We start from the raw sequence: 128,831 nt of genomic DNA, 5'->3' as shown, positions 1-128,831 counted from the left end.
AGCACGATGCTGTTAAAAAGAGAATAAGATACATAAAGTCCCAGCAAGCTTTTTGTCCCAGTCTGGTTTCTGTTGCTGTGGCAAACACCATGACCAAAAGCAACGTCAGACACTCAATGCAGGAACAGAAGTAGAGACCATGGAGGAACACTGCTCACTGGCTTGCTCCTTCCCAGGCTCATGTTGTGCTACCTTTGTTATACAGTCCAGGGCTACCTCCCAGGGATGGCACTCCCACAGCAGACTGGGCCTTCCCACATCAGTTAGCAAATAAGAAAATGTCTCGTATGACCACAGGCTAATCCGATGGAGATAATTCCTCAATTGAGCTTCTCTCTTTCCAGGTATCTTGGTTTGCTTCCTGCAGCTGTAATAAACACCACGGCCAAGTGCAACTTGGGAAGTTAAGGGTTTATTTGGCTTACACTTCCATGTCACGACCCGTCACTGAGGGAAGTCAGGACAGGAGCTCATGCAAGGACCTGGAGGCAGGAGTTGTTACAGACCCATGGCATTGTCCATAGTGGTCTGGACCCTTCCACATCAACCATTAGTCAGGAAAATGCCCCACAGACTTGCCCCAGGCCCAATCTGATGAAGACAATTTCTCTGAAAGTCCCTCTTCCTACATATGTCTAAATTTGTGTTGAAAAGACAAAAAAGAAGAAGAAAAAACCAGTCTGCACACTCGTCTACTTGGTAAGCATGTGGCCTACAGTGAGTAAAATGGGAAGAGTCAGCCAGACACGGCAGTCTTGTCCTAACACTGCATCTGCCCATTAATTGCAAGCATTTGGGGGTGGGGGTTGTAGACTAGGCTGGCCTCGAACTCACAAAGATCCAAACTGTCTCTGCCTCCCGAGTGCTGGGATTAAAGGCGTGCGCCACCACCGCTCGGCATAATTGCATACATTTAATATACACCCATACAGTACTTACGGCCTGCTTGGGCTCCCTCTAAGTGTTTTCTGCCCTGCAAAGTGAACACTTTCGTTATCATCCTCATTTTGTAGAAGGAGTTAGAAATGTTAAGTAGCTTGCCCAGGTAACACAGCTCAAGTAGAAGGATTCGGATTTGAACTTGAATAACCTTGCTCCAGAATCCATGCTTTCAACTACTATTAGAAACCATTTCACTGGAGATTGCTCTTCTGTGGATATTCTAAGAGAGTCCTTTGGTAGTCAGAATAATGACCCCAAATGTATGTACATTTAATCTCCAGAACCTGTGACTGTGTGGTGTTCACAGAAGGACATAAGACTGCTACCCAGCTGACCTTAAAATAGGCTAGTACCCGGCTCAGCCGGGAGCATCTAATGCAATCACAAATGACACCAAATCAGAGGGGCCAGAGAGGTGACAGCCTTAGAAGTGTGCACTTTGGCATTGCTAGCTTTGGACACGGGATGATGGGGCCCTGAACCAAAAAGTGCAGGTGGCTTTAGAAGTTGACAAAGCAAATGAGCAGACTGGCCCAGGGCCTCCAGAAAGAACTCAGCTCTGCTGAGGCCTGTGTGTGTGGTGGAGGGTGTGCAAGTCATATGTGTGTGCCTGTGTGTGGTAGAAGGTGCGCAGGCTGCGGATGGGCCTGTGTGTGTGCCGCTGCACAGACCTGGGGGGGGGGGGCGGTGTGCAGAGGTCGGCATTAGGTGTCTTCATTTTTGGGCTCTCCACCTTATATTTTGATAGAAAGTCTCTCATTGAACCTGGAGCTGACCCAGTGCCTAGACTTGCTACCCAGAAAGCCCCAGGGATCTGCCTGTCTCTGACCTTCTCAGAGCTTACAGATATTACAGACATTACACGCATTACAGGCATGCAGCACACAGCTTTATACAGGGGTACTGGAGATCTGAACTCAGGTCCTCATGCTTGCACATCATGTACTTTACCCACTGAGCTGTCTCCCCAGTCTTTGCTGACAACTAGATTTGAGCCCAGTAAGGCCCATCTAGCACTTTGAACTCTAGGACTCAAGATAATAAGTGTGGATTGTTTTAGCCACTGAGTCTGGGATAATAGGCTGCAGCAACAATGAGAAACCAGCAAAATCCCTTAGGTGGTTCTAACTGGGGCATGGGCATAATTATGCCATTCCCTGTCAGCCGTGGGGTAAGGAGTGGCCAGCCCTGGCAGTCCCTGGTGTGCAGTCCTGTACTGGAACAAATCCCCCAGAGACAGCAACAATCTATGACAAATGGAAAGACTCAAACAAACCATATCTTTAAAGAATCCAAGCTCTCGCCCAAGCAGTGGTGGCATCTTTAATCCCAGCATTCAGGAAGCAGAGGCAGGAGGATCTCTGTGAGTTCAAGGCCAACCTGGTCTACAGAGTGAGTTCCAGGACAGCCAGGGCTACATAGAGAAACCCTGTCTCGAAGAAACAAACAAACAGATAAAATGTTATGAATTTAAGCTCTGGGACTAGGGGTGGTCAGTTGGTAAAGCGTTTTCCATATGAGCGTAAGGACCTGAGTTTGATCCTCAGTATCGCAGTGAAAGACACAACAAAACAAAAACTGGGCTTAGTGATCTGATCTTGTCATCTAAGCTCTTGGGAGGCAGAGACAGGAAAATCTCCGGGGCTCGCAGACCAGTCAGGCTAGCCTAATTGTGAGATACAGGTCCCAGTGAGACGCCATCTCAAAAAAGCAAGGTGTGTGGTCCTCGAAGAAAGACTTCTGGAGTTGATCCAACTTGACTTGTAGCATCCACTTGCATGTGCAGACAAGTGCACACATACTTGCATACATGACCTTGTATAGGCACCAAAGGGAGGAGGGAGGGAGGAGGGAAGAAGGAAGGAAGGGAAAGAGGGAGGGAGGGAAAGAAAGAAAGAATGAAAGAAAGAAAGAAGGAAGGAAGGAAGGAAGGAAGGAAGGAAGGAAGGAAAGAAAGAAAGAAAACAAATTTACAATTGAGCTATCGCTATCACTATGGTAACCATGCTTCTTGGTTTTTTTTTTTTTTGAGACAGGGTTTCTCTGTGGCTTTGGAGCCTGTCCTGGAACTGGCTCTTGTAGACCAGGCTGGTCTTGAACTCACAGAGATCTGCCTGCCTCTGCCTCCCGAGTGCTGGGATTAAAGGCGTGCGCCACCACCGCCCGGCTGGTAACCATGCTTCTAATCTAAGAAAGAATCTTAGGGGGGCTGGAGAGATGGCTCAGAGGTTAAGGGCATTGCCTGCTCTTCCAAAGGTCCTGAGTTCAATTCCCAGCAACCACATGGTGGCTCACAACCATCCATAATGGGGTCTGTTGTATACATAATAAATAAATAAATATAAAAAAAAAGAATCTTAGGAAAAATATTGTAGAAGATATTATGAATAATAAAAACAAGTACATGGCTGAGTATGGTGGCCCACACCTTTAATCCCAACAGTTGGGAGACAGAAGCAGAAGGATCTCTGTGAGTTCGAGGCTAGCCTGGTCTATGTAGTGAATTCCAGTATATCCAGGACTACATAGAGTGACCCTATCTCAGAAAAAACAAAGAAACAAACAAAAAAACCAAAATTGGGCTGGGTGGTGGTGGTGCAGGGCTTTAATCCCAGCACTCGGGAGGCAGAGGCAGGCAGATCTCTGTGAGTTTGAGGCCAGCCTGGTCTACAAGAATTAGTTCCAGGACAGGCTCCAAAGCTACAGAGAAACCTTGTCTCAAACAAACAAACAAACAAACATACAAAAAACAAACCAAAACAAGTACACACGTATCTCTCATAAATTGGAGAAGGTTCTAGATATTGCAAGCACGTCTTTTGCCCACATGACTGTCTGGGATGTCTGGAAACCTCAGCTATGAAGTAGTTCTGGGCATTGCAACACGTGTTGCAACTGATCTCTAAGTGCCTAGTGGTATAAACTGTCGCAATCAAAATGCTCTCACATCCTGAAAGACCAATATCCCCGCGCACACCTTTGCTCCAGGCTAAAGAGTGTCATCAACGAATTTTTAATAAAGAAGTGGAGGGCCTGGAAAAGTGGCTCGGTGGTGGAGCGCTTGCCTAGTGTGCGCCAGGCCGTAGGTTCCATTCCCAGGACTGTAGTATAATGTTGACGGTAATAATAAGGCGATAATGTGAGCAGTAGAGGGTGAAGAGATACATGGCCCAGGCAGAGCCATGGGCTCTTCACGCTCACCTTCCTGCCCACCTCTGGCCGCTACTTGAGCCTATCTCTTCACTCTCAGCTGCTGCTATAACAAAACACCTTAGCCTGAATACATTTTGAAAGGTTGATTTTATGTGTACATACTTGTGCCTGAGCTTACGTATGTGCGCCATTTGCATGCCGCTGTCTGCAGGGCCAGAAGAAGGTGCCGGATCTGCTGGAACTGGAGTTACCGGTGATGGGGAGCTGACTGAAAGGAGTGGTGGGAACTGAACCCAGGTGCTTTGCTAGAGCAGCAAGGGCTCTGAACGACTGGCTCATCTCTTCAGCCCCCAGAAAACGTTCTCAATGACATGACTCTGTTGACCGCAGTTTTAGAGGCCTTAGAGCCCATGATCAAGCTGATGACTGATTTGCTGTCTGGCGAAGTCTGATCTTCTTTAAATGATGCCTTTTCTACCTCCTCCCAGGGTGGAAAGAGCAAGCAGCCTCCAGCAAGCTTCTCTTATAAGGAAACCGATCCCATTTGTGAGGGTTTTGCTAAATGACCTAAGCACCTCTCACCGGCCCCATCCCTTATCACTATAGATAGCAATGGGGCTTGGGTTGTGACCTATGAACTCTTAAGGAGACACATACACTCTAACCACAGCGCAGGGAGAGGAGTAGAGAAATTATTGGGAGTTTGCTGATAAGACTTGGTGATGGGGTAAGAGGGCAGGGAAACTGGGTCCTGCTTCTGCTAGGAGCTGCACAGAGCCCAGGTCACCCGAGCAGGATACACCTGGTCTTTAGAGCTGACTTTCTCTTTCTCAGTGCTATTGACTTTTTGGGTGGTTTGCTTGTTTTGCTTTGACTTTTAGAATGGGTCTAAGCACCTTAGCAAGGTGTTCTTGGTCCTTGGAGCTGGCTTTCTCTTTCTCAGCACTATTGACTTTTTGAGTGGTTTATTTTATTTTTGCTTTTAGAATGGATCCTGCTATATAGTGCAGCCTGAATCACTATGTAGCCCAGGCTGGCTCTGAACCTGCTGTGATTCTGCATTAGTATGGCCCATCCTGCTATTGACATTTTAGACCGGCTGGTTTATTTATGTGCTGTATGTGCCTGTATTACATCCGTGTGTACATGCGTCTACTCATGTGTGGAGTTCCAGGCCTTTGTAGGAATGTCTGGTTTGTCATGAGGGTTCTGGGAACCGAACATGGATCTTCTGGAAGATAAGTGCATACTTATACTTGCTGAGTCATCTCTCTAGTTCCCAAATTCTATTTTCTTTATATCATCCAGATTCACCCTCAGATGGTGTTCTTGTCCTCCCCCACACCCACTCTGCCCGCCCACATCTTTTTTGAGACCTGAACCCCTAACCACTCCCTCCAAAGTAGGTCTCTGGCAAGAATCCATACAGGAGATGCTGCCTCCAGGATGCTCAAGGCCCTGCAAGGCCCTCTTGACCAGCCTTGACAGTCTCTCCCTAGTTAGTAGAATCTTGCTTTTAGTCCTGATACAGTGATGGTCCCAGCTTTTCAGACCTGGGCCCGGAAGCCCTCTCAAAGGAAGAGAAGACAAGAGCAAGTGCCGATATAAGCTCTTATGGCAAAGAAGGAAGCAAGAAGGGGAGGGAGGAAGGCCCCTGGAAAGATGGGCATTGTGTCTCATGTCCTAACACATAAGGAAGGAGCAGGCAAATGCCCATCCAGCTCTGCCCTCGCCTGAGGCCCAGCCAGGTCAGGAATTTATGACCCTCAGCCCCTGAGGAATGGGAAGATGATATCCCAGCCATGGTATTGTGTGAACCAGAGACAGGATTTAGAGTGGGGGCGGGGTTTTATAGGTTCCAGCTTGGAGAGACTCTGGAGGCTTGGAGAGGAGGGAGCTCCACGGACTTTGGGTGCTATCTCAAGGGTCGAAACCCCATAGGTAGAAAATGTTCTCTCTGACTTTAAAGGTAAGGAAACTGTGGGTCCTAGAGAGAAAAAGCTTCCTGTCTGAAGTCACACAGCTCATGAGTGGACCTGAAACTCAGTTCAGCTGATCGGCTGCTCCAAAAACGGGCAACCCTGGGTAAGCATAGGATGTAGCTACAGGTTGGGATAGTTGCTATACCTTGGAAAGGGGTAGATGGATCTAGAAAACAGGTCTGGAAAGGAAGGGAAGCTAGAAGGAGGAGGGACAGCAGCCTTCTGCTCTGAGCCCTCAGGGCCATCCCTGTCCCGAGCCCCACCCCCAGGCCCCTTCCTGCGCATTGCCTGCCAGGCACTGAGGGGCCCTGCAGATAAACAAGTCTTTCATCACTGCAGGGGAGGCTGGCACAGCTTCTAAGTGATTCAGAAGTGGAGCTAGGAGACCACGTCTTCACGGTGGGGACAGAAGACGGACCAGACACTAGGAACCCAGAGCTGCCGCGCACGTGCCTGCCTGCAGCTTCCTTGACATTCAGCACACTGGCTGTGTGACCTCACTGTGACTAGCGTAGGTGCAGAGTATGTCGCACACTCTCTGTGTGTCCTCTCATTTCTCCCTCCTGGTCACACCGTCAGCTCACAGAAACAAGATATCAAGATGCCAAAGTGAGCCGGGTCAGACCCTGCACGTGCCACAGTCAAGGCCATAGGTGCTACTGGAATATCACGTCAGGTAGAAGGTCATTGTGTTTCCAGGCAACTGTCTGTCTTACCCCCCCTACACACCTTTCTCTCCTGTCCCTCCCTCCCATTAGTTCTGCTCTTTTCCCACAGAGGCTCCTTAGGTACCACGTGTCTTCTTTGTGCTAAGAACTGGTACTCAGTAAAGTATTTGTCAAGCGCCAGCTATATTATGCGCTGGACATGCAGTAAGATATTTAAAGTGTTTTATTTACTTACCTTACGTGTGTGTGCCCACCTGGGTGCATGTATGTGCATATGTGCACCATGTAAGTGCATGAGGTCAGGAGGGAGTGCTAGATCCTCTGGCACCAGGGTTATAGGATGTTATGAGCCACTGTGTGGTACCAGGAACAGAACCCAAGCCCTCTGGAAGAGCAGCAAGGGCTCTTAATCACTGAGCCATCTCTCTAGCCATCAGTAAGACATGTAGTGGGTACCAGCTGTGTGCCAGGCCCTGTGCTAGGCCCTGGAAGTTCAATGGAACATTCATTAGATGTTATCTCTGTGCCAGGCTCTACATGGTGAGCTCTATCAGACTTTGGGGGCTCAGCAGAGCAAGTATTTATTAGGTATATAATAGCTGTGTGCCAAGTTCTCGACATCTAGGTAGTCAACCTTGCTCCCATCCCCATGAGTTTTCTCCGCAGTCCCTTGCCATGCTGTGGCTACCCAGAACAGCTCAGTACAATGGCCTCCACTCAGCACCTTCTGCGCAGAGCACCACGGTTGCTGATCCCAGCCTGCCTCAGAGGGCCAAGTGACGGTGGGCCCCGAGGTTCTCTTCTCAGAGCCCCTGCCAGCTCCCTTCCTGAGGGGTGGGGTGAGGGCAGAGTCCTGACAAAGGCGTTCTTTGCAAACAGAACAGGCTGCCCTTGAGGTTGCCTAGTGGCCAGAGCACAAAAGGAAGCTCAGTTAAACAGGGACAGCTCCCGCCCTTCCCTCCTGGCCTTTTACACAGTGATTGTGCTATGGGAGATGTGAAAATTTTCCACGCCACAGTGCAAGGGCCAACAGAACCAAAGCAGGCAAGCAGGCTAAAGGGTCAGGGCCATAGGTAGTCATCTGTATTCGCTCCTTGTGTTCTGCCTGGCCCCTCTGTGTGCCTGCTGAGGAGGGTCACATTTTTTTAAAATTTATAACTTATGTGTGTTTCAAACTTTTCACAACGGGTGGAAAAGAAGTGCTACCCATGACCTAGTGTTCACAGCCCCCCTTGTATGTTAGAGATACCCCTGACATGAAGTGTCAAGCCTGATACTTCTGCCAAGCCACTGGCAAGTTTCCCAGAAAGAAGGGGAAAAAAAAGACAAAAGGGGAGGCAGGAAGTGGTTCCCTTGCACCACGGAAAAAATGGCAGCTCCCATCTAGTTACAGATCTTAACTATGGGCTAAGACCCCCTGGGAAATAGATGTGTCATTATAAACCAGCTGTGCAGACTTCAGGACCTCAGCGCCCTGGCTCGGATCTCACCTCTGCTTCCTCTAGCTGTGACAGAGAGCAATAAGCTCACCCCAAGGCTGTTTCCCCAACTACAAAAAGGGAACAACAGTCAGGTAGCCATCACAGTAAACAACCAAGCTGTGCCACCTCGTTTGGAAGAGGATGTTTGATATGTTCACAGCCTTCAAGTGCCAGCAGTGAGGAAGAAGGAAGAGTGTGAACGTAGCCGTCAGGGAGACCTGGCCGCTTAGGAGGGAATCTCACTTGTAGCCCAGCTTTACGAGGTCAGGCCTCTGATTAAACGCCCCCCCCCCCCCCCAACTGCACAGGTAAAGCCAAGGCCATGTCCCTGGTAAATGACTGAACAAGTGCCCGGTCTGGGTTTAACTCCTCGGCTTCTACCCACCATCAGATAGGAACCCCTGGCAGGAGAATCCCGGATGTGACACCAAGCCTTGATCTGGAGCCACTCATATCCTCCTTCCTGCTCCTTAGCAGCCTCGGCTGTGGAGGAACCTGTCACTTCAAAGGCCCAAGCTGGCCTTTTGACTGGCCTGGTCAAAGGAGTTGGTGGTAGACCAGCCTAGCTACAGGAGAGGCGCCACTGCAAGGGCAAGAAGGATGAGTTGGCCTAGGGCTGCCACAAGAAGGGGCTCACCAGCCTCTGTGGCTTCTGGCCTCTTGATGCTTACATAGGACTGTAGAAAGGGTTGCAGGTAGGACTCTGAGACTTTGGGCTGGCTCATCCCAGGCCATTAGGGAAAAAAAAACACAGCTCTGCTGGTGAAGGGAGAATTCCTAAGCATGGCAGAGCAAGGCATTATGCCCTAATGGGCCACAGAGGGTGACAGATGGGCATGCAGGGGAACTAGATGAGTCTTTTCCTGATGGAGGACTCTCATTGGTTAATAAAGAAACTGCCTTGGCTTTTTGATAGGGCAGGATTTATATAGGTGGAGTAGACAGAACAGGATGCTGGGAGTGAGGCAGACGCCTCGGGCAATCGCCATATTTCTCCTCTCTGGGTTAGATGCGATGGAGCCAGCCGCCAGGTCAGACATGCTGAATCTTTCCCAGTAAGACACCACTCGTGGTGTTACACAGATATGGGTTAGTCAAGATGTGAGTAAGAGGCTGAAACTAATGGGCCAGGCAGTGTTTAAATGAATACAGTTTGTGTGTTGTTATTTCGGGTTTTAAGCTAGCCAAGCAGCCGGGAGCCAGGTGGGAATGCAGCCCGCCACTCTCCTCACTACATTTTCCATTCACCTATCCCATTCAGTCATGGCTCTGTCCTGAAATAGCAGAGTAGAAGTCATGGGACACGTTCATTCAAATGCCAACGTGGCATCTCACAGAGATGCCTACAGGTATTCAAAGTTAGCGTGCACTGGCCAGAGACCAAACTCTTCATCAGGAACGCAGGTGCCTCTGCCACTCTGGCCATGTCACTAGCCACCTGAAGAGCCCAAAGCATCCTTAAGTCATGTCCGTCCGTGGATCCAATCATCCACCAGCTTACTAATCCCTTTCATGTGTTTACCCACTCGAGAATCCATCTGTCCATTCATCCATCCACCCACCCGCCCATCTGTCCACCTATCCACACATCCATGCATCCATCAGTATGCCCCAACATCCAATCTACAAGTGACATATGAGCACTTGGTGTGCCAAGCACTGTGTCCAAGAACCAAAAATATCATGGCATATAGACATCCGTCAAATAATTTATCATATCTTTCTCAACTTCCTGAATCTATTCAACTCTAGCTCTATTCTCTTTTACTTCCAAAACAAACCTCGAATCTGCTCCTTTCACTTAAATCACCATCATCCCAGCCACCTTCACTCTGGTCCAGCCCGGAGCAAGGAGTTACGCTCTTCCTACCCACTGCTAATTTAGATTCCTTTTATCCTTTCCTTTCTGTGGAAGCCAAAGAGGTATTTGAACATAAATCAGATCACTTGCTTGCTTCTGTCTAATCCTTGAAAGTTATCTATGACCTCAGGGTCCTCAGCTACCCGTTCACTCTGACTGATACACTTTCTCCCTACCTCCTCATTATTTAGATGTCAACTGCCTTCTCCTGGCCTCTGTCAGGTCCCCAAGTTATTTCCTTTCATACCAAATGTGATTTGACTCTGTGGTTTAATGAAGCATGGCCCATGATCTGTAGAACTCTCCTGTACCTCCTTGTCTCACGGTACTGTAAACACCAGGAAGGCAGGGATGATTCGTCTGTCTCATCTTGCGCCCCCAAAGCAGACTCCATAAATTCCAGTCTTACAAACAAATATCCCAACAAGGGCAGCATTTGTCCAAGTCAGAGGTCCAGAACCACCTATCAGCCATTTCTCAGAGCTGACCAGCTCATAGCCACGGGGGCTGGGGCTTTGCCCTATGCTCTGTCCCTGGAGCTTATTCAATGGCCTTAGGGTATGTCTGTGTACCCACCCTCCCTGGCAGCTGCGCAGTTGGAAGAGATCCCAGAAGTGCAGGTGGGCATGCAGGTGGGCCATGACTTCATCTTTGCTCATTATCAGCAGTAATACATCCTTCCAGCCCAGCTTCCTGTGACCCCGGCAGCTCCTTCCCCCTCCTTAGCTCTCTGCAACCTGCTCTACCACACCTGGGGCCTGGGCCAGGCTGACCTCCAAATCCTCATCTGACAGATAAGGCACCCGAGGCTCCCATTCTTCAATGTCCCTGAACTTGGTGGCGTGGAAGAACTGAGGGCCCCTGGCCTTTGCTACTGATACCCCCCAAACTACCTTCTGCAGGCCAGGAACAAACGAACCTCTGACTCCCATGAAGTTCACAGATGGGATCCCTGTCAGAATGGTTGTCCAGTTCTTGGACCCGAAGGGCTTCCCAGTTTGGAGAGTGGGTGTCTTGGGGAGGAGGGATCTTACCTTCTTCTGGACGCAAACTCTGCCGCCCTGGGCTCTTAGGGACTTCAGAGGCAGAAAGCAGTGACTGGGAGAAGGGAGACCCCTAGGAGTTCCTGTCCTTTGCAGCAGAGAGTGGCAGAGGACAGCAGGGGTTCTGCCTCCTTGCCTGTTGCTGAGAAAGGTTCCACACAGGTCAAACTCCAAACTCCAGCCTCGGCAGCGGCAGCAGTTTTAAAGGAAGCCTGAGTGATCTCCTCAGAACCCTTGAACTCTGCAAGGGAAGGGGCCTGCCCTGCTCTCACTGGGCCTTGGCCAGTGCCCTCACCTGGCAGGGGGCCCATGGCCTGGAGAGGCAGGGGGGACTGGAGCCTGGGCACTGGATTGCCTTTCTCCCCCACTCTCCCGCTTCGCCTCCACTCCACTCCGGGAGGAGGCAGCCTTAGGACAGCTGGAGGAGGAGGGGGAGAAGAGGGTGCAGGAGACAAAAGGGACATGCCCAGAAGGACTTTTCCAGCCCCAACCACTGACAGTAGCAGTCAGTGCAGCCGTAACTTGCTTTTTCATCTCTTCAGACCGAAGCAGGGCAAGCACACGGCATCTAGACGGTGCTGAGCACTGAGCCATGGACAAAGCGCACATAGCAGGCAGTACTCCAGGGTAGTCAGGAGAAGAGCTGCAAAGCTTCCAGCTGCTAGGGGCTGCAAACACTTGAATTTAATTTCTAGCATTTGCAGATTGCTATGCTTCATCTTCACAGTCGGTGTAACTGGCTTAAAAACCACCTAGGAGAGACCTGTCCAAATGTCTGCCTGGATGTTTCCAGAAAGGTGTAACCCAGGAAACCTACCCTGAATGTGGGCAGCACCGTCCTATGGGATGAGTTAAAAAGAAAGCAGGAGAGGAGGGTTGTGCAAGCTTTGATCCGAGCTTTGAACCCCCAGCTTCCATGTAAAGAACTGGGCATCAAGGGCATGTCTGTAATCCCAGCACTAGGAGGAAGAGACAGGCAGATCCCAGGGCTTACGGGCCAGTCTGTCTATCAATCAATGAGCTTCAGGTTTAGTGACTGTGCCTCCAAAAATAAGGTAGTAGAAGGGTGTCATGGTGCACGCCTTTAACCCCAGCACTGGGGAGACAGAGGCAGGCAGATCTCTGTGGGTTTGAAGCCAGTCTGGTCTACACAGTGAGTTCTAGGATAGTCATGGCTATATAGTGAGATATTTTGAAAAATATCATCATCATGTAGCCAATGACAGAGGAAGGCACCTGACTTCAACCTCTGGCTTCTATCCATGTGTGAAGAGGAGTGCACCCACACACATTGCAACACACACACACACACACACACACACACACACACACAAGTGAGCCAAGCACATTCATTCATCCTTCTCTGCCTCTTGACTTGTGGGTACAACCTGACTTGTGCCTCCCGCTGCTGCCGCTTTGAAGCCAGATGACTTCATCACTGCAGTTCGATTTGCTTTTGTCAGCTACGTTTGTCATAGTGACCCAAAGTACAGCTGGAGACTCCATCCTGAGTGTCCCTCCTTTCTAGAGTAATACAAAGAGCTGGCCACAGCAGGCATACATCACAAGACAGTCGTGGCTGGAATGTAGTTGTGGCTACATTCTCTCTCTGTGTCTGCCCTGGCATAGAGTAGCCTGCAGGCAAGAGAAGCACAAGCTTGTGTCTGTCCACACCAGGTTCTGTTCTAAGTGCTTGGTGTGTGTGTGTGTGTGTGTGTGTGTGTGTGTGTGTATTTCCAACAGACTCCGAGGAAGGTCCTGTTAGTATGCCCATTTTCCTGGCCAGGAGCCAGGTAGGGAAAGGTGAATATTCATATAATACAAAGGGCAGAGCTAAGGTGTAAATGCAGACCAAGGAATTCTAGAGTCTTCAGAGGGCAGAGGCAGTGGCTTGGAGCTGTGTGCAGCTGGGCAGAGGGGACCTGGCATTATGCGTTGGTCCTGAGAGCAGAGCCTGCCAGAGAGAGAGAGATTTTCAAAAGGAGCCGCTGAGACTGGAAGTCAGGGACCTGTGATCTGTGGCTGGAGGACACAGCACCGGGGACAGAAGTGGGTTGTTGCGGATGACACACGGCAGCCCCAATCCAGTCCTAACTTCTTTGAGCACATTTGGTGGCGGGAGGGTGGGGTGGGGGAGGAGGGGTGCTGCAACAGGTTCCAGGAGCTTTCGGAGGAAGCCTGTATATCCAGCAAAGCAGGACACGGGGAACTGCCACCAACTGCAGAGCATGCACCACCATGGGAGGGAGCCACTCCCCAATGGTGTCACAATTTAGGAAGCTTTTTGTTCTACAAAGCTCATGATTATCATATGTGAGGGCCAGGGCTGACCCATTCAGCTTATGGTTGTCACCTCTGACAGCTGCTCTGACTGCCAGGTTTCACTGCCTTTACCCAGTGATTAAGAATAGGTTAGAATGATGTATCTATTTAAGGGAACTATTTGGGTTTGCGATCCACACCCCCTCCCTGTTTCTGGGGCTTTTCCTTTATTTATTTTTGGTTTGCTTTATGTTTTTCCGTTAACAGCTCTCGCTGAGGCTATTCACATACGTGTGTATGCTGTATGCTGTACTTTCATTCACCGGCCCCTTCCCCTTCCCTGCATGCCCCATATATTTCCTTCCACTTTAAAACTTAATTAAGATCACCTACAAAGTGATGGGCTGCACAATGGCGTTCTCACACCTGCACCATTGTGGCTCAGCCAAGTCATCCTCTGCCTCCCTCCAGCTGGCTCTTTTCCTCCTCCCAGATCGGTAACATGTGCCCTCTTTCTTTCTTCCCTCTGCTTCCGTTAAAGAGCTGTTCTCAAGATCCCTCCTCTCCAGTTTCTAGACCCCCCATATATATATATATATATATATATATATATATACACATATATATATATAAGTTTAAATCTATGTTCTGCATACGAGAAGAAACCTATGTGTGCGGTACCTGGCTTTCTTTGCCTTCATCACCCCCTCTCGCTCCTCCTTCCCACTTGAATGAATGTGTCCATACCCCAGATGGCTCCTTCTGCTTCCTTGTCATACACATAGGCACTTTTTTTTTTCCAATCTGAATTGCACTTATCAGAGAAAACATGGCTTTTTGTTTTTCTGAGTCTGGCTTATTATACTTAACATAATGTCCAGGTATGATACAAAACTATCCAGATGTCCCTCCCAGGTGGGCGTATCTCCTGTGACACAGCGGTCCCACCCCTAGATACCCCTCAAGAGCAGTGGTAACTCGCCTCCTGCAAACAGCCGTGCACAGCAAAGTTGTGGCAAAGCAGGAAAGTGACAGACGTCCTGGGACAGGAGAGCAGGAAGCAGCGCAGGCACCATGGGATACCGTTCGAAACAGCCGCATAGGGGGATCCCACCCGGCTGCCTGCATGTGGCCCATGGCAGAACACTTGCCTAGCAAGTGCCCGGCCCTGCACTTCATCCCCAGCATAGCAAAACAAACACAGCAAACCAAGAACAAGCCGCTGAAGACCCACAATGTCAGCAGTGAGTTTCACAAACAAAAGAGCACACACCCGATACCCCAGGGACAGGAAGCTCAAAGACCGGAAAGACCACAGTGGGAGAATGGAGTGGCTCAAAGCAGAACTCGGGGCACTCTCTCCACTGGAGAAGAGAGAAAGTGTGTGTGTGTCTGTGTGTGTCTTTGTGTGTCTGTGTCTGTGTGTGTCTGTGTGATCCACATGTGTCTTCCTCAGTCATTCTCCATCTTAGTTTTGATTTTTTTGTTGTTGTTGTTGTTCTTTTTGGTTTTTCAAGACAGGGTTTCTCTGCAGCTTTAGAGCCTGTCCTGGAGCTAGCTGTTGTAGACCAGGCTGGTCTCGAACTCACAGAGATCCGCCTGCCTCTGCCTCCCGAGTGCTGGGATTAAAGGCGTGCGCCACCACCGCCCGGCTCCATCTTAGTTTTGAGACAGGGTCTGTATTAGTCAGAGTTCTCTAGAGTCACAGAACTTATGGAATGAATCTCTATATATATCAATATCATCTATAGCTATAGAGATAGATAGAAAGATGATAGATAGATAGATAGATAGATAGATAGATAGATAGATAGATAGATAGATAGAGATATGGAATTTAATAGAATTTATTAGAATAACCTACAGACTGAAGTCCAACAATGACTGGTCGTGAATGGAAAGTCCAAGAATCTCTAAGCTGTCTGGTCCCACAAGGCTGTGTCTCAGCTGGAATGGCCGTGCTGACGAGGCAAGGACAAGCAGGCAAACCCCACAAGTCCTTCCTTCTTCCATCGTCCTTCTATAGGATTCCAGCAGAAGGTGTGCCCAGATTAAAGGTGTGCTTTACAGCCTCAAAGTCTGGATTAAAGGTGTCTTCCCGTGCCACACACACCCCTAACCCATCCCCGGCTCAAGGTCTGTATTAAGGGCCTGTGTCACCCAGATCAAAGATTCAGATCAAAGGCGTGTTATCCCCCTCGCCTCATGATCTGGATCACAGGTGTGCCCTCCATTTCTGGATTATAGTTCATTCCCGATAGAGTCAAATTGACAACCAAGAACAGCCATCACAGAGTGAGCCAGGAACTTCCTGCTGGCGGGTGAGCTCCAGTGACCCACCAATTCCCCACCCCCTGCCCCCAGCGCTGAGGTCTCAGGGGCATTCTACCATTAGAAACCACTGAGTAGGTGAGATTCATTCATCTTACTATATCTGAAATTATCCTTTACAAATGGGAGCAAGGCTGGAGAGACAACTCAATGCTAGAGCAGTTACTGCTTTTCCAAAGGACTAGAGTTCTGTTCCCAGCACCCACATCCGGTGGCTCCACAAGGATCTGATACCTCTGGTCTCTATGGTAACCTGCACATACCTATACACATACGCAGGCACAGAGGCATCACTATAAACAACAAAAGGTTTTTAGGTGGAAGCAACTGTGTGAATAAGCCCAATCAGTGTGATTTCTGGTACCAGGTTGGTGGCAGCTCAGGTCCTTTTCAAGCTATTTCCTCCCAAGTATTTGCTGTTATTTAAGAACGCTGGTCTCAGCCGGGCAGTGGTGGTGCACGCTTTTAATCCCAGCACTCGGGAGGCAGAGGCAGGCGGATCTCTGTGAGTTCGAGGCTAGCCTGTTCTGTGAGAGCTAGTTCCAAGACAGGCTCTAAAACTACAGCAAAACCCTGTCTCGAAAAACATATACATATATATATGTGTGTGTATATGTATGTATGTGTATATATATATATATATATATATATATATATATATATATACTTTCACTGGACTGGGAGATGGCTCAATGTGTACAGTTGCTTATGGCACAAATATGAGGGCCAGAGTTCAAATCCCCAGCACCCATGCCAAAGCTAGGCTTAGCTGCATGTGCCTATAACTCCAGGACTGAAAGGAGGCAGAGACAGAGGAATCCCAAGAGCTCACTGACCATCCATGCTAGCTGGAACGGTGAGTTTCCAGTTTAATGAGAGACACGCTGTCTTAAGGTGGAGAGCAAAAGAGGAAGATATCCACATCTAGAGGAAGACATTCACATCTTCCTCTGGACCTCCACATGTGCACACTCACACTCACGTGCAGGCAACACACACACACACAGAAAGAAAAAGAAAAAAATCCACTCTCAACCATCCCACTGCTTTCTCCAGACATTGCTGTCTCTTGCAGCTGGAAGAGCCAGCCAAGTTGATACAGACCAGCTTCCCTAGACATCAGGCAAGCCTGAGAGAAAGAGTCCCAGCTGGGAGTAAAACATGGGACATTTCCAGCTTAGTAACCGTGAGCTCTTCTAATGGATGTCATGAGACAGCTGCTTAAGAGACCCACTTTGCAGGTGCAGGCTTCCAAACACTCCCTTGCAAACAGATGTCCACAGTGTAGCAGGTGTCCAAAGGTGTGATGATGGTGAGGAAGATGCTCTAGTGAAGAGCTAGCCTGCAAGGGGCAAGCCTTTGCTCTAGCACTCTCCCTGATGGGCCAAGAACTCCAAGGCTTATCCCTCTCTCTTCAGAGAGGAAAAGTAACACTATTTTTGGTTTTTAACCCAGACTGGTGCTGGAAGCTGTTGGCTCATGACCTTCATTTGCTTGTTGTTGTTGCTATAACTCGCTTTCAGAAAGACTGACTGTGCTCACGGTTCTGGGGGTTCGGTTTCAAGGTCTCACAGACCTCGCGCCTTGATCTACAGCAGCTGCAGGTGAATGAGGTCAGAGCCTAAGAGCAAATGCCTGAAGTATCCAGTGCTTTCCCATCTGAAGAGCTGTATGATGCTAGTACCTAGATAGTCCATCACGTAGATGCCAGGAGATGCTGCCCATAACGTCCTTCCCAGCCCTACGGGGTCATTTCTTTCTCATCTAATTTCATCATTAGCTCAGGAGCATTCTACCGAGTTCTGTAGGCAGAGTTTTCCTGTTCCACAGCTGCTCTCAAATAAGCACTCGGTAGCTTAATATTAATTGCAAATGCTTGGCCAATAACTCAGGCTCTTAAAGGAGCCATGCCTCTGTTCCTTGCCAGCAAACAGAGCTCACCTGAGAAAATGCTGCTACCAAGAAGCAGTGTTTGTCTCTGTTCTTTCATGTGTTTAGAATCCTTTTCTAAACTTTCTCAGGTTTTATGTGGATGTATGTGGTCCCACATTGGTCACCATATGTAGGCAGGGTTTTCCTATCCTGCATTCACTCTCAAAGGCTCAATATTAATTACAAATGCTCAGCCAATAGCTCAGGCTTGTTACTAGCTGATTCTTACATTTAAACTAGCCCATATTTCTTATCTATGCTCTGTCATGTGACTCAAAGCCTGTTACCTCATTTTCTACATGCCCTTCTTCCTCAGCAGCTGGCTGGAGTCTCCCCGACTCCGCCCTTCTTCTTCCCATCATTCTCCTAGCTTGGTTGTCCCACCTATAATTCCTGCCTGGCTACCAGCCAATCAACTTTTTTTTAAAAAACCAATCCAAGTAACAAATCTTCACAGTGTACAAAAGGATTATCCCACGGCTGAGTTTTCCAGTGGCTGTGAGCATCCAGGTGTCTTCTATGAAGCCAAGTCTTAAGGAAATTTGCAGAATCCAATGTTGTTGTGATTGCGCTATGAGAGATGCTGAGGCAGGGGGATCAGATGTTCAAAGCCAGCTTGGGTTACATAATAACAGAAAAGGAAAAAAAGAAAGAAAATTTGCAAACATTAGGGACAGTGACACTTTCTTTGTTGAGACTTTGAGGGAACAGGACTGATTTGAACAAACACATGCAGGGAGGTTGCTCTTAGGATCAATAAATATTTAAAATAGTTTTGTAGCTGTCTAATAAACTCTGGAACCAGTTTACCTAACAAAAGCTCCTGTGTGTAAGGGTAGGTAACCTCAGGACCAGAACGTTTGACTGCAAAAGCTCTTTGAAGTCTTCCAAAGTGAAGGTTTCCCCAGGCCAAAAGCTCTGAGAACCACTGTACCTGTGTTAACTGGCCCAAGTCCACACCTGTCCTGCACATACTGGTAGGCATCCTGCCTAAACCCAGAGGCATGTGGTACGTGTGAAAATATGGCACAGCTCAGTCTGTGACATGCTTGTTGTGTGAGTACCAGAAAGAACCTGAGTTCAACCCCCAGCACCCACATAAAAGCCAGAGACAGTAGTGTGTGCCTAAAATCCCTGTACTGGAGGGCGGGACAGAGACTGAAGGATGCAGGGCCTTGCTGGCTAGACAGTCTAGCCAAACTGGCAAGCTCCGGGTCTATTAGGAGGCCCTGTCTCAAAGAGTAAGGTGGAAAGGGATGGAGGTTCTGACATGGACCGCGGGGCTTCATATGTGTGCACACACTTGCATACACACAAGCAACAGTGTCTTTCGACAAGGGCAGACACTGGAATGCCTGTAAGGGCCATAGGGGCTGCATTAATGAAGGTGCTGGTATCTCAATAGATCAAGAAGGCCCCTGCACAGGCTTTTTCTGCTGAGAGACCCTGTGGCTCAGCTGGCGTATGGCCAGAATAAGTTGCTTTACCCGCTCAAACTTGCAGCACATCTGTAAAAAGAGGAATCAACAATGCATGCGTGGCTGAGGCCTCGAGAGAATGCAAGCCAGTTGCTGAGCTTTGCTCTGTGAGAAACAAACATGCCTTTTTTTCTGCGTATTAAATTACTTTCACGATCATTTTTAGTACTGTTGGGATTGTTGGCTCATAACTAGTTTCCTCCCCTGAACCTCAGGTACAATCTTGACAATTCAAACACCTGGCTCCAGGCCTGTTACCACACCCCATAGGAAGCTGGGTTCGGGCTGAGACGGCAGATACGGGACCCTCGGCCACACCCTGGGAAGCATCACTTTGCCTGCATGGCGCCTGTTGACACTACAGTCCTACCGTGTGTGCCTTCTCTGCCCTTGGCCGGAAGAAGCAGGTTGTTGCAAATGTTCGTAGGTCATAAGTTACAACATAGCCCTCTAATGTTATTTTTGTGTTAGTTTTGAGACAGAGTCTCTCTAAGTTGTCCAGTTCAGCCTGGAACTTGCAATGTTGCCCAAGCTGGCCTTGAACATGTCATCCTCCTGACTTAGCCTCCTGATGGCCGGTGCACATCACCACACCAGCGCCAGTGCCCTCTGAACGCTACAGTCCTCACCATTACAACAGCCTACACCCCATAAAGAGCAGTAAGAAGTGGGTTCTCAACGGTTCTCCCCCTGCTGACAGCAGAAGGAAGGCCATCCTGGTTTCCATAGTTCTCCCCATGGTCTGCTAGGGGTTTAGTCCGATGAGGCTGCAGCTTCCCCAGACTCCAACAAACTACTGCTTTCTGAAAATGCCAAGCTGCAGGCGGGTCACTAGCACTTGGCTAACCCTGCCTGGACCTCAGTGGGGAGGGCTCACCTGCCCACTCCTCCACCCATGCAAAAAAAAATTGTTGGAGTTCTTTGGCATGTGACACCACTTTCTCGGTGGAATTTGTCTCAAGAGGTCTCCTGCTGCCTGCGGGAGGAGCTGCACATGGCCACGCTATGAGGTTGCTATCCTACGGGTACAATTTCTACTTTTGAGCAGTGAAAAGTTAATATATTTCTAAGAGAAGAATCTCTGGGTCTAGCTGTCTGCTCTTTCAAAAAAAAAGTTTTAGAAAAACCAACAATAACATTGTTTTGCCCACAGGCAATGGGGACATTGCATCATTGTCCTAAGTATCTTTATTAGTTGGCACGGGCAAGTGAGCTAATCGGTTCAAACTAGTTTGAGCCAAAGGTTGGCTCACACGGCTCTGAATCCAAAGCTTCGGGTGCTGCAGATTCCAGGCACTCAGATGGTGGCCTCCGGGTTGCTTCTCAGGCTAGGCTTCGTCTTTTCTTCTCTCAATAGCAAACGTTTTCTCCTCCACCAGGAGCTGGAAAAGCTCCGACTTCCTCAAAAGTTCAAGGCCAGTAGGAAGCCAAGATATCTTAACAGATTTGACAACATGCCAAACTTGCTTGACTAGACTTTCATTGGTTCCCATTGGGTCATATGCTCAACTATGCACCAATCACAGCGGAGAGACCAAATGTGCTTCGTCTGATCTCTGGCTCGTTATTCCTAGAAGGAAATCAGTTTGGAGTTTCTAGAAATGGGAAGGTGTGCTGTACAGACGAGTCAACAGACCCACTGCCTCTGCTTGCTGGCTTGGATAAGTATTAACTGGAAAGTGTGGTCGGGCGTAGCTTTAACCTGCTCCCTGTGTGGCTCCATCCTTCCGACCCCTGACATCAGATATCCTGAGTCGATCTGAGGTAGGGGCTGCTGTTTGATTTTTATCATATTACCATGACCCCTTTCCAATTATACAACCATGCCCGCGACCAAACTGCACCTGGCTTCACATCCCCACCCACCACCCCCGCTCCGAATATGCTTTCTAAGAATCGGCGCAGTCATTGGAGGGAAAGTGTGACTCAATGATAATATTTTCCCTCAAAATAAAAATGACACCCTATTGTCATCTCCATAAATGTACTTCACTGTCTGATGTCTGAGCATTCCAGTTTCTGGGTGCACTGTGGTTTATTTAACTGGTCTCCTCTGGCAGCAAGTACTGCTGGCATGCTTCTTTGGGCAGTGCCATCTTCTCCAGAAACAGAGCTGGGGACGTGGCAGTGACAAGGGCAGTAAGCCATAGCCTCACTGTGTGACGCTTTGCCCAGTGGAATGCACTGACCTTTGATGTGGTCTTGGAACATAGGCTGTCTGGCAGCCCAGGGACTCCCTTCCCACTGTGACAGGAGAGTGACAGATTGTTTCCTTGAAGCAAACCCCCCAGGATGGAGAGGAGTAAGGCATCTCTGGACCATTCTCAGCGAGCAACCAGAGACAGAGTGATTGCAGCGGTCCAGTTCTCTGTGGATGAATCTACCCCTCTTGAAGGTTCCGATGGGGACCTACAGCCTAAGCTTGTTGTAGTCCACCCTCAGGTTTTGCAAGCCAAGCCCTGCATTTAAGCAAAATCTCCTAGTGGGTCCGTGGACAGAAAAGGAGTGAGGTGATCTGCTTTCCTGAGAGTGTGTCAGCCAGGTCAGAGATGTGAGAAATTGTTTGCGCTCTCCAGGGTGGAAATCTATGAGTGTCAAGTCAAGTAGAATCACGTGGGAAAGCCCGCTGAGCCTTCTAAACAAGGTTGCTAAAGTCTTTGTTTCAGAAGACAGCATCTCGGTGTGCCCCCCTGTGGCTGCTTCCTCCATTTATAGACAAAGTGGGTCCTGGAGGGAAAAATTTTGCAACTGGTTCCTGAGTCCCAGGAAAGCACCACAGCACATGTCAGACAGCACAAGTCACCTCCATTTGCCCGTGCTCACACACATACCAATCAGTTAATATCCCCTTTTCAAGGTAAAGCAATAAAAATAGAAAACAAGACCAGAAAGATGTCTCAGTAAAGGCTTCTGTCACCAAGCATGATGATCAAAGTACAATCCTCCACCCCTATGTGGAAGGAGAAGACCAATTTCTTCAAGCTGTTCCAAGTCACACAGACATAATACATAGATAGATAAATAAGTTAATTAATTAACTAGTTAATTAAAGAAGGGTCAAGTGAAATAATAAGTGGTTCTGTGGAGGCTGACAACCACACATGCTGAAAACACAAGTCTGGAGGATTCACGTACTGACAAGACCATCACTACCAGGTAACAGCCAATGTCTGAATGCTGTCACTCTCCCCAGGCCTCACCCCCCCACCACAACCCCTGATTTTGATTGACGTCTTTACAGATGCGTCCGTGTATCTATCACACGCGCTCTGTACACATTGGGTGTTGCTTGCTTCCCTTGGCGTAATGATTTGGGCACTTGTTCCCGTTGCTTGGATCAACAGGGCTATGCTACAGTTTGTTCCTCAGCTATTCTACTAACAGACATTTGGATTGGCCCCTCTGAAGTCAGAGTGCCATGAGCAATAGTAGACACACCTATACATATACATCTTTTCTCTCGGTAATGACTAGGGAGGGGAGCTGAAGTGGGATGTCCTTCTGTATATGTGTTGCTTTTATTGGTTAATGAATAAAGCTGTTTTGGCCAATGGCTTAGCAGAGTAAAGCCAGGCAGGAAATCCGAACAGAGATATATAGAGAGAGTAGGCAGAGTCAAGCAGATGCCAGCCAGCTGCTGAGGAAACAAAACATGTAGAAAATGAGGTCACACCAAAGCCATGTGGCAATACATACACTAATAGAAATGGGTTAATTTAAGATGTAAGAGCTAGCTAGAAATATGCCCAAGCCATCAGCCAAATAGTGTTGTAATTAATATAGCTTGTGTGTGATTATTTGGGTCTGGGTGGCCAGGAAATGAAAGCACAGTCTCTGTCTACAGGAAGCAGTTGGAACCTGTGGTCGGTATGTGTTTATTCAGAAACAGCCAAGCTGTCTCCAAGTCGTTGTGCTACTGTTTGTCTGCCCAGTGGGACATGAGTTGCACACAGGGGCTCTTTGGGCAATTCTGAAGTCACACAGAAGTCCTAGCTCTGTTGCGTCCCACCTCACTACCAGCTGGCTTTGGAACCGGCATTTTAAACTTCCAAAGGCCCTGGTTTGTGCAGCTTTGGGGTGGCTTGGTATTCTAACTTAAATCCTGCCATGCACTTGCTGTGTGCCTCAGTTGCTGTCCTATTGCTGCCATAAGACACCATGACCAAGGCAATGTATAAAAGAGTTATTTGTGCTCACAGATCCAGAGGGTTATAGTCTGCCTCAGTTAGGGTTTCTATTGCTATGAAGAGACGCCACAACCACAGAAACTCTTATAAAGGAAAACATTTAATTAAAGTGGATGCTTACAGTTTCAGAGGCAGGGAGCATGGCAGCATGGCAGCATGCAGGCAGACATGGTGCTGGCTACATCTTGATCAGAAGGCAACAGGAAATGGTCTATGACACTGAGCAAAACTTAATCAAAAGAGGTTCCAAAGCCTGCCGCCATGATGACACACCTCTGTTGTGGGATATTTGTACACTGTAAGTGTATTTCTGTGACTGGTATAATAAAAAGCTGAACGGCCAATAGCTAGGCAGGAGGCATAGATGGGGTTTCTGGAGAGAGAAAGGAAGAGGAAGAAGAGGAATCTAGGTGCACAGGAGAAGCCAGGAGACACTGAGAGGAAACAGGAGGTGCAAGATGGAAGAGAGGTAACACCACATGAAAGAATGTAGATAGAAATGTAAATATACTGTATATTATGTTTAATATAAATGGATTAAGTTATAAGAGCGAGTTGGGAACAAGCCTAAGCTATAAGCCAAGCTTTCATAATTAATAAGTCTCTGCATCATTATTTGAGAGTTGGTTGTCAGGAATAGAAAAAGACTCACTTCCTTCAACAAAGCCACACCTCCCAATAGTGTCACTGCCTATGAGCTTATGGGGACCAATTATATTCTATCTATCACACGGTTCATGACCATCACGATGGGGAGCATGACAGCGGGCAGGAAGACATGGCTCTGGGTGTGAAATGGGCCCATGGAAGCTGAGAGTTCACATCTGACCCACAAGCATAAAGCAGAGAGAGCTAACTGGGGATAGTGTGGGCTTTGGAAACTTCCAAGCTTGCCCCAGTGATACATCTCTTCCAACTAGGCCATACCTCCTCATCCTTCCAAACAGCTCCACCAACTGAGGACCAAGAATTCAAATCTATGAGCCTGTGGGGCCATTCGTATCCAGACCACCACACCATGCCTGCCATGAACTCTGTCAGGGCCGTGCCTCTTCAAACCTTGCAAACTGTGGGCTTTAGGCAATGTGTTCTGTAATATTCTTTTACACTGTGTGAAGATGTGTCACTGTGGTTGGTTTGATAAGAGATGAATGGCCATTAGCTGGGCAGGAAGAGGTTAGGTGGGACTTCTGGGGACAGAGAGCTGTGGGAAGAAAAGAGATGAGGTCACCAGAGGACATGGAAAGGAAACATGAGGTACAAGATGAAAGAAAGGCAAAAAGCCACTAGGCAAAAGCATAGATTCATTGAATGGGTTAATTTAAATTATAAGAGCTAGTGAAACAAGCCTAAGTTATAGGCTGAGCTTTAATAATTAATAATAAGTCTCTGTTATCATGTTTTCTGAGCTGGGGCCCAAGTAAAATTCCATCTACATGTGGTGCCCACCATGGGGGCACGTACTTCCACATAAGACCTGAAAGGGCTTAAAAACAAAAGTTCCAAAAACACAAATACAGAGCCAGATGCGGTTTCTAGTTCTGCAGTCTCTCAGGCAGGCTGCATTGTGCAAAGACAGGTCTCCTGGCCACTGCCCGTGGGCTTGAGTCACCACTATGACCTGAGCTACACAGTGGGCTTAAGGTCTGACTCGTGGTCAGAGAATGCTGCAGGCACCCAGTAAAGCAAGGTCCAGACAGGAAATAAAATTGCAGACAGTCATAGAAAAAAATAGTTTAAAAGTAATAAAGTCTTCAAAGAAAGAGTAAAGTAATATAAAAAGTCACATAAGGATGGAAAATATAAATTATATCACAGGGAGTTTGGACCTTATATGGAGCCTTGTTAATTTTGAATTTTTTAAATGCCAATTAACAAGAAACAACAGCTGCTGAGAGACATTGGATTGTGGAAGGGACAGCTGAATTAAACCAGCCTATGTGCTTTATAGGTGTCTTAGCTTCAGAATGGAAGTTCAGAATGAAAAGTGTTGCGGGGAGAGGTTGTGCTCTTTTCCCACAGGAAGTGAAAAGCTGTGGATTCCTTCAAAATTAATAGAGATCAGATTTGACCAGGGGAGTCCTGAGGATCTAGGCTACAGAGATGAGAGGAACCCAAGAAAGACTACAACTACGGGACAAGTGACATGTAAGCTGATCCCTCTGCAATGGGAACAGCTGGAGGAGGAGATGAGACATGATAAATCTTGTTGGCTACAGAGGCCTCATGACTTATTATTACATACCATTTATATTTATATTACACTTTGGTTATGCAGTCCAAACAAACTTATAAAGTTGATAGGTGCCTTTTACCTGTTCAAACATAAAACAAAGAGTCATCTTTAATTGATTTGTGCACACTACACATTCTATACTTGTGTTAATGCAGACATGCATGTTACCTTTGAAAGTTTATGTCTTTACAGAGCAAGGGACAAGACACCAATGAAAACAAGTAACCCAGATGGTCCAGCCTCTCAGATGCCTCTGTTCCAGTTTCCTCAGAGTTCTGCATCCAGAACAGTTTCAAGACTGCTGGCGGAGATGGCCCAGCCTTAGACTATTCCACCCAGGACTACATATAAGCCTTGTGTTTCCCCATTGCACAGAGACTGAACAACAGATGTTACGGCTATCTCCCAGTACTTGACTATTATCCTATTTTTTTAGGCTCTCCCAAAGATGCTATTCCCCCCAGACAACAGGAAGCAATCTAGAGAACATGATGCCCACATTCTCAAGAGTTGGGGTGTGTAGTTTTTGGTCATTTGGTGGATTATGGATGTTTGTCATCATTTGGTGGGGTTGGTTACAAAATGTTACTGGTCATGATCAGGGAGAAAGCTAAAGGAGATTAGATTCAGAAATCTCTTTCTGAAGGGAAAAAAGGGGGATATAGTATAGAAATGATGGGCTAAAAGGGTGGATTGTTGATTATACTTTTGAAAAACCACTGGTCTCAAATATTTTACATTGGTATGAATTTTCATATTGATACAAATTTAAGGTTATTTTTGTTATACTGCATATATATATAATTATATATATATATATATATATATATATATATAGTTTCTATTCTTGTTTAAGGTAGTGTACCTATGCATCTCTTTTAAAAATGTAATGTAAAGTTTTAGTACTTGAAAGCTATTTAGGATAATAAAAAATATGGGCTAATAGTCATCTATAACAATCAAACTTATAGTCACATTAGGTATGTTTTTAAGTTCATACAAAGATATATTTTATATAGATAGGTGATCTTCAAACATGTCAAAGACCTACAGAATATGTCATTTAAAATGTTTTAATAACATAAAGCTTCACATTTGCTCCTGGCAGCACCACTTTACTACAAAAAGAGATGATGGGCATCAAAGTACCTCTACACAGAGTTTCCTTTCTTTGTGGCAAAAGAAACATGAGGTGCAAGATGGAAGAAAGGTAAAAAGCCATGAGGAAAACAGAATAATATAAATGGGTTAATGTAAGTTATAAGAGCTGGTGGGACAAGCCTAAGTTATAGGCTGAGATTTCATAATTAATAAGTCTCTATGCCATTTTCTTGTGAGCTGGCAGCCCAAATAAAAATCCATCTACGTGTGTGTTTATGTGTGTGTTCATGTGCCTATGTATACTGTGTGACATAGTCTCCTGCCAGCTCTGATATAGACAGCATCTCCCATATGGGCTACGATGATAACACTTAACCCAGATTACTTCTCAGGGACCTGAAGATCACTCTTGTCAAGTTCACTAACCCTTGATTTGGGCCTTCACAGGTGACTGGTGGGTGACATTTTAACTTCACAGGTCCCAAACTCTAGCCGTGGGATATGCTGATGCTGCTATTTCCTAAACAGGGGTCCTGTGAAGAGCTGTGGTGGATGATGCATGCACAGATCCCAGGGTATCTTCAGTCACCTTTGCCCACACCTCCAATTACCAGCTTCTCTATTCTATGCACACACAAGGGGGAGAAGAAAGAGAGCTGGGTCTCCTGCCTCCATGCTTGGCTACCTGGCCAACAAACACTTGCAAAACCCGTTTCAGTTCCTAGAATACTGCATAGCAAGCAAAATTAGCCGGGCTGAAGTGGCATTATTGGGGGTGAGGGGGACACACATTGTTCTTCTTGCTTTTTAACTAGCACTGGTGACATCTTCAGCAGTTCTCCAGGAGCAAGAACAGCCATGTTTCCACCTGAGAACAGGACTTCTTATTTCCATTTCATTTAGTCATTAAAGAATGTTTATGTGTGCGTCTACCATGTGCAGATATGCATGCTTGCACCCATGCAAGTGTCCTCCACAGGGTTTCCCACTGAACCTGGAGTTTGATCTTTTTAGTTAAGCTGGTGGCCACCGAATCCAGTGAGCCTCCTGTCTCCATGCCCTGTACCACTGGGGTTACAGCTGCATGTGGCAAAGCCTGGCTTTATTTACACAGTTGCTAGGGATTTGAACTCCGGTCCTCATGCTTGCACAGCAAGCTCTCGTCCTCACTGTGCCATCTCCCCCTCCCCAGACAAACCTTTTACAAGAAAAATAAAGCCTGTGAATAAGGTTGGGGTGTAGTTTGGTGACAGAGCCCAGCATGTGTAAAGCCCTGAGCTCCATCTTTAGCATCTAAGAAAATAACCACAAATCCTTTACACAAACTCAAGCAGTCAATTTTGTCCCACATGGGTTTAACACAAATCTACCGAAAGGCTTTTGGTGTTCAGAGCTTTAGAACGGCACACACGTGGCCTCATGTCACGTGTCTCCAGCAGAGGAAGCAGAGATGTGGAACAATGACACACCCCTCACAATGTCACATACGTGCTGTGCCTCTGTTTGCAATCTCAGGTACTGAGGGGTGGGGAGAAGAGGTCCCCCACCCTTCTCTTGGAAAGCTGATGTTCTGCACAAAACTACACAGGAATATTTACAGAAGCTCTGTCCTTAGCAGCATCAGAGGGGAAGGAACCGAAAAGCTAACACAGGTGACGAGGTGGCAGCAGTGTGCTGAAGACAGCTAGCAGGGCGCGAAAAAGAACTGGGTGCTAATGCTGCAACTTGCATGAACTTCTTGAAAGAAGCCAGACCTAGCAGCCTACGTATTGGAAGATTCCAGTTATAGAAACATCCAGACTAGGCAGGCAAAGTGACTCCCTCCTAACAGCACTCAGGAGGCAGAGGCAGGAGAATCAAGAAATACAAACCAGCCCAGCATACACAGTGACACAGTGCAGAGGCAGGGTGTTGGGGTGGCTGATGACTCAGGGGTCGGCTCCTGCCCTCCACCCATCCAACTGGGTTGCCTAGAGCAGGGAGGGACAGTTTGTGGAGGATATGGGGGGAGACCTGGTGAACACAGTGGTGATCCTGCTGTAGGCTTGTCAGTGATGCCAGCTGGATGCTGAGCACACTTAACACTGTTTTTACGGTGTTGGCAATCTAACTAACCTGGAAACCAGCACCGCTGAGCACAATCAGCAGCCTCTGAAAATTTTGCGACGTGAATTCTGCCAGTGCAATAGTTAAGTTCTTTCTAATAAATAAATGTTCTTGGAGTAGGGCGCCACGCTTTTGTTTTTGTGTTTTGGTTTTGTTTGTGTTCTTGAGACAAGGTTTTGTTGTGTGTGTGTGTCTGTGTGTGTGTATGTGTGTTTGTGTGTAGCCTGGCTGTCCTGGAACTTGTGCTATAGACCAGGCTGGCCTCAAACTCACAGAGATCCGCCTGCCTCTGCCTCCCAAGTGCTGGGATTAAAGGTGTGCACCACCACCACCCAGCTGGGCTGCTTCTTCTTCTTCTTCTTCGTCTTCTTCTTCTTCTTCTTCTCCTCCTTCTCCTTCTCCTTCTCCTTCTCCTCCTCTTCCTCCTCCTCTTCCTCTTCCTCCTCTTCTTCTTTTTTTAATACCTCAATCTTTTTTGTAAGCTTTTATTATTTATTAACTAATTTCTTTTGTTAACCCCCCACTCTGTGTGTGTGTGTGTGTGTGTGTGTGTGTGTGTGTGTGTATGCGGGTATGTGTGTGTGGGGGTGTCTTCCTGTTGGCCTTGAGGAATATGCTGATGTGCTTTCAGAGGCTGGTAAGTGTAAAATTTGCAGGTAGACTATGGGCAGGCTGGTGATCCTGATGTTGGGAGGCCCACGCACATTGTGGAGCACGGTCTTCCAGTTTAAATGTTCATCGGCCCAAGCATAGCCTCAAAGAAACATCCAGTGTAAAGATGACCATATAGCACACCATAGTTCCACCCAATTGACCCACAAAATTAGCCCTGGAAGAGTCTCTCACCGACTTTGAAACTCCTCCTCCTTGACAGAAGGCTTCCTCCTCCTCCCCCTGACTTCTGCCTTTCAGAACTCTGTTCTGACCTCTTCCCTCTGCCCCTCTTGGACCCGTGTTCTGAAGGGTCTAGCTGCCTCTTTCAAGAGCTGGCACCCAGGGGCACTCGAGCAGTTCCTGGCCCCGCCTCTTTCCCTACTTCCTTTCCTCACACAGCCCTCCCACCTAGCTTCCTCAAGTAACTCCACCCCAGAGCTCCGTACAGAAACTAGGGCTTCTTGTCCTTGTGTGGCGCTGCTCCACCACCCTGCTCTTTTCATCCCCTCTTCCCCTGCTTGCCTGCTGCCTTGGTCTAGATTTTTGTTGCTGTCACGGAATATCTGAAGCTGGGTAACTTATAAAAAAAAAAAATTAGAAGTTTATTTAGCTCACGGTTCTGGAGGCTGAGAATTCCAAGAACGCGGTGTTGACGTGTATTTGGCATCTGGCAAGGGTCTTCTTTCAGTGTCTTAACACGGTGCAGACAGAGCACGCTTTCTGGAGAGAGCTTGCATTTATGACAAAGCCACCCTCCATAGCCCATTAAGCCGTCCACGGATGGATTGATATATACTTTTTTTCACTTTCCAAGCCTCTTTCTCCAAGTACCATTAACATATGAGAACGAGGATCAAGTTTCTAACACGTGAATTGCAAGGATTGGGAGGTCAGAGGACAGAGGGCCAGGGCACCTCAGCAGCCGCCCACCTTTTCTACCCAGGGCGTTAAGAGCTGTCTCTGATGAGAGCAGGGTGCATCTCTGTACGCCCAGCACTCAAGAAGCTGTGGCCAGAGGAGGGTGTGTAGGAGGTAGCCTGGGGCTACACGGTAAGAGCCTCTCTCAAAAGTACAAAAAGGAAAACAAACAAACAAACAAACAAAGTCCCTAACCTTATCCCTTTAATTTCCTGTCTCCAGGATGGGGGTCCTTTCCGGAAGGTGCAGGTTACCTTGTGTGTAAGTGGGCACCTCTTAGATCTTGCCGGCTGTAGCTCCCCCAGTCTCTTAAACAAGGAGCTGTGTTGGGGCCAGGAAAGTTGCCAGGAAACCTGAAGCCAAATAGAGAAGAAAGGGCTAGAGGCCCTGAGGGCACGAACAAGCGGCCAAGCCGGCAGGAGTCCACTATAGGAGCAGATCACATGGAACCTCCGTGCTATGGTAAGATGGGGCACGTATCGAAGACCTGGCAGCTGGGAGTTCCGCTGGGAGTCATTCTCATCGCCTTTGGAGCCGATGGACGGCAGGGATGCACTGGCTTTGTCTGAAACAGCATGGAACTGAGGATGTGGACAGGCGGCGAGTGATGAGCCACCGCCGCTGTCCTCAGCGCTGTGGGCTTTCTCGGAGGCTGCCTGTTGCGTGCTAAGTTTAGCAACATTTAGGTTCTCATCGTTGTTGGGGAAGGGGGCTCACTCCTCTCTCCACTAACAGAGTCTACAGACTACATTTAAGCCAAACGTCCCAGAAAGGATAGAGACAAAATTCCTCTAGTTGAGGGGAACATTGCACTGAAGTCCCAGGAAGGGTTCCCCAAGGTAGTACCAGAGCCTGTGATGGAGTCAGGAGGCAGCCGGCTGTGCATTTGAGATTAGAGTGGTTCAGGCAAGTAGAGCAAATGTTCTGAGGCAGGAGGGAAGAGGTTGCCGCAGATACCAGGAGACAAGCTTGGGGGTCCTGGCCTCTGAGCTGGGCTGAGGGACTGGTTCTCCCCAGTTGCTGAAGACAGTCATTGGAGGGCTGTAATCATAGCAGGGATGGGACTGAGCTCGAGGAAGAAGGCCAGATGCCACCTTGACTGTGGTGGTGCCTCTGGGGGCAGGTGAGCAAGCCACTGTGTCTGAATCCGTGTTCTTAGCTCTTGTAAACATGAGGGGCCTGCTTTGTTGGGGTTTTGGTTCCCACAATCATTAGGTCCCAAAGAAAATCACACAGAGGTCTACATAAGTTATAAACTGATTAACCCATTAGCTCAGGCTTTGTATTAGCTCTTATAACTTACATTAACCCATTATTCTTATCTGTGTTAGCCACATGGCTTGGTACCTTTTTCAGCAGGGCAGGTCAGATCCTGCTTCTTCAGTGTCTGGACAGGACTGCGGGAAGAGCTTTCTTCTTCCCAGAATACTCCTGTTCTCATTGCCCCACCTCTACTTCCTGTCTTGTTTTCCCGCCTATACTTCCTACCTGGCTACTGGCCAGTCAGGGTTTATTTAAAATATAATTGACAGAACATAGAATTGCTCCGCACCAGCTCCCAGGACCTGGCATGTGGCAAGAGCTCTTCCCTGGTCCGCTCCCTCACTCTGGACACTCGGGGCTGCATTTAAGAGCTTTATTTATTTTTCAAAGATTTACTCTTATTTACGAGTATGTGTGAGTTCCTGCATGTGTATATGTGCACCATGTGCTTGCCTGCTGACCTGAAAGAGATCCCTTGTACGTTCCCAAGGATCATAGTTACAGATGGTTGTGAGCTGCCACGGGGGTGTGGGGAACTGAACCTGGGTCCTCTGCAAGAGCAGCCAATTCTCTTAACTGTTCCAGCCCCACTTAAGTGGTTTCTAAAACTTCAAAAGCAAGACTCAATTTAACAATATTTATTTGGGCCTAGAGAGATGGCTTAGTGGTTAAGAACACTGGCTGCTCTTCCAGAGGACCCAGGTTCAATTCTTAGCACTCACATGGCAGCTCACAATCACCTGTAGCCCTAATTCCCTGGGACCTGACTCCCTCTTCTGGCCTCCTTGGGTCTGCTTGCATGTAGCGCAGAGGCACATATTTAGGCAAGACACCCATACTTATAAAATTAAGAGAGAAAAATTTATTTTTATTTTTTCCCAGTGCCTTGAACATGCTAGGCAAGTGATCTGCTTCTCAACTGCATCCCAGCTGGAGTGCGTGTGTGGTGAATGAGTATGTGGTGTATGAGTGTGTGCATATGGGTGTGTGTGGTATCTGAGTGTGTGATATATTAGTGTGTGGTGTATGGGTGTGTGGTGTATAAGTGTGTGGTGTGTGAGTGTGTGCATATGGGTGTATTTGGTATCTGAGTGTGTGATGTATGTGGGTGTGTGGTGTATGGGTGTGTAGCGTATGAGTGAGTGGTGTATGAGTGTGTGGCGTATGAGTGTGTGGCATATGAATGTGTAACGTGTGTGTGTGGCATATGAGTGTGTGGCGTATGAGTGTGTGGCGGATGAGTGTGTGACGTATGAGTGTGTGGCGGATGAGTGTGTGGCAGATGAGTGTGTGACGTATGAGTGTGTGGCGTATGAGTGTGTGGCGTATGAGTGTGTGGCGGATGAGTGTGGGTGGTTTGTGCATGTTGTGGAGTGAGTATGGGTGTGTGGTGTATGAATGTGCGTATAGGTGTGTGTGTGGCTATAAAGTTCAGAGGTCAATTTTTGGCGTCTCCCTTTGTCACTAGCTTCTTTCTTTTATCTATTATTTTGTGTGTGTAGATGAGGTGGTGGCACTCTTGTGGAGGTCAGAAGACTACTTTCTGGCCTTGGTTGCCCCCTTACACCTTTATGTGATCTCCAGAAACTGAATAACAAACAATGAGGTCATCAATTTTTGCAGCAGGACTTTTTTTTTTCTTTTTAAACCTAATGAGCCATTTGTCAGCCTCCTCTTTATTTCTTGAGACAGAGTTCCTCACTGAGCCCTGAGCTCACTAATTCTGCTAGACTGGCTTACTGGGCAAGTCCCTAGGATTGCCTGCCTCTGCCATTCAGTGCTGGGATTACCGGAACACACTGCCCCACCCCACTTTTTAGGTGTGTACTGGGGACCTGAACTCACACAGCAAGCAGCTGACCTGCTAAAGCCATCTCCTCAGCCCCCAGTTCACATTTTTAATTGAAATTTTATTTATATTTGTTGATCTACATGCAACTGGAAGAAATAAAGAATCTCAATGACTCTACGTTACATCTGTCACTGTCTAATGTCACAACTAGAAGTTGCCACCCACCCAGCTGGTCTGCTGACCTCATCCAGACGTTCACATGTTGTCCCCATGGTTGAGGTGACGTTGTTTACGTTATTTACGCTGCAGTATCAACTCAGGACATCAAGCATTCTATTACCTCTGGGATCTGTCACAGAACCAACAACTGGGCTGCTGATGGCATGCCAGTAAAGTGGGAAATAAGGCTGGGCCTGGGGATACACCTTGCAGGAATCGGCAGACAAAAGGCTAGAAACTACGTGATGGCTCGTAGAACTAAGAAAGCTTTGAAACCTTGTGTCCTATGAAATGAGGCATGGGACCAGCACACAGGCGCTCCTCACAGGTGGGCAGGACTGAGAAGCATGGCTCCTGTCCAAGAGCCCTGGCCCAGTCCCTCCCCAGCCAGCTTCCCTTTACTGTTCCCTGGTGCCCCTCCTGGCTGGTCTTGCTCTCTGGTGCTCTTTGGCCAGGTGTGGCTGCTGTGGCATGCCATCTAGGTACCTGCTCGGAGGACAACCCTTAAAAGGTGGTAGTGTGGGTTTTTTTTTCCCCCTGGATCTTCTATGTCAGGTTATCATCAGCTTCCTTTGCAAAGACATCTTTTTTTTTTTGTTTTGTTTATTTATTTACTTATTATGTATACAATAGTCTGTCTGCGTGTATGCCTGCAGGCCAGAAGAGGGCACCAGACCTCATTACAGATGGTTGTGAGCCACCATGTGGTTGCTGGGAATTGAACTCAGGACCTTTGGAAGAGCAGGCAATGCTCTTAAACGCTGAGCCATCTCTCCAGCCCCCCCCCCCCCCTTAAAAAAAAACAACCAAACTCATTAAAATTTAGGCAACTGGGATTGGAGCCATGGCTTAACAGTTAAAAGCACTGGCTGTTCCTGCAGAGGACTTGGGTTCAATCCCCAGCATCCACACAGTATCTCACACCATGTTTAACTCCAGTTCCAGGGAGCGTCCACAAGCACCAGACCTGTGTGCACAAAACAGGCACAATGCCCATACATAAAGTAGTACATTTAAAAAAATCCAAAGCAAACCAAAAACCTGGATGACTTGGGGAAACAACCCAGAGGCCCCCACACTGCATGCCTGGCTCCAGACTGTTCCATCCAGGGCCATCTGGGTAGGGCTGTAAGTCAAGTTCTCCTTCAGGGCCCCTCTTCACAGCTTTCCTATCCGTGGATCAGCTCCACTAGCCAGAACAAGGTATCCTGGGCTTGGGCAGGGCTACAAGCTCAAGGCTGTCAGTCAGTTGCTCAGCAACTTTGCCTGTCAGGTTTTTTGCATTTTTTTTTCCTTTGAGAGGGTTTCTCTATATAGTCCTGGCGATTCTCACTCATGGAAATCTACCTGTCTCTGCCTCCCAAATGGGGTTAAAGGTGTGCACCACACCTGGCTACAGTCAACTTCTTAAAGTGAGGCAGCACCCTTGTCCAGTGTCCTAGGGGGCTTTTTCAAAGACAGCAAGGCAACTGCCTACTTACAGCAGCATTTTTTTCAGATGAAAATGGCAGCAGAATGCAACATCTGTATGCAGTTGGACCTAAAATTAAAGCTTAACTGAGGCTGGGGTGGGGCAAGCGCATGCTGTGCGCCCACAAGGACTTGAGGCCGGTTGCTTAGTGCCCATGAAAGAGCCGTGCCTGTGGATAAGGTGGGGACTGATGGAGGGACACATCCAACGACTTCCTCTGGCATCTATGTGAAAACATGGGTGCGTGCACCACACGCACACATTAATAAAAGCTTAAGAAGTCGGTGGAGCTGGAAAGTGGTACACGGCTCTCCAGAGCTGTTTCAAGGCTGAGCAAGAGCACGTGTGTATATAGTGCCTTAGATAACACAGCGACTCTCTCTCCCGCTGAACCTTCTAAATGCTACCCAGTCATGTCAGGGTCAGGGCCTCTCAGGTTTGTTTGGATTCTAGCTCTAAGAAACACCCTCGTAACATCCCAAACCTAGCAATGAGCAACTTTGATGAGGGTGGGCAGCTGAATGTCACCAGTCTTGCTCGCTCATCAGAGGCACAGCCCCATCTTCAGACCCCAGGCTTACAGGTACTCTGACCTGCCAAGGTCTCATCCTGATTGCTGCCTTCCAATGTCAACAAACACTATGACGTGTGACAGGGAAGGTTACAGGCGAGCTCAGTGGATGCTTGGGGGTCTGATCTGGTATCTGCACAACGATCAGCAATGAATTTTGGTTCAGCAGCAAACAGAGGTGGGAGGGGACTGCTTTGCTGGGGGCCAACAATCAGAGGGAAAATGGCCTTGTCTGAGGAAGGGCTGCCACGCTGGGATACAGCCCGCAGGGTGGCTCAGGGTAGGCGGAGCTGCGAGCACTGCTGGATGGATGGGAGCACATTCCAAGCTGACTCCCAAAGGCCACAAGGAGCTTGAGGTCTGTAGCCGGGTCTGTGGGAAGTGATGGCCAAGAATGAGGTACTGGTAACGGGGAGGGATTCAGAAAGACTCAAGAAGGACAAGAGAATAGAGAAGTTATTAAGAATGAGGTAAAAAAAAAAAATGAGGTAAATATCAAAACCACTGAACTTTTTTTTAAAACCAAACACTTTATTTCCACATAACAAGCGCAAAAAACTCCCAAACACTTTTAACAATACAATTAACGAAGTTATGAAGTCAGTTATATACTACTCAAAGCCCCAAAAGGTCACTCGGCTTAATGTTCTGAGCATTTCCACACATGGTTTTTCAAAGCTACCTTTGGTTTTGGAAAAACCAGCATGGAAGTCAATACACACCGAATGAATGCACTGAACATCTGCTTAGGCTACGGTGTCCGACAATAGCTTACAGCTGGCAAGCTGGAGCGTGATTTGAAGTCATACACTGGAATACAGACACAGTTCTGCCCTGGGCTCCTGCAGCCGGGAGCAAGGGGCACGGCGGAGGCATCCCCACTGTGTGAGAGGTATGAGAGGTTAACACTAGGATGCTGTCAAGTCACTAAGCTTCATGTTCCGAATGGTCCCGCTGAGGCTTGAGATGGGCACAGATGGTGGGGAAGGTGAAGCCACAGAAGAGCAACAAGATCCCAAAGATGCTCGGGGGAGGAGGGAGCAAGCTACAGCTTCCACTGTTCTCACATTATCTCAGGGTGATTGTGGAGAAGTTCAGGTAAAATGTTCAAATATTTGCTTAGATTTTTAATCTGCTGCTCTATGAGAAGAAGCCTCATGTGCAGCGACTTTGTAACTTTCATTATAAAAAGCCTACAAATAAATTCACAAAAAAGAGACAATTAATGTTGAGCAGCCAAAAAAGTCATGGTTTATTATCTGAAGATTTCATAATTCAACACAACCAAACTGTACATTTACAATCACATCCTATTTGTAAACAGTTAAAAGCCACTGACCTCTTTTGCATCTTAGGACACAAACAGTTAGAATCAAGGCAATGAAATGATGGCATATTCTGTACTGTTAAAAGTTTACCCTTGTTTAGTCTCTCTTCTTTGACTAAGCAAGCATTATAATACCATTTGTGGGCAAAAAAACAGGAGCTGGGGAGGAAAGAAATTTTAAAATGGTGTGTAACTCGTTAGTTTGCAACAACATTTAAAATTTTTTTTGTACAACAAACAACTCTGTAAGCCCAATGTCTTGGTTACAGTATGCATAGTTACTGATCTCGGCTTTAAGGTACAACAGTTAAACATGAACACGGTCACAAGAGAGCAGGGACATGAGAGCCACTGATGGGGTTACAAAAAGTCACCTAGCGATTATCAGCAAACCATCATCACTCACTAATAAAGGACAGCATCTGAAAGCAGACGGCAACTCCAGCTCGAAGCGGTTTTTTTTCTTTTTCTTTTTTTTTCTTTTTTTCTTTTTTTTTTTTTTGGCAGAGAAAATTCTTGAACAGAGCAATACGTAATATCAGTGCTAAAAGTCAGGGTTTTCTTTTTTCCTATAAGAAACTACAAGATTTTTTGACGGGGAACTGGTTTCCTGAGAACCATGCTCTTTGATTTAGGATAGGGATAGAAAACAGAAGAACATGGCCAAATGCTGCTCTTTTTCCCAGAGATAGAAAGCGTCTTTTAAATCACCCTCCTCTTTTTTTTTTTTTGTCTTTTAAATTTTTTTTAAATGATGGAAGAGTAAACATTTTTTTTTCTCAAAAAACAAACAAAAAATCTGTAAACAAGAAGGTTCACCGTGGGAACCTTCAAAACAACATGGAAAGCCTGTTCAAAGTGCAGGGCCCGTCCTGGGCAGCAGGCGGGCTGCAGGTCACAGCGGTGGCCACAGTTTCTCAAACTGTAGAGCGAAAATTCTTTAGTTTTACGACATGAAAAAACTGGTGCAACACTTTAAGAGTCCTACGTCAGTATCTTAACTTGATCTTCTAAACTCCACGATACCACAATAAGGTAGGCAACATGAGGCATAGTAGAGAGCGCTCGCCTTTAAGAACATCCTTGAGTAAACATTTACACTGGAACAGCTGCCCCCCCCCACACATTGCCGATTAGACGGAGAGAACATCACTCAGTGCAAAGGTAAAAGCTCATACATCAGCCCAAAAATGCTTGCAAAAAAAAAAAAAAAAAAAAAACCCAAACAAAACAAATAAAAATAAAAGGTGGGGGTGGGGGTGGATATGAAGGAAAGAAGGAATCTGAAGGCTAAACATGATGAATCCACAAGTGAGCTCAATTCCACACGGTTAGCTGTATGGCGCTATTTGGGAGTGTAAATAGATAGATACCCTTTCACATTATAATATTGGCCTGCATGATTCAAGTATTCAAACTGATATGTTCTGGGGAAAACAAAGTGGAAAATGTGCAGAAAATAGCTGTTCCCACAGGTGGCCCTGGCTGCAGGCGGCAAGCCCAACTTAGTGCTCCTTTCCTTCTCTTCTTGAGGTCACAGTTTGCGTCTACACCTATGCGGTTACATGGACTCTCCACCCCCACCCAGGTGGTCAACAGAAAGAAAAGCATTAATGGGGGATGGGCTGCTAATTCCCCGGGGGTCGCTGCTGCTTGGGGGACCCCACAGGCTTGTGGAATAATGTGGGGTCCCCCAGAGGGAAGTGCCGTGAAGGTCTCCACAGTTAGTTCCCGACAGCCCAGCACCATTCCAGTGATTGAGATCGGTCCGGCTGGAGAATGAGTGGGAACAGTCGAGGGAGCCCAGCCGGCTCTGGCTGGACCCGAGAGACTGCCAGCCAGGAGAAGGGGTCAGAGACTGACTTTGTGCAAAGAAGCGACTGATCTCCTCTTCACTGGCAAACTCAGCGAGAATAGTAGTGTTCCCCAGCACACACCTAGAGGAGAGGGCACAAGATGAGAAGACCTTCTGACTGCATGGCTTCACAAGCTTAATTAGCAGTGGGACTTGCTCTGAGGGAAAAAAATCAAGAAGGAGCAGAAGGAGCCTGGTCTGCCCCACACCCACAGTGTGTATCCCACAAAGAATCATGGGGTGTCTAGATCCCATGATTTGTCTCCTGCAGGCAACACAAACAATTCTCCACTTCCTTGAGATTTTATTTTCATTTTTTTTTATCTAGGGTCTTGTTGTATTTCCTGCATTGGCCCCCAACTCCTGGGTTCAAGTGATCCCTCCACCTCAGTCTCTCCAGGGCCACGCTGACCAGGTCTGTACAGGGATCCTGGGCTGGGTTTCTACTCACAGTTCCCCCAGACCTCCCTAATAGGAGACTCGGCAACTTACATGTGCAGAGACTTTTGTGCCTTCACTACCTCTTCTTTTGAACTGTAACGGACCAGAGCATTTCCATGTTGGAGGTTCAGATGGAATGTAATCAGTGGACCATGCTGCATGCACAGGGTGCGCAGAGTTGAGCCATCAATCTAGACAGAGCAGGCTGAGGTTAGGAGCTTCATTGAAAGAGCCTTCGGGAGGTGCCCCAGTCCTTCTAATGCCAGGTTCAGCATCCCTTTCTTATGTCCACTGGGCCTAGAGCTATGTGACAAGCCACCATGCTCCTGCTCCAGAACAGGACCTGAGGGCCCTATAGGGAAGTGGGTGGGCGGGTAGCCCAGGGGCTAAAAATATGCTCAGATATAGAAGGGCAAGCCAAGGTTTTTGGAGGTGCAGCACAATCCCACAAACACGCCTGCAAAGCCCAGGCCACCAGGCCAGCACTACTCAGTCAGCACTGGGTGAGATAGAGGCACCTGCATTTTTGTGGCTCGTCTAAGCATAATAGCATGAAAATCTGTGGATAAGACCCAAGGCAACTGAGTATCATGCTCGGCCCAGCCTGATGACCACCGACAGGCCCTGTCCTGGAACAGCAGAGTGTTCCCATGCTCCCTCGCCCACTGTGTATATCAGATGGCTACCTCCTTACCTGAGGTGTGAGGTTTTTCAAAACAAGCCAATTCGTTATTCTCCCTGAGCTGCTCTCACCCCAGCTGGAACCTAACAAAGAGAAAGGATAGTCAGCACTCTATCACTGTGACTATTTAGGACAGACACAGCCCAAGCAAATGACAGTTAGTTCCAGTCATCAGGGCTCCCATCTCATTTGCCTACCCCTAGTGTAACTAACAGGCATGGGATGCACTCTAGTCTGGATCAGGCACTGATCACTACTGTAGGTGGCTCCCTCTGTGAGGCAGATAAGCCACAATGCTTTTCTACCTCTCTGACATAGTTTCTACCAAAAGTTGCTCTAGAGGCAGGCCTCAGGGAAGTGTCCCTGCATGTACCCTAAGATGGGAAGCTTTAGGGGGACTGAACTGTTCAGTCTTCCTTTGATTTTGTCTGGGTTACCATGTGGGTACCCCATCTAGCCTTCCTACTGGCCCCATGGCAATCACTTTCATTCTAGCAGAAGAACTTTTCAACACAATCAAGAACCACCCATGACTACCTACAGGTATTACACAATCATGCCATTGTAGTTCTCCTGGGATATGACCTATGTGTGCTTGAGTTTAAAGATCAATAGCACCCCCTTCCACTCTAAAATGTCTGCTTAAACAGCAAACTTCATGGTTATTCTTGGGATAGGCCAAGCTACTACCCAAACAAGCCCATTCTCCAAGGCTCAGTTGGGCTGTCCTCCATACAGCCTCTGCAATTCATGTTCTATATAGCAGCCTTGTTCTGCAAGCCTGCCATGAGTAGGAAACCAACAGACGCTTAAGTTGCCTTCCCAAAGAACTTGTGAAAAAAGGCTACTTCCTCACTCACATTACCATCGACCATTACATTACCATTGACATTGGGAAAGCGTTCTTATTTATTTAGACAGGGTCTCATGAACAAATGATACCAACTTCCTCGTACTTAATGTTCCTGCCCTCACTCCCCTTGTGCTATGATTTCAGGCATGTATCATCATACAAGTTTGGGTAAACATTCTGAAGGAAACTAGTCAAGACTCCTCAAGAAAATTGCAAAAGTTGTCAATGAACTACGAAGCCCATTCAAGCTCATCCCACCTTCCCAGGGTGCGGCCTCCCAGCTGACAGGGCTGGCACTGCCATCAGTCAGCAAACAGCTTGTCATCAACCACCATAGCAGCCGTGTCCTACCTGGGGTATATCTGGCATCAGAATTTCCCCATCCTCCACCTACACGAAGGGGGGAATTATCCCACGTAGACAAGGGTGGCTTCTGACCAGTCAGCCCCGGAGGTGGGCGGGACGGAGCAGTGATGTTTTTAGGTGGCAAAGGGACTTTCCACAGCTCATGAGCCAGAGAGGTGTTTGTAACTGAACCAGGAGACCACGTCAATTTGGAATCACTATTTCTGGCTATTCAAAGGAGAAAGGAGGAAAAAAAATTTAAAAAAATTGAAGATGGGATAATGGTAGGAAAAGAGAAAATTTATACAATAATATCCACTGTCCCATGAAAAGTGTGTCAAACAAACAGAAACTATCAAAAAACTCTAAACACAACTAAAGGCCTAAAGGAGAAAAACAGCTCCAAAACAGCTCCTTCCTCAGGACCTTTATCTGCTACTGTCTCAAGACTATGCAAGCATAGAGCTGCTCTCTGAGATCACAAGAGACTACTGAGAGTTCACATCTGTGGCCTCCCAGGCCAACCGGGCTACTCGGTAGAAGCAAGGTCAGCAGATACATTTTTAGCTCATCATCTACTCATGGGAGAAGAGCTACAGCAGTTCCCCGATTCAGGAAAGTGGTGTGGGAAATGCTCACTGGCTGCAAGGCTCTTTTCAATGTCCTCAGAACAGCAAATGATCTGTCCAGCTAGGATGCAAATGTAGACCCTTTCAACCAGGATGCGACCTATTCTTGCCCCACTCTTGCTGGCCCAGAGCAGAGCGAAAGCAGTGGGTGCACAGTGATGGAGCTGAGAGATAACGGTGCCATAAACAACACTGAAAGACTGGGGAGAGGAGGGAGGGGAAACCCTTCAACAACTGTTGAGCATTCAGACCTGAGTTATTACAAAATGCATGGCCACTGGGTCATGGCTCCTCCAAGTGTGACTGAAGGAAGTCTGGCCATAGCACAGTTTACCAGAGCAACAGCAGATCCATAGTGAAAACCCAGGACCACAGCCACCTAGCTCCCTGCAGAGGCCTAGTTCTCCAGGGCACACTCATTCTGGCAGTGCCTACAAATTCCTGTTTCCTGCATTTTGTACAACTATCAGTCTGCGAAGGATTGAAAATTAAATAAATGAATGCAGATGGCGTTCAGTGTGCTCTGGATTAAACTACTTTATCACAGGGCTGAGGAGGCTTAGATGACAGAGCTGTGTGGTAGAGGTGAACTGTTTTACACGACCGCTGAACTGCAAATTTAAAAGGGGAGAAGCGATGCTTGCCACACTTCCCTAGGATCACAAACATTCCCCAACTACCCAAGAAGACAAGAGGAAAGTAACCATTAGGCTGTTCCTGAGAGGGCCCACCTGAAGTGCTTTGTGCTGTACTGCTGAGGGGAACATTGTAGTTGGAGGCACGAATGGATGACCAGGCACTAGTTGAAGGCAGCGTGGTGTTCAAGGATGAGGATGACCCTGCAGAAGAGAGTCCAATTAGCTCCCAGAGCAGGGCATAGTGTTTGAGAAGTTGCAGGATCACAGCATGCCTCAAGATAGAAGCCAACAAGACTAAAGATTAAAGATGGGAACCAAGACAGCAGCTTCCTTCCTGATTGTTTCTGCCCTGGCTCAAAATAGGCATTTCCTTCTTGCTCCCCAAGAATAGAGCAACGACTAGTAGACCCAGGCTCTCCTTCAAGCACTGGGCACTGAAGAGGCTGTTCTTGCTGCTCCTAGCCTGAGACTCTGAATGACAACTTTCTACTGACAAGTCAGGCCACCAAAGTACCCTGTCACACACTACCCAAGAGCCAGGGCTTCTGCCTTCTCCGTATCTGGGCTCTGTAGTCTCCCCTGCTCGACACAGCCCTTCCTCTAGTTGAGCTCTAGACTCCACTGTCACCTGGCCACTAAGACAGTCCCCACTGCCTCCACTGTAGAGTCTATGCTACACATCTTTACATACATGGGCCCTTCAGCTCCAAATGTTTAGTGGTGGTTCTTCCTTTAATATCAAATTTCATCTTTCCTTTCAACTTTCAGAACATTCTACTCTCAAAGAAGCAGTTTCTATAAGCAAACAATTCTTCTCTAACTCCTTTTAGCCTGGCCTTGTGCTTCACTATCTTCTGCTGAATTAGCTCTAACTCTAACACAGCTGTTTGGTAGATTCTGCCATTTCAGGATGACAGGATTCTTCAATTAGCACTATGATGTGGTAAACACTTGCTATCTTAATAAGTACATATTAGTATAAACAGCTGACACTTTTGAATTTCCTTTGTAAATTATATTACAAGTTTTCAATTATTTTAGTGTTTCACTAACTCGTTTCATTAATTTTTCTTCTAGTGCAAAATAACAGACAAAATATTCACATATGCTTAAGGTGAAAAACAGCCCCATGATAGTTACAGGGTAATTTCACCTGACAGCCCTTTAGAAAATACATGAGTTTCACTGTTTGAAGCCTTGAGAACCCAGGCTGTTTCTCCCGAGGAAAGCATGTCAACACTGTTGAGTATAAGCGAACTGTCCATCTGGCAGTTGCTGACAGCATTATCAGAAAGTAAATGTTTGCACGTCCTCGGTGTTCACTTACTCAAGCCACAAATCCTCAGCATCTTAAAAGTGGCCACAGTTAATTATTTTTCTATGTCCCAGTTCCCGTGGATGTGAGGAATGAGGGAATATGCTCCCACCAGCCACCTCGAGACGTTCTTATCCCATGCTGTTGCACAACTCAGGCCCTACGTACCACTGTTCCTGTCCCTGAGGTGATCAACTTCCCGCACAGTATTAATCGAAAGACTGTTTATGACACTGCCAGGAGTGACGTAAGGGTCAGTTTCAGGGTCAATGTTTGGATAACCTTTCCATGGTTCACCAGGGCGAAATTCTGCAAACGGAAATTCAAATTTAGTGCATGGCTTTAAAATACAAACTAAATATCCAATCATTCCTAAGACCCATGTAACAATGACTTCTAAAAGGTAAAAGGCTAGGCTGGTAACAGGATTATATATACCCCTCTATAAACTTGCTTATTTATACAAATGAAATAATTTCTCTAAATTTCTATCTTTATAGCATTGCAGAAATTCAGGCAGGCCAGAGATGCACTTCCAGTGAGCCTCACTGTCAAGCGAATCCTCTGACATAGCCAGAGAGCAACCACTGACTAGGGTATTTTCTGAGACTTACACACAGGTAAGTGAACCATGCCATGATCACTACTTGGAGCAGAGGAACCGAAGCATGCAGACAATGTTTGCCTTTTCACTGCGTCAGGGCTGCACTTCTGATCATAAAACCAGATTAAACCACTGGTGAAAGCAGACATCACAGGGGCACTTTGAGCATCTTACCTGGTGGCCAGTTAACACTGCTAGAGCCGTTAGGCGATTTGGCACGTGGCCAGCCATCTCCTATTGAACCTGGAGGACTGGCTGGTGAAGTACTGCTATTCATAAAGTCATAGGGAACAAATGGAGATTCTTCCAGCCTAAAACCACTTGAAATAGCACCTACAAAGAAAACCATGACGACGAAATGTAAGCAAGATACACCGGCATAGTCACTTCTTAGTTTTGCAAATGGAGTAAAGCTTCTCATTAGGGATGTAAGCGCCAAACTGCCCAGTTTATTATGTAAAGATGCAAGAAAAAAAAAGCACTCAGTGTTCTGTGACAGACAGCACACCACACCACATGAAGAGTGCATGGAAAACCATAGTGGCTCCAGGATATTTCCTGTTCTTTCCTCTCTCTGTGCCCCTCTGCTTAGACTTCATTCTGATGAAGACAAAATCCTTCTCCCAAGTGCTAGGTCTCTATCTCTACTAACTTTGTGCTGGAATATATAAACACAAAAGAGATGAAGGCCAAAATTTCGTGTTACCTGGGTTTATTATTTATTTAGTTTATTTTATATGTATCTGTTACTCTGTGTGTAGCGTGTATGTGAAGTTCAGTGGACAAGTGGGTGGAGTTGGCTCTCTTCCTATCATGTGGTTCTAGATCTGAACTCGGGTTGTACAACCTGGCAAACACACTCACCTACTAAGCAATCTTACTTCCATACCCACCCCACATTTTTTCCCCAAGAAGTCGAAGACTATAATTGATACCATGTTTGCTGGAGTTTTGATCCAAAGATGTGTTCACAGAAATGCTGTCCACTGTAGTCCACTTCCTTAGTCTTGACTGTGGTTCTTTAATACTGTTCATATCCATATTTACATTCAAGTTTGAGTTCAAGCCTTTAAAATAAAATTTAAAAATTATAAAACAGGACATTTTACTTCCACAAATTTCTACTTTCTAAAAATTATATACAGGAACTGTTTTCAATGCTGCCTAATGTCTTTCAGCAAACACATATGGAGTCAAATCACAGGCGTGAGGCTCAGTAGGTCCTCTAAAGCTCCACAGTACTGTGCTTTCAAATCACAAGAGCTGTACATGTGTAAAACTATTCTTCCATACAAGCTTTATCATTTAAGAACTTCACAGGAGAAAAAAGTTTTAAGGGGACTATATAAAGTTTGTAATTGTACCCCAAGTTTAACTATTTTCCCAGACTGTCATGTATAATGTATGATCACTCTCAATTGTCAGTTCTTGATTTCAAGTTCATTACTTTACAGATGGCTGACTAGCCAAAAGACGCTATTTATCCTAACTCCAATGGCACCTGAGAGAAAGACTCCCATATCTGTAGGCACACTTTATTTGAGTCTTTGCTGATAGAGCATGATCTCCTCAGATAAGCTCTTGGTCTAAGGACAGATAATTCTGCTTTATAAACTATAGTCAGAAAACTGATAGAAAGCCAGCGTTTTTGAAAGTGTGATCTAGGACTACGAACACTAGAATCACTTCAAATGTTTGTCACGAAACAAAGTCTAAACACTGTCCCAAGTAGTTCTTATTTTCAAGTTTGAAATTCAGTAATACAGTATTAGGTCTGTAGTATAAATTCTTTTAAATCATTCCCAGTTCCATTTTTTTTTGTGGAAAACAAACTTTTGCTCTTAGACCTGTTAATTAGACCAAGAGTTTGCAAATACTCTGCATAAAGTTTCAAAAGTTTGGAGAATATATAGGCTACATAGCCTTCCCTATGTTACTATGCAAAAGCAGCCACAGACATTATGTTAAAGAAATAACATAGTTCTGCTCCAGTAAAACTTTGTGAAACTGGACAGTGAGCCAAATTTTGTTCACAGGCTATAGTGTAGTATCTATGTAGGTGAAGCAGAAGGGAAAAGCCACCTGGAGACGAAACATTGCAACTTGCTCTCCACAGTTTCGTATTTGTCAAGTAGAACCACTTCCCTTCATCTTTAGCACCTTCTAAAGTATTTAGCACAGTGGTAACTGACATAGGGACTGTTTCTGTTAACAATCCCAAGGACTCTTGCCCTAGCACAGAGTCTGTTACATAACATCAGAAGACCCAAATTAGAAACCTCCCAGTCAGAGAGAAATACCAGCAGGAACAACATAGACTCCAGCTGCTGTGTACAGCCCAGAATATGTAATGAGAATTAAGGTCTTCAAAAGAGCTGGGGTAACAACAACATGGCTCACTTACATGAAACTATTGTTTAGGCAGGAGAGGGATTAGAAAAAAAATTAATGAGCTATGCTTAACCAAGAATTCAAACATAGGAACCCGGGGAAGAGAAAACATGCAAGCCTTGAATTTCCTCAGTGAATAAAAGACTGGTGATCTAGGAGAAAACAAGAGCCAAGTCTTCCTCATACCTATTTTCTTAATGCAATACAAACCTAATGGGCTTATTCCCAGTATCTTCCATAAGCAGCACCTGCTTATCATTTCTCTTCCTAGTAACACTGTCGTCAGACTTTCTGTCCCTGCATATCCCAGTCTGAATCTGAAAACAAGTGTGTCCTCTAGTCTATCCTTTTCTCATTAGGAGAACAACTTTCTGAAATACTGTGGTTTTTGTGAACACATAGACTCCATCCCCGAAACATGAAGATGAGCTTAATCTAGGAGAACATACAAGTTACTCCCCAATAAGTAGCATCTCTAAGGCCAGCGCTGTGCTGAAGAATAGCGCTGCAAAGGCAGTGGAGGTAACCTGGGTAGTGGCCAAAAAGGAACTCACCTATAGGAAAGTTGCTGAAAGCATTTACTGGCGATGGCCCTTTCTGCAGCTCAGGTGTAGTGTGGGGCATGACATTGTCAAGGAAGGACTTCATGGCTGGCTGATGGAGCGGCTGCTGAGAAGGCGGAGTCTGCTGCTTCACCAGCAGGCTTGGATCAAGTTGACGAGACTGTTGCATCATCTGCTGCTGTACACTAAGAGGTCGACCCTTCAAACAGCAAAATAGGCAGGAAAATTGTGAGCGCGAATCTTCACAGGTACACACTTTATTTCTGAACTCACCTCCTTCTAGGAGGAAGGACACCTGATGGAGGAGGGTCTTCTATCTATCTGTTGATTTCATTAGTTAATTAATAAAGAAACTGCTTGGCCTGATAGGTCAGAACATAGGTGGATGGAGTAGACAGAACAGAATGCTGGGAAGAAGGCAGTGAGGCAGTCGCCATGATTCTTCGACCCGAGACGGATGTAGGCTAGAATCTTTCCCGGAAAGCCACCACCTCGTGGTGCTACACACATTAATAGAAATGGGTTAATCAAGATGTGAGAGGTAGCCAATAAGAGGCTAGAACTAATGGACCAGGCAGTGTTTAAAAGAATACAATTTGTGTGTTGTTATTTCGGGTGTAAAGCTAGCCGTGCGGAAGCCAGGCGGGAATGCAGCCCGCTGCTCATCACTACAGACACCAATCAAAGTTCTATAGTTACCATAACTTCTGGACAAACAGCAGACTAAAAATGCACACGTCATTAAATTTTAATAAAATTCTTTCATTAACCAGTGGAGAGGGCTTTTCTACCTGCTGGTCTTGCTGCTGTCGGTTAGCAGAAGGCACGCTTCTCTGATTCTGCACCCTCTGCTGCTGCGCTAACAATCGCTGAAAGAAGATGGAAAGGGTTCTCACTGTTTTGCTGTTACAGATAGAATGCTTAAGGATGACTACAGTCAGTGAACCTACAGGACGATACTACACACCCACATCCTGCCTTGTGTAGTCAAAACCTCTTCTTTGGAATATTAATCTAGTTTCCAGAAATTCTGCAAAAACCCTGTCTTTAGTTCAATCTATCTTTTGCAGCGCTATGGATAGAACCAAGGGCTTTGCAGGATCTCCCTTGAATAATATCTTGAACTTCCACGCAGGCTCACTCTTCGTCTTTTCTGACAGGCTGTCAGCTCTATGCAGGCTATGAACGCAATGCCTCTGTTTACTGCAGTGCCTGCTGTAGAACTCCCACTGCATACCAAGCAGATAATAAATACTTACCTGTAACTGGGAGATCTGAGAAAGCTGGTTTAGTTGGGATAGCTGGTTCAGCATGGCTACCTGTTGAGGGCCAAATAGCGGGTTCAGGCCACCGTTGTTTGGTGCATACTTCAGCAATGAAACTGGAACCTTGAGACCACAATGGTTAAGTTAGTAATGTTGCTGCAATATCTCAGACTAGCTAAGCATACTGTGTAATTTAATTATCAATTAGGCAGTTAAAAGTAGTGAGCTGCTTTATGAGATGTGACAGTCACTCAAAGTGTACTTTTCTTAACTAAGAAACAATTTCCTATACACTCTTTAGAGTAGGTCAAAATGACGAATATAAATCCTAACCATCCTATTTGACTTTGCTGTTGCCCTCCTGAAGAGGTTTTACAGGAAAAAAAAGAAAAAGAAAAAAAGAAAATAGGGTCCATTTTAGATTTAAATAACCATTCTTTAATCCTTCTCTCACACTTTTGCAACAGCCGCCAAATGGTATTTGCAGTACCCAAGTCAGTAATTATTTTGATGTCCACTGGTCATCTCAAACATAAATTTTAATTCATTTGTATAAATGTTTTGTGTACATGTATTCAGTGAATCATATGCATGCCTGATGCCCAAAGAGGCCAGAAGTCGACATCAGATTCCCCAGGAATAGTGTTACAGACAGCTGGGAGCTGCCATGTGGGTAGGAATCAAACTGGGTCCTCTAGAAGAGCAGCCATCACTTCAGCCTCCAAACACAAACTTATTCAAGGTTCTTCCCCAGGAAAGAGGAGAAGAGGAATAGGAGATTGTTTACCTGAGGGGAGAGTAATGGAGGAGGCACTTGAGCACGGAGATTAGGCTGAGATGAACTGAGAGGTTGTGCTGGAGGCTGCTGCATGCCCCGGGGTTGTGCTGCTGTGTTTCCAACACCAAACATACTGGGATTGCCATTCTAGAAAACAACCAACAGAAAAACAAAGTGATTCTTTAGGGAAAGACACTCACTACTATATGATACTACAGTTTCAACACAGCAACTACATATACAAGAGAGACATTACTACTAAGACAGATCATTCAAGAGAAAGCCTACAATGCACATCTGGACTTACCTGTCTAACAGAATTCAAGTTTTGCGTACCCAGCCCTGCTATGGAGCCAAGGGCCTGGTTAGGTAGTGCACTATTTGAAGGGGGAAGCTTCATGCTTTGACTGGACATAAACTGCATGTTTTGGGATTCATCTGCTACAATGCCATCCTGATTGGACAGACAGAAAGATGTGTAACACCAGCCAAGCAAACAAGTAGAAGGGAGAAATCATTGCAGGAACAGAGGAGAAGTCACATGACATTCCAGCACCAACAGGAAACAGGCAGAAAACAGAAGAGATCAAATTAGTGTTAATTCTAGAGCACATAAAAAGAGCCAAACACATATTTCATGGGATTAAGAAGAAAATATACATATAACCTCTATGCTAAACTGATATATATATGAAACAATAAACCAAAAACCCATTAATAGGAAAGGCATTTGATTATATTTATTTTATATTACACATATTTTTTTCCTAAAATATTATGCTATTAAAGGTATGGCTGATTAGTCTCAGAAATTTTAAAAAAGAAAGAAGGAAAGAGGGAAAAAAGGAAAGAAATAAAGAAGGAAGGAAGGAAGGAAGGAAGGAAGGAAGGAAGGAAGGAAGGAAGGAAAATTTGTACCTTATCAAAATAAGGATTGCGCTCCATGGAAGACTCTTTGGAAATCTGAGGCCGAGAGCCAGGACCTTTCCCGACCGTTCGATTGTAATCACCAATATTTAGGCTATGTTTATCTAGCTCCATTCGCTTGTCTTGTAACAGTCCTAATAAATGCAATAAACTATTATCAGCAGGAAGAGAATCAATTTGTTTCATTTAGAAAAATTTACGTAGAAAGCAAAACGCTCAATTTCCAAAATGAAACAATTTCTGCTTCAATGAACACTTGTTAAAACTACATTTCTAATCCAGGCGGTGGTGGCAAACGCCTTTAATCCCAGCACTCGGGAGGCAGAGGCAGGCGGATCTCTGTGAGTTCGAGGCCAGTCTGGTCTACAAGAGCTAGTTCCAGGACTGGCTCTAAAACTACAGCAAAACCCTGTCTCAAAAAAACAAAACAAAACAAAACAAAAAAACCCAAACTACATTTCTATTGCATAAATTCTGTATGTTACACATAACATATTTCAAACACAGAGTACTATCTTATGAACCAATTAACCTGAAAAGGGACTGGTAAGCAGAAAGCAGTTAACAATCTCATTTTACAGACTTCTTAAGCAACCTAAGAAATCTTACATCATCTCTTATCCACTTAGTATTTTATGTATATGTGTGTGGTCTTTCTTTGGCCTCACCAGTTAGGATAAACTGGCTAGCTAGGCAGCTCCAGGAATCCTCCTGTGCCTACCTCTCCCGTTGTGGGAATACAGGTGCATGCCAGTATGCCTGGTATCTTTTGTGGGTTCTGAGGAATGAACACCAAGTCCTCATGTTTGTGAAGCAAAAACTACCAAATGAGCATTTTCCCACCCTGAATCTGCTTGCTTTTATAAAAAAAAAAAAATAATAATTTCCATTAGCAAGTAACAAGTTAAGAACAAAACCCCTCCCACTTTGATAAACCACCATCTAGTAAATGCTTACTATGTGTCAAATGGGACTTAAATGTTTCAGTCTCACTAATTAAATGTTTGTAACTTGATATATTGTCCCTAGTAAGCAGCTGGGGAAGCCAGAGACCAGAAAGGGCAATGTCTTCACTTCTATAAGATATCAGATATTGTTTGATTAGGCATGGTGGTGCACACCTTTAATTCCAGCATTCTAGAGACAGAAACAGGTGGACAGATCTCTGAGTTCAAGGCCAGTCTGATCTACAGAGTGAATTTCAGTACAGCCAGAGCTGTAGTAGTGAGACTCTCTCAAAACAAAAAACAAACGATATTCTCTGCCTATTACCCTTCTCGTTCTGATTGCTCTGCCCTAAGACCGACTAACCTTACCTTTGCTGGACACTGCCAACCTCTAATTTACCTACCTAAGTCAGCAAACCCCGGAGAACGCAACAGTGGTTTATCCTAATCATTCCACTGACAAGGCTGGCATTTCTTTTCCTCTCCACAAGTACGCCCATCACCTCTTTTACCTTGGATATACACATGGGTTTACTCAGTACTCACTGTGGAGAGCACTTGAACGTGTCTCTAACATTCACTCACTACTGGGGTTTCAATGTCACTGTCCCCATTCAAGTGACCCTCCAAATAAAATAAAATAAAATAAAATAAAATAAAATCCTGTATTCTCAATGCTAACTTAGCAGATCTACCTCTATCTCTTCACAAAGATTTTGTCTTAGTTCTACACAGGTTCCTCAATCCTAGAATCTCACCCAGTGATTCTCTGCAAATGTTGAGATGTCTATCAGCATCAAAACACCCTTATTCCAAGCAAGTAAAAAAGTTTTTAAAAGGAATAATTTCTTTAAACAGAACACCTTTTAAAATGCCATTAATTTCTTAAGATACACTAAGTATCTTAATAGTCTACCTTTTGGTACCTGAAAAACCATCCCGATCATCAATAATCCCAAGTAATACCCCCTCTTCAATTCTCCCCCACAAATGAGAGACACCAGTACCCACTCTCACTCAAGGCAGACACCCATAAAACCCGTTACGGAACTGTTAGTAATGGCCAGCTGCTGCTATGTCCTTTCATTCCAAATTCACTTTGTTTGACTGCTCTATAAAAACACATCTAGATCTATTTAGCCCTTTTCTTTTGCCAGTCAGCACTGGGGCTTTGCCAGACGATGCTTCTAGGTCAGTGAGGAGTGAAAAGCATGACCAGTCCAGAGCACTGCTAGCTTCTTCATGCCTCATTGGTTGGCAAACTCTGTGGTCAACTCCTCACATACCTCTAAACAGCACTGAAACAGTATTTATGTTATCTGTAGTATTAACCAGCAAGTTCCACAACTACATCATAATTTTTCTGCCTTTCAACAAGCCATGGTGGTGGCAGATTTGCCTTCATGGGGATAGACACAGCTTCTGCATATGAGCTGTTCTTGTCTTCAAAGCTTCTGCTATCCAGTCTCAGAGAATGCCTTCTTCACTGTCTTGGGACCTCACAGTACTGTGTCAGGCAATCAGTTCCTTCACAGCAAAATAAGTGTGGTGCAGGCTCAGGATGTGGAATTACCTGTTATTACCACACAGGGCATCACCTGAAAGTTGTTAGCCAACTGGGTAGAAAAGCTTATTGAAGATTTCAGTGATAATGCCAGTTGGGAGGCAACATCCTCCGAGTATAAATTCTGTTCTCCAGGACATGGTCTGTGGGGCTCAATACGCCAGAAACCACAGGTCTGAGGTAGTGGGTCTTTCAGTGATACCCACACCACTTCCAGAACTCCTGCTTCTGCTCTTTAGATCTTGGTCCTGGAAAAGCTTCCAAAAAGACAAATCTGGTTCCAATGAAATGTACAAGAAAGCCATGCACCTGGAGAGTCTGTACCCCAAATGATGAAAGCAAGCAGGCAGGTCCAGGAACAGTCTATGGGCTGGAGCCAACAGCTTTGAATATGGAGTGGACAATAGTGTTCTGACACTGATGACGGCACTCGAGATATTCTGGTACCAAGGGAGTCTATGAATTGCTTCTTAGTACTTCTCTGCTTACTAAAGGAGCATGAAAACTTACAACAGTAAAAACAGGCAGTACTTTTGAGGATGGAAATCACTGGGATATAGGTTTGAATGAGCCCACTAGTTAACCCAGTTAACAATGGGTAAGGAAGGGGTAAGAAATGTAAGGAACCACCAATGTAAAGGATGAGCTATGTGCAACTACATAAAAATGAGGAACAGGCTTAGCAGCCCTACCTTGAAAATCAGAAACTTTCCATGTGTATGTTGCTCAAAGTATAGGTTTTGGGTTACAGATGTTCAGCTGGTGGTCTGTACAAATATTCTCAAGTCCAAAATTTCAACACTTGAAATGCTTCTCGTCCCACTTGAAACCACCTGCAGTATGTCTCATGTTTCAATTAGTTGTGAAATGTGTGAACATTTGTATGGGCTAATCATTTCCTTTCTCTTTCCCATTATGCTTTATTCAAAAGTTACTGAAAGTTAACTCTAATGTAGTATTTAGGCAAGAAACTGGCTTGACGGTCATATCCTCAGTGGCACAATGGCTCTTGGGGACTGCACACCCTGTCTTTCACACAAGAAAGCAAGCTGTTGGACGATGAGTATGGGATGCCAATGGAGTCATTTCAACACTATGCTCAAGTTCAAGCGCACACAGCAGAACGCCTATGGAAGGTGAGGTGTCAAAGGGTTGGGGTGACTGCCTCTCAGTCCCCACCTCCTATAATCAGTATTTTGGGTTGGTTCTCTCTATAAGGGGAAAATGCACTATTGCCCTTTATATGATTGTTCTCTTTGCTGGCTGGCAGCAAAGCAAGTGAAGAGTGCAGGAAAAACCCTAAAAGAAAGGGCTGGCCCCCAATTCTAGTATGCTTTCATTTTCTGCAGCCCAGGCCCCCAGGGCTCACCTCAGCAGAAGCTGGCAGCTGCCACCTGGCTCTGCACAGCAGTGCAGTGCTTCTAGCATAACATTTTCCTGAGAGCGGTCCTTCCCTTCCTCTGAGGGAGGATCATGCAATCACACTGGGGTGGTACCACAACAACACAACTGGCTGGCACAAAGCCAAGAGCTCTATACAAGGTATGGGTGCTCTTCTGGGCACCGTCTCAGTCTCTGCCTTTTACAGGCAAATCCATTGCTACTCTAACTCCTTGTCAGTTGATAATTTGTAATTTACACTCATCTTTCCTTCTCCATTTATTGCCCCCCTCCATGCCCCTGTCTTTCTTCCACTCTGATTATACTACCATTTAGTAAGCTGTCAGGGCAGAGTGGAAATCACAAAATCTCCTATGCCTCCCAGAGCCAACCGTTTATAATAACTATCAACTTCTCTTAAGCCTAATCCTAGTCTCCACTGAATTAATCTAGGCATTCCATTGTCTTTCTCAGTGTGAGTGTGTGGGGGGAGTAGAGGGGGACTATTTGGGGAAAGGACCAGTGGGGGGAAGAGCAGAAGCAACAGGAAATCATAGATATTTATGAAAATACTATAATAATACACATTTTCAAAAAAAAAAAAAAACAACAACAACAAACCTTTTTAACCCCCTATTTTCAGAATGAAGTAAAAACACCCAAACTCTTGATTAGCCCGATCTAGTTATGCAGCACCTTCCCCCAGTCAGGCTGCACCAACTACCCAGCCCTCCCTTCCTAAAACTACCACGTTTAGATTGATTGTCTCAGTCATGGCCTGGCTGGCATTTCTGACTATGGTTTGGGATGTATCTGTCATTTATCTAAGTCTTCTTATGTACCGTCCTCTGATCCAGATAACTAAATCTTCCACCTGAATAACCCTACTCTTTCTTGATGGGACTTTGGGACAGCATAGCCTGACAGACACTAGCACTACCTAAGATGCGCAGTGATGTGTGCCTTAAAGGAACACCAAAACCCACTTTACTCATGTGCACTCACACAGTGCAGCAACAAGAAGTCTGGTGAGCAGCCAGGGCTGCTCTCCTGCACTGGGTGAGGGTACTTTCTGCAAGATCATAACTCAGCTAAGCTTGTCAGGGATAAACAACTCGAATGATTTAGTCTTCTCTCACCTCCAGAAAGATCCATCTTATTGCTCTGTCCATTTTCTTCTGGTGAGTCTCTCTGAAGTAGGAAAAAGCAATGTGTTAGCAGACTTTACCAAAGAAAACAAGGAGTGAAGAACTTCCCTGTGTTTCATCATCTGAACTGCAAGCAGATCGTACTTTTTTTTTTTCTTTTTTAAATATGTCTGCATTTATGTATGCTTGGCACACGTCTGGAATCGCCCGCAGAAGCCAGAATAGTTTCACATGCCCTGGAGCTAGAAAGGAAGTAGCTGTGAACCGCCCCCAAGTAGAAGGTGGGAATAGAACTCTGGAGAGCAGCAAGTGCTCTTCAACGTGGAACTGCCTCTCCAGTCCTATTTTTTATTTATTTATTTATTTATTTATTTATTTATTTATTTATTTATTTATTTATTATGTTTTAGTGTATTTTTAATGTGCAGAAAATTATAAAATTTAAGAATTAAGGAGTGGCTAATTTTACTCTTAACTCTGCTCATATTTTAAAGAGTTAACAATAAGGAATAATTGTGAAGAAAATAAAATAAAACTGGAATAAATTATGAACACCACCAAAGACGTTGAGGCCGCTAAGAAAACATACTTACCGAGAAACTGATATTTGAAAACTGTTTAACAAATGGATTTATCCACGCGTCTTCTTGCTTGTTTCCACCTTTCATCATTCCCTTTGTAAAACAAAAGAGCAGAGAAGATGCCATGGCCATCTCTAATTATCTGGACATACTGATGGCTAGCTAATCAAACTTCAAGACAATTCCCAACTCTCATTTTTAGCCAATATTTTCTCCTTCAATCAACTCTTACCAGAGTTGTTAGCAATTAAATAAATAAACTCATTTGATTTTCAACTTCCTTTGCTCCAGTCCTCTGGTATAGCTGTAATGTATAGAGAAATCTCTAGAGGCAGGCAGTCAGAAGGAAAAGACAAAGCAAAGGGCCTTACTGACCCATAGAGAAACACGGGCCTCTGTGTAACGGAGACTTTAAAATGGACCGTGACTGACATCTATCATTATTTGGACTTTTGGAATTCTCATACCAAAGTAAAAAATAATAAATAGGTTCTCAAATTAGTCCTAACAATTTAATCCACAACTTAATCATAATATGAGCACTCTGCTGAAAAACCAAAGACCCCCGCCAAGTACCTGCTAAGTATTTATATATCATAATGTCTTTAAAATTTTCAATTTGTGTTGCTAAGAACACAATATCCTGAGCAGCATCTGAGCTGCTTTGGTGGGCTACGCAGCACAGATAATTACATAGAGAACCAAAGGGCCGTAACTGGCAGCAGTCACAGAGGGAAGCTGGAAGCCAGAGACCCAGGCCTCACATTGATGTGATGACCAAAGGGCCTTCTGGGTATGAATGTCCCTTTCCCAATGCTACTACCTGTTCCTTCTGACTGTGAAACAGAGCACAGCTTCTTAACTCCCCACAAAGGCAGAGCTCTAAAGCAAGCACCTAACCCTCTCGAAAGATTCTGAAGGCATCTCTGGTTCCTGTTCCCCCTTCCACTGCCTCCCATGGTCTGAACAATTGTCAATCTCTGCCCCTTCCATTATTAAATGCATTTCTAAATGTTTCTCCTTGCCACCTGGGATGCTGTAGTAGCCTCCTGAGATCCATACCTATGGTCCTTCCTCTACTCCAGCTGGTCTTACACACTAATGTTAGACAGCTCTCTTTAAGTTTTTAAAAAGCCACAGAAGTTGCTTTCTATTAAATTTCACTGGCTCCATACTTAGTAAATAATGAAGCTCAAGTATTTGGAATGATAACGCTTTATCTTTCCTTCCTCTAACTATAGAGCCAGATTTCTTTGTCACTTCTTTTTAGACATTTACTTTTCAGTTCTATCAGGCCACCCCAGGCACCTTTCACATCCCAACACACACTTGTGTGGAGCTCGAGAGCCCATGAAACTCGCCTGATGCCCCAGCAGAGACTAGGATCCCCTGAAGGGGCCGCTCTTCAGTGTATTGGAACCCCAGCACCAAGCACAGTACCTGGCACACAGCAGAAGCTAAATGAGAGTTTGCAGTGCTGTCTAAAGACTTTACTAGTAGAGACAAAGGAGAAAGAGTAAAAAGGCTACACACCCTTTCCCTTCTCCTTTTTTTGCCACTCAGACCCTGTAAGGAAAGACAAAGTCACAAAACAGCACGGTCCAGTGGGAAGAACAAGGTTTTGAATCTCAAGACCTAAACTTAAGTCCTTGCTTTGTCACTTACTAGTTATGCAACTTTGGGCAATCACTACCTTTCCCAGTCTCAACTTCCTCCTCAGTATCCTATCTCAGAAGGTTATGAGAATCAAATGATTTATGTAAAACATGTAAAAGCACATCATAAGCTACATGGCCAGGCATCAATAGGCAAATCCAGCCAAATGAAAAAAATTATAAAATGAAAATGGCAGGTCCTAGACTTTGAATCCCAGGATTAAAAGGGAATAACCTTGGCCTTGAGCTAGGCCAGGTATACACTAAATATATGACTTATCAAGGTCCTCAAAGACAATCATTCTCAAAAAGGATGACGAGGACATTTCAGCGTCACTTGTGAGACTGGGTACCTATTTTGAAAGATGTCCCAGGAGACTCTGCCTCCAGTCCCCAACCCCCAACCCCCAATACTACTCCCCAGGACTCAATAGTTCCTAAACCTGGTTCTACATTAGACATATTTGGCAAACTGGTGCAATTTCCAAAACTTCAGAAGACCTTGGAATATAGAAGACTATGTGTTGAACAAATACAATCCATTTCTCATGTAAAGCCAGGTATGGAAACACAATCTGGAACCGGGGGCCCTTCCTAGGGATTTTCATCACAGGACCTTAGGGATGAGGAAGGGACAATGATGATCAGTGAATAAAGAGAACGGTGACTTTGGGTAAGGGGAAAATTGGGACTCTGAGTGAGGGGTAAAATGAAGATGGAGAGGAACCGGCAGTGAGATGGAAGTCAACACGGAGATTTGCCCTTCTCTTCATCCTCACCACTGCTGGACCACCTGGGGCTGGGGCTGGGGCTGGGGCTGCCCCAGGCAGTACTGGTGGAGTTGAGGAGGAGAGAAATCCCAAGCTGTAGCAGTGGGGAGAAAGGAAGTTCCTGTGGTCTTATGTTTTTCTAGGTAGCTGCCCATTCAAGAGGCTATACCTAAGTTGGGGGTTGCCTGGACTGTACTGACTGCCATAAATGGGCAGAATAGATTAATTTTCTGTGAGTAAACTACCTTTGAGATTTAAAGTTTCAAGAGCAAGGGTCTTGAAATGTTTACCTTTGATGACATTTTCTTGGTATATGGTGGCCAATTTAAAGATGAGTTAAGCTCTTGAGATGAGTTACTGTTCCACATCCCAATCTCTACATCTTCCTCCTCTTCCCAGCCAGTGGGGCGATTTCCAGGTAATGGCATATCATCACCACACCAGCCATCTTGCATAGATTTGGGCCCTGATTTGTAGATTTGTGATACAAAGACAGACTTTAATGAAACAATTCTTCCAAGAGGGCAAACATATATCACAGTGCAGAGACATTGGAGCTAAACACAACACACCTTCTCAAATACATGCAATAGAAAACGTATGTTTATTTTGCATTGAAAGTTCACTAGAAAAAAATCATCAAATGAAATTTCCCATGTTTTCATAAATCAGAGGGTTTCTTTCTTTCTTTTTTCCCCCCTTTTCGGTTTTTGAGACAGGGTTTCTCTGTGTAGCTTTGGAACCTGCCCTGGAACTTGCTCTGTAGACCAGGCTGGCCTCAAACTCACAGATATCCGCCTGCCTCTGACTCCTGAGTGCTAGGCCTAAAGGTGTGTGCCATCACCACCTGGCAAATCAGAGAGTAACTAGACACAGGCAATGACAGCTTCTTGATCTTTAAAATGACACAAAGGACAGAGGATTGATGAGGCTCAAAAGAATTAGTTTTGTATGTTTCTACAAGACTGGTCAAAGTGTACTGACACAGCCCTTGAGGTTCCTACAAGGTATCCTAACCCTAACATGGTAAAAAACAACATTCACTCATCTGTATCTCAGGGTCCTTCCCACTTAAGATTTAATGGCTTGGACATTATACTATATACTATTATACTATATAAATACTATATAAAACTATATAATATATAAATACTATATAAATATAATATATAAATATATAATATGATATAATTACTATATAAATACTATTATACTATATAAATTATCAATATTTATACAAACTATAAAATATATTTTATAATTTATAAATAACTATGTATTTTATATATATAGTCTTTCAGGTTGAATGGCATGAAAGCTAAGTCAGTTTTAAATAATCAAATGAGATAAGAAATTGGATTTGGTGGAGGATATATAAGTCATTAGTAGTTACAGTTTTGAAAAAAATGCATTGAACATCATATAGAATACACCATATCATAAAGCTACATCAGTGACAGTTTAGGAGCACTAGCCTATTATTTAAATATAGTTAATGAGTTCATCAGTACCACTACAAAAAGGCTACTAAAGATCAAAGATAACTTACCAGATTTGCTTAATGATTGCGGACCAACAGAGGTGGAGCCCCACGTGGATGTGCTGGATGCCGCAGTAATGGGTTCTCCCCAGCTGGGACCACTGTCTATGGGCTTACCCCAGGCTGAAGTTCCATTATCCACAGTCGTGGCTGGAGTAGAAGGCTCCCCCCAGGGCTCACCCCAGCCTTTAGAAAGTGTGGGAAAAGAAGTCATCAGCATGCATATAAGGAAGCATAACAAATAAAAGACAAGGAAATACTTGGAAAACCAGACGAAGAACCTCACAGTCACACACTGAACAATGACACTGCGACAAGATGAGGCACACTTTATATAAAGAACATAAATTATTCTGCACTAATATAATTTTAACTGTGTAATGTTTTAACCCTTTCTTTCAAAACTGCCTTCTGGTGCTAGGGCAGATTCTTTTGAATAATTTAATTATAGAAACCCTGTTCCTTTGAGGACGAAGTCAGTTCCTAACTGAGCAGAAGCTTGTGAACTGAGGCAGCAGGTGTGGTGGGAAGGGCCATACCAGCCTCACCTAGGGGAGGGTGCCCTTCCCCCAGTACTGCAGCAGACAGCTGACTACATGACCACACTAGGTGAGCAATGCACTTTATACATACTGGCTAACGTTGATTTAAAAGTACACAGGAAAAAAGTTTACACTATCATGTTGGAAGTTGTCTAAGACCAAAAAAAAAAAAAGGCCACAAAATTTTCATTTAGAGAATGAAAACAAAGATGCCTGCCCTAAGAGTTAAACATAAATTATCAGACTAGACTCATATTTAAAAACAAGCAAACAAACCATAATTAAGTACCAAAAGAATTCATGAAAACATTGCCAGCTCTCTATCCAACGAAATATCACGCAACAAAATCCCCATTAAAAAAGGAAATACCGGCCCTGTCACATTTAAAGAAAATGTTGCTATATCAATTTATACAGAAAAGAATTTGCTCAGTATAGGAAAGGAAAAGTAGGAATATACTAGAAAAATACAGTGCAATGTTTTAGATGCGCACACTATATCCACTGTTATCAGAGTAGATGTGGTCTTTTTAATTTAAAATTTGGATGCCTAGTTTAGAAAATTCCTCTAAAGTCTAATACCAAATACCTATAGTACTGTACTCAGTCACTTGGTTAAGCCTTAACTGAGACTGAGAAAAGTATATAATAACATTGCCACTTAACCCCTTCTACATTCCTAACAGAGAACAGAACATGTAATGTTCACAGCAACATTGCCCAAGTTGTTGCCTGGTGAACATGACTCCTAGAGTACAGCTGAAAGGCCTCGATGTGCATATCCAAGTGCTCTGTTAAACAAATCTTAAGACAGTATGTCAACACAAAGTTTGCTTCCAGAAAACCACTGTATTCCAAAGAGGAACGCTTACCAGAGCCACTGCTTGCCTCCTTGCTTGAGACAGCACTTGCAGATGGCAGCAAACGATGCATCTGTGCTTGCTGGTCTGAGCGGCTGCTGCCGTCTGGGATGTTTTTATTCCACATGTTCACATTTTTGTAGTTGTATTTGCTTGGATCTCCCCAAGCTGAAGTTCCATCGTCAATCTCCATTTTACGTCGTATAGATTCTGGGGATGGCTCCTCCCAGCCTGTGGGTTCTTCCTCCTTTGTTGGAGCTGGAATAGGTCCTCCCAGCCAGCCTGTACCAGGAGGCTTGCCGGTGGCTGGTGGAATTCCCCATGATCCAACAATGTCTTGTTGCTTGTTCCAATCTGGAGAACTAACTGGTTTTGATGAATCTCCCCAACCTAGAGACTGATTACACTTTGGAGGGTCTCCCCATCCCTGGGAAGAATTAGGTTTAGAAGATTCATCCCATCCTGATGAATTATTTGGATTTATATTATTTCCCCATGTAAAAGAACTAGTTTTACCAAGTTCGTTCCAACCAGAAATGGACCTGTCACTGTCACTACCTCCTGAGCTGGATTTCTTATTAGCCTCACCCCAATGGTTACTCCTGGAAGTTTCTCCCCAGTTATCACTGGCAGAAATGGACCAACCTTGGTTTGACTTTTGTCCATCACCCCACCCCTGTTTGTTCTTTTGCGAATCATTCCATGCAGACTTCTCTTCTTTGCAATTCCCCCACTGATTGCTCTTAACCATTCCTGTAGCAGCAGAATCATCTTCCCACCCCCCCTGGCAGTTTGAGCCTTTGGAATCTCCCCACCTCAGAGTAGGTTTGGGATGGCCCCACCCTGATACAGATGAGGTATCATTACTATCAGGGCTAGTCTTATCTATGCATGCCCCTGAGTTAAAAGTCTGTGTTGCAGAGCTTCCCCAGGCCTCTGTCCCATTGTCAGTTTTTCTTTCCCCTCTTGGTGATGTCTCTGTATCCCAGGCAGTATTCTGCTTAATAGGAGTCTGTCCCCAACCAGAGTTGGATAGGACACGTGGATCTAAGTCAGTTCTGTTTACAATGCTTTGGAGTAATGTGTGCTGATCAATTTTTCTTCTATCTCTACTCTGACTTTCCCCAGTTACTTTTTCTTCAAGGCGTCCAGTGTTCTCTGTACTACCATCGCTCTCCACTGCGCCTCCTGTTTTGGCCCACACACTGTTTTGCTCATTTGTCTGAGATGTGGCAGAACCCTGATCCTCTTCCTCAGTAGATTTCCATCCATTTGTAAACTTCTTACCATTGCCATTTGCACTGTCATTGGAATGCTGATTGCTAGGCAGTTTGTTCCACTCAACACTGGGTAGACTAGTGCCAGTGTTCTGTGCAGGACTTCCCCATCCTCTTCGACTTCCTCCAGAATTTGCACCATTTCCACTTCCCCATGGTGAACTCTGGGAATTTGTTGTCCCAGGCTCCCACACACCTCCCCCTTTATTTGTGGTAACTTGAAAGTTAGTGCCCATAGGCCCATTTACGCCAGGCTGCATTAGAGTTGCATTCACAGTGTCACCATTGGCTTGGCCATTAGGGCCTGCACATTTGTCACCAGAGTAATTAGAACCATAGGCACCCCATGTAGTACCGTAGGAGCCTCCAGTTTTTGACTCTCCATTGCTAAGGTGAGAAAGGGAAGTGCCATTCATAACTGACGGAGCCTGTATCTGAGGATGATTCATTGTGCTCACACGCCAGGCCCCTGAATTACTGGTAGGCAGTTCATTATTCTGTACTGAACCGGAGTTTGGTAAACTAGAGGTCATAAAGTTAGTAGTGTTATTTGGTCCAGTTGTTTCAGTGGTAATATTCTGAGGTTGACCACTGAATGAAACCTTCTGTGTACCACTTACTTCAGGCTCACAAGTTTCCTGAAGGTTGCCCCAGGTACCATGGGTAGAAGAGCCACTGACTTTAGAGTTGATACTCTGATTGTTAGGCATCTGGCCTATGGTACTACACTGAATATTGATGCCAGAACTCCCACTCCCTACAGGCCCTTTTAGGGCAAGTCCATTGTTTTCTAATACTGGCCAGGCACCATGGTTGCTAGCTGAATTCAAAGTGCTTGGATTTAACCCTCCATTTGATGAAGAACTTACAGTGCCCCAAGCATTCATTCTATTGTTACTACTTTCTGATTTGCTTTCAGGAGCATCCACAGAGACCTGACATGTGCTTATTATGGCTCCATGGGGGAAGCCCCATGGCCCAGAACTACTTCCGTGGCCCACATTATTGCTGCTGCTACCAACCACAAACTTGCTTTGAGAACCGAGTCCAGTGCTGTTCCGAAGGCCATCTTTTTCACCACCTGTATTCCCTGAAGCCATGACAGTGATGTTTCTCTCTGACTCAGAACTGGAGGCAGAATCAGCATCCATACATTCTGAGGCCAACTCAGGATCACTGCCAGGGGCTGAGGGCCATGCTTCTTTTTCCAACAAGTCCTTCACAGCATTCTTACAGCTTGTGCTACAGTCACTTGTAGAAGACACAGGTCCCCGCTGGCAATTTTCATAATGGGATCCTGAAGTATTATGATTTATATCTAGAATAAAGGAGAAGTACAACTATTTATAAAGTGGTAACCATTTCCAAAATGATATTAAGTAGGCTGAGAAAAATGATGATCCATTACAAATACATGTAGCTCCTCAACATTAGCAAGATGCTCCGCAGTACAGCCGAGGCACTAGTCATCTTCCGGCCACCAATTCTCCATGTTCAGTAATTGCACAGGCAGAATTGTGCTGCTTTGTTCGACACCCTATAGTATTGCGTGGAACAGAAAGCCCCATAGGAATACCCACTAAATGTATGATGGGCAAAATCCCAACAAACCAAGAATTTTGGAGTAAGGAAGACTAGGTGGCAGTGATGAATTAAGGCAGTCCAGGCTCAGAGACTTGACTTGGGAGAAGATGGACTAGGGAGTAAGGAGTCTCATTAATAGTATGATTTGCTACCATGGAAAAATGATTCTGCTTCTACTACTTTCTCTCAAAGCACAAATGCTAAGTAGATAATAAGAGCGGTTAAGAATGGCAAGAAAAGCAACTATAGATCAACCTATAAAGTAACCAGTGAGCATTATTCAAGTAAGTACTGCAAAGAGCACAGACTACTACTCCCTTTTAGAAATACTTTATCAAAAAAGCTATCAGAAGTTGGGTGTAGTCACATTTTCAGTCCAAACCCTCAGGAGGCAGAGCTCTGTGACTCAGAGATAAACCTAGACTATGTAGAACCTTGTCCTCCTCCCACGGCCAAAAGCAGTCAATTTCATTTGTCTTCTAGTCTCCCTGAGAAGAAATAATTCTATATTGCAACACACAGCAGCAGCAATACCAACCCATGGCCAGCGTTCACTGCTACACGACAGCAGCTCTGCAAACATTTGCACCAAGTCCTTGGCACAATTCCAGAGCACAAGTATTGTCCTTACTTTGCAGGAGAGAAACCAAGGGGCAAAAGTTAAAATACTTATAGAAACTGAATGAGAGAGGCAAGAGATGTGCTGAATAGTTTCACGCCAACTTGACATAAGCTAAGTCATGAGAGGAAGACATCCTCAATTAAGAAAATACCTCCAAATCAAGTCTGGTTGTGCAAGTCTTTAATCCCAGCACTCAGGCTAGCCTGGTCTACATAGAAACTCTTTCTTGAAAAACAAAAACGAATGACAACAAAAAAAATGCCTCATAAGATCAGGCTGTAGAAAAGCCTATATGGCATTTTCTTAATTAGTGATTGACGCAGGAGGGTCTAGCTCACTGTGGATGGCGCCATCCCTGGGCTGGTGGTCTTGGGTTCTATAAGAAAGCAAGCTGAGCAAGCCATGGAGACAAAGTAATAAGCAGCACGCCTCCATGGACTGTGCATCAGCCCCTGCCCTGTTTGAGCTCCTGTCCTGACTTCCTTTGACGATGAACAGTGCTGTGGAAGTGGAAGTCAAATAAACCCTTTCCTCCCCAACTCGCATTTTGGTCATGGTGTTTCATCACAGCAACATAAACCCTAACTAAGACACAAAATAAGTTAGAGTCCTCCATAAAGCACAGTAACTAAAATTCAGTGACGAGCACATCAGCAACAACAGGACTCAAGCTTAGATTCTTTATAGCGGCTAGAGAGCAACAACCTGTGAAACGAGGTTATGTTATTTTCATTTGAGGGTAAAGAACGCTGGGAACTGAAGTCTTTTCATGTTGGGCAAGCGTTCTACCACTGAGCTTCATCCCTGATCCAATGCTGAGATGGGGGTCTCTAAGTGCTGCCCAGGTTGGTCTTGAATTTATAAACAATCTTTCAGCATTACCCATAAAAATGTTGAGATCAAAGGCTTGTGTTACCAGACCATCATTAAAAACAAAATGACAGCACATATCACAGCTAGTGTCAAATCTACTATACTTATGCCTCTACAATGCCTCCTTCTAGAAAATATGTGGAGTATAAAACTTCTTTACTAATTTCCCTTAACTTAAGAAAAATACTTAAGTATTTTTCCTATTTTTAAAATTTTTTTTACATGTCATGCATTTGTGTGGCTGCTGTGTGTGTGTGTGTGTGTGTGTGTGTGTTCCTGAAGGTCGAAGAGACAGCACAGGCAGCAGCTGTAAGCCAACCTGATTTGGGTGTTGGGAAGAAGCTTAGTCTTCTCAAAGAGCAGCAAGACTTCTTAACCACCAGTTATGACCTAAGCCTTAGCTTTTCTTCTTCCCTGTGCACAATAAACCAAAACCATCATCCATTCCTAAATGTGAACCTTCCCTCCAAATCGAGAGCAGCTTGTTTTCATCACTATCCCCACCTTGCACCACTGTTACATCAATTACCTGCATCATGTATTGACATTTCCATAAGCAGCAATAAGAAAAACCACTGAGCATCGACAATAAAACTACCCACACTGAAACTAAGAGAACAGACTTGGAGTGAACAATGAAAATGCCCAAAGCATTCCCACTACAACATGGAGAAAGAATACATGTCAGTAACACTACTATTCAATCCTGTGCTGGAAGGACTACCTGATAAATTATAACAAGATAAATACACAAGGACACAAAAAAAGCCCAACCATATACACATAGCTTAGTTGGTGGAATGCCTGTCTAGCATACACAAAGCCCTGGGTTCATTTCCCAACACTGCAGAAACTGGGCATGGTAATACAAGCCTATGATCCCAGCAGTGGAGGTATGTGGTGGTCGAGGGAGGACTATCGTAAGTTCAAAGTCATCATCAGCTGCATAATGAGCTAGTTAGAGGTCAACCTGAGCTACGTAAGATTCTGTCAAAAAAAATTACCAAGAAAAAGTGACTTTACTATATACCGTGTGTGTGTGTGTGAGAGAGAGAGAGAGAGAGAGCGAGCGAGCGATATCTTGATTTTCAAAAGTCATAAAATCACTTAGAAAATAAGTAACAAAAATACTTGAAAGTCCTATATAATTAGGCTTTTTTTTTTTTTTTTGGTTTTTCGAGACAGGGTTTCTCTGTGGCTTTGGAGCCTGTCCTGGAACTAGCTCTTGTAGACCAGGCTGGTCTCGAACTCACAGAGATCCGCCTGCCTCTGCCTCCCGAGTGCTGGGATTAAAGGCGTGCGCCACCACCGCCCGGCTATAATTAGGCTTTATTGAAGCCCATAGAAATAAACTTGCTACAGAAACTCAATCCTGGAAAAAATGAAGCCGCAAGACTCTGTGCTCAACCAGAGATGTGTTTTGAGAATTAAAAGTGACTTAGACATGCGTGTTTAACAAGTACAAGAACTGCCCCCAGTCATAAACAGTGGGAGCCTGCAGGGTCACACAACAGACAACACAGTGCACCAAGAGACTGTATAAGCACTACTAAACCTGAAGCCAACTTACTAACAGAACCAAGTAGATGCCAGAGTTAGAGCAAAGGTCAACTTTTAAGTTTGTAGGAGAAAAGGAATTTTTTTTTAATGAGATAATAAATCAAAGTCAACAAATAATTAAAGTTTTAGAAAAAGGAGGAAAACAAGTTACTGGTAAAGAGAATTTTTTATTCATCAAAGAAGAGAAACTAGGCAGGCCATGGCGAGTCTCTGTGACTCTGTGAGAGTTTGGGGCTAACAGCAAGAGCCCTGCTACAGCTGTCATCCCAGTACTCAGGAGGCTGGTGCAAGGGCATAGAGAGTTTCAAGCTAGTCTGGGTCACAAAGTGAGTCTTTGTCTAAACTATCTACCTCCAGCCCACACCAAAAAAGAAACCATAAAATAACCAATTTTCTCTTACAGAGAATGGAAAGCAGCAGCCGCCACTGACCCTGCAAAGGGGTTCCATCACCTTTAATGCTACTAAAAGTGTTCTCTGATTCCGCCATTGACCTTGCCTGGAGATGTTGCGGTGATCTAATGGTTTGCTATTGTTGTTATTTTAATTATTTTAGGAATAATTTATAATATTGTTGTTATTCTTAATTACTTTAGGAAAATATGGAGACTACCTTCAGTAATCATGACTTAAAATTCCATTTTGAAACTGTAGCATATTTGATACTTTCAATAAATCCTAATTGAGAAATTGTTTCCAAAGTGAATTATTACAGATGACTTCTCAAGGCATTTTTAATTTTGAAAATGCTACAGTATAGAGGGAAATGGTGGGAAAAGGAAATGGCAACTCAGGAATCAGTCAGAAGCTGATCAGACACAAAAGTCCAGTAGAAGAAGGAAATTAACGCTCATTACTCTAAGCAATGAGGAATAAAACATTCAGGGTTATAAGTACAATATGATCATGACTTTGCCCCAAGAAATAGTGAGGAACACTGAGATCATAAAACCCTGTATTATAGGAAGAAAGGGAGCATTACTGAGTAAATGTAAAATCAAAGTTTTCATACAGTGTGGTGTTACACATTACTAAGAAGTGAAATCCATATTACCATCAGTGCTGAGCATGGTAGTGTACACCTTTAAGACTAGCCCTGGGGAGGCAGAGGCAGATGGATCTCTGACTTAAGAGGCCAGCCTAGTTTTACAGAGTGAGTTCCAAGACAGCCAAGGCCACACAGAGAAACCTTGTCTTGAAAACACAAAACAAACAAACAAACAAACAAATGCCATCAGCATCCCATTCAGAAACAGTTCTAGGAGAGGGGCTAGCTGACCCAGACCCAGAAGGATGAAACAGTGTACTGGGATTACCTATGCAGACAGGGTCTATAGAGCAGAGCCAAAACAGCTGATGTCAGTTAAATGATTGATGAAAGAAACAACACTCTCAAGAAGAATTGAAGCTGAAGGAAATTCAATAATTTTTTCCCTTTCAAATACTTAAATGTTCCTTTTTACCTTAAACACTTTTAAGTCTCACCAGAAGAAAGCTTCAAAAGTAAATAATACTCAGGGCTGATGATGATTCAGTAAGTAATGTCCAGAGTACCTATTTCTGGGCTGTTGGTCTAGGAGCAGCAAACTTTTGCTCTAATTAACAAATATTTTCATGGGCAAGATGGTCTATGATAACTACTCAATTCTGCTGATGTGTCTTGAAATCAGTCCATGAGACAACATGTCAATGAGAAGGCACAAAAAAAAAAAAGCTGCTGAACACACAGTCAGGAAAAGCATGTTGTTTTTGACCAGATGTTGACTATGTCCTTTCACTAAGCAACTGACAGTAAAAAGGGGAGAAAAGAAACAGAAATCTAGAGTTCAAAATGAGCAGAGCATGATAAACCATGAGTCATGACTAACAAAGGTGAGATTCAAGAATGATTTCGATGACTCTAGATGGGTTTGTGAATGAATGGTGTGCCAATCTGTGGAGCACAGAGGCATCAAGAAGGAAGAAGTATGAGTTCAAGTTTGGACATACTGAGTTTAAAGGAACATAATATTAGCTGAAGGTTCCAGACGACATGGCCCCTGAAACATGGAGAAACATGAAACAAAGGCATGGAAAGGAATAAAACTTGAGAGCTGGTCAGAGGAACTGCTAAATACACAAGAGGAGCAGAGGGGACAAGAAAAGAAGAGATAGACATTACGCAGAGGCTTTCTCTAAAATTTTTTATTTTTTTAAAAAAAGAAAACAAACTATCTTTTATCATTATACATACCAATCCAAGTTCCCACTCCCTCCCCTCCACAACTCCCCCAGTCCCCACCCATTCCTCAGAGAGGATAAGGCACATTGCTTTGGGGAAAGTCCAAGGCCCTTGCTACCATATCTAGGCTGAGCAAGATATCCATCCAAAGAGAATAGGCTCTCAAAAAGCCAGCACAAGCAGTAGAGATAAATCCTGGTGCGACTGCCAGTGGCCCCTCAGTCTGCCCCAGCCATGCAATTGTCAACCACATTCAGAGGGACTGGTTTGGTCCTATGCTTCCTTCTCAGTCTGGCTGGAGTTGGTGAGATTCCATTAGCTCAGGTAAACTGTTTCAGTGGGTGAACCCATCAAGGTCTTGCTTGACCTCTTTGCTCATATTCTCATTCCTCCCACTCTTCAACTGGACTTTGGAAGCTCAGAACAGTGCTCTGATACACGTCTCTGCCTGTTTCCATCTGAGCTGGATGAAAGTTCTACAGTGATATTTACGATAGTCATCATTCTGATTACAGGGCAAGGCCAGTTCGGGCACCCTCTCCACTATTGCTTGCTTAGAGTTTTAGCTGGGGTCATCCTTGTGGATTCCTGGGAATTTCTCTAGAGCCAGGTTTCTTGCTAGCCCCGTAATGGTTCCCTCAATCAAGATATTTCTTTCCTTGTTCTCAACTCTGTCCTTCCTCCATCTCGACTATCTGGTTCCCTCAAGTTCTCCTCACTTCTCCCCTTCTCTTTCCCTTCCACCTTCCTTTCTCTCCCCACCCCCATGCTCCCAATTTTGTCAGGCAATCTTGTCTATTTGGACTTTCCAGGTGGATCTATGTTTTCCTTAAGAGTTCACCTTATTCTTAGCTTATTTAGGATCATGGACTATAGACTAATATCCTTTGTTTATAACTAGTATCCACTTACAAGTGACTACATACTATATTCATCTTTTCGGGTCTGGGTTACTTCACAGAGGTAGTATTTTTTAGTTCCATTCATTTGCATACAAAATTCAAGATGTCATTGTTTTTTTTTTCCCACCGAGTAGTACTCTAATGTGTAAATGTGCTTTATTTTCTTTATCCATTCTTCGGTTTGAGGGGCATCTAGGTTGTTTCCAGGTTCTGGCTATTACAAATAATGCTGCTATGAACATAGCTGAACAAATGCCTTTGTAGTATGATTGAACACCTTTTGGGTATATGCTGGATCCTGAGGTAGGTTGATTCCCAATTTTCTGAGAAACCACCATACTGATTTCCAAAATGATTGTACAAGTATGCATTCCTACAGCAATGGATGAGTATTTCCCTTACTACACATCCTCTCCAGTATAAGCTATCATTGGTGTTTTTGATCTTAGCCATTCTGACAGGTGTAAGATGGTATCTCAGAATTGTTTTGATTTGCATTTCCCTGATGGCTAAGGATGTCTAACATTTCCTTAAGTGTCTTTCGGTCATTTGAGATTTTTCTGTTGAGAATTCTGTTTAGTTCTGTACCCCATTTTTTATTGGGTTATTTAGAATTTTGATGTCTAATTTCTTGAGTTCTTTATATATTTTGTAGATCAGTCCTTTGTCTGATGTGGTGTAGATCTTTTCCCATTCAGTAGGCTGCTTTTTTTTTGTCTTACTGACTGTGTCCTTTGCTTTACAGAAGCTTCTCAATTTCAGGAGGTCTCATTTATTTATTGTTGCTCTCAGTGTCTGTGCTACTGGGGTTATAGTTAGCAAATAGTCTTCTGTGCCCATGCATTGAAGTCTACTTCCCACTTTCTCTTCTGTGAGGTTCAGTGTGGTCAGAGTTACATTGAGGTCTTTAATCCATTTCGACTTGAGTTTTATGCACGGGGATAGATATGGCTCTATTTGCATTCTTCTACATGTTGCCATCCAGTTATGCCAGCACCATTTGTGAAGATGCTTTTTTTTCCATTGTATAATTTTAGCTTCTCTGTCAAAAGGCGTTCATAGGTGTCAGGGATGGTGATGACTCCTTAAGCTCCTTTATTGCATGGGATTGTTTTGGCTATCCTGGGTTTTTTTGTTTTTCCATATGAAGCTGATTATTGTTCTTTCAAGCTCTGTGAAGAACTGTGTTGGGAAATTTGATGGGGATTGCATTGAATCTATAGATTGCTTTTGGTAGGACTGCCGTTTTTATATGTTGATCCTACCTACCCAAGAGCATGGAAGATCTTTCCATTTTCTGGTATCTTCTTCAATTTCTGTCTCCAAAAACTTAAAGTTCTTGTACAGTTCTTTCACTTCTTTGGTTAATGTTACCCCAAGATATTTTATGTTGTTTCTGGCTATTGTGAAAGGTGATGTTTCTCTGATTTCTTTCTCAGCTTCTTTATCATTTGTATGTAGGAGGGCTACTTATTTTTTTGAGTCGATCTTGTATTCTACTACATCACTGAAGGTGTTTATCAGCTAGAGGAGTTCCCAGTAGAGTTTGTGTATTCTACTACATCACTGAAAGTGTTTATCAGCTGGAGGAGTTCCCTGTAGAGTTTGTGTATTCTACTACATCACTGAAGGTGTTTATCAGCTGGAGGAGTTCCCTGCAGAATTTGTGGGGTCACTTATATACTATCATATCATCTGCAAATAACAAAAGTTTGACTTTCTTTGTTTTCAATTTATATCCCCTTGATCTCCTTTTGTCATCTTATTGCTATAGCCAGAACTTCAAGAACTATGTTGAAGAGATATGCAGAGAGTGGACAGCCTTGTCTTGTTCCTCCTGATTTTAATGGAACCACTTTCTTAAAAACGAAGAAGCTTTTAAGAAAGAAGTCATTAGAAAGAAAAAAAAGCAAAACCAAACACCAACAACATCTACTTACAAGAGACTTTTGAAAACAAAACAGAATTCACATTTCAATACTTTTAACAGTCTGCGTATCAACAGCTCTCTGGTTAGTAAGCAAGAGGAAGATTGCAGAGAACTATAGCAGTGTATGCCATTACTGTAAGACCTCTAAAAATAGGAGGACAAAGTTCTCTAAGAGTCTCAAGGATATAGTGACTTGGAGAAACTCAAAGCAAGTAGACATTACAGTGTGCCCAGGTGAAAGGAAGGACAGTGGGTGCTAGAAGTGCAAGTTACACATGCTACCTTGGAAGAGACCAACGGGAGGGGCAGGACCATTTCAATCTTCAAACACTTTCAGAAATCTTAATGCCCTCCAAACTTTGCTCATTTCACATTATAGCTTAAATGTCTTTGAGCTTCCTTTAAAATAGAAAAAAAAAAATGGAGGGAGAGAATATTTCAAATACAGGAAATTGATAAAAAATAATTTCTGGGGGCTGGAGAGATGGCTCAGAGGTTAGGAGCATTGCCTGCTCTTCCAAAGGTCCTGAGTTCAATTCCCAGCAACCACATGGTGGCTCACAACCATCTGTAATGGGTCTGGTGCCCTCTTCGGGCCTTCAGGCGTACACACAGACAGAATATTGTATACATAATAAATAAATATTATTTAAAAAAATAAAAATTTCTGTAACGCCACTTTAATAAATACACAGAGTGCTAGGGGAAGACTCCCTACATTCTTCTCTACATGTCTATTTTGTCAATAGACAAATAAAACCTTTACATTTTATATTTGAATTCATCCATAAACAATATGGTACTGTCTTACATGCTTTTTTATATTTCATACCATGAACAAAGAAAGCTACCTTGAAATGCCGAGCAGAAATGTGAACAACTATTAGAAGACACTGATGAATTGTTAGTAGTCCTGTGGACAGGGGCGATAGACAACAGTGTCAAAGCTGGAGAAGAGACTACCCCTAGTGTCAGGGCACTAAAGAAGAAGTGCCATGAGGTTCACCATTTCACCTTCAAAAGGTTTAACCATAATGAACATGTGCTGTGTGTGACAGGAAAAAAAAAAAACACAGTGGTGCCAGTCTTTGGGCTAGAGAGGATGGACATAAACTGTTCTAGTCTTTGTAACTGTACCACATGGATTATGTCATATGGAAGAGAAGAAGAGATTACAACACTCTGGACATAAGAACACTATTCTGTCAGGGCTGCTGAGTGATATTACCACCGCTAGAGTCTTCTAACTCAGGCTAATTGAGCAAGAGCAGGCTATGAGTCAAGTGCAAAGAGGTAATCTGAGACTATGCTTACTACTCCTACTGTGTGCATTATGTAAGTGTGAGTACCTGTGTGCTATAGGTCAGACGACAACTCTGTGGTGTCAGTTTTCTCCTATTAACTTTACAGGGTTCTCAACTGAACTCGGGTCATTAAGCTTTGCAGAGCCAGTGTCTTTACCTAATGAACCATCTTAGCATCCCCCATCAATCACACTGATCACACTAGATCAGACAATGACAGGTCAGGGCTTAGCATTGCACAAGGTCCTAACAAAAATGAAGTGCAGAGCTGCCTGAGAAGAGAACCCACTATTTATGTCCCTTACATGCTAGCCTGAGGGTGGGTTCTCATCTAAGTATTTGTTTTACTCTTTGCACAGAATATACTAGGACAAGAGAGGCATCTTTTTCCTCTTGACCATGAAAATTTGAATTTGATTTCTATGTATTGCATCATGCCAAATCTACTCCTAATCTAAAAAGGCTAAATATGAACAATTCTGAATTCTGTATCATCTACACAATTAAAGTGTCTCTGAGTGACTGAGCATGCAACTTACACTGTCATCACTAGTTGGCTGCTTCCTAATGTGTACAACAAATATGGTACTGGTGTGTGAAAAAAGAATACATGCACCTCACTTGTGCACAGTCATGACACACACCCTGTGAAGAGCAGTCCTGCGATCATCACACCCATTGCCATTAGCTCTGTAAGATCTGATTCTTACAAGGAGCCTTTTCTGGCTCACTGACTTCTCATGGTATGTTTTATAGCTAAAGTTTCAGCTACCACTATAAACAGAATACACAGTAATACATTAATGTAAGTATATGAAATACACTTGCAAGAGGAGAGTCAGAAGTATGTTTTAAAGACAAAAAGTACCAGGGCTAGAAAGCTGGCTCAGTGGTTAAGAGCACTTAATGCTCTTGCAGGGGATCCAGGCTCAGTTCCTAGCACCTATATGAGGTTTATAGCTGCCTTGATCTCAAGTTTCAGGAGATATGATACCCTCTTTTGGCCTCTGTAGGCTCCTGCACACATAGTACATATGTTCTCATGCAGGAGCACATGTACAGATATATTAAAAAAATTTAAATAAATCTTTAAAGACAAATGTGCCAATTTTATTCTCAGGAGTGTTTCAGTTTCAGTCTTCCTTACCTAATGGCTTCGGGATTTAATACCTCCAAATAAATGTGTAGCTGCTTGCCAAGCTCTTTATCAAAAGAATTTATGTATTTATGCATTTTATGTATATGTACTTTGCATGTACATGTGAATACCAGAAGAGGGCATAAGGCAACGATGAGATGCCATGTGGGTTCTGGCAACTGAACTCAGACCTACTGAACCATCTCTCCAGCCCTGCCAGTATTTCCTAAAAACAAGTAGGGGTGGGGAGGCAGCACGGACTTCTTCATTGATTTCTTTGAAGGCTTTTTCCTATGCTCACACATGGTAACTTCTCATCAGAATGAGCATCTGCAAAACTTGATTCTTTTGACTCATACTCATTTTGTGTATGTGTACATGGTGGGCATGTGTAGGCATGTGTGCATGTGGAGGACAGAGTCCAATGTTAGGTGTCTCCAATCTTATTTTTCCAGACAAGACTTGTCAAAGAACCTGGACATGGCCAATCTGGCTAGATTAGCTTGCCAGCAAGTCCCAAGGATCCTCCCTTACTCTGTCTTCCCTGTGCTGGGATTACAAATGTGCATTACTCTATTTGGCTTTTTAAAAATAGAAATGCTGAAAAATCTGAACCTCGTCCTTATGCTTGCACAGTATGCACTTTACTGAGTGAACCATCCTTCCAGCCCCACACTTATTTTTGAGATACACAACTCTTATACTACTGTTGTTTCCATTTTAAAAATAGCTTTATCCTTTCCTTTCCCAAAAGGAAGAGGTATACCTAAACTTATAAATATACGTCACTTCACTGCCTGTTTATCATATACCACCCTACCTGGCTCATAGCAGAAACTCAGGCATTTGATGGATAAGGAACACTCTCCTAAGATTATAGTAACAGATTGCTTATGCCAATGACCAATACATTTTCTTTTAACCTGGCTTCCCAAATAAAATTCAACCTCTTTTTTTTAAAGTTTTATTTATTTATTTTTGTTTTTTTTTAAGAAATATATTTATTTATTATGTATACAATATTCTGTCTGTGTGTATGCCTGAAGGCCAGAAGAGGGCAGCAGACCTCATTGCAGATGGTTGTGAGCCACCATGTGGTTGCTGGGAATTGAACTCAGGACCTTTGGAAGAGCAGGCAATGCTCTTAACCACTGAGCCATCTCTCCAGCCCCCAAAAGATTTATTTATTATGTCTACAATATTCCTCTTGCCTATACACCTCCATGCCAGAAGAGAGCATGAGATTTCATTACAGATGATTGTGAGACACCATGTGGTTTCTGGGAATTGAACTCAGGACCTCTGGAAGATAAGTCAGTGCTATTAACATCTAAACTACTCTCCAGCCCCCTCAACTTCTTAATTATCTACAACCTGAATTATATACAATGTTAAACTGTTTTGGAAAGTGAAGGTCTTTCTATAAATGTTAGAGTAAGCTAACTAATCTTGTTTTGGAGTTATCTGAAATGAGGGAACCTCAATTGAGAAAATGCTTCCATAAGATCCCATGAATTAGCTTTTTGATCAATTTGACACAGGTAGTATGTGGTTTTCGGGAACAAGTAGTTTTAATCATGATAACAATATGTGTCCTTCTCATAATGTGCAGCTCTAGAGACATGGATTAGAAACGTCTTTCTTTTCCTTTCCTATCACAAGTAATGTATTGCCAAAGAGCACCATGGTGGTTATGAGCATAGCTCTGGAATCAGACAGAACTTTTGAGTCCAAAATGTGCTACTTACTAGCTGTGGAATAGGGCAATATATTTTAACACACAGAGTAGTGCTTGGGACACATAAAAGAACATCCAGGCAGCAAGTGATAGTCACCAGGGATGGCCAGTGATAATGATGAGAGATACCCTGTGGAAGGTTGCAGAAGAGGAAATGCACATAACTGCATAACACAAGGAGTGGGGAGGGCTCACTTTTAACTACAAACTTAATAAATATGGGACCTGAGAGAAGATGAAAACAATCACAATATTCACTTTCTAAATAAGATAAGTATGTAACTGGCAGTAAAGAATTCTCCACTCAAGTGGCCTATTCAGGATCCTTAAAGCCCAGCTCTTGAGTTCTTGCCATACAAAACATACCAAAAAATTAGAGATTATAAACGTTACTACACTACCAAAAATGAGTCCTGTAGGAAAGGTCTTTTCTCACCTGACTGGGTTTTGCTGTTCTGCACCTCTCCGTTATTTGGTGGCTGTTGATTTGTTACAGCACTGCTTTCTGATTGGTTGTTTAACACCTTAACAGCAGATCCAAGGTTTGCTGCTATGACAGGAAAATGCTGACCCCTCTTTAGAAGCTGTTTGTGTTCCTGGTGGCGAAATCGTGGAGGTACTTCACGAGGATACCGAGGCAAGGCCTGTGGCTGCTGTTGCTGCTCCTGCTGCTGCTGCTGTTGCTGCTGCGGCGGCGGCTGCTGATTGCTGGCTGTAGCTCGCTTGGCATTATTATTAGTGCTGGTTGCTGTGGAAGTGCCGTTATCAGAGTTGGCAGGCTGAGGCTGGCTTACACTGGGCTTTATCTGTTCTGGCACTAATTCCAACAAAAGAACAGAGGTGGAAAAGATTAGCCAGTGAAGTACACCTTACCCTCAAACTCAAAGGCACTATGAAAACAACCCGAACAGAAGTTTTAAGCGTCAGAACAGCCTCATTCAGAGGCTCAAATTTCTGAAGAGATGCCACTGCCTGGAGTCAACTTTACTTCTCCTGACAAGCTACTCAAGCATCCACAAGGGTGTACATTCTTGTGGTGGGATTACAAGTGGATACAGTCATGGTGGACTTGGTCACTACTTTAAGTATTTAGAAGATACAGGTGGAAAAGACTTTATTTCCACCCAAAGGGCAAAATTATGAATTTTCCACTGGTGAATATATCTAAGCAAAGAACAAGTTCAGAACAGGATGCAAATGCAGGAGACAGGATGGAACCTGTGCAGCTTTCAAGAGTGAGGAATGACCTGAACAGCACCTTGGATAAATCTAAGAAAATACTTGTCAAATGATTGACTGGAAAGTGATAGGTGATTCTAACTGTTCATCATGAATATCTATAAATAAACTAATGGAAGCACCTTAAAGCTGCAAAAATAGACCTCACTGTCAAAACCACAATTGGCATGGTATCTGGGCTTAGGCTTCAACTTCAGCCTCAATGAACCTGCTGTAAGACATTCCAGTATCAAACGCTTTAGTCATTACAAAGCACAAGACATATGCCTGTTTAAGTACTGGCTATTCTGTAATGGTGGTGTGGAAGTTTGAAAGAAAAGGCCCAAAATAGTGCCCAAAGAGAGTGGAACTATTAAGAGGTGTGGCCTTGTTGGAGTATATATGGAAATATGTTAGAGGAAATGTGTTATTGTGGAGGAGGGCTTTGAGGTTTCATGTACCTAGTGAGACAGACCACTTCCTGCTGCCTGATGATCAAGACATAGAACTCTCAGCTACCTTTTCAACACATGTCTGCCTGCACACTGTCATGTCCCACCAATGGACTAAACATCAGAACCTAAGTGGGCCACCAAAATGAAACATTTTCCTTTATAAGAGTTGCTGTGGTCATGGTATCTCTTCACAGCAATGGAAACCCTACGACAGCTGGCATACTATTCTATATACCTGCAATAGTTCAATGCCACTACAGAACAAAATAAAACTCTGGTACTAGTGAGGATACTTGAGAAAATTCTGGTAAAGGCGTAAGTAAAACAACCTTAGCCTAACTTAGAAATCTCATTTGTTTCTATTCTATAAACAAATTCTATAAAGCAGGGATGGCCTTAGTCAATCACCCAGCAAACTGTAACCATTCAATAGATGCTATTGTTGTGGCCTAAACAAGAGCTATTGTCAAGTGTTTCTACTGTAAAGATGCTGTGACTGAGGCTTTGCTCACTGTGTTGTTAGAGTATTCAGCCCAGCTTCCTTCAGCAATCCAGACTAAGTTCCCTTCTGTACAGACGTCCTGAGTTTGAAGGACCCTCTCTCACAAAAACATTTTCTAATATAAAATCATGTCCTCCTTCTTTTCCAAGGTGACTTTATTTTTTACAGGACTCAAGCAAACTGTAGCCCAAGAGAAATTACAATGAAAAACTAACAAATATTCTATCTATTGTTTGAACTCTTTCATCATCATCATCATCATCATCATCATCATCATCATCATCATCTTATTTTTTAGTATATGTCAACATGGCACAAGCCAGAGTCATCAAAGCAGAGGGAGCCTCGTTGAGAAAATGTCTCCTCCATAAGATTTAGTTAAAGGCAAGGCTTTGGGGCATTTTCTTAGTGACCGATGGGGGAGGAGCTACACATTATGGGTGTAACTAGAGCAGGTGGTCCTAGGTTTTATGAGAAAGCAGGCTGAGCAAGCCATGAGGAGCAAGCCAGTAAGCAGCCCAACTCCAGGGCACCTACACATCACCTCCTACCTCGAAATAAACCCTTTCCTCCCCAAGCTGCTTTTGGTCATAGTGTTTCATCACAGCAGGGGAGGGAGGGAGAAGGAGACGGGGGGGGGGGGGGGGGAGGGGAGAGGAGAGAGAGAGAGAGAGAGAGAGAGAGAGAGAGAGAGAGAGAGAGAGAGAGAGAGATAGAGAGAGAGAGAGAGAGAGAGAGGGAGGGGAGTGTGTGTACTTACTGGGTCAGAGAACAACTTTCAGTGTCAGGTCCCACTTTCCACTATGTAGATCCTGGGGACCAAACTTAGGTTTTGTCAGGTTTGGCCACAAACCATTTCATTGGCCCCATCATTTTCAGCCTTCTAAAAGAATATTTATTTTTATATGTTTAAGTGTTTGCCTATATGTATGTATGAGCAATGTGTGCATACTCTTAACTATTAAGCCATCTCTCCAGGTCCATCCCTTTTACTTTTTATGCTTACTAACAAGTCTTTTAATAATTTGGGCCAAGTATTTTGTTGATCTAATTTATGTCTTAATTTTTCTCTCTTAACATAATGGTCTCAATAGGTAATAATGACATATATTCCTTTGTGTATTTTACAATAATATGGAAAGATTAGTGATTTGAAATATATTTTATGGCTGTCAAGGTGGCCCAGCAAGTAAAAAAGCTTGCTACTAAGTTTGACAACCTATGCTCAGTAAGTTTGACAACACACATGGTAAAAAATAAGACTCCCACAAGATGTCATCTGACCTCTATATATTAACACACACACACACACACAAAGAGTACAAAGCATTAGAATACTTAAAATGCCTCCAAAATGAAAGGAAGATAAAACAAATGTAACTAGAAATTATGGGCAACATTTTTAAAAAGCCTGTTTTTTTTTTTAATGTGCTTAACATTGGATTCAACATGCTATCTGACAACTGACTGTGAACTTAAGTTAGCAAAGTAAGCTTTTGCTCCTAGAATACAGGGTTTATTAGTATCAATAATATTACTGAAAATCAAAACACAGGACTGGAATGGTTAAGTGGTTCAGTGGTTAAGAGCACTGACTGCTCTACCAAAGGATCTAGGTTCAATTCCCAGCACCCACATGGCAACTCACAATTGTCTGTAAGACTCAGAAAGCCCTCTTCTGATCCCTGTAGATATCAGACATGCATATGGTATATAGATATACCACACATATTAGATCTAAAAAATTTAAAATCTCAAAAAAATAAAGCTAATAAATGAATTTAAAGGGTACAGACTTGCTGGGTTAGCAGGTAATCAGTAATGGGTAATTCTGGCTGCTGCACACATATACTTAAATACTTAATTATGTCAGTAAGAACCCAAACCATTAGACAGAAGAGAAAAAAGAAAAGTGAAAATTTCAACCATTCAAAAGACATGAAAATGGAATAAAAATTTCAAAATTGTGATTAATATAAAATGCTTAAAATAGAAAGAACAAGCACTCAAAATATGTATAATCACCACAAATATGAAAGAGTTAAATTCATTTGTTTAAAGGTAAAGCCTCGCTGGATGGTGGTGGTGCATGCCTTCACTGCCAGCACTTAGGAGCAGAGATAGGAAGATATCTGTAAGTTCAAGGCCAGCCTAGTCTACAGAGCTAATTCTAGGACAATTAGGACTGTTACACAGAGAAACCCTGTCTCAAAAAACCAAAGATATCATTTGATAAGTTATAAACTGTATAAATATAAAAACTATATAAATAACAAATTTTCTGGGTCAAAAACAACATCATTATAAATGACAAAGCTAGTAAATAAAACTGCCTTAATTATCAAAATTGCAAGACTAGGAAAATTATAAAGCACTAAAATAAAACATATTGAAGTTCAGCTAAGCCAGTGCTCAAAGATAAATTCATAGTGTAATTAATTCCAACAATCAAGATATAAAATAGACAACTTGGGAAGGTAAATAAACTAAAGGCAACAGAAAGAATGAATCAATAAAGTACTAACAAAACCCAATTTTAAAAAATTTAAAGTTACATTTCGTGTGTATGTGAGGTTGTTCATTTGTCACAGCAGTCAGAGGACAACATGTGGTACCAGTTCTCTCCTTCTATCAGGTGGATTCCAAGGACCAAACTCAGGGTGTTGGGCTTAGCAGCAAGCACCTTTATCTACTGAGCCATCTTACTAGGTCCAGAAATCAATGATTATAAAGTGAACTGACAGGCTTGATTATATTACAGCAAAACAACCAGTTAACATATTTTTAAGGGAAATGAAAACAAAAAATTTTTCTAAAAATCACTCTCAAGGGCAGGATATTTGGCTCAAATGGCAGAGCACTTTCCTAACATGCATAAAGCTATCCTGGGCTTGATTCTCAGCAGGAGGATCAGAAATTTCAAGGTCATCCTTGCTTACACATCAAGTCTGAGGCCAATCTGGGCTACACAAGATCTTATTTCAAAAAAATAACATTAAATTTAAAAATAAGTTTAAGGGCTGGAGAGATGGCTCAGCGGTTAAGAGCATTGCCTGCTCTTCCAAAGGTCCTGAGTTCAATTCCCAGCAACCACATGGTGGCTCACAACCATCTGTAGTGAGGTCTGGTGCCCTCTTCTGGCCTTCAGGCATACACACAGACAGAATATTGTATACATAATAAATAAATAAATATTTAAAAAAAATAAGTTTAAAACAAAACAAAACACTCAACCCTATAGCTACTTGAAAGTCTAGAGAAGGGAATGTTTAATACCAACAAAGAAATGGGGAAAGTAAATAGGTGAACTAATTAGCATAGAAGAAAAAGAAATTTAAAAACACACCCATTAGGACTGGGTCATTTATCTACACCACTGTGTTATTTGTTTGTGTGCCTTATACTACTTTTAAGAAACATGCATCTGTCTGTCTTTTTATGGTCCCAGCGCACAGTAAAGGAAAACCAATATAATACTACTGTCGGACACCATAGAAATGTGCAGCATATGGCAACTGATTTCAGATGGCAACCCACCAGAGGACTGATGCTGATGGAGGCTAATCCTGTCCAGGCAAGGCCTGCAGGACCATCAACTCTGGAAACTGCTGCTCACTTTTGCTAAAGCAGCTCGGTGTCCCTCTAATACCTGCATTGTAGTGTGCAATCTCATGTGACATATATGCAATCACATGATTACAACTCAATCTTATGGGCACATATATCTGTGGATTGTTAGGAAGATGACTTTCCATTTAGCTGTATAGTTCTGGTGTATAGAATATGAGCTGGGGCATGCTTTATAACTACATCTATTTGCCCGTGAGGATTGTAGACTCTTAAAAAAAAATAGCTTGTTTTGTTTCTTTTTGCTCAGACTAACTGCACATAATTAGCTCATTTAGTTCAAAAGTAGACCAAAGGCTTTTTGTAAATAGATCATGAGTTTAAAACCATATAGCTATACACAAAGTCAGAGTCACAGATGTCCAACCAAGGTTATTACATAAAGCACCCTAAGAAAAGCATCCCAATTCTTGGCTTGCCAGTCTGCTGACAATAGACCTATGTCTCAAAGTTTGTCACTGGGCACTGTGCCTTATACCCCTCACCCCCACCCCTGGTCTGGGGTCTGCTCAGTCCTACTCCCATAACATTGAGTTACCATGGCAAAGGCTCAGTTCCTTATCTTTTTAGCCTACGGATGTGCTTTTGACTAATGAGAGTTAACTCTTCTAATTTTTTTTAATCGCTTCAAAGCTCCTATAGGGAGAAGAGAAGAAGCTAGGGGAAGCTAGGAGAGATTAGAAAGAAGACAGAAGAGGCAGAATAGAAACAAAAGGGTAAAGACACTGATTTGGAAAAGCACAGAGGGAGAGAGTTCATACATTCGCCCCCGATATCCTACGAAAAAGATTCATTTCACTTGTTGTAGCATCCAATCTGATCCCTGAAGAAAATCTTGGGGCTCTTACAGATCTCAAGAAATAATTTTAGGGCAACTTTGAGGGTTCCTTACTCACTTCAATTTTGAACGCCATCACTATAGAAAAATCCATGCATACAATGTAATTGAATATATGGTCCTAGAATTCAAAACAGACTGAATTAAAAATATAAGTTTAAGATTCAACATAGACAGAAAAAGAAGTCCTAAAGACTTAGAAAATGAAAACGGTATGGTACAGAAAAGAGATTTATGAATCAAAGAGAAGAAATCACAAGAACAAGTTAAGTCAAAGGCAGGAGGTCAGAGGCTGTTTGTTTCAGTAGATATGGTTGCTCAAACAGGATAGCTTCCTTAGTTAATCCCAAGCTCTCTAGATCTAACTAAAAAACAAAGCAGGTCCAACAGATGACCTCCTTGATGGGATGCAAATGAACTTCATATCCCCTGTGGTGCTGCTGTGAGGTGTGTATTAATTTACTCTGCAAAAACTTCCTACACTTGCTTGGTCTTATCCTGCCCCAGACACTTTCACAACACCCTAAGCCTATTATCTACCTACCTGCCTCAAGTCATATCTATCATAAACCATTTTCAGAATGAATCTAACTCACTGACATGAATCCTCCCCATCATTTTTCCAAATCCATATACTGTTATGTACATAATACAATTCCTTTCTCTTTCCACTGCACCAAATGCTAGCAGTTCTCAAAATGAGTTATCATGGTTGTCCATGCAATTTCTCCTGCCCAAAATACTTGACACTTTCCTTGAAGATCTCTGCCCATCATGCCTAGAAAACAATTCATCAATGCCCTCTACAACAGCCTTCTGACTATTTCCTAGGACCAAAAGTTTTACTCTCCACCATTCAGACAAGTCCTGAGATTGCAGTACATATATAGTCTGCAGGTGCTGGTTACTGAATCCTCTTTCAATAAAATGTTCAAGATCCAGTATAATGAGGTACAGGATCCATACATTACCATGAAATAGCTCTGAACTGAAACCACATGATGATCATGACGAAAAAGATGATGAAGTTCACTAGTTTGTTGAACAAATCAGTCATAAGAAAGTATAAGTCATATGTAGAAAACAAGTTCACTCACTCAATGTAATTAACATGAAAAATACAGAAGGTCCTCTAATTAGCTTTAAAAAAAAACTACAAGCCGGGCGGTGGTGGCACACGCCTTTAATCCCAGCACTCGGGAGGCAGAGGCAGGCGGATCTCTGTGAGTTCGAGGCCAGCCTGGTCTACAAGAGCTAGTTCCAGGACAGGCTCTAAAAAAGCTGCAGAGAAACCCTGTCTCGAAAAACCAAAAAAACAAAAAAAAAAAAAAAACAAAAAAAAAAAAACAAAAAAAAACACCACAAAACAAAACCTAAGTTTGGCAGTGGTGGGAGTTAGCTGACATGATCATTTTATTTTACACATGTATAAAATTATCAGAAATTTGAAAAAAAATCTTAAAATACAACTGGGCGGCAGTGGTGGCACACACCTTTAATCCTAGCACTTGGGAGGCAGAGGCAGGAAGATTTGGGAGTTTGAGGCCAGCCTGGTCTATAGAGCTAGTTCTAGAACAGCTAGGCTATTACACTAAGAAACCCTATCTCAAACCAAAAGAAAAAAAAAAAAAAACCTTAAAATACAATTGTTCAAATGATATATTTTTCACGTACTATTTGTAAATATTCTTTAAAAGTTTTATACAGAATAGGGGCTGGGAATGTGGCTCAGTTGGCAGAGTGATTGTCTAACATACATAAAGCCTAGGTTTGATTCCTAGCATAGTATAAACTAGATGTAGGTGGCTCACAACTGTAATCTGTAATCCCAACGGTGAGGAGAGACAAGAGAATCAAAAATTCAAGGTCATTCTCAGCTACGCAGTTTAAGGCCAGCTTGGGCTATGTGAATCTCTGTGTCAGGAAAACAAAATCATTGCAGATAGAAGAAAGTTAACACATAACAAAACAGCATATCCAAAATTTAGCTGTCAGACAATACCACAGGGGTTTTCCCTAGTGTAAAAGCAATTCCAATACAAAACAGTGTCCCCTTAAGATCCTAACCACTCAGAGTCAATTACTCTAGCTGTTCTCTACTCTTGTGTTCTTCACAGGAGACACTGCTCTTCCTCGAGCCACCTCAGCATAGACTGTCACATGACACGTACCCAAGGAGAGTATCAACACTTATCAGACAGGAATCCTCAACAAAGCATTTCAGTAAAGGGGTTTCCAACTTCTGTTGCTTTTCCACTTTGTAGCTTTCAGTAAAGTATCAAGGGAAAGCATCTGCCTCAGAAGTACTATGGTATCTTAACTTCCATTTCCTTGCATTTTGAGACAGCAAGAGAGGGAAAGAAGCCAATTAGTTGAACAATAAGAATAATAAATAGCTTTTACCAATATAAATGAGTTTATAAATCAAATTTACTGAAAGCATGATAAACACTCTACTGGCATAAACAACACTGTCTTGCATAACAAAAATTTCATATTCTGCAATAACCAGCCAATTTTGAAATGCTAAACGCAAAAGAAACAGTCTTTAAACTGGAAAGCCTTAAGATAAAATGCTAAAATTTTTACTGATAAGTAGTGTTTTAAGGTTTTAAGAGTTAGTCTAGGAACTAGTTCTCTGTCAATCCACCAACTCCTGCTAATTAAACTCTTACTAAGTGGTACGACTTGAATGGCTGTTAGAAAATATTTAAAAGTTTATTTTATGCAGGCATGAGCAAACCTTAATATTTCTGCTGAGAAGTCCCTAGGGGCTCTGCCCGTGCTGTGGTGGTGGCACATGCCTAATCCTAGCAGGTGGATCTCTAAATTTGAGGCTAGCTGGCACAGAATGAGTTTCAGGACAACCAGGGCTACACAGAGAAATCCTGTCTCAAAAAACTGAAGGAATAAGAACAGAAAGAAAAGTCCCCAAGGAAAAACATCAAACAGCAAGATAACAAAGTACCAGTTCAAAATTAAATAGCAAATAAAAATATTGAGTTCACTTAGTTTTAATTTATCTCACAAATTCTAGAGAACAGCTCTGTCCCTAAACAGACTCTACCCACCTTCCTACTCCCCCCCCCCCACAATTCCTTAAGTAGCAGATTCTTGACAGCTCTGCTGTGGGTGGCCTTGTTAGCCAAACACAGGATGAAACTTCTCTTAACAGAAGGCTAGCTCTGTCTACTCTAAAATACAGGGGCTTCATTGCACATGAAACTTGTTTACAGTGTTCACAATATAGACTACTGCTGAGTCTTGCCCAAATATGTAAGATTCAGAAAAAAGATAAAAAAAAGATCTACTTCTCACCTAGAGGCACACCCTAGAGAAGAAAAGGGCCAAATTGTCCTCCTTAAGTTCCAACAGCTCTCTCCAAATTTGTCAGAACTAATTTAACTACATGAGGCTCTTCAGTCTCACAGACACACTGCTTATCAGAATGTATGCTTCTGAAACAGAGTACACATGTCCGAGCAAGTCTGGAAAACTGTTCTACAACACACTATAGATCAATACCAACAGAGCTCTAACTTCTTTTTTTGACTCAAAAATAAAGTGACAATACCTAAAAATTCAGCTGGAAGTGAACAGAAAATACCTAGTGAACAATTAATGCTACAGAATGCTTAAGTTTCCACGATCTTTAGGACCATAGGCAAATTTTTCTAACAGAAATCTGGATCAAAAGTGGGTTATCTAAACAAACAAACAAAAAAAGTCAAATAAGGTTTAAAGACTTGTAATTTAACCTGATACAATTGTTCCAGTTTTAAGTTAAAAGGATCTGTTCGTTTCCTCCTCTACCCCCACCTTCCCTGATAGAAGGAAAAGATGAACGCACTGTTTCAGTTGCACAAAAGCCTAATTTAAGAAAACATTCAACACAATCACGTAACTCAGACCTGGAAATCAAAGCTAACATTATAAATGCTATCCGATTCTGTTTCCCTTTGAGTATATATTTTCCTTTTCTGTTTATGTGTGTCTGTGGGGCCTGGTGCTCCTAATCAGATATTCTCCCATCTGTAGATTGACTTCAGGCATGGCTCTCTCGATACATGGCATTTTTCCCTCATGGCCACAATCCCAGATCTCAGACTAGAAATCTATGTAACGCCAGAAATACAGCAAGCACTAATCCAATAACTAATAAGCATGTACAGTTAGTGCATGTGACTTACTAACAAAAATTCAAGGTTAAACAGGTAAACAAGAATGGGCAAATCATTAAAAATTAGTACAGTAAATATTAGTAAAACCAAGAAGGGCCTGGAGAGATGGTTCAAGGGTTATGACCACTGACTGCACTTCTAGAAGACCTGAGTTCAATTCCCAGTACCTACATGGCAGCTCACAACTGTCTGTAACTCCAAGATCTGATGATACCCTCACACAGACATATGTGCAGGCAAAATATCAATGCACACAAAATAATTTTTAAAAAGAGCAAGAAAATTCTAATCTTACCTACTAATCTTAGATTTACTCTTTTTTTTTTTTTTTTTTTTTTTTTGGTTTTTCGAGACAGGGTTTCTCTGCAGCTTTTTTAGAGCCTGTCCTGGAACTAGCTCTTGTAGACCAGGCTGGCCTCGAACTCACAGAGATCCGCCTGCCTCTGCCTCCCGAGAGCTGGGATTAAAGGCGTGCGCCACCACCGCCTGGCTTTAGATTTACTCTTTTACTGTGTGTGTGTGTGTGTGTGTGTGTGTGTGTGTGTGTGTGTGTGTGCGCGCGCGCGCGTGCGTGCGGTGGGGGTCCTGTCTGCCCATCCATCCAAGAGACCAGAAGATGTCAGATCTCCTGGAGCTGGATTTAGAGGCAGTATAGGTGCTAGAAAATTAACTCCAATCCTCTGCAAGAGCTGTTAGCATCTTAACCTCACCATCTCTCCAGGCTGCCTAGGCTACCACGCCCCACGCCCATCCCCAAGTTTTAAAGATGATACAACTCATGCCTACAGGTAGACACAATACACAATACACTATGATTTACCTTGAATGGATTGGGCTCTACTTTAATGGAAGAAAAAAGCAAATCATTATCTGGGTAGGAGTTAACTCCTACCATGTTATTTCAAAAAGCTGAAAGATGGCTAGGATATTGTAAAACCGCATTGGTGGAAACTTAAATTTCCTCTATCTAACCCAATGTATGTCTGTTTTCATTATAATTCCATACTATTGAGGTATTATTACCAAAGGTATTATTCCCATTTTACAGATAAAAGAACAGAGACAGAGAAGAAAGCTGTGCATGCAAAAGCATCTAGTAAACAGAGCTAAGTTAAATAAGTGTGATCCCAAAACAATTGTCCTTTTTAGTGTACAACGTTAACTTTCATCTTAATTTGAAATTAAGAGTATGGCTATTCCCCTACTGTTAAGAGAGTCAAACAAACTCTCTAACAGGGGAATGGCTAATAATGGACTAACCACTTTAAAAATGATCATGTCAATTAAAATAAGACATTAATGTGGGCTCAATGAGTTAACATTAATGGAAAAACGAAGGAAAACAAACCAAGATCTGTATTCACTTCTGACAGGGATGAGCCACAGTTGTAGATTTTAGCTCAAAGTGCTGCTCTCCAGAAACTCAAATTTTCTATCCACATACCTGAATGCATAATACCTATCCAACACTCTGCCTCTAGGCCCCACAGCTTCTGATCCACTACCTTTTCATTCTACAACACAGACATTGGCTGGATTATCAAGGAACTTGTCTAAAACCACAGAAATAAAGACTGCAAAGGTGATAGTTATTCCCAGTTACTGTCTTTAGCAGTGATTCAAAGCTCTCAGTCTTTGGCCATCCCAGCAATATTTCCCTTAGGACACAGCAGAACAAAGGCTCTTGTTCAGAATACGTTCTAAAACATAAATGTTCCTTTTATCAGAATTAAAAGACAGTAAGTGTACATATTAATACAGGTGAAATGTATTGGTGTTTGTCTTTTTGGAGAACTTATAACTGATACAGCTACTCCTACTAACTCATCTTAATTCTTCTCCAAAAGATTAAAAGAGAAAGTCCCTGGATTGTTCATTTTGAAACGGAAGCCCTAATTATTGCTTTAGTAGAATCTCAAGACTCTCAGCTCAGGACACACTATTCTGGGATACTCCCACACACTCCCCAAAACAGTGAGTTCTTCTCCTTAATTCCTGAGCCTAGTTATTGATTATAGCTCACTGATAAACTGCTTTCTCCTTTCCAGAATCACCACATAAAACTAAAAAAAAAAAAAAAAAAACAAACCTCACTCTTTCATTCTCATCAGTGTAAACAATTTACTGGTGGCTATAAGTTCCTAAAACAGAACGAGTCCTCTGCATTTCTGTGAAAGTACCGTGCACATTAACAGGAGCTGACATGTGTAAGTCATCTTCCCTCCTTCATAAGGGGAAAAGAAAAATGGGGATTCTGAAAAACCAAACAAAATTGTTTTCTTAACTATTTTCCATGAAAGTAGGCAGCTATTTTTTTTTCTATCTTGTTAGTTAGTACAGAATTACAAATCTTATTTTCTATACAACTCAAAGCATCTCTCACAGGAAGAAGAGAATCTGCCACTAGGAGGTTCTTAATCAACGATCATTTGTGTTCTGTTTCAAACGTCAGCACACATATTGGCCTCCAAATTATCTCACAAAGTAGAATAGTGGTACACAAAACAATAAGCCAGACTAATCTCACCACTACTCTAATTCTCCTAGGGATTAATCTCCCACCTAAGCGATAGAATGAACTGTAGCTATGTGCACCAGATTCTCTGGGGTATCACATCAGCTGCAAACAACTTCTTCCATTTACCCAACAGCCTCAATCATCTACACCACATCACATGCTTGAAGCCATCGCTTTCTGATGTCTGTTTACTACTCTGAGCGCTACAAAATCCTTAAGTCCCTGAACTTTGTTCAGCATGAGGTCTGATCTTTGAGAGATAAGAACAAATGGCTTCTCTAAAATGAAAACTGTAACAGCATCATCTGACACAGCAGTACCTCCTCAAGTACATACCCAAAGAGACAAAGGCAGCACCTTGACTCCAGGCCCACTGCAGACTTACTTACATTAGCAAAGATATGGGAAAACACGAATGTGTCAGTAGACAAACTAGCATACACTTGTGTATGAGCACACAGAGACAGATGGAGACACACACACACACACAGACACACACACACACACACACTATGGAATGTTCTTCAGCATCAAAAAAGGGTTCCTTGACATTCAAAAGAGGTAACATGAAGACTTCTCACCAGAGGATCTCACAACGTAGCTCTGGCTGGCCTCAAGCTCACTATTTAGACCAGGCTGGCCTTGCTCTCAGAGCTCCTCCTGCCTCGGTCTCTGGAATTAAACGTATGTGCCACCATAGAGCAGCTCAGCAGCTACTACTATTGTTATACCTGGCATCTCTTCTCTTTACCCTATATTCTTTCTCATCCCTCTCTGGTCTTCCTTCTCTGTGATGGCTACATCTCTAGGCCAGTATACCATCAATCCCCCTTATACCCCTACGTAGAGACAAATATTCCATCCTTATTACCAGTTTTGTCTACCAATCTCCTCTGTCCAGAAATGTATTTGTCTCAGCACTCAAAATCTCCACTCATGCCGGGCGGTGGTGGCGCACGCCTTTAATCCCAGCACTCGGGAGGCAGAGGCAGGCGGATCTCTGTGAGTTCGAGGCCAGCCTGGTCTACAAGAGCTAGTTCCAGGACAGGCTCCAAAGCCACAGAGAAACCCTGTCTCGAAAAACCAAAAAAAAAAAAAAAAAAAAAAAAAAAATCTCCACTCATGTTTCAGCCAGTTTTCCACACATAGAGGTTAATAGTTTGAAAACATGAAAGACGCCGGACATGGTGGCACATGTCTACCATTCAGAGCTCCTAGTTCCAGCCTAGCCTGTGATACAGAAACAACCCTATCTCAAAACAAAATAAATAAGCCATGCCATGTTGTTTAAGTTCTTTATTAGTGGCTCCCAGCTGCCTATTGAACTCCAAGTTCCTTGGTATGTTCACATATGAGTGCATAACATTTACATACACTCATAAAGCTCACTTTGACTTGATTCCCACCTGCACCCAGCACTGGGACTATAACAGCAAGCTGTCATGCTCAGTACTTTACACAGGTCCTTGAGGTTCAATACAGGTCTGACTTACCTCCCAGTCAGAGATTAGAAGTTCTTCAGAAACTACCAGGTGGGGTAAGGACAGGACACTTATGGGAGCCCTGAAGCCGAACAGATGAAGGATATTTCTCCTTTCCCAGGAGGTGTGAAACCTAAACTCATGGCTGAATCTACATATGCATGTTTCTCGGATTCTGTTGAATCCTTTCCATAAATCAACACCGATATTGCAAAGTGTCGAAACACTGAGGATTTCTCTCCAGCTTTTATCAAAACTGTAAATAAATCCTCAAATTCCTGTCTCTCAAATTTTCCTTAGGTTCATGTAAACACCTTCTTCAGTAAAATACAGGGTTTATCTGTTATTTACTCTTATACAAGAGACTCTAATAGATGTCAGCTTAAATAGTGTTAACCTCATAACCATAACACACACTTCTGACACAGCTAAAACCCCAATTTGGTATGCTGGAGCCAATTAAGGTCAGTCTCTGAGCTGTACAACTTTCACTAAGTACTCAAGGGCTGGGTAGCTGAAGGACTCCTGGCTCAATGACTGCTGGGTTAGCAACATATTACTTAAATGATAATACAGGAATAGATATCACTACTATGTCTTTATAAAGGACAAAGGACAAGGAACGCAGCAGGCAAAAACTTTTCCCCACCCCTGCACATGAGATTTTAGGATGAAAGACCAAAGGGAAGGCATTAGACCCCCAAACTCTCAGACAGTATTAGAAAATGGGACTACTCAGAAAACAGCCCTAGGGCAGTACCTCTTCCACGTGGTAAATTCACCATAAAAAAGCCCCAAAGGAAGACACCAAGGTGACCGCACTGCATTAGTCTGTCCCACCCCAGGTTTCTTCATAAACTTCTTTACCGTCCCAAAGTGAACAAAAACGCACATAAACAACTTTCTTTCAATGAAAGAAGAAGAAATAGCTTTAAATAACGTACCTTTGATTTTTTGTTCAGTGGCCTAAAATGAAAACAAACAAACAAAAAACAATGTAAATATGAAACTGAAAGAAATGAATTGTTATGATAAAATGCTCATATTACTATTATATAAGACACACATTTTATTAAAGAAATTATCATTTAGATGAACCATATAGGAAAAGACATGCAAAGCATTCTTTTCCCATAGATGTGCCCCATTGTTCTTAATATTATGTTTAGTAATAAAAATTTCTGTAATGATTCATTAGACATAAAGCATAGAAGACATTTTATGGTGGCTTATAATTTTTCAAATGTGAGCTATATTTTTCTCATGTTATGTTTAAAGTATTTTATAATTATCACCTTTGTATAAAAAGGTTTCTAACAAATTTTGTATGTCTCAATAGCTTCAAAGAATCAAAGACTAATTATATTTTCTACAAAAGTTATAAATAATCACTTTGGCCAAATCTGTAATAAACTTCTGGATATCAAGTTAATATATTATTAATTATATACTATATTATACATAGATATCTATACAATATATTTATATAAATTATATATCTATATAATATACAAATTTTATTACATATATTAGTATAGTTAATATAGTCAACTTTTCAATATTTGTTAGGTGAGAAAACTTTTTTAACTAACTTGTAGCTTCTGACACATCTAATGTCTCATGAAATGACTGGTGAGCAGCTGAGCAGATGAACCTGCTTCCCAAGGCCTGTGCCCAGGTTTACTAGCTAGTTCTCTGACACCAACACCGAGGAGAAGGCTGGAGGACAGTGAGGCTCACTTAGGCAACCAGCTCAAACTGCAAGGGCCTCGACAAGAACAAGAATCAGCAAGAGAGGTCCCCAACCAAAATCACCTTCTCATCAGAATTGGTATGGAGACCTGAAAGTAAAAGATTCAAGAATGTTCAGGTTGACTAGAAAGGCTGAATATTAGTACCTGAATAACAAAGAATTATTTCTAAATTTAGACAAAGTTTTACTTAACTGCCTCAAGGCATAATTCATTTTGCTTTGTCAAATAAAATTATTAAGCTACCAAAAATTCCACTTTAAGTTTTACCATTATAAATATATATAATAAAAAATTGACAATTACTCTACTTTTGAAGCCACACCAAATGTTCATCTTCATTATGATGCTATGTCCAGTTTTAAAGCTCTAGATACATAAAATAATGGAGGCCCATCTTATATCTTATGGATCAAAATTAAAAGGAAAGCAGTGATGGAAGGGTAATGCTAAGAGGCTTGTCAACTACCTTGACAAGAATTATTTATTTTAGGGAGAAGTAATTTTGAAAATCAGATTATAGGAAAAAAAATTCTTACAGAGAGCTCAGTAAGAACTCTACAAAGTGTTAGAAGCGTTATATATGCTATATCTATAAAGCCAAAGAATCCACATAAGAATTACTTTGTAAGCCCAAAGTCGTTCTAAAAAAATTACATATTTTTTTCAAAGAAGATACATTGCAAGATGCAGAAATTATAACATTAAAACCAAAGGTATACAGTGTTACTTTCCCAGACTGTGCTCGTGTAGGAAAGCAGTTTTATGTTGTTTAGAGCAGTGGTTCTCAATCTTCCTACTGCTGCAGCCCTTTAATACAGCTCATGTTGTGGAATCCCCACCCATAAAATTATTTTCATTACTACTTCATAACTGTAATTTTGCTATTGTTATGAATCATAAGGTAAATATCTGTGTTTTCCAATGATCTTAAGCAACCAAGAGTTTGACTCTCCTTACCAAAGGGGTCACGACCCACAGGTTAAAAGTAGCTGTTCTAGAATAACTGACAGCCTCACCAGTATTCCTGTCTCCCATAGAGAATGGCCCTGAGGAGGTAACCCAAGATCTCTAACTCTGAGAACACTAACCTAACAGGATGAAGGAACATCAGCACTAGAAATCAAGAGCTCCCTACAACTGAGAAGTAAATGCAAGTGGTAGAATTTTGCTTCTTTAAAAGCAGGTTTCTGGAACCTCGTCCAAGAACCCAGTATGATCATCAAATTATTATAATGAGAATTTCCAAGTGGGCCCCGTATTTTAATAGTGATTGTCTCTATTGCCTTAAACTGTAGCCATTAGCCATACATATGATTACTGAGCACTGAAATAAGGCCAGCTTAAATGGAGATCTTCAAAATATATACCAGATTTCTAATAGTGAAAATTTTTCAAAGAATAAAAACTATTTTATTAAAAATACTGTGTATGAATTGTGTATTAAAACAGCAATATTTGGGCTCTATACTAAATTACATAAATATAATTAGAATTGTCCTTTATATTTTCTTGAGTTGTTTTTTAAATAGGTTTCACTATGTAGCCCTGACTGGCATGGAACTAACAGAAGTGCTTCTGTCTCTGCCTCCCAAGTGCTGGGACTAAAAGTACAATTTTACTTTTAAATGATCCTTCCTTTTCAACTCTCTGAGTCTCTCTTTCCTAGTCCTTCAAATGGGGGAAGTTACTGGTTCATATTTCAGAGTTATTTTGAGGATTAAGCAATAAAACATTACAGATTAGATTAGGAAAATACATGTCATTATATAGTTACTCTACAAAACAATTACAAGGTTCTATCAAATCAAACATGGAAGCAAATAGTTGGCATTTTAAATATTTTACATTTTTCACTTTAAAACAATCTTTAGTTGTGATTCTACAAATGGAGACACCAGATGGGAATAGACAGGACAATGGATGCTTCATTCCCAGCAGTTCTGCAGTGCCTGCCTAACTTTCAAAGTGTCTAAGCAAACTACAGGGGCTCACGTTTTGAACCATGCCTTTATTGCTGACAATGTGCGACTTGGTCAAATTACTTAACTTTTCTAAATTAGCTAACGTTCTACCTCATCTGCAAAGCGGAGGCAAATGCCCTTCTCTCAGCACTGTCATGAGGCTCAGGACTCCAGATTGGCACAAATGAAGAAATAGGATACTGGGGAGCAGTCAGTAGCCATACGTTCCTGCTGCTGTCAGCTCAACTGCCTACCTGAGCTTTAGCTCATTTCTAACTCATATTTGTAAATGTGCTGACACGCACCCCCAGTTCTTTGTCTTTCTCCTTTCTGTTCATCTACACCTTCTCAATATTATAATTGAACAGTGGTGGTGTGAATAAGAATGGCTCCCACAGGCTCAAATGTTTGAATACTTGGTCCCCAGTTTGTCAACTGAATTAAAAAGTGAGGCATTGTTGAAGGAAATATGTCCTTGGGAATAAGCTTTGTGGTTCAAAAGCTCACACCATTTCCCAGTTAGTTCTCTCTGCCTCTTGCTTGTGGATCAATTGCCCCAATGCCATGTCTGCCTGCACACTGCCATGCTCCCTGCCACGATGGTCATCTTATCCTCTGGAATTGAGTCCTGGTAAACTCTTCTATGAGTTGCCTTGGTCATGGTGTCTCTTCACATAGAAAAGTAACTATGATATCCATGGGAGGCCTGTCCTTTTCTGAACAGGAACAGAGGGGTGGGTGGAGTGAGGGAACTGGGAAGAGAAGAGGGAGGAGAAACTGCAGTCATGATGGTTTTTTTTAAAGTAACAAAGACAAAAAAATAAAGAATTAATCTAGTTCAACTCACCTTTCTCTCTTTCTTTCTTTCTTTCTTTCTTTCTTTCTTTCTTTCTTTCTTTCTTTCTTTCTTTCTTTCTTTCTTTTTTTGTTTGTTGTTTAAGACAGGGTTTTTCTGTGTAGCCCTGGCTGTCCTGGAACTCAATTCTGTAGACCAGGCTGACCTCAAACTCAAAGATCTACCTTCCTGTCTCTACCTCCTGAGTGCTGGGATTAAAGGTCTGAGTCACACCTGGCTCAACTCAACTTTTTAAAAATGAGATAAGTACTACTCAATAGTCTTTCCTATGAGTTAGCAAATGGTAGCTAGTCTGAGGAAGAATAAGGGGTGTGAAAGGACAGAACCATAGGGAAAGCATTCAGCGCCCTCAATGAGTGCTCCTCAGTCTGGTCCTGTTATCACCAAGGTTACAGAGAAGCGCACTAATGAGACTCTAAGCATCATCACCAAAGGGAGGAAAGCTAGATGTTTCTACAACCTAAGTCTCTTTTAGGCTTTCGTAACTCACATCCATAAAACCTGTAAAAGTCCCTTCAATTCAAATAGTAACAGCAACTAAAGTAGCATTAATGTTAAAATATACTTTATATCAGGAAATTCCAGTTTGTATTATTGTTTTCCCCAACCCTTCACTATTATATGCTTTCTAGGAACTACAATTACACGTTTAAATGAAGGATATTCTAAATTATCCCTCCATAATTAACCTATTTCTCAACCTCCCTTTTCTTCACTGCAGTTCCCTGAAGATCCTTTTTGAAATTTTTCTTCTAAAAATGGAACCTGGGGAGAGATTTGTGCTAACCCTTGTGTTGCTGCTGTTGCCCTAGCCCCTCTTAATGGCTGAAACTATGCCTGTACACCATCAAATTATTTTCTAGGTCTAAGAATCAGAAGGTTCTTCATTATATGAAAAGCATTGTACATATATAGCCACATTTTTATAACAGAAAAATATGTTAAAAATGAAGTCATCCATAAAGCAAAGGATAACCAGCCTACAGTCCACAACCCCAGAGAACCCAGACAACAAAGAGGACTCTAAGAGAGACATACATGGATCTGCCTAGGAAAGAGGAAAAGCAAGATCTCTTGAGTAAATTGGGAGCATGGGGGGCAAAGTGGGAGGGTAGAAGGGGAGAGGAGGAAAAATGTATAGCTCAATAAAAACAATTTTTAAAACACCTGGAAAAATGCAGTCATAAACTCACTGAGCTCCATGTTCATTTACTAGGGTAGGAAATGTCATTTTTTAAAAGTAAAATATTTACTAAATATTTAAACATATATTTAAATAATAAAATAAGAAAGACTTATAGTTAAAATACTACAGTGAGTTTTGAGGTTCTAATAAGCTATCAAGGGTGAGGGGCATTGGACTCTGGTTTAGTGTAGAGCTTCCTTACTTAATAGGCTCAAAGCTGTGTTTAATATCTCACTCAAAGAAATTGTGTTACTCGGTTCTTTATTTGAAGCAAAAAATAGCTCATGGTATGAACTTAGATTTCAAAGGCACACAGGGGCTGTTAGGAAATTAAATCTACATGTTTTCTGTATTTGTAGCATGATAAACTACATTTTATCTCCTATTATAAAATTTTCCTTAATATATTATATCTCAATTGAAAAGTTCACAAGGTAACACTGCATAGAAAGCAGAGTGCTGTGATGGTTTTGAATAGAAACCTAATGGGAAAACAAGGTTTCAATTTTACTTCTGCTTCTGTTGCCTTGATGAAACTACGGTTAGCCACTGAAATCACCGTATACTGAACACAAACAGATTAGAACAGGTAGCAGCTGAAGTCTTCTTCAGAAGTGAGAGTGCATGGCTAATACATCCTAGAGCAGGAAGATTATGACGAGCGGATGTTCAAATACTCATGTGAAAATGGTCCTGCCCACCTGACTCGTGTTTGTCTCCTACCACCTACTGGAGTTTACTTGCTGGCTCCTACATAAAACAAAAAGAAAGCTCCACAAAGCTTGTCTTAACAGTTTGTGACTCACGGTCTTTCATATGAGCCAATCTGGAAGTTTCCTTTTTTTAAAGGAGCTATTTGGTAGCAGTGTATGGAAATACCAGCTGTCCTTATTTTGCCAACAGGTTGCATTCAAATTCAGTTTTCTACAACTTAGAGAAGCTGTATTTACAGTGACAGTCTAGACAACGGAACTTAACAATAACTGAGGGCTTTAGCCTTTCCTTTACTGTTTAATGGATAGATAGGATACACAGCAATAACCTATTCATGTGGGAGATCTAGTAAAACAAGACATTTTTATCTCTCAGCCTCTGATGGTTCTAGTGGAACATGCTGAGACTGTGAAGGTGGAACCAACAGCTAAGGCAGGAAGAAGTGGAAAAAGAGTAGAAACTTGTCACTGCAGATTTGATGAGATGCCAGATAACAGGATAATCCCATTCAAGTGCTACATGTAAATTTATGCATACATAAGGGAGTAGTTTTACTGACTTGGTGATTTAAAAAGTTGTTTGTAAGGGGAAAAAATAAACTTTCGCAATTGAGTCATTATTTCTATATGCTATGATTTAAAATTACACTAAAAAAATAGTGTTTAGAGAAATTATTCTACTAAATGTCTTCCTTTTGCAGAATTTTCTCAGTGAGCAGGGCTTATTCCAAACACATATGCCTAAATATTACTTAGGCTCTTTTCCAGACATGCTGTACTGTAGCTTACCAGCTAAATCTTGAACTACTTAGGACCAACAAGGCCTAAGGCAACAACACTAAAACGCTTGTCAAACAAGATTCTACATTAAGCACACTAAGCAGCCTCCTCACCAAGCTCTAGTTTATTTCAGGAGTTCTTTTAAGGGCAAATGACACAATGGCCCAAGAATACAGTAAGCTTTTTCTAACCTTAGACATAGAAGACACAACTCTTTCATAAATGCCAAATAAGGATGGACCAAACTGCAAAGACCATAAAATATCAAAAAGCCTCTGGTGGAAGCCCATGGCATCAGCCAACATAAGAGCCCTATCCAAACTCATACAATGCATATACTACGTATTCTTTTCTGCTTCCCCTGAGAGCAACCAGACTGGAATGACAGATTAGTGTCACCTACCATTCCTCTTCACACTCAGTCCTCCAAAGGGCTCTATACTCCATCCCGCCCCAGAATACCTGCTGGGTGCACCACCTAGAACTGATTTATCACTTCTCCTTGGTCTGTATTATCTAAGTAGGTTAACTGATCCCAAATATACTTCACTTAATAATAGAATCTAAAAGTCAAGCTAGATGTTCTATCTTCATAGCCACTAAGCAAATTCTATGGGTTATGTCAATAATCCCTTAAGCCAGTCAATCCCTTCCAATGCAACTCAACACTTTCCTAAGGTAAAATACAAACTTTCATGTCATTCACTAAAAAACTGTCAATAATTTCCTCAAGAAGAAAATTTGCCTGCCTCTGAGCCATCTCCTAATATTCCTACCCCCCACCCCCACCTCATACCAAGCTTCCACATTTTAGGACTACAAATTCCTCATTCTGAGTTTACTGTGCTTTGGGTACTTTTCTGCTCCTTAATCACCTGACTCATTTCTAGCCTAAGAAAATGTCCTGTTTCTCTCACTCCATCTCAGGCTAAGGTATCTTCCTCTGTGCCTTTAGAGTTGCCCATAAAGATACACTTTATGTATGTGCCCTTATGTGTGCTGTTTCTTAATTAATGACAAGAAGCTAAGTACTCTGTTGTACTTAGTCCAGTTCCTAGCACCTAAGAGAGGGATGCACTATAAAAGCATAGCAGGACTTTTTCATTAAAAGAATGAACAGTAACTATTGGGTCTTTTAGAACACTTCAAAGTCCTTGAGAATTTCGACAGAGAAGACTGAGGGCTAGGTTTGCTAACTTGGCATGCTCTGCTTCGGGTCAGCTTCTTATCCTGTACTGTGTGTGCCTAGAGTTCTTCTCTCCAATAAATGCTTTAGGCCTTGTTTTAAAGTATCTTAATTTAAACTGAAAATGTATAAAGTCAGGTCTAAAATCAAATAAAAAGGAACTTTTATTCTTTATCCTGTCAAAACTTGCTTAAATGTGACTTGTTTAAATATAGTTTACATTATTTCCTACTTTTGCACATGTACTTTATTATCTCATTTAACTCAACACTTACAAAATGTAAAGAAACTGAGGCCTAAGAAATCTAAATAAAATTAATGGACATATCATTCTATAAGTATATGAGCAAGTAAGACTTCAAAACCATATCTATCTTCATAGCCACTACGTTATATATAACTGTACAGCTACAAATTCTGTGTTCTTCCCACTTATAAAATTATAATGAAATACACAGAAATCACTAATTGAAAGAAAAAGACCTATTAGATGTACTTACCTTTGAAAAACTCAATACCAGTAAGATTATCTATGCATTGAATTACACATTGAGCAAACAACTATATAATGCACATTCAAAGACATTAAATATTAACATGAATCTTCAATGAAGTTAACAAACTTAAGCAGATGCTTTAACAAAGCCATGAGTAATTTCCTTTTACTCTATGTTCAAACTGCTTAACAAAGTTTATCATATACTACCTTCTTTTGAGCAGCTTCCTTCTTTTTCTTGTCGTCTTTTTTCTTTTTCTTTTCTTCCATCAACTGTTCTTCTTCTTGCACTAAATCCCTGAACCACACAGTTGCAATTAACTTTCCCAAAATGGATTTGGAAATAAAAATAATGTTGCACACAGGTTCATTTTCACTAATAAGAAATAGAGCAAATTTGTCTTTATTCAACACAATTTGCGACCTAGCCACACAGCTACCATGTAGTACAATTTACTTTTCTTTAATTGACATAGCTTTCCTTCAGAGGTATGAGGGCTTTCATCTTAATGTCATATCAAGGAAGGCAACAAAAAAATTGACAACTTTTACACTGGGAAATTCAAGTTCCTTCCAATTCTAGAATATAAACACTGTGTAAGTTGTAGTTAGCTTGCTAAGGGTCCCAATTATCAAGCAGTACCTAATGGTGATGGGCTGGGATGGTACTAGGACGGGCTTTCTCTGCTCTCTTACACTCTGTGTGTGCATGTGTTTATGGGTATGTGTGTGCATGAGTGAACATACTTTGTGAATATGAATCAAAGAGCCCAGAGCCCTGCATATGTTAGGCAAGAGTTCCATCACTGAGCTACATACCCAGTCATACACTTTTTTTTTTTTTTTTTTTTTTTTTTGGTTTTTCAAGACAGGGTTTCTCTGCACCTTTAGAGCCTGTCCTGGAGCTAGCTCTTGTAGACTAGGCTGGTCTCAAACTCACAGAGATCCGCCTGCCTCTGCCTCCCGAGTGCTGGGATTAAAGGCATGCGCCACCACCGCCCAGCTCATACACATTTTTTGAATACAAATTATTCCTAAATAGATAGCATGTATTTTAGCATTATAATGATCTCAAACTATTCTTTCTTTGGAAACAATAATATATTCATTTAAGTTTGTTTAAATTTTTGGAAACTCAAAATTTCAAAGTTGCCAACAGAAAGATCCTCTTGTTCAGGGTATCAGAACTAGAGAAACTGCTTCCTCTTTCTCCCTCCACCTCACTGAAATTCAGAGAGAAATTAATAGTGAACTACAACAAAGGGAATCATGTCCAATGATAAACATACAAGTTTTAGGTAGATGTACCTGCCACCCCTTTAGTAGAGCGCTAGAAAACATTTAAGACGGGAACAACAGGAGCAGAAAGACATTGGTGGAGGGATTACATAAGGAACAGAAAAACCAGACACTGATGTGTGTGGGGGGAGGGGGGTGCGACACAACATAAGGAATAGAAAAGCCAGATCCACTCCAGCCACAACCACATCAACAACTCTAATCCCTGAATCCTTCCTATCTGCATGGTTACAAGAAGTATCTGCTTTAAAAACCTACCTAAAACTGAAAAGAATGCTCTCTAAGGAAACCAAAGCTTCCAAAGGAGGCTCACAGGTCTCTTCCCAGAATGTACAGCTCTCCTTATTGGAGGCTACTGGTTCTCCATCCATCACTCAAGTGGGGCCTGTCCATTCACATGGTGCTTTGGATTAGTCCTATCATTCAGAACAGTCTACTCAGAAAAGAACGCTATGAAAATATGGAGGAACCTCTATAGCTACCTTCATTAGTCAGCCTAGAGTCTAAGTTTCATAAAACGTATAAGAACTGCTCTGCATATTGAAGAAAACCATCATATACAAAACCAGTATCTAACTGCCCTAAATAAGTTTTCTGGAGGACACACTATAAACAAAAGGCAGTCATGAAGAGGTTCAGTGGGAAACATAACCATTTGTTAAGGCTGAATGACAGTGGGGATGTAACAAAATAAAACCAGAAAGATAGGCAAATATGTAGGAAACTGGAAGAGCTTAAATCTAGCCTTTCTGATGGAAGCGAGGGAAGGATGTAAATAGACTGAGAAAACAGAAATGATTGGCATCATGCACAATTGAAATAACAGATTCATGCCAGATGCAGAATTAGACTCCTTTATATTCTATGTAAGGACCATCCCAACAAAGTCAAAGGCCAAGGTGACCACAGTATACAAGAGTGGCATACACAAAGATGATAAGGGCATGTCCACAGGGACATAGTGAGAACTCAAAAGCAAAAGCCTCAGTGTCACCACGTCAGAACTGGGATACAGTTACATACGGTGGCACATGCCTGTAAATACCAGCGTGCATTCGCAAGAGGATCACAAGTTTGAGGCTAGCCTATGCTACATAGTGAGGTAGGTCCTGTATCAAAAAAAAAAAAAAAAAAAAAAAGAAAGAAAGAAAGAACAAAAGCATGTTTGCATCACAGTATTTCCCAAGGCTAAGATAAGGAGTGCTTATTAACTACCACGGTCTCCAGTGGCATCCAAATGTCCACCCCACTTGTGTCAAGATCTCACCCTTATTAGCACTTGTTCTTCATGGCCTTCTGGCAACTACAAACTCCTCCTTTCTTAAACTTTATTTAGTACTTGTTTTCCAAAGTTTCAAGTGTCTTCTTAGTATTTATGGCACATGCTGCAGATCTCAAAATGTAATAGGGGTTAATAATTGACATTCAAAGGCTAGGGAAAAGTTATTCTGTCCTTACCACTCATGCTTTCCCCCAAAGAGAAACACACAGTCAACAGTCAGTCTCTCTCTCTCTCTCTCTCTCTCTCTCTCTCTCTCTCTCTCTCTCTCTCTCTCCCCCCCCCACATGTTCCACAGTTCCAATAATTTTAATCATACTCCCTTCAAGGCTAGTAGGAGGATATTTCAAAGCTATCATTCTATGAATCTACATGCTACTAAACAGAAACTGGGCTCCCCCTCCAGGGCTCTCCTTCTATGAAAACTTAGTATTTTTACTTATAGCCTGCACCACATATAAAGCCTTTGAGTGCCCAAAGGGAATCTTCTAGGAATCAGAAATGCTCTGATTGGAGTGGAGTTATATAGTTGTATACATTTGCTACATCTACTACCTATAATCAAAATGTAAATGTCATTGTATATAAACTACATCTCCCATGTGATTTAATTTTTATTTTTATTTTATGTGTATGCTGCCAAGCAGCACTAGGGACCTTAAACTTTCAGGGGCCAGCAAAATGAATCAGAGAGTGTCACCAAGTTTGATCACATGAGTTCTATCCTCAGGACCCACCCAGTAGGAGAGAAGTGGTTCCTGCAGGTGGTCCTCTGACCTGCCCCTTTCTACTACCCACCACCAGACAATAAATAAATGGTTTTTAAAAAATTAAGAAACTTCATTTTTTCTCCTGTAAATGTATATGAGACAATGATAAGGGTCAAACGAGATCATAACAAGTAAATACTGTAAAATCTGGCCCTGTGCAGCTGGATAGTTTTAAAAACCTAAGACAAACAAGCTAGTAAGATAGCGCCTCAGATAAAGGTGCCTACCACCAAACCTGACTGATAACCTGAGTTTGAGTCCCAGGAGTCACATGTAAAAGGGGAGAGAAATGGCTCCTTCTTAGTTGTCCTGACTTGCATTACATTAAGACATACACACGTGCTCACAGTAAATAAACACAGTAACAAAATAAAAATCAAAAAAGAAGCCGGGCGGTGGTGGCGCACGCCTTTAATCCCAGCACTCGGGAGGCAGAGGCAGGCGGATCTCTGTGAGTTCGAGACCAGCCTGGTCTACAAGAGCTAGTTCCAGGACAGGCTCCAAAGCCACAGAGAAACCCTGTCTCGAAAAACCAAAAAAAAAAAAAAAAAAAAAAATCAAAAAAGAAAAACACAAAAGCATAAAACTTTTTGGAAAGTATGGTAGCAGAATGGCAAGTTATAATACAGACAGACAGACAGCTATCATTCTACCCTGCACACCATCCTTGAGGATGTCTTAAAGCAGTGAAGCACTAGAGCATAAGGCACATGCATATGAAAGATCACTGCAAGTCTCTCTGAAAGCAAACACTGCAAGTCCCATCAATGAAGAAGCCGCTGCTGCAGGAAAAGCATAACGAAAAGGAGCCTATCTGCTTACTCACTGGAAGGAATGTCCCTAACACAGGAAAGGGAAAACACAAGTTGCAGATTCACAAACAATACTATTCTCTATTTTTTAAATAGTGTGTCAGTGTTACATCAGTGTTACATTACACATTCAAGATGATTCTTGGGTGATTCATTAATCCCAAGCCACTGGAAAGGGAATGATACATAGGTGAATACTATAAAATAATAGCAGCAGGCTAATCCAGAGGAAAACTTTAAGCCATAGTATAGGCATGCCAGACAGCTAAATGTGGATGGAACTAGGCTTGCATGGTGTGCTGAAATGAGTTAATAAAATCAGCACAGTAGGTGTTAACACTATAAACTGATCCTTGGCCTGTATCAGAAAATTGGATTTCAATAGCTTTCATTCCGTAATTGATGAGAGTAGGTGCCCGGTGCCTGAACTGCACAAGTACTACAATTCAACTTAACACCTTATTTTTTCCTCCAAGTATGATATGAAACCAGACTCCAAGAGAAGCCTTGAGCAATAAATTTATTTTTTAATCTACTTTTATTTATTTTATGTGTACGAATGTTTTTGTTTGCATGTGTGTCTGTGCACGTGTGTACCTGGTATCCGAGGAAGTCAGAAGACAGCCTCACACCCTCTGAACTTGAGTTATAGGTGGTTGTGAGCCACTATATATAGGTGGTGGGAATCTAACCTAAGTCCTCCACAAGAGCAACAAGTGCTTTTAACTGCTGAGTCATCACTCCAGCCCAAGGACAATACATTTCTAACAAGCCTTGCCTCTGGCAAATATCTTAAAAATGTTTTCCTTTGACGTTAGGAAAATTAAGCATATCTTCTTTAATGCATGGAGTGGAACTCTGGAAGGTGACACCTAGTTTCCTCAGAGATTTAACCTATATACCTGTTTCCTTTTTGTTTCTTTTTTCAATTTCCTTTCATTTTGAGGGATCTGGAGTTAAGATATATTCCCAGATAGGTAGAAAGACAAGGAGAGGGACCATCCATGACTAGTTAATGAAGATGGTGAACTTCCAAGAAGGCTGGCTTCTTCCTTACCCTCCTAACCTAGGACAAAAGCCTGACAGTTTAAAACAAAGGCCTTGTGGGCATTTTGTCCCTCCACTGGTGTCCCTACTAAGGGTCAATCAGCCATTCTGGCTTTCTTCAAACTGACCAACCCTAAATTAGGGGAAGAAATCCTTCAAAACCTTTTTAAATCCCCACCACTCAGGGAGAGGCTAGGCTTCAGCTTCCAGGGTCCCTACTTTGCTTTGCAGTCATCTTTGTGTGCTTGCTGTGTGTGTTTTCTCTCTCCAATAAAAGCCTTTATTGGTTGAGTCTGTCTATCGTGTTTAAGAATTTCCCCACTTCTACTTGTTATTCTCGAAACTTCCCTCTGCCTTTTAATTACTTAACTGGCAGGGAAAGTGAACCCGATCAAGATCCCTGGACAGTAACGACTGCACAAACGTTCCACACAACTACATGCTGAATCCTGTAGGTCTTCCTCACGAACTATAAAAAAAAAAAAAAAAAAAGAAAAGAAAGAAAGAAAAAGAAAAAGGAGCTTTTCCAGTCAAGAGAGCACAGAATGACATGAATCCCAGGGAGCATAAAGACTGGTTAGCCTGACAGGTTAACAGGATTGGCACAAAATGGAATAGTAGACAAGAAGTTAAGTGTTGGGTAAAAATAGGTAGCAGAATGTACAGTGAGAAGTAATCCAAGTGAATGTGTAATGCCCAAATCTCAATGCAAAGGAAAGCAAAGCCAGCACAGCGGGCAGCTGACAGCATGAAGGAAACACTGATGGTAACTAGACTTTAAAGTTTGTCAGAAAAACAACAATGAAGCGCGGGCGGGCGGTTCTGGCTGCTGTAGGAACAGAAACGAGAGGTAACGTTTCTGACGGCCCAGTCAGTAGGTCACCCTCACACACACATCAAAAGTGCATGCTCACTCTCGTTATAAACCCCTATCTGCCCTCTTTTCTCCTGATGCCCCCCACCCACTCCTCATGGCTTTACTGCTTTCCTCTTCACATTCTCCTCAGTCTTGAATTCTGTGTTGATAAATAAACTAGTCAGTGCTAGACAGTAAGTCACTGGTAACCTAATTAACATCCGCAGATAATAGACGGAAACCCAATCACAGCATAAACTGGTAAGGGAATGAGTCAGCTGAGTCAGTTCTCCAATAACTCCTGTGGTAAAATGATATGAAAGGAAAAGGGGCTATACTACTTGGAGACGGAAGGTGACGAGCACAAAGAAAGGACAGGGGATGGAGAAGGCACGGAGGGAGAAAGATGAAGAGCAGCAGAGTAGACTGACATAGATGTATGAAAACACCATATCCAAATGAATTACTTTTCATGCAAACTACAAAATATTAACTTAAAAACAAGTCAAACTCGGCAACACATGTCTGTAATCCCAGCAGTTGGAAGGTATAAACAGGAAGATTCAAGGTCTGCCTCAGCTACACTGAGATTTCAAGACAGCAGCTTGAAGTATAAGACACTCTCTTTCAAACTATGTAAGGTGAGAAAAGGAAGAGACAATGGCAAACCAAAAGCATCGAGGCTCCAGGTGACATAATCCGAGTCTCACCAGACCTCCCATTACTCCCAGAACTTGAGCAATAAAATAACATCAATAAAGAATTATAAGCCTCTGAAAAGAATCTATGATTCCATATTAATGTGGATGGATCATCAAGTAAATAAGGAATGAAGATTGATCTTCACTGTAAAATATACACTGATGAAAAAGAATACGTACATGTTGTCAAAGTATGACGAAACCTGATGTACAGTTAACATCCGTGGCAATGAGACGAAGTGACTTCATGAATTTCCCCACACAAAGAAAAGCACCTCGGTCCCCTATGCTGCTTCTGTCCAAAACACAGCTCTGGACCTAATGAGGAGCTCCAGGCAAAAGGAAACAGAGAGTCAACCTACAAAACAGCTTCACTCTTTATAAACCAAAAATCTGCACAACAAAGAACTGCAACCCAGCGCCAGAGTACAGGCAGGTAAACCAAACATAACCTGTGACCTTACATTGACTCTCCAATAAGAAAAAAATAAATAAATTTTTCTTTTTGCCTTGGTATGACGAACATTACTGAAATAATACATAAAATGTTAATAAGGTCTTCTCATTAGCAATTACGAATGTCAGTGTTGTTTCCCCAACTATGAGAACTGTACTCTAATTACTAAGAAAATACCTTTGATTTTAGAAAATGCAAGCTTTTAGGGGTAGAAGGGCATCTTGTTACAAGGAAGTTTCTCTCAAGCAGTAAAAATACTATGCATATAAAAAGGGGGACTAATAATGAAAGTTTAGGTTGAGAAAAGTTAGTCAAATAGACATCCCACCACCAGGAAAGCAGCACCGTAGTCTACAGTGTTAGAACTATTTATTTTGGACCTGCAACCTGAAATACAGCACTAGTTTCATTCCCATCGACTGTTAAAAAAAAACTCTTCCATAGCTTGTCAGGTACAGGCTAAGGTAAAGCTGCCTACCTAAATCCCTAAGTCCCACTTCCCTTTTGAAGCTTAGCTCAATTACTACTTCCTTCACATTTCTTTCTAACCAAGACAAACCTCACCCTTGACCTTCAATTAAACAATATACACGGTCTAATTATTTTGGATGTTAATCTCACTGCTCCAGAAAGGACTAATTACTGGTCCAGGGACAAAACCAGTTCTACTTGAACTGTACTCCCTGGCAGAGAGAGGCTCTTAATTAGACAACAATTCCTGCTTCCTCCCCTTTACTAACATTCCCTAACTGTGCTCCTTTCATTTATTCCCACCACATACTACTTCTTCAAAGACCAGATCAAAGCAGCCCTTTCTAAGCACAGCTTGCAGTGCAGAGTTTTGGGGCCCATGTCAAGAAGAGGAGAACTTAACCCTCAACTCCAGCAGAAGCTTGTGTGGCCTTACAAAGGTGTTTAACATCTCACAAACCTCTATCCTCTAATTAATGACGTCCACTATACCTCCCTGAAAGGCTGTTGTGAAGATTAAATTAGGCAATACAGATAAAGTGCTAACTAAAGGCACACAGTAAGTGTACACTAATCATTAGGCTACCTAAAACTCAGGACACTGTGAGTGACAAGCTGGGACAGAGGAAGTCGGAGCAAGAATATAGAGAAAATGGAAATAAATACATAAAAACAACTCAATGCAGCATATGAAACACCCCAAAGCAACAGCTAACCCCCCAGATTCCAAGTCAAAATCAATATATTACAATGTTAACAGAATGAAGACAGTTCTACATGATGCCATCAGTATACAAGAGCAGCAGTCACAAAAATGAAAAATGCTTTCACCAAGAAAATAAATCCAAATGGATTTAGAAAACATCATTAAACTGACAGAGGGCAGTTACAGAAAGTGTCCATAGTTTAGGATCCCTGTCTTTCAACACTATATGAAACAGAAAAACAAAAACAACAGGGGCTGGAGATATAACACACTAGTTAACACTGTTCTTTCAAAGAACTCCAGTTTGGTGGCAGCTCACAACCATTTGTAACTCCAGTGCCTGGGATTCAACACACTCTTCTGACCTTCACAGGCACAACATACTTGCAGGCAAAACACCCATACACATAAAATAACGAGAAGGAAGGCAGGCGGGTAGGCAGGCCGGCCGGCCGAAGTGAAAGGGAAGGAGGGTTCATGCAGGCAAACACACAGCAAGATCAGAAAGGAATATGTACACCTATCTCTATTCACAGAGCATGGACCACAGCATAGCTGTGATGTAGTACAAGCTCAGCATACTTAGTTAAGGTCCCAGTGTCGACCCTTGGTACTAATTAAAAATATATAATACTTAGGAATAAATTTTACAAAAGAAGTACAAACTGTGTATTTAAAACACAGTATATCTTTGAAAAAGTAAAGGCCAAAATAACTGGAAAGATTCTATATTTATGAACAACTAGAAGACTTAATGTCATTAAAATGGTGATGTTATCTAAGCTGATCTACAAACTGTTCTTATAAAAAAAAAACTCTACTTTTTCATTAAAACTGACAAACTTATCCTAAAATTCACACAAGGGGAACCAATGCACTCCTGAGAAGGAGAGAATGGAGGACTGATTTCAAGCCTGCTAACTACAACGCCACAGTGACGATGAGACTGGAAACTGGCCTACGGATAGCTGACTGACCAAATGCTACAGTTACAGAATCCTGAGACAACGCCCTTCAGAATGAGCAACTGACCTTCAAGAACACCAGAGAAACCATCTTTTCAACAAATGGTGCCAAACAACTGGAAAATTATAAGAATGAAATTGGAGCCCTCCTATCATGCACAAAAACAACTCAAAATGTGATGACAGACCTAAGTGTAAAAACCATTAAAACTGTTGTGAAACAAAAAGAATTTTTGCAACCTTAGAATGAGTACCAAAAGCACAAGTAACAGAACTATTATAGGTAAGTAGACCTAAATATTTGTGCTTCAAGGAACCAACAAGAAAGTGAAAAATAACATGAGAAAATACTTGTAAATCGTAAGTATAAATACATAATATGTAGATATAATATAATAATACATTAAGAACTCTCAAAACTAAACAATACAAAATACACCCCAAAACTTATGTGGTATGCATGCTTATACACCCAGTTTTTGGAGGAGGAGAAGCAAGAAGGTCAAGGAGTTCAAAGTCATCCTCAGCTACATATCAGGTTTGAGGCTAGCCTGCGCTAAAAAAAACCTGCTTCAAAAAACCAAAAACCAATCCATTTAAAAATTTAAAAACAAGCCAGGCATGGTGGTGAACATTTTTAACCCCAGAACCTAGAAAGAAAATAAAGCAGGTTCCAGGCCAGAGTAGCAGTGAGACCGTGGGGGGAGGGGAGGCAAAGCTGGAATTTAAAGACAGACTATAAATAGACATTTCTCCAAGTCAAACATCCAATAAAGGCCATGAAAAAAATGCTCAACTTCATTAGTCATTAGGGAAATGCAAATCAAAACCACAACGAGTTGTCTTCATCCACAAAGATGCCTGCCTCCCAATTAAAAAGGACAAGTGTCAGCAAGGATGTGTACAAGGGCAGCTGCTGGTAAAGCAGAGAATGGCTTGACTGCACTGTACACCGCCTGCCAGCTCCTCAAAAGGTTACAGCTACCAGGCGACCAGTAATTAATCCCATTCCTAGGTAGATGTTCAATAGAAGTAAACTTCCATACAAATACACCAGCACACAAATGTTAAGTGAAAACAACTGAAACACCTACTAAGTGATGCAGAGATAAACACAATGTGGCACGGAGCTGAGATCGACCTTAGCAGCGCAGCATGTGCTTGGCATTTGAGGCCCTGAGTTCAATTCCTATCAATCAGACCAAAAATATCACGTTTATATCAGCAAAAGATGACAAATGGGGCCTGCACAATGGGATGGTATTTTTCAACCCATTAAAAGGAATGAAGTAGTGACAATGATACACCATGGGTAAAGCTTAAAAATGCACCAAGTAACACACACACACTAAAGAATTCTAGTGTATGATTCCATATTTATGAAACGCCCAGAACAGGAAAATCCACTAGTGGCTGGCACAAGCTGGAAGGCACACTAAATGAAGAGTGACTGCTTAGTATTTGGGGTCTGGGGAGAGGGCGTGTGAGTGTGAACATGGTTTGGAATCACAGAAGTGATGAATGTATAAGCCACATACTTCACATGCATGGCGATTTGCTCTCAATAGCGCTAATATTAAAAAACAGAGTCAGCCAGGTGGTGGTGGCGCACGCCTTTAATCACAGCATTCGGGAGGCTGAAGCAGGCAGATCTCTGTGAGTTCAAGGCCAGCCTGGTCTACAAGAGCTAGTTCCAGGACAGGCACCATAGCTACAGAGAAACCTTGTCTCAAAAAAAAAAAAAAAAAAAAAAAAAAAAAAAAAAAAAAAAAAAAAACCCAGAACAAAGAAAAAAAGCTGAGAGTCCGAGTTCAGGGCCAGTGGGTACTACATGTTGCGAGGAGAAGCAAAAGGAACAGAGAATGACACCTTTAGAAAGGAATTTGAGAATAGATCAAAAGCAGGACAGTACTAAAAAAATCTTAGTACTTAGTTGACTCTGATTCCACAGCCACTGAGGAACCAGAAGTTTCCAGTAGTTGGCTTATAACTGAAATGCTACCCTGCAGTAATGCAGAGAAAGCTTAATTATGTACCTTTCCATTTTTATACTTTGTGACAAGGTCTCAGGTAGCCCAGATGGCCTTAGACTTGCTGGCCTTAAATTTGGATGCCCCCTGACTCTACCTCAGAAGAGCTGAGATTACAGGTGTACCCCACTAGGTATGGGATCCAGAAGAGCTTTATCTACATAAGCAAGAAGCCTGCTACATGCTCACTAAGCTTCCTGTACATGCCTCACACCTGCTTGAGGATTCACAAGAATGCATTTCTCTTGCCCCTCTGTGGCAGTTAACAACAGGTAAAGCGATACTAGAACGCTCTTCAGGTCAGAGGATAGGTACCAGGCAGCACCATTTCCTCCTGCTAGCTCACATATGCATTTTTCAGGGGACAGAAACAGAAGAAAGAAGGGATTAAGTCAACAAAAACACAGACGCCATCCCTACAAAAACATCCAATATCACTGCAGCAAACTGCCCAATACACGCTATCAGACTGCAATGCACTAAGGACAGCAAAACAAGTGAACTGGCTCAGTCTTGTTTGTTGTTATACAAAATTCAATCAATTGCTGTTTGCACAAAATATCTTTTAAGGTTCAAAGTATAAAATTCTTCAACTAGGTTTCAATCTGTTTTGAACATTCCACTTAAAATGGGAAGCTGAGTCATTGTCACATAACACTACTTACTGCCTACTGCCGAAAATTCAAATGTTTCTCCCTGGTTACAAGAAAGGAAATGCTAGGATTTCTGCTGCCTCGCCAACTCAACAGAGTATGCAAATGACATTTAAAGTAAGACATCTTAAATAGAACTTTTAACTCTATTTATGTTCATGGAACTCCTCTTCGAGCTCTTCTAACTCTAATACATACCAAGCCTTCGGTTCTGAGTGTGTTTGTTTTGTTGTTCTGTTCAAATACGTAATCAATTTTCCAAAGTACTTCTCCTCACCTGCCATACCTTGCACACTCACAGCATGAGCACCTTACCTTGTCTGCGGCCACAATGCCAAGATAATCTAAATACCAGGCACGATGGTGCAGATCGTATTGAACTGAGAAGTACATGGCAAGATCCCAAATTTTAGGTCAAGCTGGGCTTCCTAGTGAGAATTTGTCTCAAAAACAAAATAAATAAAATATAAAATACAAATTACAAACCTAACCAATGTTTCATTTTCTTACCAACCATCATTGATCAAAGTTGAAAACAACCTTTATGGCCACTAACAAGGAAGCTATCTTCAAAAACACTTTTAAACACCAGGTGGTAGTGGCACAGACCTTTAATCCCAGCATTTGGGAGGCAGAGACAGACGGATCTTTATGAGTTCAAGGCCAGCCTGGTCTACAGAGCAAGTTCTAGGACAGGCTCCAAAGCTAGAGAAACCTGTCTTAAAAAAACAAAAAGAAAGAAAGAAAGAAAAACCCTCTTTAAAAAGTAGCAATCACAACCACTAGTCAATTTAAAGTAGATTTATAATTTCTGTAATTTTAAAACTTGGGTTTCAGTTTAAACTAAACTGAAATTATAGCATTTCCTATAATGAAAGAAACACTAACTAGGCCAGCATAAAGGTGCAAGTGTTGAATAATGCTACAGAAAATTCCTTTCAAATGGTCAAGAACACCTGCAGAGATGTACTGAGAACACATACTTCACCAATGGCAAGACACACTTCAACCAAGAAGATTTAACCTCAATCTGATCATTTAGAAGTGACAGGACAACCCCAAATTGAATTATGTAAAACAACTAATCAAAAAATTGCACTCTCACAAAAGGGGTAGCAAGGAAGCTTCAGAGACAAGACAGCTAATGCAACCCTGGATCAAGAAATGGTGAAAGAAAACCCATCATGACAACTGAAAAAATAAGTAATATGAACCTATGAAATTTCTGCCCTGGCAATGCTGAAGCATGCATATGGGCAGCCCATATACGGCGGTTCTGTTGAACTTATCCATGGTTTCATGGTCTAAGTTGATGAGGACGACTGACCAGGTCTCTTCCTTTAAGATGGCACCAGATCTCATACAGATGGTTGTGAGCCACCGTATGGTTGCTGGGAATTAAACTCAGGATCTTTGGAAGAACAGACAGTGCTCTGAACCGCTGAGTCATCTCTCCAGACCCTAGTGTAAAGTTAAATGTTCCATGTTTGGTCATTTGGCTGTTATGCCCTATAATGCTGTATTTTGGAGATAGAGTTTAAGTAATGATAAAGAATCATGGAAAGCACGAGCATTTGTTACCTGAGTTTTGGTACTTTGCTTAAGGTTACAAATGACTTTTTGTTAAGATTAATTGTATTTTTAATTATGTATGCATGTGCATATGTGAGTGCAAGTACCCATGGAGTCCAGAAGAGGCTAGTAGATCCCCCAGAGCTGGAGTTACAAGTGGTTGTGAGCCAGCCAACTCAGGCACTAAGAACTGAACTGAGTGCAACTTGGGTCCTATGCAAGAGCAACAAAAGCTCTTAATTGCCTAGCCATCTCTCCATCCCTCAAATAATTTTTTTTTTTTTTTTTTTTTTTTTTTTGGTTTTTCGAGACAGGGTTTCTCTGTGGCTTTGGAGCCTGTCCTGGAACTAGCTCTTGTAGACCAGGCTGGTCTCGAACTCACAGAGATCCGCCTGCCTTTGCCTCCCGAGTGCTGGGATTAAAGGCGTGCGCCACCACCGCCCGGCTCAAATAAAATGAAAATTTGGTGAACGCCATCTCAATCTGGAGTAAGAGTATCCAAGCTAAAAAGAATACATATAACACATGCCATTTTAGTATTTCCAATGATGGGCAATACTTCTGAGTTTGTCATAAAATCAAACTGTAAAAGACTTTATGCCTTTCAAATTATACTTTCAGACATATTTGATATGCCAAAATTCAAGAGATTATAAACTATCCTTTTTATAATGTCATGTTCAAATTTTCCAGAGCAGTGTCAGTTTTAAGCTAAGCCCCCAGTCCGTATTCATTTATCCTAGCAGCTAATTCACCACATCATCTCCAAATTAAGCTAGAAAGAAGCCTAGTCTACAAACCACATCAGAGCAAACAACAGCAAAGCCTAACAAATCAGGATGATTTTTCACCTAAACAATTGGAGACCAGCAACAACAAATAGCCTTATCTAGAGAGAGGTACAGCCTGGCTCACTTCTGTTGTCTTGGGTCTCTGTGACATAGCATCTGTTTCAGATATTCATGGTTCAGTCAGAAGTGTCCCAGGTTAGATGCTATATGGGCAGCCTTTTATACTTGCTGTGCAATGGCATTTAAGAGTTGGTTTTGGGAGCAGGGATCACTATCACAAATTTTGCTAACTTCTACTTAAACAATACGCCTAAATTATAGAAATCACTAGAATGGGCATGAGACATAGTGAGATAATTGTTTTGGTTTTTTTCCTGCCCAAAGAGCAGAAATGTACATTATGTTTTATCTACTGTGCAGTGAAAAGGCCAGAATTGAGTGAGAGGACCTGCTGGAGTCCCAGCTCTGTAAATCTAAGAGTCCCTCAATCAGAATTCTCACTTGAGAAGTAACAGACACCAACTGATGCCTTAAGATCCAGCTCTGAATATTCACTAACTCTGTAACTTTAGCCTCCAAATATACTTTCAAAAAGTGTAACAGCTGGTGACTAGAGAAATGGCTCAGCAGTTAAAAGCACTGGCTGCTGTTCTAAAAGATCCAGGCTTAATTCCCAGCATCCACACCGCAGCTCACAACCATCCGTAACACCACTTCCAGGGGATCCAATTCCCTCTTCTGGACACCCATACATAATTAAAAATAATAATAATAAAAAGTTTTAATTGTTTTGCATCAACTGAGTTGTAGTAGTTAATGGAGGGTTTCTGTCTCCCCTCTAAACTGTAAATTGTTTCTCCTCACATAAATTTCTATTTTAATAAATTTCATTGGAGGCTGGGTCAATCTCTCATTTACCCTAAATACAGAACACCCCTCACTACTAATCTGCTTTGAAATCCCAGGTTCTACTTCCTCAGTAACTCACCCTCTCACCTCTCCCTACCAGCACGTACACACCTGGTCACAACTGCTAGGCTAGAAGAGGCAGGCAGAGGCCCCTTATCCATCTAAATGTGTATAAGTTCTCAGCCTGACATTCAAATCCCTCCACATAACATACCTTAAGAGAGTCTGATTAATTACTTGCTATTTCTGCTAGACCAAATTCCTGCATGCTTACTGGATTTGGAGTCTTCACTTCTTCTGTTCTAACATCCTCCCTGCAGGCCTCTCTGCACTTGGATCTGGTCCTCAGCTCCACTCCCATGGTAGTCACCCTCATCTAGACAGCACAGCTCCCTCTGTAATGAAGTGCATGCTACTGCAAAGTGAGACAATTCTAAAGGTCAGAAAGTGAATTTTAAATGCTAGCTAACCTAATGAGTAAAATGTCTTTTTTACCATTTTGCTTAACTGCCACTACACACCTGGACTGTCTTGGTAAGGATTTGCCACTTATCCCCGGAAAGAAGATGGCAACACAACTCTGACACACACAAAACAGAGCTTTCAAGCTGGACACACATATTGGGGTTTGCTCAGCTTCCATTATACAAAAAAAGAGGCTTATATGAATTCATCATTTATATACTTAGGACTTTTCAAAACCTGAACCAAGATCTCCAACAATGCTGCCCCCCATCCCCACCTTCTATCCTCAGAGATGTTTGTCAGAATGTGAAAACACTCTGATCATTCAAACACTGAGTAGGGCATACTCCTGGTAGATGCTGGACATCCTACACTACAAAGGACAGTCCTCAAATAATTTAATTAGCTGCTGTAAATATAACCAGGTGTCCATAATCAGAAACTCCAAGATAAACATATCGCATGCGGTTGTAGGGTCTACTTTTGAAAAGAAATGTTCCAATTTTTCAAAGTGAAGCGTGCTACCTTCAGTAAGAGTTTAAACAGAGCATGAAGGCTGATGACTCCTGCAGTTACCAGTGGTAAGACCACCTGTAGTTACTCAACCTCTTTATACCTCAGACCTCTTATATGTAAACCAAGGCTAAGAACCCTTAATTCGGGCTGGAGAGATGGCTCAGAGGTTAAGAGCATTGCCTGCTCTTCCAAAGGTCCTGAGTTCAATTCCCAGCAACCACATGGTGGCTCACAACCATCTGTAATGAGATCTGGTGCCCTCTTCTGGCTTGCAGACATACACACAGACAGAATATTGTATACATAATAAATAAATAAATGTTTTTTTAAAAAAAAAAAAGAACCCTTAATTCACCCAGCCTCTTGAGGGTAAGGAGGCATGTAAAGTCTTTGAATGAGTACAGCAAGCAGATGATGATTAGTTAAGTTTACCAACATTCATCCCTCACTGGCTCCTAAAAAATGCTGAGTTTACTAGGGTGAATACTACCTGCCACAGAGTCCTGAGTAGGGTACTAATAAAGATTGATTTTTTTGTTTTTCGAAACAGGGTTTCTCTGTAGTTTTGGGGCCTGTCCTGGAAACTAGCTCTTGTAGACCAGGCTGGCCTCGAAATCACAGAGATCCACCTGTCTCTGCCTCCCGAGTGCTGGGATTAAAGGTTTGCACCACCACCGGCAGGCAAAGACTGACACTTTTTACTTGACGCATGTGTCAATCTAATGTAATCACCTCTTTCTCTACTCAAAGCACCTTAACTGTTCCCTTCTCACTGGACGGTGCTTTAAAAAAAAATCTCAAGGGGCTGGAGAGATGGCTTGGTGGTTAAGAGCACTGACTGCTCTTCCAGAGAACCCAGGTTCAATTCCCACCACCCACATGAACAGCTCACAACTGTCTGTAAATCCAGTTTCAGGGCAATCTGACACCTTCACACCAATGCACATAAAATAAGAGTTAAATAAATCATAAAAAAATTCTTTAAAAAAATCTCATTATTTTTCTTTTTCACATCATATGATCAACTGAAGTGCCTCAAGCACATGGTGGACCACCATCCCCTTCTGACCCCTACATCAACTACCTTGTATTACCATTATTTATGCACACATTATATAGTTTCCCCACCAGACTGTACATGCCTCTATGGACAGTGACGGCAATGGATTCCTTTTTATGTAACCCAAGGGGCCTAAGAAACCTTAGCAGCTGGATGGACCAAGCCTCTCTTTTCATAGATTAGACAGAGAAAGGCCAAGTGACTTGCCAAGAGTCAAGGTCATTTTAAGAGGCAGAGCTGGAATTCAAACTCTGATACAAGGCCAATAGAAGAGAGTCCAAGTTTTGCCCAATCATGATGAAGTAAAAACCATGCTTGTATTACAATGCTTACCTAAGGTCTAGGTACCCTCACAGAAACAAGACCTACGTGGCTGCCTGACGAAACAAAAATGGAGGGAGAAAAAGACCCAACACCTACACTGTTACTAAAATTACACCTTAACAATTCAATCTATTTTGTTTGGCCTCTGTATCTTATTATTTCTTTCCCAGTTTTAGACAACATAACTTGTTTAAGCATACAGATGACAGTTATTTAGCCACTGATAGCAGCTTTAATGTCCCTTTAAATGATTCCGTAATTATTTAGAGTTCCAGAAAACCTCTCACTGGGTAAGCCAATACTGTTACTTTGCCAACAGAACAGATTCTTTAACAGTCACCCCAACAGATTAACATAAATTCAAAGAGCCAGAAATTTGGAATAATTTCTAAATGGTGAAAAGTATTTGTGCAATTACAAGTGTGTTAATAACCCCAACATAAGCCTAGAACTTCCAACAAACAAACGTAAGTCATGAATGAAGCTGTTCAGATTGTATTAATCTCGAAGTTCCTGTGAGTCCAAATATGATGCAAAAGAAAAAAATGAATAGGGAAGGGAAAGCCTGTTTTAAAATGGATCTGAAAAAGGGTTAAGTATAGCGCAATTCCCTGATGGTGAAGCAATTACAGCTCAATAAAACCAAACGTTTTCCAGAAATGCATCACTTGGGGGTGGGGGACAAGAAACAACCCTTTTCTTTGAGGTAGTATTTGATGCTTAAGTTACCAGTGAAAAAGCACTCAGGCCCAACAGAAGTGATAATCACTTACTGAGAACGATTTTTAATTACTTTCCCAGCTGATAAAAAGAGCACACACTGAACACAAACTAAAATGTAGTTTCAAAGGAAAACAAAACGCAGTTTATGCTCGATAAAGTTCAAGGACAAAACTGTTTCCAATGCAACAGAATCCGCCTGACTACAATGTGCAGAGACAGAGAGGAAAAAAATGCGAACACATAGTATCTTTTTATAAAGGCAACAATTTAGCTACAAAGTAATAACGGGGAAGCCAAAACAGTTTGACAGCCCGCCATAAGGGCCGCCTCAATCATGAGTCACACAATGCCTGCAACCATTTACAATAGTAATTAATGCACAAGTCCCCTAATTAAATTCTAAAAGGGTGAGAATGCTTTAACTAAGTTTACAAGAACTGCCTTTTGCTTTTCTTTTTAAGAACGAACACACTCTTAATTACGCGTCTCCCTGCAATGCCCCCCCCCCATGCAATATTCCCTGAGGACGTTTCTCCCGAATGTCTGTTCCCTGCGTGCGAAAGCAAATGACACGGGGGGGGGGGAGGGGCGGGGGGGTAGAGTCCGTAAACCCAGGAAGGGCGAAGCAGAAGCAGAGTAGAAACACACGATTATAAAGGGGGCGGGAGACTGAAGGCTCGCCCATCTTACCTGCTAAGATTTCTCTCTACGTCTTTGGTAGCTTTAGCTTCCAATTCTCTGAAATAGGAAACAAAAACAAACAAACAAAAAAAAAAAAACGGGGAAGGGGGATGCGCGTGAAAACGGAGCTTCTGCGGCAAAGCGCCCGCGCGGTGGGGGAGGGGCGGGGCTGCGGGCTGCAGCGCTGCGGGCCTCCGAGACCAGGACGACCGAGCCCAGCGCCGCAGCCCGCGAGGGACCGAGGCTTCCCGGGCCGCCCGCGGCCTCCCACCCAGGCCCGCGCACCCCGGGGACTGCCCCGTGCTACCGCCGCCCCGCAGCCCAAGGGGTCCTGCGGCAGCGCCGACGGCTTGCCTCCCGACCCCGAGCGAGACTACCCCTCCGGTCCGCTCACCTCATGTGTGTAAAGTGCACGAGCGCGTGGGGCGCGGGGAACGAGGCTCGCGAGCCTCAAGCCCTCCGCAGCGCCGCGGGGACAGGCCCGAGCCGCTGCACCAGCGCCATTTTCTACACCGACCCGCTGCCGCCGCCGCCGCCGCCACCGCTGCCGCCGCAGGCCCCAGACCGGAAGTGAATGCCCTACTCGCAACCCCTTCCGGGGGCGCGGGGCCCGGGGCCCCAAGATGGAGGCCCTAGCAACTAGGCCTGCTGGACAGGGCAGACGCTTGGCAACCGCCCGACGCGGCCGGGACCTCGCCGGAGCTGTCGGGGAACTCCGAGGTTCCCCGCAAATGTCTTCGGGGCCTGGCGAGAGCAGACCGCAGCCTTTCTCCCCGAGGCCGGCTCGGGTTTGACTCCGATCCTCCCCTCCTCCTTCTTTACTGCGACACAAGTTTCCTTCTCCCTCTGCTCGGCCCCTCCCTCACAGAAACACGGCTTTAAAAAAAAAAAAAAAATCCACCAAACCGCAAATTCCACCCTTGCCGCTGCCGAGGAGCCCGCGCCGTTTTTAAATTCACCCACATCTAATTACTTTTGACCTTGGGCCAGATTATTTAACCTCTCTGCTTGCGCCTCTCCTCCTCGGGTGACGAATGCGTACCTGAGGCCGGTTATGAGGTTTCAACACGATTTTACGCCTAAAAATTTACACACCCTTGACTCAGCAAATTCACTTTCACTCATTTCTAATCAAGAAATAATCACTTGGGGTATCGCTTTTAAGTACTTCATCGTCAAGATAATAACTCACGACACTGAAAAGGGTGAAAACTGTTAACTAGCTCCGAAGTCCAGCGACGTGAGATGGCATTACAAAAAGCACCCTGCCACTTGCGGCGCATGAAAAGATGGAGTGGGAAATACCGGCCGGAGGACTTGGTTTCAATAAAAGAATGAAAAGGCAGATTCTAGACTAGTTCGCAAAAAAAACATATGGCCACCTAATTGTGAATACTGTAAGATAAATACCCGTAAAGTATATAAATCTATATATAGATACAATATGATACAGCAATATAAATCATGGAGATATAATTAGTGCAATAATTGTAAAAAATTACAATGTAGGTACATACCTGAATGTAAATACAATAAGATACATACCTACAGGTAGATGAAGCAATATAATGCATTAAGTGCCCATAGGTACATATATTCTTATATACCGATGCACTCAGTGCTTCTTGTGATTGCCATATTTCTCCTCTACTTAAAACCTATTCCCTTTTGCTTTCTCAGAAAACTCACTCTGCAGATTACTTCCTTTTGCTCTGTTCTGTCCTAAATCCTCCAACTGGCTTAGACTTGCTCCACTCTCTCCCATGAAACAAGCTATGTGACTGTTCTGTTCTGAGAGAAATGTGTGTTGTAGTAAATAAATAAATAAATTAGTGTTTTTAATTTTATGAACCTATAAGCATTTTTTGAAAAAAAATTACAAAATATAAAATGAAGGGTACCAAGTAAATGCCAATAAGTTTTGAGATGTGGGTCTGACTTACTATGTAGCCTGGTTAGCCTAGAACTCTCTATATAGGCCAGAGTGGCCTCAAACTCTCAGTGGTCTGCCTGCCTCTGTCTCCTGAATGTAGGACCTATCCTGGTTAGTTTCTTTGTAAAACTGACACAAACTGGAATCATCTAGGAAGAGGAACCCCGACAGAGTTTGCCTGTAGGTGGGGTCTATGGGCATTTTCTTGATTGATGGATGTGGAGAGGCTCAGCTCACTGTGGGTAGCACCACCCCTGGGCCGGCTATGCCAGGCTATATAAGAAAGTAAGCTACAGGCCTTTAATCCCAGCATTTGGGAGGCAGAGACAGGTGGATCTCTTTGAGTTTGAGGCCAGCCTGATCTACAAAGCAAGTTCCAGGACAGCCAGGGCTTATTATACAGAGAAACTCTGGGGGGAGGGAGGAGTAGGGGAAAAAGTAGAAAAAAAAAAAAGAAAGTGGGTTCCAAGCCATTGGGAGCAAGCCAGTAAGCAGCATTCCTCCACGCCTCTGCTTCAGTTCCAGCCTTGAGTTCCTGCTCTGACTTCCCTGTAAATGAACTATAAACTGTAAGCTGAAACAAACCTTCTCCTCCCCGAGTTTGTCATTATGGTGTCTGTCACAGTAATAGAAGGCAAACCAAGACAGGGCCTTTCCTCTATTTATTCGCTTGCCTTTCTGTTCAGTTCCTACAGTTGCTTCAACACAAATTTTCTCCAATCTCTCATCCTTGCCTTACTGAGAAGGCTAAATGACTAGACTAATAATTCATAAATGATGTATTTGAAAAGCAAGGATTCATTTTTCCTCTTTATCAAAAACCAAAATGGAGGCTGCAGAAACAGCTCAATAGTGAGGAGCACTTGGTACTCTTCCAGAGGACTCGAGCTCAGTTCCCAACACCCATACAGTTGTTCACAACTGTCTGTAATTCCGGTTCCAGGATATCCAATGTCCTCTTCTGGCCTCTTCGGGCATCAGGCACACATGTGGTGTACACACATATACACAAGCAACATATCCATATATACAAATTGAGCATAGCAAAAATGTATGCTGAGCAGCACTATACCACTGAGCTACATCCTCAACCAATATTTTTAAGTTGAGAAAGTCTTCCCAGTAATAAATAGAAAGAAGTTGAAAACATGAACATGGATAAGCTTTCCTGGAAAGAGTGTATTTACATCACTTAATTACACTTTCTCCAGTATTTAATGTGCTATCCCAAACTGTTCTAAGTACTTTACAAATACTAATTGGTCACTAATTGTTGTCTTTGTACAGCCCAATAAGGTAGGAGTGTTACACCCCTTTTACCAGCAGGCGTGATTAATTTTCCCAAAATCACGTAATAAGTGATTTAAGTTTTTTTGTTTTGTTTTGTTTTCAAGACAGGGTTTCTCTGTAGCTTTAGAGTCTGTCCTGGAACTAGCTCTTGTAGACCAGGCTGGCCTTGAACTCAGAGATCCACCTGCCTCTGCCTCTTGAGTGCTGGCATTAAAGGTGTGTGCCAACATAGCCCGGTTGTGATTAAGATTTTATATGTGTATATATATATATGTGTGTGTGTGTGTGTGTGTGTGTGTGTGTGTGTGTGTGTTACATAGATATAGTCGATCATGTTGGTGGCGCCAAATTGTTGGAATGCTGCTCATTTGTTTCCGGACGCTTAGACCCGAAATAATCATTCAGAAACTATATTATTTATAATACTGTTTGGCCGATAGCTTAAGCATATTGATAGCTAGCTCTTATATCCTAAACTAACCCATCTCCATTAATCTGTGCACCACCATGAAGTTGTGGCCTACCGGCAAAGTTTTTGGCAGGCTCCAGCAGAGGTATCTGTCTCTAGTGAAGGCTACATAGTTTCTCCTGACTCTGCCTACTTTCTCTATACATCTCCTTCAGCCTGTCTTTACTCTGTTAAGCCATTGGCTGAAAGCAGCTTTACTAACCAATGGCAATAAAACATATTCACAACATACATCAGCTCCCACATGATATATGTGTGTGTGTGTGCGCGCGTGTGTGTGTGTGTGTGTATATGTACATATATATGTGTGTATGTGTATAGTTTGACTCTAAAGCCCCCTCCTAACCACTGTATTACAGATCTCAAGTGCATTAGACCTAACATTTTTTTTTATTTTTCGAGACAGGGTTTCTCTGTGGCTTTGGAGCCTGTCCTGGAACTAGCTCTTGTAGACCAGGCTGGCCTCGAACTCACAGAGATCCACCTGCCTCTGCCTCCCGAGTGCTGGGATTAAAGGCCTGCGCCACCACCGCCCGGCTTAGACCTAACATATTTTTTGATGATACTTTATAACTACAACCTTTTACCACCCCAAAATGATGATCACAGATAATATAATCTATCAACCAAATACAATCATTTTAAATATGTACATATATGTATACATACATATGCTGTAAAGGAGACATAGAGTAGCTGAAAGGAAATCAAGTGTCACTCGGTCTGTAAATGCTCTGACGACTCCATGGAGGAACTGTGCCCCACACAGAGACTGACATAGCAGAATTTAGTCAATTACACCTCAAAGACTGAAATTACACTGCACACACCATAGCTCTAGAACAAACAAGCTCCGAGCAAACAGAAAATAAATTCACTTATATAGTTCAGCTTTGCTTTTGTGTTTAGGTAGGTTCTCACTATGTATGTGAACTCACTATGCAGACAAGGTTGGCCTCTAGCTCACCAATATCCCCCTGACTCTGCTTCCCGGGTGCTGAGATTAAAGGTATATGCCACCACACCTAGCTTTATGAACTTTAAATCACCTCTGAAATATTTGTAATACCCAGTACAAAGTGAATATCCACAAAGAGTTACTAAACTGTATTACTAAGGAAATAATAACAGAAGTCTGTGGGCACCCAGGGCTGACACAATGTTGTCATAAGTATTTTCTATGTGCAGCTGATTGAAGCTGAAGATGTGGACCCCAGATAGACACTTCATTAATGAACATTCCTATGATACCATAAAAGAGCCAAGGAATGCACCCTGAGGAAGCCTGATACTCCAGTGATGAAGTTATCAAGACGGGGGGTGGGGGGGGACAGGGTAAGCACGTCATAATGGAGCCAAGTGACAGGCCAGTAGGAAAAGGAACAGTCCATAAGCTGTCCAACCAGAGACCTAAAACATAATTTTAACACCACCATCCCCATCTTTCAATGCAACTGCAGGACATTTTATTTTGGAAATATCCTCTTCGTTTTTTCTTCCTCTCTTTTCTAAATGACATTCCCCCAGCACACCCTGAAAATTCCAGTGTCCCTTTCCCAATCCCTTTTTTTCTTCGTTTTTCCTTATGGTGCTACGCTTTCCACAAAACATGATTCACCCATTTAAAGGGGAAACTCTCATGCATTATGACAAATGTATTCATGTAACCACAACCACAATCAATATAAAAGGGTTCTGTCACTCAAGAAAATTCCCTTGTGCCTCTTCTCAGTCCCTTTTTCCCGTCCTCTCCCATACACTGAGCACCTAAAAACTACTTCTACGGTTTACATCACCACAAATCAGTACTCTCCTTCTAGGAGCTCAGATAATGGAGTCATGCCATATATACCCTTTCCTGTCTGACTTCTCTAGCTGAACAAATCTAAGATTCATTTATATGCTCTGTGTATCAAATTTGTTTCTTTTTTGTGGGTAATATTCCATTGAATAGATATACCACAACTTGCTTGCCAATCCTTCTATTGCTCAGTTATTGCTTTTAGTTAGGGACTATTACTATTACACGGTGGACATCTGTGGAACAATTTCATCTGAATTTAAACATTCCCTCCTGGAGGGAGGAAGGAAACTCCTCGCAAGTTTGGGAAAAGCTGAAACAGATCAAGGTTCACAAGGTTACCCTCTAAGTTCCTCTCAGCAATGAACAATTGCTGGGAAGAAAAGACTCTAACAGAAGGGGTTTCATGTGGTCATTCTGAAAGCTTCCGGGTGCAGCTTTCCTGAGCGGTTGTCCAGGCTGAGGTGAGCTTATCAGTGATGCAGTGGCATTTGCATTACCCCTGCTCCCGTACCTTCTCACCCACATCCCTGTAAGGGACCCAGTAAACCCCTTGTTTATTAAAGCTGGCCTTTGGTGCCACTATGACTCTGGTCTGTGGTAGATGCCCCATCTGGAATGAGTAGACATTATTCTGCATCTCCCCAGGAAACATTGGCACAACGCTGGACATGGCTTCATTTCTCTCAACTATACCTAGTGCTATAGTTTGAGTTACAAATGCCTTCAAAAGGCCATGTTGTAAAGGCTTTTCCCCAGCACAGTACCCCTGGGAGGTGGTGGAGTCTTTCTGTGCCTAGCAAGAGCTTCTCCAGTCTTTGTGGGTGTATCCTTGACAGGGATAGTGGGAACCCCTGTTCCTTTTCTCTTGGCCTTCTCAGCCACAAGGTATTTCTGCTCTGCCTTGTTCTTCTGCAGTAGTATACTCTGAACCACAGCTCGTAAGCAATGGGAACAACTGATCATGGGCTGAGCGCTCCAAGATGGTGAGCTGGAAAAAACAAACAACAAACAAACAACACAGCAAAACCCTTTTTTATTCTCATGGTAGGTTATCTCAGATATTTGTTATAGTAAGAAGAGAGCTGACTAGCATACCTCTAGAACAGAATTGCTGCATCCCAGAATACATGCATATTTAACTGGATGGGAAACAACAGAACGTTATTAAAATAATCTGTGCCCATTTGTATTCCCAAGTGGGTGAAGGGTCATGATTTTGCTGTCTCCAGCAGTGCGCATGCTCATTCTGCTTGCCGTGTGTTGGGACAATTCCTACCCAACAACCTGGATGTACTAACTTTAAATAAGAACACCATCATCATCATCGTACGGTCCATTGTTAAATGATGCAAAGGCGCTGAGGGCTCTTGGCTCCCCATGTAGTATCTTTGTCATCTCCCAACATTACCCGTAGCCACGGCCTTTCATCACTTCCTTGTTCACCTTGCTTCAAGCATTCAGCCTCTCGTTTTCTAAAAGGCTCCCATCTCCTTGCTCAAGAAAGCCTTGCCTTCTCATCTCTTCGTGCTCTTCACTCACTTTGACGCTCCCAGTCGCGTACTCTGAAGCTATTGTAGACTTTCCGTAGTGTTAATCACATTTGTAACAAAACTTCTCTGCCATCTGTTTGTTCTTTGAGTCTCCGATTCTCTGGGAAGTTTGGGAGAACAAGGCACAGGTCTGCCCTGTTCCTCGAATCTCCGCATGTAGAAGAATTACATATTAGTACATATTAGGCTCTTTGTAATTCTTGCTAATGAATGTATGATCTTCCTACTTCCTGCTTATCTCCTCCATCTAAGTATCTGTTTTGCTGGCAAAGTGGTTTCCCTAGCAAGTAAATCTGATGAGCTCCCGCTGCCGCTAAATGCTCCTGAATGGCTCGAAGGCTAAAAAATTCTTGAATAGCCGCATTCTATAGAACGCCATCTGAAACCCCTCACATAACATAAAGGCCTTCAAGAGCATACCCTACCCCATTTCTCAGAATCCCTATTTCGTGATCCAGTGACATTGAACTACAGCCAGTTTATTGTGTCTTTCAGTAGCTCTGTGGCTTGAACATGCTGTTCTGTGTGAACGGGAGGCCTTTGCTCCCCATTGTGTCTACCTCACAAACTCCACTTCAAAGCCAAGTTCAAATGTTGTCTCCTTTGCAAACTGTCCCTGAGATTCTTTGATTCTCATCAGAAAGCAGATATGAGTCAAGTCTGACTAGTAAATTTGCATCATTCTAGTTCCCTGCTATTGAAGTGGGAGCCCAGTTCTCTCTAAAGAACTGGAGCATTCAGGGTCGGGATCTCACGTGTTTTCATGAGACAACTTATATTATCTTATTTAAACGTATTTACCTGACATATCAGGTCCCAGAGAGTAGAGCATGTCCATTGTATTTGCTGTATTGCCAGTACCTAAGTGCTTGGGAGGCCCAAACATTTACCTGAAGGTATTTTTAGAACAAAGAAGAACAAATGTCACCTCCCCTTCTCTAGTATTTTCTTAATAGTGTCAAGAAGCATCGTCCTTCTGCCAGGCAGCCGTCTGTCACCATCAGGACTACTGGCAGGAATAGGATTCTTCTAGACTCCCCAATGGTCTCTTCAACTGCTATTTTGATTTATGTTACAAATACCAACAGCAACCTTTCAATAGTTCTATGGCTTGCCACCAGACCCACCAGGCATCTTCGTGGCTTTAGTGAGGATCAAATGGGTACCTTTTCTTTTGAGTAGGTCCCTCAGACAGTTACAGCTAAAGCAATAGTGTTTGTTGCTCCCTCCTTTCTCAGATAACGTCCCTTGTCTTGACATCCAGGCTCCGCTCCCGCTCTACAGGTTTTAGCAGAGAGATGCTTCTTTAAGTATTTTTACATTAGTGATACTTACGCCTCCTGACCAAGTTGAAGATAATTTGAACACTAAAATGCATTATGTTGGTAAAGAATTACAGCAACACAATAGGAAATTAAATGTCTATGAACAGACAAATATATTCATAAAATCAATTCACCCATTCGAAGTCTAATGATTCCATCCAAGTGGATCGACTAGGATGATCTTTCCCCTCGCCCTCAAAACAAGTGAAAAGAATGCTAGACAAATTCTGAGATGATGGCTTTGCAAACAGCAGACATCAAGCAATGGAGACGGTGCTCTATGAGTGATGGGGGACAAATGACACAAATGATCCAGTGGTTTCCTGATTCTAGAAATAGCAACAAGATGGCACCTGGGAAAGAAGGAAGCAACCCACGCCAAACAGTCAGTCACCTTGATCTTCAACTTCCCAAGCTCCAGAACTATGAAAAATAAAACTGCACCTTTTATACAAAGGGGGAAAAATGAATGAATCAATCAATTAAACCCAACCAAGGCATAGAAACTGTGAATTCTGCATAGAAGGGTGTGGTGTGTATCGGCAAAGAGGTAGGCTGTTGACATACACATCATGGAGGAGTTTCAGGGTTATCGTAGTGACAGAGTCCAGGCCACAGGGGACGGGAGGGGGGAAGGGGGTGGCAAAAACTGGATGATTAAATGTACAAAGTCTCAGAAAACATAAATTATTCTGTGGTGACAGAAAAGCCGTCAGTGGTTGCCTGCAGATAGGAAGAGTGTGGGAAAGGATGAGAAGGAAGGATGACAGGAAAGAAAATGGGGAAATGTTGGGAGATGACAGATAGGTTTGCTAGCGTGATTGTGGGGATGTTTTCACAGCTGTAGACATATGTCAAAACTCATCAAATTATGCACTTTAAATATGTGAATCAATAAAGCTGTTTCAAAAAGTCTCTGATGAGAAACAGGGTGTTTACATAATTTTAAAATACCTCCCACAAATTGCTTATGAACTGAAAGGGGGGGAAGATACCATATCAGGGAAGTGATCGAAGTTAGCCTCACAGGAGACAGCACACATGAGTCCAGCACCCTTGAGAGGATGCAAAGAGAGAAATGTAGCGTCACTCTTGTGTCTTTCAAGATGTACAACTTGAATCTGACCATGAAGAACTCATACAAATTAAACGTTCCAAGAGCAAGCTAGTGGTTCTTAGGGTGCCAAGACTTTAACTAGTAAGAGATGAAGGGACTGTTGCT

General features: G+C 42.8%; 1 protein-coding gene across 6 annotated transcripts; it reads right to left on the bottom strand.

Annotated features, from left to right (window-relative positions):
• Positions 1-36,873: 36,873 nt before the first annotated feature.
• Positions 36,874-119,971, bottom strand: Tnrc6a (trinucleotide repeat containing adaptor 6A). 6 transcript variants are annotated; one of them, XM_038350125.1, is made up of 25 exons: positions 119,633-119,971; positions 119,248-119,295; positions 100,362-100,449; positions 92,164-92,185; positions 76,836-77,216; positions 61,264-63,846; positions 59,859-60,035; positions 58,600-58,775; positions 57,418-57,450; positions 55,897-55,977; positions 55,295-55,346; positions 50,256-50,398; positions 49,645-49,791; positions 49,347-49,484; positions 48,554-48,682; positions 48,086-48,163; positions 47,286-47,493; positions 45,276-45,407; positions 44,515-44,673; positions 43,905-44,045; positions 42,515-42,622; positions 41,161-41,382; positions 39,969-40,039; positions 39,326-39,465; positions 36,874-38,915 (listed from the first exon to the last, which is right to left on the bottom strand). In XM_038350125.1, the coding sequence occupies exons 1-25, from the start codon at positions 119,635-119,637 to the stop codon at positions 38,540-38,542; spliced, it is 5,838 nt and encodes a 1,945-aa protein (XP_038206053.1). In that variant the 5' UTR covers positions 119,638-119,971; the 3' UTR covers positions 36,874-38,539. The 6 variants fall into 6 exon arrangements, with proteins under 6 accessions (XP_038206053.1, XP_038206019.1, XP_038206036.1 ...); XM_038350091.1 differs by lacking the exon at positions 49,645-49,791 and adding an exon at positions 107,096-107,244 and having other exon boundaries at positions 100,362-100,527; positions 119,633-119,968; XM_038350108.1 differs by lacking the exon at positions 49,645-49,791 and adding an exon at positions 107,096-107,244 and having other exon boundaries at positions 119,633-119,967.
• Positions 119,972-128,831: the final 8,860 nt, after the last annotated feature.

Source organism: Arvicola amphibius, chromosome 1 (genome assembly GCF_903992535.2).
Source record: "Arvicola amphibius chromosome 1, mArvAmp1.2, whole genome shotgun sequence".
In the NCBI taxonomy this organism is placed as follows: domain Eukaryota; kingdom Metazoa; phylum Chordata; class Mammalia; order Rodentia; family Cricetidae; genus Arvicola; species Arvicola amphibius.
Note: the sequence above shows the minus strand (reverse complement) of the source record. Positions and strands in the feature narration are given on the sequence as shown.

Excerpts from the sequence above, each read along its gene's own strand:
- Tnrc6a (XM_038350125.1), bottom strand. Across the intron at positions 92,186-100,361 it reads AGGAAGCTGCTCAAAAGAAG|GCCACTGAACAAAAAATCAA; the intron begins GTAGTATATGAT and ends TTTTCATTTTAG. Across the intron at positions 55,347-55,896 it reads TTTCAAATATCAGTTTCTCG|AGAGACTCACCAGAAGAAAA; the intron begins GTAAGTATGTTT and ends TTCCTACTTCAG.